The following is a 135,000-nucleotide window of genomic DNA, read 5'->3' as shown; positions in this document are numbered from 1 at the left end:
TTCTAACAAATGAAAAGTCCAGACTTCTGTTGAGAAGGGGCGCCTCATCTCTCGCTTCATGTTACCCTTAAGTGACGGTGTCATCTTCGTACTTCTTCGCTTTTGTGGCACTTTAGTGGCTTTGAGGATTCTAAAGAGGCTCGTGTCTGCTATCTCTCTCAAAGTTAATGCCATGCAGCAGTTGTGGATTTTATGTGCTTCCGATGCATACAAAGATTATTATTCACGTATTATGTACGGTCATAACATTCTTATCAAGTGTGAACATCAATGTTACTTGACTTAGGATGGGCTGGTGCTATTCCAGTTGCACTGACGGTTATCCTCGCACCCCCAGCCAACATGGCGGTAGAGCGCTTCGGCTACAGACCCGTGGTCCTCTCGAGTCTCATCGCGGCAACACTCGGCGTGCTCACCACCTCGTTCATGCCCGTGTTCCTGCCGATCTACGCCACGTACAGCGTCATGTTCGGCCTCGGGTCCGGAATGCTTGGAATAACGTCGATGAAACTGATCATCGCGTACTTCCCGAGTCAGAATGCTGTTCGGGCGTCTGGCCTCGCCCTCAGTGGAAGCAGTACAGGTGGGAGATAATCAAATTCGATTCGATTCATTTAATTCAATTCAAATCAAATACTGTAAATCTAATTCAGTTCGATTCCTTTCAGTTCAATTCAATTCAATTCAATTCGATTCCATTCGATTCCATTCCATTCCATTCAATTCAATTCAATTCCAGTACATTGCCTTCAATATCCAATACATGCGACATATATTCCAATCAGAGTTGTTGAAAGTTCACACACTTCAGCATCTTCTCCCTATTTACAGGTTAAATCTTGCAATTATCAAAAATGTGGTTACTCATCCGGAAAGATAAAAAAAACGAATATTTTTTTATGAACCTCATCACGGATTGTTGTGGCATACCCATACGCAATTGCGGGACATTGATTTCATATTCTCTTTCCCCGTTACAAGTCTAGTGTGGATATAATCATTTTCCTTTATACTGCCGGCACCGTTCTAACAGTGAGGTACCAACAATTATTTCCTCCTGTTGAATTTCATTCAGGATCACTGAGCTTCGCTCCTTTTGTGACATTTCTCCTCGAGACCTACGGGTGGCGGACAACCCTCCGGATACTCGCCGCCATCCTTGGCATCGTGGGAACGCCCTGTGTGCTCTCCCTCGTTGAACCCAGTTACGATAAGAGTAACCATTCGAGGGACAATTTGGGGAAAGTGGGCGAGGATCAACCGCTTGGATCGCCAGAATCAGGAGTTGAAGGAAGCCATTACGGTGACACTGCCATTGAAAAACCTAACGCAAAAACGTGCCAGAGTGCATCCAAGTGTGATCACAGCCAAAATGTTATATCTGAAACGAATTCATCAGGAAAAATTGTCGTCGGTGCGAAGGAAGGAGAGACCAAGGATAAGTCTGGGGAGGACAAACCGTTGGAGAATGTTGTCAGAGACGAAACTCTGTCCAGAAGACTGTTTGCGACATTCATGTATCTAGAGCTGTACTTACTCATCCTAGCCGTCCTCATTCAGGGTGTTGGAGACTGTTTCTACTATGTCAACATGGTGACTACTGATTTTCTCATTGAATATCTTTAAAAAAAAATAGATTTTACTGCTTATGGTATTGAACAAAAGATACATTCAACTAGTATGACATCGTTAAGCAATTCTGCTACAATTATGTACAGGTGCCCTCGTGTATTATTCTTTGAAATTCTTCGTAGTGCAAGCTGAACTCGACAGCAAAGGGCAAAGTGGTAGCTGAAAGTTATGGGAAGGAATTTTAAGAGCAACGGAACCAGCAACCTTGATGAAGTTGTAACCCAGCAATGAAGTTGGAGATTTTGTTTTCTTTTGTTTTTCCGCTCTATCCCTTCGTGTGCTCTCACGGAACTGCCTGTCGCAAGGTCAATTCTGTTTAACCTATAACGGAGCAATTAATGGAACTGCTCTGAAAATATTTTCTTCTTTTTTTCACCAGGCTCGTTAATTGCATTTCCTACAGCTGCTGTGGAAGGGTTGTTCATATGCGTCTTTCTGTCTGCTAGGTGTATTTTTGATAAAAATACTTGATTCTGTGCTTGCGCATGTCACTTGGAATACCAGTATATTGACAAATCACTGTACATATAAGTGGTAGCTTGTCGTGAAAGCAGCCATCCGACCCTTTGGTTTGTATTCGAGGGGTAGGCCTTAAAAGAATATACATGAAGAGTTTGTTCGCAAAAACCGATGTCCATTTTTGAAGATTTTGAAGTAAGGTCTCTGTCATAAAGTACAAAATAATATCATTTAAATTATACATTGGTCACTACATATCAAGTTCAAGTTCAAGTTTGTATAACATTTATTTTCCATCTTTTTTTCATGTAGGAAATCACACGCATGAAATTATTGTACAGGAAGGCAGAACCTCAAAAAAGCAAAGCTTGTGGTGAGCTGCCTTACAAAAAAAAATACATTACATCACAAACACAAACACAAAAAACAAACAAACAACGAAAACATGATAATAGTTCCCATGACAACATCAAAATGAAATATTCCTCAAAGGGAGTAGTACAGAGAGGCAACAATGAGTATGAAAATACAATTGTAGTGACAAGCTACAGGCTATGGCAAATGGTGCATATACCTGGGTACAGCAAACCTCGCACGAGCCGAAGCTCTAGGGACTGAAAAAGAAAAAAGAAAATGCGACTTTCGCGAGAGTCGATTTTTTTTTTGACTCACAGTTTATGTACATGTATAGTATATTTGCATGCATGCATGTGTGTGTGTGTGTGCGGTGAGTGTGTGCATACATGTGCTGTGTCTATAGTGCAACATAGGTAGCCACTGCTGGCAGACATTCTCTCAGCTGTGTGCTTTCATCCCTGCCGACCCTGAAACAAAACATATAAAGGTACAGTTTTGAAGTTATGGTCAAAAGAAGCAATTTTTTCTTATTAATATTATTCTCTCTGTTTTTCTTGACCTTTAATCGCAAATATTTCCATTTGGCAAATATGGACTTATCGGTTTTTGCAAACAAACTCTTCACATGTACATTGTGCCATGTATAGGTTGTACATTTCTACATGACATTAAGCAATCAATAGGCCAACAGAAAGCGCAAAAAGGGAAAGGAATCCGATATCTAGTTCTCAGAAAGATTCAGTGACAGAAGCTTACCCAAGAGTGCACTGCGCAAATGCAGACAAAAGCATAACTTTCTATACGCAGAGTTGATACCAATTTATATTCGTTTATCTCTTGTTCATTAGAATGAAATGATGTTTTTCTGTCGAAATCCGATTGGCAGGTGTATTCCTTTTATTCGCTGATATTGTTTATCTCTTCTGGCTTCGTCATCAGGTGAGCTATATGGTATCAACTGGCTTCACGAAAGATGACGGGTCCTTGGTTCTCATGGTCATGGGCGTGTCCAATCTAATCGGGAAACTCCTTGTCTCGTTGCTAGGCGAACTGCTTCCTGTGCCCAACATCGCTTTCTCGTTCACCGCATCCATCGTGGGTGTAGCCGTCATGTCCTCACTGCTTGTTGCCGACAGTATCGGCAAAATATTGGGTATTGCAGCCGGTGAGACATAAAGCTGTATGTCCCTTTATACAATTTCTATTTGAGTATGTTGTGTGTGTGTGTGTGTGTGCGCGCGCGCGTGCTCAGATTCTGATTGGTATGTACGTGTATATAGTTGAGTGACCCCCGCACCTCGTCGTAGTTAATGTTTATGCATGTTTGATCACATTTCGTCCCTGAAATTCCATGAAATCCCACTCACATACAGGAAACATGCTGAAGATTCCAATAGAACCACAAGTTCACTGATCGATACCGGAAATTTGCAGCTATCGTCCTCAAACGCGAACGATGCGGTGCCGCAACTCGTCACTCGCGCTCCCATTAACAAAGCACGTAAAAGACGTGTGCGGGTGACCGTGATGCTCACATAGACAAGCACGTAAAAGATGCGTGCGGGTGACCATGATGATACTTACAACTTCATATTTTCGCGAAAAACTGTTCGGTTTTCACCACAGTTTGCTTGCCAAGTTTCAAGCGTACTATATGAACACAGTCCCAGGCGTAATTTCTGTTTCAGTGCGCTTGTAACAATTTTAGGTGACGGTATTAGGGCCCCTGACGAGGTGCGGGCACCTCATTATACTTGTTCAAAATTATATACTAATCTTAGAACTTAATGTTAACATTCAATTGAAATTCGTTTTGTATGAAACGGTAGACCTGTTTATTTTATGTCATTCTCACTCTGCCTTGAACTTGAATAAAGTCATGAATAAACAAAATTAGTATGGTATGTGTGATGATTCAAAAAATGGAAATGCGCCCTAGAGAATTTGATTTGATCATAATAACACAGCTCAGCTTATAAACCAAAACATTTATACACGCCGCTCTTCATCCTAACAAATTGTGGAAGATGATTTCATTTTTCATTTCATTTATTTTCATATTTCTCAATGAATGATAAAAAAATACATCAACTTAATGTAACAAAATTGAATAATACATGATATCCAGCTAGGAGGCATAATATTACAAAATGAAATAGGGACTATGCATAATATCCAGCTAGGAGACATACATAGAATATTGCAAACATAATTATAAAACATAGTTGTTGATCTATAAAGTTGGAATATGGGAATGAATGCTAAAGAAATGAAGGAACCTACTAAAAAGCAAGCTTGTGGAGCGTAGGTACCAATTAAATTCGAGCTACAGATTGAGATGAGGAGCACGGGTACTATAAATGACCAAAACATAGAGAACCCCCCCCCCCCCCCAAAAAAAAAAAAAGAGAAAGAAACAAAACAAAACAAAACAAAACAAAACAAAAACACTATAGTGCAGGAATATTGCAAATTATTCTCTCATGCAGGTCTGGAGGTCGGATAAGCCACATGCTGTAAGCGGATGAGCAGTTATCATTTTGGCAGTAATAACAAATGTGAATCATATTATAATGACAATGGTATACGGTTAAGTCAGTTTTAGAAAATCATACATTTCGCGTCTTCAGAAGAGACGGGGAAGTATAGAGAAGAGAACACATGCACCTGCAAGTCCAGATAAAATAAAAAGACATCCAACAACCAGATGCAGTGCAGTGAAAATAAAAATACCAGCTGTTACCGCACCCCAATGTCTTTAAAGGGGATGGCTAGTAACTGATCAGTGGGAATCAGTGGGAATGCTGGGGGATGATTGTTTCAATCCTTGTGGGATTCATTTAAGAGTACATTGTATATCTATTGTTGGGTGAAAATTATTTGCTTTAGAACGGTCTCATATTCAAGTAATGTGCAGTTCAATGTCCCGTCACTGTACAAGCATGCTTACCTGGAAACATTAAACTGCACATTACTTGAATATGAGACCACTCTGAAGCAAATGATTTTCACACAACAATAGACATATAATGTACTCTTATTGACGATTCTGATAGCCCGTTTTTGAAGAAGGAAAAGCGAATCAAGCAGAAATCTGGACGAAATACTCCATGCTATAATATAGAATTCCATAGTTGAGGTAAGGGGAAATCATTGTTGAGTGTACAGTTTATAGTATATGTATGGGGAAATAATATTTCAGCTGGTTTTTAAAATTCCTGCGTTACTGGATAAAATTCCTGGTTTTCCAGGATAGATCACTATCAATATAAAGTCCGAGAAACTTAATACTATCGACCTGGATTAAATCAATACCAATAATCTTGACGTGATCAGGAACAGAGTGCAGAGAGTTGCTGAACAGCATATAATGCGTCTTATCAGTATTTAGTGATAACTTATTGGCGTGTATCCAGGACTGAGCAAGTTTCAGTTCATTGTTTAACATAATTACATGTATATACAAGCGTGTTAGGGTTACGATGTGAAAGAAATACATTTGTGTCATCAGGAAAACATATGAAAGAAATAATCTGTGACGAATTTTTGAGGTTGTTTATATACGTTTATATACAAAATGAATAATAACGGACCAACCAGGGAACCTTGGGGGACACCACAAGAAATTGTTTTCAAAAGAGACTCATGACCATACAAATTAACATATTGCTTTCTATTAAAGGGGATGGCTAGTAACTGATCAGTGGGAATCAGTGGGAGTTGTGCTGGGGGATGATTGTTCCGATCCTTGTGGGATTCATTCAAGAGTACATTATATATCTATTGTTGTGTGAAAATTATTTGCTTCAGAATAGTCTCATATTCAAGTAATGTGCAGTTGTGCCGTTAACGATCGCCCCGTCACTGTACAGGCATGCTAACCTGGAAACATTAAACTGCACATTACTTGAATATGAGACCATTCTGAAGCAAATGATTTTCACACAACAATAGATATGTAATGTACTCTTAAATGAATCCCACAGGGATTGGAAAAACCATCCCCCAGCATTCCTACTGATTCCAACTGATCAGTTACTACTTACTAGCCATGGGGCCTTTAAGGTAGTATTTTAACCACTCTAGAGCTGCCCCACGAATGCCGTAATGGCTTAACTTATAAAGCAAAATATGGTCAATCGTGTCAAACGCTCGAGAAAAACACCGATGGTATGGGAAGCGTCGTCTAAAGCATGTGCCACTATATCAATGTAAGCTAACAAAGCGTGGGTTGTGCTACGTTGTTTTCTGAATCCAAACTGAAAATTTGAAAGAATATTGCAGTTGATAAGAAATATAAGATTTAGTTTGTGGACAAGCTTTTCCACAATTTTTGAAATTGAAGTTAAAAGAGATATCGGGCGGTAATTGCTAACAGATTCTTTAGCACCCTTTTTGAATATGGGAACCGTTACTCTAGCAATTTTCATCTTTTCGGGAACTTTTCCAGTTGACAAAGATTGATGAAAAATATAAGTTAAGGGGAGTAATTATTTCATTTATTATGTTTTTTAGAAGAAAAACTGAAATTCCGCCATCACCTGTCCTTTTCTTGTCATTTAATTTCCGAACGATTTCTTTAAGTTCTTCTTCGACAGTGGGAACAAAAAACAAAGTCAGTTCATCCCTATCCCTTAGAAACGAATGAAAAGGTGTCCCAGAGCAAGGTATTTTCTCGGCAAGGTCTGGCCCGAGGTTGACGAAAAAGTCATTAAATACATCCGCCATCACCCCTGGATTGTCTATCAGGCGACCTAACGATTTACGATTTACGATTTACGGAATTCATAATGACTAACTTATTTCACTGATAAGTTGCAATTCATGTCACTGCACACTTCCTCCTGTTTTATTTTTCCTTTTTGCATGTTTCCTAAACAATACTAGGATCAGGGTGAGTTTTGCAGTAATGCTTTCCCTCATTCACCCCTCCCCCTCCGAAATGACAGGAAACAATGTGTCGGGGGAAACGAATCGACTCCAAGACTTCTCGACCTTTTTCTTTTCCTCCCTACCCCCCCCCCCCCCCCTTTTTTTTTTTTTTTTGACATCGCAGGGGGAAAAAAGGTGAAGACTAAGATGTCGTCTTCTCTATTTCTCGGGTACGAATAATAAGAAGCCGAGATGTGAGATTTCGTTCCCTCGAACTTTGGGGTCCGCTAGGGAAAGATGGCGAGGCCCTAGATCTCGTCTTCTCGAGATTTTGAGTCCGAGAATTACGGCGAGCTGCGAGATCTCGTATTCTCGTATACAGAAAAAGTTTGAGAGGACGAGAATGGTTCTTTCTCGTCATCAAGCTGTGCGTACGGATGTCCTCATCCTATCATGCCTATCATCGTTATTTTGTTTTTACTTTCCGTTTTGACTGACGCCCTCATTTTGTTCAATTGTCTCTTGACTTACAGTGATCGGAGGCGTAATGATGCCTATCACTACTACGATGCTCTACACACTCCCGAATGACTTCTTCGGTCCGGAGCGCGCGAAACTCACTTGGCCAGTCATCGTGTTCTCGAACGGAATTGGCTACCTCCTCGGTTCCCTTGTGGGTGAGTCTCTGTAGCATGGACACACATTTCGTATTAAGATTGAGAAAAGAAAACCTGTTAACCTTTGTAAGGCATACATAGCTTCCTGCTGTTTCACACACAGGTTTTTCCCTCTGGTAATCCATATCAGTACAACATATTACTGGAGATGCCACAAGATTTTGTGTCAAGATCTGGACGTCTTTGTCATTGTTTCTATGGAGGAGACAGAACTCGATTTATAGCACACTTGTTTATACCTTGCCAAAGCACAGTCTTATCTACACTTCATGTTGAGCTGACTGAAATCTCGTTCGGTTTAATACCACATCAAATCGTTGTTGTTGTTGTTGTTGTTGTTGTTTTGTCCTATCGACTTCAAATAAATGCTCCCGGTGTCGGAGCAGAAGCTTAAGTTGATTTTACTGTACAGTGTCTTTAACATCGGCAAAAATAACAGACGGTTCAACCCGTTTCAACGGAACAGTCATGATAACTTGTGTATCTAATATCGAGACTATTTTCGAGGCAGGTAATTTTGGTTCTGTTCTTTCTTTTTTTTTTTGGTGGCTATAAAAACAACCTTGATCAATTGCAAATGATTGACAAATTGCCCCACATCGATGCAAATAAGCGCTGAATTTTATTGATCAGTGTTTCAGTAGTAGCCATGATAAAAGAAATCATGGGCGCACGTACTCGAGCAGGATGCGAACTCATGCAGGCCTCCTTATCTCCGGACAGGCATGGTATTATCTCCACAAAGGTTCGCATCCTGCTACGTGCGGTACGTGCGCCCATGATTTCTTTTATCATGGCTACTACTGAACCAGTTTTCACCGACCAAGTCAGTGCTTATTTGCGTCGGTTAGGGCAATTTGTCAGTTAGTTGCAATGAAAACATCTCGACGGAAGAATCTAATGAATTTGAATAACCTTGATCAAGTCTGTATGAGGGTCCCATTTCATAAAACTTGTTATCAGCAACAACTGCCACATTTCTATGACAAATTTGCTCTCAGCCAATCAGATGCAAGGATTTCAGTAGCATATAACATATTGTAACTTGTTTTGATAACATGTTTTATGAAACGATGCCCAGATCCACTTGATTTCTGTCCAATTGCCATGTTTGGAGACAAACATGGCAGCATGGTTGGCCAGGTCATGACTCAGAATGTGATCGCTTGATCACTCATTAGAATTTGACATGACTTTTTAACTATTTTAATGAATATTTGACTTTTAACTCCTGTTTGTCTCTTTCTTTTGTCTCTGTACTCTTTCAGGCCAATCAATAGACAGAACGGGTTCTTACAGAGCAGCCATCTTTGCATTTATGGGTTTGTACGTCACTTCCGCTTCTTTTTTCGCCTTTGCCCCTGTCTACCAAAAGTTCTTTGCCAAAGACCGGTACGTGGTGATGGACATACGAAGGAAGAGGCGGCTTGACAGAAGGCTAAAGGATCAAGGTGCAGTGAAGACTTCAGGGAAAGAGCCGCTAGAGATTCGAACATCACATCAAAAAGACTTTGTGTATGAAATCATCACTAGTGTGTGACAAATACAGCATCATTTAGAATGTTTGCAGGTGAATTATCAGTTTAAGTCGTTTCGAACATCCTCAGTTCGACTTGAAATGTCTCAAACGAGCCAGGGGGCCTGACCTTGCATTAACAGTTAAAATATCAAAACATGACGTGATTGGCTGAAAGCAGGTTTTGTTTCATTTGACGTTTAATAAAAAATACATTTTTTAATGCAACAGACTACCGCTCATATAAAGGAGGGGATTTTGGCGCATTTCATTTTAGATGAAACAGCCGGTGTGGAGAAAGAGAGTATCAGTTCCTGTCTTAAGGTTGGAAAACAGACTAATGTTTGTTCAGCCTACGAAACATGTTTATGCCTCTGCCTCATTGCATGGGTGAATTGAGCTTTTGTATCCCCCATATCAATGTCACCATCTAATACCCCTTTCAGGTAATCGTGGATGCGGATAATAGGAGCAATAAGTCGTAAAATTTTGATTACATGAACGGGAGAGGAGTAAAAAAGTGCGCATTATTTTGATGCTGCTATTATCCGCATTATTGCAGCATGAGGAGTAGATCGAGAATACATGAACGCGTTTTACGACTTATGCGCACTAACATTCCACAGTTCGGTCAAAGGTCACTCGATTTCCCGCACAACCGTTGATTGCTGAGCTTGAGCGAGAGCTGTGCATACACACGTGAGTATATAGCACCGGAAATATTACGTCATTATAGAGGCGTGCGCAGTAACCATGACAAATACTCCCGTCTTTCGCACCGTTATATGAACGGGCGCTCGTAAAAGTAGTGCGCACTTCATGAGATATATGAACGCGATTTTGAATACTTCATCCGCATTATTTGGATGCGGATAATTGAACCGCGATTACCTGAAAGGGGTATAAGGCAGAACTACAATGACGGCAAAAACAAGTTTCAGTTGATTTTTCGGCACCAGGCAAAGAAAGGCTACATGAAGTTACTATTATGTGTCTAAACTAGCCGCTGCTCACCTGTACCTCGGTGAGAAAATATTTTGCTGTGCTTTACTAATCAGTGATCCAGGTGATCTAACTTTGTGTAAAGCTTTAGCGAAAACAGACAGACCTCTCCATTTTATACTTTTTCCTTTCTTTATCCTATCTCGATGCAAGTCATTCCTCCCTCCTATTTTTCTATATGTACTAGGGCTGCATGCAAATCAAGCAACTTCTGTATTATTCATTGCATCGCTCATAAAATGTTGTACATTGTAAAGGCAATGAAGAGACTGTATTGCTTTATATCCTAAAGGCAATGAAAAAAATTAGTTTGTTAACAGTTAATGTTTATGTATATGTATGACACCAACAATGTATGTGTACATGTATCTGCATGAGCAATGATATAATGCAGGAACCAACAAATCAAATCAAATCAAATCAAATGAAAAAACTAGCCGGATGAACAATGAAAGGTATAGTTGGTATAGTCATAAAAGCTGCAGCATTATACTTCCATTCAAAGTATTTTCTGTGTGTGTGTGTGTGTGTGTGTGTGTGCGTTTTTTACAATATACAAGTGTACTTATTTTGTGTAACCATGTATATGTAGGCCTAAATGTCTTATTGTTATTGTATTTCTGTTGGAAATGAAATAATAAATAAATGGAAAGGGTTAAAAGTCAACGAAACTTTACAGATACATGTAGATGTCCTTTTCCTAATTCCGAGGAATACAAAGTAAAAATGCTGTTTGCAATAGCGAATGTAGCAGAATAAGGAAATACTATTGTATGTCCTTCATATGCAGTGAGCTTAAAGGTCATTTCTTGAGGTCAGTGGTCAAGAGAAGTAAATTTTATCAAATGTATCAAATTTAATGAAGTTATCAGTGCTTATGTCAGCTTCGAGTGATTACATGAGGAAGCGGAGGCATCACAGCCGACTCCGCGCAGTGCAGTCCAATATTTTAAGATAATTGTGCTTTTCATTTTGATATACGGTACGAGAAGAGACATGTAGAATCTCTGATTCAAAATACATTGTATATGCTATTTCCCCAACGCATAACCGTATATTTTTAGATCTTCTATGAGCTTACATAATGAAGTAGGCTACTCACAAAGACGTACGTAAACGAGGCTCATTGCTTTACAAAATTACAAAGTACTGAGGAGTTTTTGTTTATTTCATTACATGTACAGTATATTGTGTGTATGTGTGAACTGGCTTTACGACGATATCGATATACAGCTTGATGTATACACATACAGATGTATGAATATTTGACGGTGTGTATCTGGTTGGTAATGTTTGCTTGTGTGTTTGTTTTTGCTTGCTTGTATATCAATATGCATACGTATGCTATTATCGCCTTTGTTGCCGACCTCAACTCTTTTCTAGTGCAATAATAGGGCATTTCGACATTTTCTTAATAGCGACTGTCTTTCCGATTACGAATCTAAATGACTGTTAAAGCAACACGGGTCTTCCGCTTCTCCCCGCCGCGGCTCCCGGGCACAGTGTTCATCAGTGTGTGTATGCCTATAACTATCCATTAACCCATTGAGTACAGGGTCATTTTGCTATGCCACGCATTTCCTGTAGACATTTACCCGAGTATACTCGGGACTAGTCTTCGATGGGTTAATGCATCATGCGTATATGTGACGTCAAATTCAGGGTTTTTTGTATTTGTTTTGTTTAGGGTATAAAATACCTCAGGATTTATGCAATAACATCAGCTATCGGGTCTAATAATTGTAATGGCATGTGATAACTGTACATTGCCATAGCAGAATCGTACGTGACAAGTTAGAGATATTAAAATTGATGCTTTGGAGATACTGAAGATATTTGAAATGACCATGTTTACGTATAACTGTGGTTTTTTTTTTCACTGTCTGTTTAGTGTGTTTGTGCGTGTGCGTGCTCGCGTTCAGAAGTCATCAGCCTTGATGTCGTTTTTATTTTGAGAAGCAATGGAATATGTCCCGTTTGTTTTGAGCAAACTATCTATCATGTCCCCGTTTTGCGGGCATTTTTGCGAGAATATTATGTGTGTTAAAAAAAAAGCGGATTTCGTTACAATGTAAGTTTAACATTATTTTGCACAATGTTTGCATCACTGCATTTTGTCTGTATAGGGTCCTGTAGTGTAAGACTGACATTATTTTGTACAATGTTGTGTATAATGCAGTTTGTCTTTGCATACTGTTTTGTTTTTGTTTCTGTGAAAGTAAATTTTGTGATATGAAATTGAACGAAATTCGAATAAAGAATAAAAAGAAATATCAGTCTGCTGTGCAGTTGGCTATTCAAAACCGACTTTCTATAATTGATATAAAGCATTTTACGTGATGTTGGTTATTTCAGGAGAGTTCACAAGACGGATCACCAAGTAAACGAGATTGAAATGAAACCTGTGGCAGGGACAGTCATCAGGTATAACCACTGATTTGCATTTAACCTTATTATAAAGCCCAAGTTATTTTGAACCCTTCCATGGGTAGAGCAACTCATACCCTATACATGACCCAACATTTGAAATTTCTCGAGGTCATCCATTGGGGGCGTTATTTACCAAAATATAAAGAAATACATTGGAAATAACGCTAAAACCTTTTTTTTTTTAATTTTCATTTCTTTATCCCCCGTATATGTGTTTTTTATCTATACAAATCATTTTCAGATTTACTAGAAAGGAAAAGCAAATCAACCATCACTATTTGTTATGGTTGAAATTTCTCGAGGTCAACATATGGGGGCACTATTCATTACAATATAAAGAAATAATATGAAACCTATGATGTATTGCTTGGAATGTGATACGTACATGGTATCACATTTCATACACTGCAAAAAGTCCGGTGTTAAATATGAAACACCGAGCTGGTGTTAAATTTCCGGTGCTCATTCATGGTGTTAGATTAACACCTCCGGGTGTCATTTCAAAATTTAAAATTGTTTTTTGAATAGTTTCTTAGTTACTGCACTTCTTGTTAATTTTGAACTTTAACAAGACGATAAAGAATTTTCCGATAAAGTACTTGATTTTTGAAAAAATGTGTAAACAAATTTACACCACAGTAACACCAGTTGGTGTGGTCCCCTATTGGAGCTGGACGGGTGTTATACCATTGCAATTAACACCACCAATATCAAATCAACACCATGCAGTGTCATTATTGAATTAACTCTAGCGCAGTGTCAAATCAACACCACGAAGTGCCAGGCGAACACTTTTTAACACCGTCACAATACATTTTCAACACCTGTGGGTGTGGTCCTCTATTGAAGTTTGATCGGTGTTAGATTTAACACCCATGGTGTTAAATCTAACACTGATGTTTTTGCAGTGTATTTACAAAATATTGTAATTTTGAGTTTGCAGATTGATAATATGATAAACAAATGGTATTACAGGCAAAGCTTGTGTGAAGATAACACAAAATATAAGGGTATAGTCTGTGGAAAATGTTGTGTTTTCGATTATTTCTATATTATATGAATAATTGTTTGATGCCTATGTCATATAAAGAATAAAGGATATACTAAAAAGACCATTTCAGGGTAATTCACAACCATAATTACTACACATTTTTGGTACTTCAGCAAATTACAGCCAAGAAAACCCCCTTTCATCCATTATTATATTGTTAACTGAAATTAGAATAGAAAATCATGCAAAATCTGACGAACATGATTGTCAGTTTACGGTTGACATGGCAACCAGCAATATCCTACATAGCTGAATTATATATCAAAATGTTTGCAATAAGATGTTAGGAAAAGTCACCAAATTCAATCGAAATCGGGTAAAGGGTGTAGGAGTGGCAAACGAAATTATGGTGGGGGCACAATGTCCCCCCCCCCCCTTGGCCTTTATAGGGTTTAATCAAATTGAGCATGACAAAAATGGAAACTTATTTACTACTCCCTGTCATTAAATCTTAAAGGGATCGTATAGTTTTGGTTGAGACTTAACTTCAGGTTTTTATCATTTTTTGGTGAGATAGTGAGAAATCTCTTATGAAATATGAAAGAGCATGTAATTCCATAAGGATTTCAACGTTTATTTGATGAAAATTGATTTTGAAATGGCTGAGATATCCAAAACAGAGCCATCCTAATAAAGTGTGGGACCCACATTTTATTACGATCATTTTGTTTTACTTTGTTTTTGGATGCTTCAGCTATTCCAAACCCGATTTTCATCGAATAAACTTTGAATTCCTCTTAAAATGGTATGCTCAGTATTATTTCATAAGTGTTTTCTTGGTATCTCACAAAAAAAGTTAAAGCCCAATTTTCATCTCCACCAATACTGTACCATCCCTTGAATTATGAACAAACAGGATAGGTTTCTGCTCAAGCACGAGTAGGCCTAATAGCTACCCGATTTACAACTTAGATATACATGTAGACCTAAATGATATTCGTTGTATACGCCCGCGCCACGTTTTCAAAAGTGTGTTTGTGTGTGTGTGGTAGGGGCCCACTTCCGGGTTTCATGAGCTAACAAGCAAAAACAAACAAACAAACAAACAAACAAAGCAAAAAAAAAAATCCACTTCCGGGTTTCTTCAGCTCACAAGCAAAAACAATCAAACAAACAAAAAAGGTCTTCAGCGCACTTGCGTGGAGATAAAAAGTGGGGTGCTCAAATGGTGACACCTTAAGTATTCCTTTGTATGGTGCAAAAAAAAAAAAGAAGTGGGGGCCCGAGCCCCCCACCCCCCGTTCCGCCGGCCCTGGTTGTTTATATCTCCCCTGCAAACACGAATGAAGCGGGCGACCACACACACACACACACACACACACACACACACACACACACACACACACACACAGACGCACACTCAAAAGAAGAAACAAAATCATAGCACATAAACGGAGCGACTGTGAAATAACAAAGCAATAAAAACAAGCAAACAGGACCAGTGCAAGGTGATGCTCTCTATTCCGAAGATTCCTTTCACAGTATGTATAGGTTCATTATTCCAAATGTTTGTCAGACCGAACACACAAAATAATTCCCTATACCTAGAGTGCTAGATGTTTGTTGGTCAAAAAAATAACAAAACAAAACAAAACAACTTAATAAGAATCGCGTATCCAAACATTATGGGGTTATTCCGAAGGTTCGTATAATTTATTTCCGAAAATTATAACTGAGGCTCTTTATTCCGTAAGGTCGTTAATCCAAATGCTGAAAAAGCTTCGTTATTCCGAAAAGGAAAGGAAAGTGTTACTGACTAATCCTCGGAATAACAAACCTTATCTTGTTTTCTAATTAACATACCTCCGCACTAACGATTGTATTTTCATTTTCAGAATAACCCTTGCACCTTCGGAAATATCGAACCCCATTGTTTCGGATTAACGAACCTTCTGAATAACAAAAATTAACTCCAATGCAAACAGGTGGAGACAGTTTTCTATACTCCATGTGGATTGCTAATACTTGTAATCTGTTTGCCAAGTGTTGCTGAAAGAGAAAATGCGTAACAAGTCACCAGCATAGAGCGTTCAGGTCTATATGTAACAGCAAGAATAAAAAACATTCTTGATAATCATGTGCACTTGCGTCATTGCAATGTACTGTGAAAACTTGACGCAATTATTCACTGAAGTCGTGAGCCTTTAGTTCAGGTATGAGCTGCCAAGACTATTATTATACTAATAGTTGAATTCGTGAAAAGGGAACAATAAGCAATATCGTCTAACAAATCGTGCAAACTATATAGTTTCATTCACGTGCAATTTGCAATTTGAGGAAAAATCAAAGAAGCAATCCCCAAAACACACACTCAAAACACCCCCACAAAAATCACATAAAAAACAATAACAAACAAACGTGAGATTGCAAAACAAAGCGCACCGATTACACCATCCACCAATCGTTGCAAAGAGGCCAGTTGTTTTAGCGCTTTTACGACACATACTATCTCGCCGCATTGATATGAGTGACAACACGTCATAAAATAGCAACAATCAGCTGACGACAGACTTCTTCTGAAAAGCGGAAATCAAGAGCGGTCAACAATTATCCCTCGTGGCAATTTTACCATCAATAAAGTGAAATGCCATATGTTCAAGTTGACCCAAACTTCAAAAGTACAATCCGACCTAAGAGAAAGCTCGAAAAACAAGATATAAACTGAAGGTTATGGAAGCATCTAAATTAACCCTTTTCGTGCAAATGAGTCCAATATATCGCAATAATTTCACACACAAACCTGAGGACAGATAATTAATGTGGCATACTAGTATTCAGAGGGTTAAGTGGTTAATGATGTCACGATTCAAAAATATCCGTCGTACTAATTAGAGGGGTGAAGATGTCATTGTGCCAGAGCTGCCTTTGTTTTTTTGTTTTGTTTTGTTTTTTTTTTTTTTGATGCATTATGGGATAACCCAGGGGAAAAACTTGCCCCGGGTGCGGCTGGCTGCATGTGCACTCAGGTCATGTTCTGTCTTTATCCAGGGGTATCTTCTGTTGAAGATTTCTTCGCTTCCCATCATGTGACTAGCACAATGAAGCCTTATAGTAGTGAACCATGACTCTATAGTGATCGCAAATCACTAAAATTCTTATAAAGCTGTATTTTAGCCTAGAAAAAAAAAAGCTAGAGTAACAACGGAAAAGCAGACAAATATATCAAATATTGAATCGTATGGGAACAGCGAGATATCCGACCGGAAGCGACAATGGCACCGAGGAGGCCCACAGTGCACCTGTGACAGGGCTCTTCAACCTGCGTAGAAAACTTCTGCGCATTGGCGATACCGAAATATCTATTGCTCTGCTGTGCAGAAGTAAAGGAAAAACAAACAAACAAACAAACAAACAAACAAACAAACATGTTATGTACAATGTGTTCGTTGAAAGTAGATTACAGTCCTCTAAAAAGTGCGACTACAAGCCCTTCGGTATCAAAGGGTTTTTTTTTTCTTTGTTCTTTTTAGATTTAACACCAGAGGACCACACCGACAGGTGTAGAAAGTACGTTTTGATGGTGTTGAAAAGTGTTCACCTGGCCCTTTCTGGTGTTAATTTGACACTGTAGCTGGTGATGTATTGACACCGCGCTGGTGTTAATTCTGCAATGGCACCGCATGGTGTTGGTTTGATATTGCTGGTGTTAATGTCAATGGTATAACACCCGTCCAACTTCAATAGGAGACCAGACCAACTGGTGTTACTGTTGTGTAAATGTGTTTACACCTTTTTTTTTTCAAAAATCAAGTACTTTATCGGAAAATATTCCATCGTCTTGTTGAAGTTCAAAATCAACAAGAAGAACAATAACTAAGAAACTATTCAATAGATGATTTTATATTTTGAAATGACAACAGGAAGTGTTAATCTAACACCATAAATGAGCACCTGAAATTTAATACCAGCTAGTGTGTTTCATATTTAACACCGGACTTTTTGCAGTGTACCATTTAGTAGTCTTCCGAGCCTATCTTTGTAAAGATCTTTGTCCTCACAGGGGCCAATGGACAACAAACATTGCATTTATATTGTAAGGTCGTATTTATCCAGGGTAGCCTCTTCAGTGTTGCCACCGCTCTACCAGAGGGCCTTGCCATTACTATTACACTATTATTGCCAGGTACCCATTTCTAAACCTGGGTCGAGAGGGACATGGTGGATAAACACATAAGGACGTAAGCACTACGCAGGAATCGAACTCGGGTCCTCCGACTAGGGGTCGGGAGTCGTATCCAATATGCCATTGACATGATTGATGCCACAGCGCCCCCATACTCTTCAGCTTTGTCTGTGGGTCATTCTATCATTCATAGCAGGGGAAAACTCTTCCAACTCCTGCTCATAGGGTCTGCACTTACATCAGCTGTGTGCACGTGAATGGTTGCTTATAACTCTGACGTGCATGGGAATTAACAAGGCACGTTGTCTCACGAAAACGCGATCATTCGTTTGGACACCCCTTCCACCCCACCCCGCCATTTACGCTACTATTCTTGAATCACAACTTGTCACAAAAACAAGTGTTTGACATGATGATTTGTTTGAAAAAATAATGATATGATAAAACAAAATGTCCGAAGGATGTGTAAATCATTCAGTGTGTAGTCAACTATAATGAGGACTAAATGAAATCATTTCACGTAAAATATTTTCTAATAACGCTACAAATTTTGACAAGGTACCGTTCAATACGAATATTACGATACGGTGCGGCATTAAAAAAAAAGCGCATCATGACCATAAGTATAAAGAGAAGAGCGCCACCTATAGAAGACAATTTGTGACACTGATAAGTTGTGCTTTTATCACTGGGTCAGTGCTTTTCATCGTGTTTACGTAGATGTTTTATAATCTTTTTATTTTCAGCGTGATGATAACGGAAATCACAATCTATCTCAGTTGATGATATACTTACATTGCTCTCTTTTGGACAAAAATAGGCAAAATGATCATAAACCTGTGTATTTCGGACGGCAGTTTAGCAAATTACACAATTCGTTACCAACCCCCAAGTCATTTTTATCATTGTTGGGTCGATCAAACAAATAGGTAATTTTATACGAAGGACACCGACTTATGGAATTTTGACGTCATGTCAAACAATGAAGTTTAAAAAAATAGTGGGGGCTAATGCCACTGCAATGTCCACGAAAGTAGAGGAGAGTAGAAAGTAGAAAATGCGACGAATTTCTTTCATCACCTTTGTTCATGTACTCCTGTCACAGGTAAAGTTATCATGGTTATGATGCAAAGTGCAATATGGTGTAAGCGTTGGTTCCTATCCCTTCGCTTCTCTTAACTTTTTTTGCTCATTCAGGTATCCCCTTCTTTACCCCTTAAATCCATTTCTGTCTTGTTACGTTCCCCTTGTTAATGTACGTCCTCCTCGGTCAAAATGATATCAAAAATACTCGGAAGTTCACGTTGATTTTCTCTGTGTATGTGCTTTCACTTTCAGTTGATAAAAATAAGAGAGAATAGTGAGAAACTATACATATCGCTCAGAGGCCCTTAAATGGAATTCCTTCGGTTTCCCCCATCTGTATACGTTCAGATACAATGAAGTAGCGTATAATCATCATGTACGTTTATGGTACATGACACATGATTATTCTTTTGGGTGCTCTCGTTTATATTTTGATGTGAAAATTGTTTATTTTGCCATAGTGATGTTAGCAAGTACACGGCACTTTCACGGAGAAATAAAATAAACTGAAACTGAATATCTATAGCACATAGTTTTAATGGCGCGTGGGGATAACGGGATCGCAAAGTACTCATTATCAATAGCGTTGTTTTAGTAGGGGGCTATCCCTCGCTGACTTTTGCATTTCTGCCCTTTTCTTTGGCAAAAGGAAGCATGTGACATTTTATGGATATTGACTTTTTTATTGATTTGGCATGCTCTATTTAGTTGAAAAAATCCAAAAGTTACAATTTTGGCCCATTTTCTAGATATTCGGGTGGCAAAAGGAAGCAAGTGCGCAAAATTGCATGAAAAAAAATGGCAAAAGGAAGCAACTTACAACCTCATGATGATTGTCACTTGCTTCCCTTTACCAAATCGTTTACATATACACACAATCTAAAATACTTTGACAAAAGGGAGCAAGTGACATCCTTATGATAATATGATTGTCACTTGCTTACTTTTGCCAATTTTTTATGTTTGCTACAAATCTATAATATTTTGGCAAGAGGAAGCAAGTAACATACTCATGATTGTCACATGCTTCCTTTTGCCAGATTTTTCATGTTTGCTACAAATCTATAATACTTTGGCAAAAGGAAGCAAGTTACATAATAATGAGTTTCTATGGATATGGGAATATCAAAATTCTCCGAATTGTCATAAGTGCATCACCATATACTATGACTTGCACGAATACCGACATTATTTTCTCATCACAAATTTCCATGTTTAAGGGCCTACCCCCAAAACATATTTTCTTCATTTGTAGCATTTGCACTCGATGTCACTTGCTTCCTGTTGCCAAAGTAGGGGAGAGTTGGTTAAAGTTTTTTTTTTTTTTTTTTTTTTTTTTTTTTTTTTTTTTTGCTCTGGAGGTGCGCACTGGGAAAATAAGTGCACACTTTTGCACGTCTCGAAAGTGAAAGCTAGTCTTTGTCATCTTGCTCTTGGCCGTCACAATTCTTTCAAATTATTCCCCTGCATGTACTGAGTTAAATATTGAAGACCACCACGAAGCACAAAACCACCACCACTACTATCGACAAGAGCAAAATATTCATGGAGCTATCTACCCGATTGTTCCAGCATAAAGTGAAGCATCTATGCTCTGTCTATAGACAATAGTATAGAGTGATCCCTTGGATCATCGGCATAACAGTTACTGAAGTAATGAAACAGCACGTAAAAAGGCAGCAAACAAAGAGCACTTATGAGCATGGCGGAATACACCTTCATTAGAAAGGCTGAATGTTGAAGCATTGTATTATCATTACTGTTTAATGAGGCTCTTCTTCGCAGTAAGCTGCCTCTTGCATGTTATGTGGTTGCAGGTTGATTATCTGATTATATATGGTATAATAGCACAGGAAATGCTCCCTCGTAGGTTGGAAATTAAAGCGCAGTCTGGGCTGCAACTCCGTCGGCCCTCATGTGATTCCTTCAAAAGTGAAAATTCCCTTGGGTAATGCATAGTAGACTTAACAAAAGGAAACGCACAAAGAAACAAGCAAGAAAACAAAAGCCTGGGATAGCCTATACCAGGGAAGTGGAAAGAGCGCCTGTATACCTCCCTGGATATACGTATACCGATTTGCTTATTAGGCTCATGCAAAGCATGCAACTCATGTGGGAGCAACGCGGTATTCGGGATAAGAGTACTGCCTTTCAAAAGGAGGTTCCGAGTTCGAATCCCGCTGCGCTGACAGGCACGGTAACCCCCATTCACACTGGTAGTATACTTAACTCAGTCGATAGAGCGGCTGCCTCCAGATCCAAGGGATCTGGGTTCGATTCTCGAGTCTAACTATAGGCAACGTTGTGTGTTATCATACCGTCCCCTCTAGTCTCTAGTAAGAGGCAAAACTCTCTGTCCATCGGATAGGACATGATGAAGGTCCCGGGTGTGAGAGAGTCACACCCTCTGGTCACAACTCGTGCACGTGAAACATTGTAAAAGATACCGCTCCATTCATTCATTGCAAAGAGTAGGGAGCAGCTATAGTGCATATGAATATGGGCTATATCCACCATCTTCAGATGAAACAAACAAACAAACAAACAAACAAACAAACGAAAAACAAACAAACAAACAAACAAACAAACAATCTCCATTGCTCGACCGCTTTGCTCTTTGTCCTCCTTTCAAACCGTCCCACTGCTCAGCCGTTTTTTTTTTCTCTAGCCTCTTTTACAACCTTCCCACTGCTATCATTTATCAAAGTCATAATAGAAGACAGGCAATTCTATGCAATTCTGTTAACATTGTTTCGACTGGCAAATCATTTCAAGAGAGAATCAATGGTCGAACGCTACCACAGTAATTGTGTTCTTTCATTTTTTTTGTGTACGATTTGGCTAGTATGTTTTTCACTTCTAATAACTAATTCATACGAGCATTGGGACGAACACTGCACTAGGGCTTTCTATAGCTCAGTAGGTAGAGCACTGGGCAAGCAATCCGGAGGTCTCGGGTTCGAATCCCGATGGAATCCCATTTTCTTTGCTCATTTTTCCACTAATAAACTATAAAAAGTACACATACATAATAAAACAATTTTTATAAACAAAAAAAAGTACAGTTTAGTTCACATGTATATGTACATACGCATAACATTATAGAATATTAAGTGTTTATGGATTGTGTGTATGTGCACATATTAAGAGAGAGAGAGAGAGAGAGAGAGTATAAAGATATAATATATAATGCAGAGATCAAAATTTGGTTATACAAAATACTCTCTCACCCCATCCCCTCTCACGCCATCCCCACGCCACCTCCCCCCCCCCCCCACCTTGATCTCACCCACATTTAGGTCATGTTCGTCACCTCCTATAGAGTTGATTTGCAAATCTGTACATGAAAATGAATTGTACTTTCTGTTCGGATTCCCTTGGTATAACCCATCCTAATTATAGGCTAATTAACGTAATTCGATCTGAGAGAAACTGCATATCACCGTACATGAGAAGCAAGGATCCCTATGCAAGATACTTTCACAAGGGTAACGCGGCTATGAAAGGTCAAGGTGCTAGCCCGATTTCTACTTCCGCTTTCCAGGATTGATGTTAGTTTTGATTTGATGGGGCATCATCGTTTTCAGCTCAGTCAGTTCAATTCAATTTCAATTTATTTTCATATTTCTCGGTGCAAAAATACATCAAATATAACAAAATGAAATAATACATGATATCCAGCCAGGAAGCATAATAGAATATTGCAAACATAATCAGTGGTCAATCTATGGAAGTTGGAATCTGAGGATAAATGCTAAAGAAATTATTAGTACGGAGGAGGATCAAGAGGTGGAAACTATTTAAAGTAGCGTTAGTTATTAGGTTCACATTAAGATCAGCAAGCGGTACACTCCAAATTGACCTTGAAGTTGATTATAACTGCAGATGAACCATAGTGGAGCCCCGACGGAGATACGCTTCCAGTTAGTTCACAGTTTGCTAACTTCAAATCATTATATCATAAGCTCCTCGCAAATATATATAACAACATTTCTCATACCATTCATGGACAGATTGATGACTTGAGCACTCTTGTGGAATGTTCTAGTTCGCGGGGCTGTATATTGAATGCCGCTCATCGATACTGTAGCTGGATCCCTGCGAGCTCCGAATTGTACTGTAGATGAACGGTTACAGCTCGTGATTCCGAAGGTTCGTGATTCCGAAGATTCGTGATTCCGAAGATTAGTTATTCCGAAGATTCGTTAATTCGAATATGATGAGGTTTGTTATTCCGAAGGTTCCTTAATCCGAAAATGAAATAAGGTTCGTTATTCCGAAGGTTCGTTAATCCGAAAATGAAACAAAGCTCGTTGTTCCGAGGGTTCGTCACGGACCCTATATCACTTCGGATCAACGAACCTTCGGAATAACGAACCCTATTTCTTTTTCGGATTTACGAACCTTCGGAATAACGAACCCGATTTCATTTTCGGATAAACGAGCCTTCGGAATAGCGAACTCTATTTTATTTTCGGATTAACGAACCTTCGAAATAACGAACCTTCGGAATAACGCCACAAAGCGAATGTTCGGATTAACGAACCCTTTTTCATTTTCGGATTAACGAAACTCTAGGCATAGGGAATTTATGTATTTCGGATTAACGAACCTTCGGAATAACGAACCTTCGGAATACCTGACAAGTGCAACGTCTTCTGTAGAAGTGGACATTTCTGTGTTCTTGGATCACCATTAGCATAGTAAATGATCACGGGTGATCTTCGGGATTCTGAAGGTTCGTTAATCCGAAAGTGAAATAAGGTTCGATATTCCAAAGGTCTGTTATTGTTCCGCAACACACAAATTCCCTATTCCTAGTGAGGTTCGTTAATCCGAAAATGAAAAAAAAAGATGGTTCGTTTATCCGAACATTAGATTGTGTGGCGTTATTCCGTTATTCCCCTATAGAGAGTTGATTTGCAAATTTGTACATGAAAATGAATCGTACTCGCTGTTCCGAATCCCTTGGTATATAACCCATCCTATAATTATGGATTAATGTAATTCGATCTGAGAGAAACTGCATATCACCATTCATGAGGAGCAAGGATCTCTACGCAAGATACATTCACAAGGGTAACGCGGCTATGAAAGGTCATGGTACTTGCCCAATTTCTACTTCCGCTTTCCGGGATTCATTTTCGTTTTGATTAGGGGCATCATCGTTTTAAGCTCATTAGTCCGAGGAGGGTCAAGAGGTGAAAATTTTTAGTTAGGTTCACATTAAAATGAACAGGGAATTAGAACATCTGACAGCAGACAAAGTGGCAATAAACCAAATGGAACACCTATACTCAAGCTGGTTCCCATATATATGACGGCGACATGAGGGTGATAGCACCATGGGAGGTGGAACCGGATAGTACTTTCCCTCCTTTTGTCTATAAGACTGAAATCAACTCGATGGACTTGCATTAATGTACGTACACGAGAGAATAAACGAAATGTGGTGGTGCAGTCCCTTTATATATATTGAATCCCATGAAAGATGATGTACGTAGGCCTATACACATGAAAGCACCTGCTCTCATAGCCAGGACTTGAGCGAACTGCTTATCAGAAGAGGAAGTATTCGTTGGAAATACTGATGTTGCGAAACGCCACGGGAGCACACCCATCCCATGAACTGGTGTTTATCGAAGTCACGTGCCACTTGTACTGCAGTGCAATGAGCTGTTCGAGTGTTCACAGGGTGATCATCCACTTCAGAACTGATCTGCGTATGTTTACATGTCAACGATAACAACTGTTAAAGTCATTCATTGTGTGTATACCACATTAATGGCATAAATTTAATATCTTTAATCACTAACAGCTATCCTGGCCCTAACGACCTCTATTCTCTTTCTCTATCCCTTCTCATTCCCCTGTGTAACTGACTAATGATTAGCAAATCTGTTTTATATCAGAGGTTGCAAATCACATTAATATTTAACTGTCTAACACGTGACAGAGACCGATTTACTGGCGAGGGGAACACAGCCAATGTCGTCAGCCCACTAAATGTATTACAGGCACGCCAAAAAGCAGGTTACTATGACACCTTAAATGTGTTGTCAATATCTAAAGGGCTTTTTACACTTGTGTTTCTTAACCCCGGACTTTCTCTGACCCAGGACTATCGTTAGTCCCGTACCAATTTTTTCAGCTTTTTACACTCGCCAATTAGTCCCGTACTATCTCTTGTCCGGGGCTAAGGAGAAAACTGACCTTTTTACACTCGTATTTCTTAGCCCCGGACTTTCCAAACCACATGAATATTCATAATTACGCTGTGTACTGTACACGTACACGCACGCACCGGCAGCACTTGATTACCTCGTTTCTGATTGGTCAGTGAGGGTCGGACTTCGTCTCCGTCGCTTAGCCCAGGATTATTTTTCGTTCTGTTTACACTCACTTGCTTGGCACCACAATTGCGGTGCTAGCACCGCAATTGCGGTGCTAACCCCTGCTATTTTGCAGGGCCAGATAGTACCGTACTATCGGTGGGGCTAGCCCACTTTGGCAAAAACGAGTGTAAACAGAAAGTGGGCTAAGGATAGTCCCGTACCAACGGTGGGGCTAAGGCCCCCCCCCCCCTTAGCCCCACCGTTGGTCCGGGGCTAAGCAAAATTTTACAAGTGTAAAAAGCCCTTTAGTCTCACGCAGTGGCGGAGCCAGGGAAGACCGGACCGGGTGCACGCCCCCTTTATTTTTTGTTGAAACAAAAGAACTAAAAAGAAAAATGAGGGGGGGGGGGGTACGTGCGCCCCCCTAATTTTGAACGGATTCCTGGATCACGTGTGAATTCCCTGTAAGTGGACCGGACCATTCCTAGACGTTTACTTCTTTATTATTATTACTCGCAAAATAACCTATAGCCATACATGCAGCCCGATTAGAAATGAACTGAACTGAAATGAACTGAACTGACTGACTGACTGACTGAATGAATGAATGAATTTTAGAATTTCAGAATGTCAGAATGTCAGAATTTCGGAATCCATGAAGCTGTGTTTGATGAAGGTGCAATTTTTACCCAACTTTTATCAATTTGGAGCCAAGGCATACTAATTTTCCAATTTTAATGGGTGAAGTTCAATTAAGTGTCGATTCTCATTTCCTTTTCAGCGTTCAAGCGTTATTCTTCCTTTGTAGAACCTGCAAGTATGGGCATCCCCTTCAGGCGATAGCAAACTTCAAAAAGATGTAAAGACGAGGAAATTCACTTAGAAAAGTAGACATATACATTCTATTTGGATAGGCGTTAGTAAAAAGTAGGCATATAGGCCTACACCAGATTTTATCATATAACGTATTGATATGAGGAGATTTTCAGCGTGATTAGCACCTTTAAAGGTTCAGTACGGTACATGCTGTCACATGCCTTGGAATAGGCCTATACATACATAATGATTTGAATACTGCAAAACACAACATTCTATTCATGTTGCCATTTGGCTGCCATGCACTTTTTAGCTGAAAGATACAGTCGTCGAGAAGGGTATATCATAATCGAAACCGACCACTGATGATGTTGAGAGAGCAGGGATATCATACATGATGTTGACTGCTTTTCGGACCATTATCTAAAGTACCAAATCATAGACGTTTTACTTGGCTGACCACAAACCAATTCACACACTAGTTTTGAACAAATTGTCTGTGGGTGTTATTGATTTTGCATGGCAGTATATAGCATCGGACAAGGGTCATATCTCGCGCTATGGAAACCAACCGTTTACAGCACAAAAACTGACAAGGGAAGTCTGGAACTGGTGATAGAACCGTAGTCTTTCTTACAGGACCTCAGTCTGAGAAGAATTTGAGGAGAGAAATCTCCTTTTTTTCAGGAGTATTTTCAGGAGTACAGTGAAATGAGGTGATGTACTTTGTACAAGGACGTCGTATCTTTCGTGTATACATTTCAAATTCTTTATTGTTTTCATTTCAACAAGTTAGTTTGTCTACGAAGATTAATCACAAACAGATATTAAAAAACCCATCCTTGGCGTACTACACATTATGTACCGCAACTGCGAACCAAAAGCGGCGATTTTCATGGTAAAACTACTATGGGGCAGTTTGGGCACTATGGAACATTTTAGTATTAATGTAAACAATCGAAGGCAATCAGAATCAAGTATTCATTGAATAATACAACACTCTTTGCAAACCTAGGCACAAGGGCTGTAGTAATTATGATTATAGATATCAGATTTACTCTTGATTTCTTCTGACATTGTTATAGAGTGGGGGAGCAATTTATTGATTTTAATGTGAAGTTTCTTTTGCGATTTATAGTTTGGATTGGAGAAGAACACGAGAGAATAAGATAAATACACTGAAGTTGCTAAAGCAATCAGCCTCCCATCATAATGAGATGAGCTTTTATGAGATTTTGTTTTTTAGTATAGAAAAGTGCTTCAGATCGCCTCTTAGATACTATGATGTAGAAAACAAAGTAGTCGTCAACGACAAGTGGAAAATACCCACAACCAAAGAGTAGGGCCTACTGGGCGAAGACTCATAAGTATGAGTCATAAATGACTTTAATAGGTGCCTGAAAGTTAACATTGATGATGTCATTATGCAAATAAAATCATATCCTTCGGCTCGTCACATAACGCCTACATGACCAGCAGCAGCTCAATCCATCTGTTTGTGAACTCTTCAGTAGGCCTATACAAATAAGGAAAAAAAATAACGAGATGACATCGAACGTGGAGAAAGCACACATATACACACAAACACAAAAGACACATTGAGCCCGAACGCGAACGGAGCAGATCAGTTCACAACGAGCGCCGAGACAAACGCGCCTGGACCAGGGCCAATGAATGCGATGTGAATACAGGCTTGTCTTCACACGTTGGCGTCTGCCTGACTGCAAGCACGTTGATGATGTGTGGACTTTGTGCGGATTCATGCAGGGCCGAATTCAAGCAAAATATATTATCACCTGATCACATCTCAACTGTTTTCCCCGAGTCGCGTCACAAGCGAATAAATGCTCAGCGATTTATAGGAGCGAAAGAGTCGCAGAGGTGAGCATAGACTTTCTTAATCGGTTTATTATGTATGCATCACTTTGGCATACTACCAGTAACCTAATCTCATTGACATCATTCACCAAATATATCAGTATATTATCACTGGGCATGGTCACATGAACCGAATTGGGTTCTGCTTGGGGTTTTTGACGAAACGTTTGTGATTCAAATTGGGGCCCCCGTAACATTTTAAGATGATGTGTGCGGGCTGGGAGGAGAAGGGATGCTGGGGGGTTCAGGGTCCCATCGTATACTGCTCGTGGTCATGGGATTCAGGGGCAACTGGGTTGTGCGAAATCTCCTGTGTTTTCAAGGATGTGTAAATAGGCCCTATTTAGATTTCAATTACTGAACGTATTTTCTCGGTATAAATATGTGTGTGTGTGTGTGTGTGTGTGTGTGTGTGTGTGTTTGTCACGATGTTCGTGTGTGTGCATGTGTGTTCTAATTAACTTTGTCTCTTGAGGTGGGGTAGCAACCATCATACTCCCAGACCCTAAAAGTTCCACTTCCAATGCTAGAGAATTAACTCTCAGGCTACATAAAGCCACAGTTTATACCGCAAAGGCAATTTAATCATCGCTGTTTGTATATTGAATGAACAAGGCCTAGTTTCTCTACATACATCCTATTGATGTTCTCTGCAAAGTATCAGGAAAAGACCTTGCTCTTGATAGCCTACTTATATTTTCATCGTATAGTGGTTTCCATATAGACATGCACATCAAGGGCACCTGAAATGTTATTTGAATGTCGCTGCACTTGATGTATTCCACGTAAAATGACTGATGTTCTGTATGAAGGACGAACCCGGTAACCATTATAGAAAACTAGAATCACCACAGACCTGTATCATTATAATTTCGTTTTAACTATAATTGTCGAGAGTTTCTCTACATACATCCTATTGATGTTCTCTGCAAAGTATCAGGAAAAGACTTTGCTCTTGATAGGCTACGTATATTTTCATCGTATAGTGGTTTCCATATAGACATGCACATCAAGGGCACCTGAAATGTTATTTGAATGTCGCTGCACTTGATGTACTCCACGTAAAATGACTGATGTTCTGTATGAAGGACGAACCCGGTAACCATTATAGAAAACTAGAATCACCACAGACCTGTATCATTATAATTTCGTTTTAACTATATTTGTCGTTGCAATCACTCATCTTCATCATCTGTTTCTTCCCCTTCATCTCCTTCTTCTCTTCTGGTCTCCTCCTCTTCCTTCTTCTTCTTATCATTATTATTATCATTACTCATTTTCATCATATTGTATATCACGATTATCATAATGACTGTATCTCTTTTGCAATGTTAGTCTGTTCATCACAATGTGGTACTGATTTCCTGAAATCTGGAATATATACGTAGTGTTTCATTGTATGTCTAATTATTTGTTTGTTGGAAATGAAATAAATCAACTTGAACTTGAACTTGACCACAGGTACCGGGGAAGGATCCAGGAAATCCGGAAAGGGGGGGGGGGGGGCGAGGGGAGGAAGGGCGCGAAAAAGAAAATGGGGGGGGGGACATTCATTTTTCCCTTTCATTTCTTTTATTTTAGCAAAAATACAAGGGGGATCTGGAGCCCGGTGCAGTACTCAGTACTAATGCGTAACTTGGCTAGAGGAAGCTGCCCTTAACATACTGGAATGATCATGAAAAGAGAAACTAACATCTTCTGGAGACATTTATGACGACAGTTCGAAAGGAAGTTTGATTGAAATTTGAGGAAATTCGATGCTTTAAGTAACGTGCCCTCTAAACAGTACGTATTAATAGCATGATTGAGGAGGGCACGCAATTTTCAATTCCATATAGTGACTATAATATGATTATCTGTATATTTCACTGATTTTCATTCACGCTGTATGTCTTACTTTGACAACCACCTCCCTTCTAAATCGACAACGCCTTTCTTCTCGTTTTGTCACAATATGTTTGCTTTCGAGCTCAATATGAATGGATACGTCGCTTATGAAAAGAGTGAATCATAGGGCAAAAGTGCCGGGGAATACCCGATGAATTTTGCAGACTGAATGCATGATAAAATATGTATCAGCCCTGGATGGATTTCGCAACGTTCCGCCTCATAGCACACTAGTGGTATGCACGATTCCCTCATCGCAGAATGACAATGCTTTCTGCCGGCGAAACCGTTCCGTTCACAGCAGGGAGATTTCATCTCACCTTCCTGGATGTTGTACAACATAAGACAGCGTGTCACAGATGCACAGTTTTGTGGTGACGCATAGTACGAATGTCTTGTGTTTTAGAGAAACTCAGAAACGCTATATGATAAATCAATTAATGGTATCTTTATTTCTTCAAATCATTCAGTCCGAGGCTGAATTATAATAATAATAATAATAATTGATATGATTTATATAGCGCCAAATCCACTCTGCAGAGTGCTCTAGGCGCGGAAGGAAGAGAAAGTGACGAAGTAAAAGACATACAAATATCAAGTACATGTAATGAGTAATCAAATTGAGGCTTTAAACAAGTGAGTTTTTAGACTGCTTTTAAAGGAGTCTGATGAAGAACAATTTTTAACGGCTGAAGGTAAGTTATTCCATAAGGTGGGAGCAGCATGGCCAAAGGCACGTGTGCCCCATATTGTAGTGAATCTTGGAATTATCAGAGAACCGGAGTTGGATGAGCGTAAAGATCTAGCAGGGATGTAATTCGTCGGCGTTTTCACGAACCGACGCTATTTCGATTTTGGTCAAAATTTTCAAAATCGAGATATTGGTACCAAATGAAAGTGCTTTCAAAACTCTACCAAATCCCAAAATTTTAGATCACAAAATTAATTATTCTTAATTTTATCAAAGAAAGAAAAAAACGACGGTACTCGAAATATCGAGAAATTGAGAAAAAGGGGTTTCACGAACCGACGCAGTAAAGATACGCCGGTTCGTGAAACCCGAATTGCTAGGGTGAAGAGCAATGCGGGTTTTACGAACCGTCGCAGTTGCATTATTTTGAGCTTTGTTCAACTTACTGGCCTAGAATTAGGTTTTGGCCCTAATCCAGATCTCAGAGTGAGAACCAAACCATCTGAAAGATGAATGACGACCTAAGCCAGCCCACTGTCCACGAGTGAAGTGAATGGTAAGCTATAATCCTATTAAAATCATGCTCAAAATAACAGTTTCAGTTGGACTACCATAACCATTAATTGCGGTAGAGTGTAGTCCCATGTATTCAATCGCGTGATGCTTATGAAGCCTAGTCTGTAAACGCCATCCAATTTCAAATTAGATCCCAAATCATATTATTTATAGTTTCTTTTCAACTTTTGTCGTTACTTTTGAGACTACTGAGTACTGTAGTCGTAACGTCTGTGTGCAAGACATGCAAGATGTCAAAGTCTCGAAGACACTCATGGCTATGCCTTGACTTGAGTTGAAAATGAAATCATGAGATTGACAAAGTAAGCCTACTAAACTAAAAAAAAAAGTAAAAAGTCTAAAAGTAAAACTCAAAGGAAGAGTAAAGAATAAAGTTAGACATGTTAGACTTTAACTTTCAAGTTTAACTATTAAGTCTAAGTTAAGACTTTACTTGTAATGCCAGTTACTAAAACTAAGATCAGCTGAAGTCTAACACCAAGTCAAATTAACACAGAGTCTATAGTCTAGCTCTAGATCTACATCTAGACTAGTGGTAATAGTAGGTAGAGTCCACCCATTTTTCCCCCCAATTTTTACTTGTCCATTCCTGAAAAAGTTACTGGTCAGTGTCCAACAGTGATTTTTCCTGGTCAGGGACCGTCGGACCAGTGCCAGTGTGCAGCGTTGGTGTAGATGTCATCTATGACAGTATGTGGTCTAGTGATACTACCTAAACACTACGAGTAGTACTCTACAGGTTAGGTGGCTTTCCTGTACAGTGCAGTGTTAAAGTATACTTGTGAATTCAGCCCTAGTACCGTACTGTGTGTAGATATGTGACATTATGTCTAACGTTAGTTCGAGTGGAGTACCTATGAAGCACAGCGGTGGGGCTTTTTTTCCCTAAAACTTGTGAATGCGGCCCAACCAAATGGCGTTTACATATTCACGCGTGATTGATAGTGATACAGTAGCGCTGTCGATTTCCACAGCATCCATACATAATCTTTTGTCCTTTCTTCTTTCCTTTTTTCCCTTTGTTCTTTCACCCTTTTTATTCTTGGAATCGAAGGACTTCTAAGAAATGTCCCTCGACTGATTTAACCAGGACTCTTGAGTCCTGGTAAACCTAACCTAACCGAGTAACCGTTAACATTTGTTAGGCCTAACATAACAGTAACACTGACTTAGCCCTGTATTGACTTTGTCTTTGGCCGACTTACTGAGATGGCGAGTCTAACTCTTTAACGTTAGTCTAAACGTAGTCGTTAGATCTGTCAGTGTCAGTGTCACCGGTTATTGTATATGGTGCCATCTCTAACGTACGTTAACAAGTTGATGTTAGTTATCTATGTCAACTTACTGAGTCAGTAATAGTGGTACTGTCATCCTGTTGGATATCGCCGCAATATCATCCGTGACGTGTTAATTTCGTGTCACAAAGACAAAAGTTGCCAAGATCTAATAGTATTAGATGTCTAGATCTAGATGTAGTCTAGATCTATGATATAAATTTTGTGAACCACTGGTAACTTAAAAGTGAAAGGTCTAGACTTCACTTAGTCTATAATTAGACCAGACATTCATGAGGCAAAGGCCTATTTAGTAGATCTATTCTTATTCTATTTTAACGTCAATTCCTACTAACTCGCCACGTGTTATTCCTAAGGCCAAGGACTTCCGGGTTAGTGATTTTTTTTCTCATAAATACCAAACAGCAGACGTGTTTCATTTGCATTCTTGTGCAGACTTCATGAAAATATGTGCAGTATCAAAGAAATATGATGCACATGACAATGCCAGTGTTTTATAGGTGAATGGTTAATACCTTTAAAAGCTGAATGATAATGTAGAGTCTAGGTCTAATTAAGATGTTACAGTCTCTGATAAGAAACAGGTTTGATTGTCATAGACTGTTTCCCAAATGCAGGTACATGTAGTAATATTCAGCTATTTCAATGCAATGCCTTGTTAACAAATACATGTAGATTTATATTCATGTGAATGATAATTCAATTTCTACATGAGACATACCAAGTGCTAAACATAATATCTTGCATCAGTAAAATGTGTAAATGAAGAGACAATTTGAATATGCATCAAATACGAACAGCAGCATTTTTTGACATTCTTTGATCCTGCATAGGCCTACCATTTTGTTTTATGTTTAATATAAATAGAGCAAAATAATTTCAACTTCAGTTTTGTTGGCTGATTTTTTTTTCTTCTCAAAATTAAAGTTGTATCTTGTGCCATGATGTTTGATTTTAATCAAAAGTTCTTAATTTCTTTCTTTTCTTTCAGATGACTGGTGCCATGTAGTAGCGAAGAACTGGACTGTCTCAGAAAAGAAAAGGAAAAGTACAGGGTCGTGTACATCACCGACGGATGTGAATACAATGGTAATGTAGAGTCTAGGTCTAATTAAGATGTTAAAGTCTCTGATAATAAACAAGTTTGATTGTCGTAGACTCTTTCCCAAATGCAATTAGTAATATTCAGCTTTTTCAAAGCAATGCCTTGTTTACAAGGACATGCAGATTTATTCATGTGAATAATAATTTAAATTCTACATGAGACTTACTAAGTGCTAGACATAAGATCTTGCATCATTAAAATATGTAAAAGGCGAGACAATTTGAATATGCATCAAAAACAGCAGTATTTTTTTGACATTCTTTGATCCTGTATACCGTTTTGTTTTATGTTTAATATAAATAGAGCAAAATAATTTCAACTACAGTTTAGTTGGCTGATTTCTTTTTCTCAAAATGAAAGTTGTATCTTGTATCATGATGTTTGATTTTAATTGAAAGTTCTTAATTTCTGTCTTTTCTTTCAGATGACTGATGCCATGCAGTAGCGAAGAGCTGGACTGTTTCAGAGAAGAAGAAAAAAGTACAGCATCGTGCTGATCATCAAGGAATGTGAATACAATGGCTTAGGAAAGAAGACAATCTACAGATAGGATAGAAGGGAGAAATTGGGATGAAGGGCGACAACAGAAGGACGGTATATCTACAGTGAAATGTGATTGTAAAGTGGAAACATGAAAGGAGATCTAAGATTGAAGGTGAAAACAAGGCATTCCATTCTGTGATGTCGTAATTACAATTTTGCTACACTTTAATAACACTACAGAGAGACATTTATATCAAGGAAAGCTTCATGTGGATATGGAATGTTAGATTTTTTAAAGTGTTCATTGGTATGTATTTCATGATAATAAATCTTGAAGGTTTTGTGTGGTAATCATAACCTTGTGATAAATCTTGATAGATTTCTAAGTGCACATTGGCAATATTTAGATTAGATGACTTAATCAGATTAAGTTCTATTCTCCTTTATTCTTTTATTTATTATTTTGTTGTCTTCAACCCACTTTGAATGTGTCACGTATGATTCTTATAAACATGGGAACATGCACTCCATGTAAATGATAGGACTTATAACAAATTGACATAATTATTCAACCATCACTAGACAGTTCTGTTATAAGATGTTCTTTATCTAACTAAAATTGTAAATTATGATACGTGTATGTTCCCATGCAAACTCACAACAAAATACAGAAATTTGATTTCTTTTAATAATAATTCATTATGTCTCTAAATTTACAATTAAAGAAAGTGATTGCAATAAGGATGTCAAACATCGTATATTAAAATAATAGATTATTCATTTGTCTCCATCCGTAGTAACGCACGCAACTGCAGTGTGCAGTTTGTAGGCTGCTGTGAAAAAAAAAAATCACAGGCAGCCCAAGCAGGATTCGAACCACGACCTCTGGATTACTAGACCAGCGTCATAACCACTAGACCACCGGAGTGCCCTGGCGCTACCTTTACACATGAATAATTAAGTATAGAAGGGCTTGGGGGCGCTTCGAAGTTTACTGCTCTTATTAAATATGTACATGTCATTTGCAACTCAACTAAAGATGATTAAACACACTGAAATTCTTACTTTAAATGATATTCATAATCTGTTTTTTTTTTTCTTTAATAGCTTGGGATGTACACTTTATACACTGTATCGGTCTACATTTCGCCTACAATATGGAATTCTTTACTTCGAGACGTTTGTTTTTAACAAACAAAAAATTAAGAGTCCTTTAAAGGTGCTGTAAAACAGTGGTGTTTGTTTGTTTGTTTGTTTTTTGGTGGGGGGGGGGGGGAGTCAAATTAGCCTTGGCCCCTCTCCGCCGTCTTTTTTTTTTCCTTTAGCTGCATATTTTTTAGTCATCACATGAAAATTCGTCTGCATCCACCCCGTAGTTTTGCTGATGACCTTTCTTTTTAATTATTTTAGCCACACACAATTTTGGCTGAATTTCCCCAACCCTCTTGTGAATTTGCTAGTACATGTACTAAAACACATTCTCAGAATGTGTTTATAGTACTGGTGGATTAAGGATTCACAGGGAGGGGGGGGGGGGTCGGCCAAAATTTCTCTTTTCTCATATGTAACAAGCCTTCGGGGCGAAAGGCTGATATTATGGGCTTTCTACACACATTTTTAGATGCTAATTATTGGTTAACATGAGCATGATCATTTATGTTGTGATTAATTTGTTTCCTTATATATGTATGACTTCTATTAGAGACTTAATTGGCTTGGCACTCCTTACATCGACCTATTTTAGACACCCATTTCCCTCTCTCTCTCGTGCTTTTTCTCTACTGTCCTGTGAATAGTGTAACTACATGTACATGCAGTACCTCTTCTCTTTTGTATGATACACATCAAGTTTTTATCTGAGCATATGGGTGTTGCAGCACTCTCAAGCTTCATGCATATGCAGCAACATCTTTGTGTGGTCATATACATACATGTAGTTATGCTTGATATATTAATTTGAGAATGTTATTCTTTCTCTTGTATATGTTCCGTCCGCACTCTATAGATGTAAATGTACGATGTAAGATTTGGTGTGCATGTTCGAACTGTGTTCCTCTTTTTGTGAACACACAAGAACTGATATAATAATGAACTTGAATTACACATATTCTTGAATCTTGATTCCATCTCCATTTGCCATTAGATATGTATTGATTTATGGAGCTCTTCCACAATTGTTATCCTTCCCATTGTCATTACTCATCTCTGAATAATTCAAATTTGATATTCTATTGAGGACCTATGTTTCTTCGATTACATAATGTACCTCTTCAATATATTGCTGCAAAAGGCATAATAAAACATGACCATTATTATATATTTAAAATGAAGCTTGAAATTCTGATAGTGTCGATATTCATGTATTTTTAGGAGTTTATCAGTTTCGAAGAGTGCATGCAGGATGAGTTTATGTTTTTATATGATCAGGTGCAGCTATCATAGAATCTGTTGAGCAGGAAAGAGAAAGATGGAAAATGAGGAATTATGAGTGAATTCGCATGCGAGCCAAATGACAATAATGACACTGATAAAAATTGTGACAAAGTAAATGTCACAAATATGTGGAATAATAAGAAATAAAGAAATTAATATACAGTGTATTATTTCAGAGAAAGAAATAACAGTGCATGCATGAGTATGAAAGATGAGTAAATACAAGTAATTATTATTGACTGGCACGTCTTTTTCCCAAGATTTAGCGGTATCCTTCATCTTAGAACAAACATTCATAATTATTATGAAAGAAGTGAACTGAATTTGAATTAAAAATAATGTGAAAAAATGAAAAAGTAAGTTAATTAAGTAAAAAAAACCAGTAAAAAGTAAAAAATATGAAACACAGTATACCGAATACATGTATTACCAAATGATAGATGTCCAAATGCAAAAGTGTTAAATAATAATATATCCACAAAAAAAGGGGGGGCAAAGAAATCTTTGGAACGATCAACCACAGCTATAATAACAATACATGCGTGTACTAAATGAAGATGAAAACAATGACAACACTCTTTTTAGAACAATTAAGAGAAACTGGCTTGTATTATCATCTTGATTATCACTAAATGTATTGTAATCATCACAACAATCATTACATGACAATTAATTTCAATTAATAAGGTTATTGTTGATAAGCAGGTATAGCCCTAATAGTATTTGTATGTAAACACATACGAAAATGAAATAGCGACGGTTCGTAAATACACGCGTATTGCACGTTACCTATTGTACAGGCCCTACAGCGCGGGTCTCACGAACCGGCGTAATACAACTTACGTCGGTTCGTGAGACCCGCGCTTAAGTACATAACCTATGGTGCGCGCAAGAAACGATGGATTTACGAACCGACGCAGTGAGTTTGAAGACAGAAATATCGTTAATTTTTTGAATTCACACTAAAATTACACTATGGATAGGAAGAACAACTTCCACTCTCATCACCCTGTCAAAATTTTCACACACAAGACAGGAAAAGTCATTGAAAACGTTGTCTAAAACTTGTGAGATCTTTAAACGCGATTTTCTCAGAACTGCATTTTCGCTCAAAAACGAAATAGCGTCGGTTCGTGAAAACGCCGACGAATTATGGAGTAAGTCAATGTTATACTGAGGAGCAGCGCCCTGAATGCAATGAAAAGTCAAAAGTAAAATCTTAAAAATAATGCGATCTTTGACTGGTAACCAATGAAGTGATCTCAAAATAGGGGTGATGTGAGTGTGCTTCTTGGATAGTGTGATGATGCGTGCTGCCGCATTTTGAAGCCTCTGAAGCTTGGAGAGCTGAGTTTGTGGTAAGTTAAATAAGACAGAGTTTCCAAAATCGAGCCTAGAGGATATCAAGGCATGGACTAATTTTTCGGTAGAAGAGCGGTTCAAATATTTTCTAATGAAGCCGATATTACGAAGTTGGTATCTTACAGATCTACAAATGCTAGAAACTTGATGAGACATAGTCATATTACAATCTAGCATTACACCCAGGTTGCGACAGGTTTGGGACACACTAATTGACATGCCGGAAAAAGAGATGAAATTAATGTCAAGTTTACCTAATTGTGTCTTCGAACCAAACATTAAAAACTCAGATTTATCCGTATTCAATTTCAAAGAATGTGAGTTCAGCCATGAATAAACATCGTTCATTGCATTCTCAAGCTGACTCAAAGCATGTAAGGCATCGGCCTGGTTAGGTTTGAAAGACAAATACAATTGAATGTCGTCAGCGTATATGTGATAATTAATTTTGTGCTGGCGCAATATGTGTCCCAGGCTAATAAGATAGATGGAAAACAAGGTGGGCCCGCCCACAGAGCCCTGTGGAACACCGCATTTGAGAGGCATAGCATTTGATTTACAGCTGTTGACATACACTGCCTGTGAATGGCATGAAAGGTAAGATTTAAACCATTCAAATTACAAATTAATTTACCAAAAAAGGAAAAAAAATAGGTTAGTGGCCTATAGTTCACCTGAATCCTGACCATCTGACACCTCTGCCCTCCAATACAATGGACTTACGCACGTAATCGTAGCAGTGTATCCGGATATGGATATAGAACTCCAGACTTTGGACAGGCTGCAATACCAACGTTGACCCCAATGAACGTCATAAGAAGACTTCGGGAAGTTTACTAAAAATGACCTGTCAGATACAGGGAATGAAACTCAACAATGCTTGACGTGTGCACTGACTAACTGCAGAGAACAGAATCCAACCTCCTCCCCAAAATGTGGGCATTCCTTCCACCTGTTTCTGACATGTTGATGTTAAAGTAACATCATTCTCCCTTGTCCGATTTTCCTCGGACTTAACGTATGTGCCTCACTAATAATTCTGCATTCAATCCATCCACATAGTGTCATGCTTGGGTTTCATTCCTCCTAAAACCATATCTACGGGTCGGGAATCAGAAATTTATATGTAAGCCTTTATAGTTGCTATTCCCATGAAACCCAACCTATATGAAGTATTTTGTTCACGTTGCTGTATGGCTCAGCCTTAATTCCCCAACCAGAATCTTCTTATACGAACGTTAACTCGGACAATCCAAGAAATTTGAACAGCCCTTAAAATTGCCCACTGATCCATACGACATGTATGCTGGTCCTGACAGTTGGAATTCTCTTTCTCATGAAATACGAATGTTCACAACAAAACACACTTTTAGGAAACCATCGAAAAGTGTCCTTCTTTGTAAATACAAAACACAAATTACAGCAATACACTGCACCATGTACAGTCTAGTGGTTCTTCGATATTCATTGGTTGCATTCCCCAGGTTCATATATTCATTTTGCTTAGCGCACAAACAATCCCGTAGCCACAAAATGATGAATCTTTTAACGATACCAGGATTATTGAATTTGTATACCTTTAGAAATCATGATGTAAAGTACCCCTATTCTTCTCTGCAATAGTCCTCTTCAAATTTTTCCTCTCAGTCTCTCTTTCATTCTCTCCTATTCTATCAAGTGCCTCAGTATGTTCTGTAACCTATGACCTGACGTCCACGACACATTTGTGTGTGTGTGTGTGTGTGTGTGTGTGTGTGTGTGTGTAAAATGTTTGTGTACATAGAAACATAATTATAAGGTGTATCTACTGCTCTGGGCGTCCCAGTCAAGCTTTGCATATAGCATTTGTCATAATTGTATGTGACATATAAATGATTATTCAATTTACATTTCATGCATATTATGGTGTAGGTCTATATATAACATGTAATAGGGCCTACGTATGTTTGTATTAAATGTCTTTTTTTGGGGGGGGGGAATGGAAATGATTAATCTTTTAGAAAAGAAGCTGAGATAATTGAAATAGTAATCACTGAAAGTCATATTGAAACACAGAAAGAGAGAAACAAACAAACAAACCAAAGTAAAAACAGGTCTGTCCAAACCTAAACACCTACAGATCAAGTAAATCAAGGAAATCAAGACAAGTACATCAATCTTTTTTATAATTGGCTGGAACGAAATCAAGGCAAGAGGATTTGTATGTTTTAATATTTCATTGCCCTAAATTCTACTTAAGACGGGTTTTATAGTGACTATGAAGAGCAATTATTGCACTGATGAGTGTACATAATATCCTTGGTAATAAATTGAGCTAGTAAATTAGGAAATGCGTTGTACGGTGTCACTGATGGTATCGCCTGCTAGCTCAAATGAATTCTGATTTTTAACAGATCCACATCACTGCAATTTATTCACCTGACATCTGCGATGCCGCAAGAGGCAAGCAACAGACCCGATATAATAATTTGATAGGGAAGGAAGTGAATGCTTTGATAGAATGAAGTCTGCAGGTGATAGATCAAGTACATTGTCTCCTCCGTACTTTGATATTCATTATGGCAAAAGTGACAAAAAGCGGAAATGAGGCAATATTAATAGCTGTGAGTTACTTGGACTTTGTCCTCTACAGCTCTCATTTTTCCCCTTTCTGATACTTTGAACCTTTTGTTTATAATGACGTAGGTTTGTTCATTGTGAATATAAAGGTGTGTATCGTTAGAAGCGGTTGAGAATGAAACTGTGACGGTGTCACCTTCAGCTTTCCACTCGGAGCCAAGCGAGGCTTTATTAATATCAGTTTTCAGTTCACTCTATTTTATTCCATTTTTTCAAAGAATACAATTTCAAAGTACAAACGACAAGACAAAGACTACACAAAAAAATTGATAAAATGATATTTTCTATGGAAATGAATCAAGTTTTTACAAACACATTTAATAAATCACCTAGGGTGCCTAGATACAAGATACAATATACATTGATGCAATTTCTCCTCCATGACACATTCCACGTCGCATGCAGGGGGCGTCTTGATAAACATAATACACGTACGTATTATATGCTTGATGAGAAGACAGGTCTAATTTCCCTTGTGGCAAAACGTCTAGAAAACTATATTCTCAAGAATTTTCCCGAAAAAGGGAGGGGAAAAGATGTAAGTACGGGGGGGGGGGGGTCACCAATGGCCTCGTACAATTTTACTTTAAAATACGATAATGCTTAAAGGGACTACGGATTAACATAATCATACGTTTCTGTTACAGCTGTCAATGTACATGTAATCATAGTATCAATCATAGGGGGTATATACAGGCCCTCCCATTATAGGTTTCCATGACCCCACAATTTCGCACTGTCAGGTGCCTCTATCGTTAGTAGGACCCACACGCAGAAAAGTATTTCCTTTTGCCGTGCAGTGTAAATATAATTTCCCTAATGCCGTACACATTATCAATCCCATAGAAAATCTACACTTAAGCATTTCTGGAGAGAACGATCCTTGCTCTACACTCTGCTACCCCGTCCCCCATCCCGCTATAAGCAAGGAGATGTATTCAAATGGACACATCCTTTGTTCTTAAACACTGAATTACAGCGAATGTTCGTCCTCATGACGTACAATTTTTCAGATATGACATAGTTTGGGAAAGTTTAATCCTGACTTCATCTTCCATTTTACGACAAAGTTGTCAATTATCATTCAATCCACTTCGTAGATGTCGACAGAATTGAGATACATGTACTGCTAAATTGAAAATCAGTAACGGTGTTGATTGGAAACGCGTGGACAAGTTCTGGTGTTATGTGTGCATGGTTGTGAGTACTAAACCATGTGTTATTGTGTGTAGTGTATAATCTACAGTCTTGCAATATCTGCTTTTAGAGAGAAGTGTATTTTTGGTATGAATGTTAAAAGTTAGGCTGAGATAACTGAGTCATACCAATGGAATATTATCATAAATTCATTGAAAAAAAATTACAGATCGCTATACCGGAAGTTCGTGATTTCGACGGTTCTTAAGTTCGTTCAAAATGAATAAGGATTGCACTTCAAAAGGTTTGTTAATCTATAAATGAAATTAGGTTCGTAATTCCGAAGATTCGTCATTACGCACCTTCTTTTCATTTTCATATTACAGAATCTGATTTCACTTACGGACTTACGAACCTTAGCGGAACAATGAACCTTATTCAATTTTGTGATTTGAACTTTCGGAATGACGAACCTTGTTCGGATTGACGAACCCTTTTCGTTTTCGGACTAACGATCTTGTAGGTACAGGGAAGCTGTGTGCTGTGGAATAACGAACCTTAAGAATAACGAACATCACCCTCAAAAAGGAATCTACTTGCATTTTATACAATGTTCCGTTCTATTGCTTCTTCCCAACAGGTGAATCCACCAATTATCCTTGCGAAAGGACAGTCTTCACGGTCTTCAAGTTCGTTCTCATGCAGATATGTTGCGGCTCACGCTGTTTGCTTTCTTCTCCTTGGTCAGCCTGGCCAAAGTGGACGTAATTTCGAGTGAACTGTCTTCCGCCGAAAGTAAGCTACCCTACCCCGGAGCGCACTCCCCACCATGTGCCTACAACGCAACAAGCGAAGGACTAGTGGCGGACTGTTCAAAGAGAAACTTCACCGCTGTGCCGAGGAACCTAGTCGCTGAGGTGACAACTTTGAATCTGGCAGGCAACCACATAACCTCCTTGACAAATTCGTCCTTTCGGCATGTTCCGCGACTGGTAAATCTGACACTTGATGGTAATAACATATCTCGCTTGGAGGCTGGGACATTCTTTCCACTGACGCATCTTGTACAGCTCTCCTTCTCCAACAACGCTCTCTCTTCTGTTCCTAGGCAAGTTTTGGCGAAAAATCTAGCATTGAAGACTTTAATCATGACAAAAAACAATCTTCACTCCGTTCCCGGAAATGTGTGGAATACGTCGAAGGCAATGGATGTTGTTATGATGGACAAAAACGGGATAAAGCTTCTCTCCTTAAGAGGGTGGGAAGGATTTAACATTTTAACTTTTTCTCTAAAGCATAACAAGATCTCCTCTTTTGATCAAAATGGACCCCTTCCTGTTATCAAGACCACAATCGGTGAGCTGGTGCTCAGCTACAACAACATATCATTCATCGGGGACAAGGCTCTTTGGATGCTTAATGGAGTCAAAAAACTCTACTTACCAAGGAATCATATCCAGAGCTTTAGCCTTGCTTCATTCCTAGGAATGACCTCCTTAGATTTTCTGGACATGTCTGTAAACAACATCTCCCGCATGGTACCCTTCAGTAACCATGACAACTACTCTTCTGAGATCCCTCCTACAACTTTTTTGAGACTGCTAGGAAATCCCCTAAAATCCATTCCATCTTTTGCCTTCCAAGGGTTTCGACATCTGAAAGTACTTCACCTTCAGGAGTGTAAAATCAAGAGTCTTGAAAACAATTCATTTGCTGGATTGACGTCTCTACAAGAACTTCATCTGACACAGAATTTCCTCAAGACAGTGAGCTCAGACATGTTCACAATACTCCCTAACTTGCGCGTGCTTGTACTCGACAGTAACAAGTTCCAAGAGCTCGATCCACTCTCTTTCAATGGTATTCAGTCCCTCACCACCTTGAGGGTTTCCAGAAATGAAATAAGCAAAATCCTCGGTATAACCACTAAATGGGATTTACCTTTGCTGCAATATTTAGACATTTCTTACAACCATAAGCTTCCGAGATTACAGGAATATTCTTTTCAAGGGCTGATTAACCTCACCACTCTCAACATATCGAACAATCTGATTGTCTCCATGATGAACCAGGTTTTTCGCACGAACGATAAACTTCGATATTTGGATCTATCTCAGCCGGGAGCAAGCCTTGGGAGTTTTGACACCCCCTTCAGCAATCTTTATCAGCTGGACACTCTCAAACTGTCTTCCACGAAGGTTGCACTCACCTGCGACTTTTTCAAAGGTATTGTACACCTCAAAAGACTGTACCTTAAAAAATGTCAATTGCAAGCTTCACGACTCTGGGATCTTAACAAGAAGGCCTCCGTTTTCTCGTCACTAAATGATTTAGACAAGCTGTACCTCGATGACAATTACTTGAATGGTCTCCTTCCAGAAACATTCAACGGACAGTGGAAACTTACCTTCCTGACATTGCAGAAATGTGGGATTCAAGCTTTAAATGCAAATATCTTTCGAAACGTGACGTCACTGAGGATCTTGTATTTAGATGGAAATGATTTATATCAGATACTCCCTGTTCATTTGTTGCCACTTCGCGTGTTAAATGTTCTGTCTATAAAGAACAATCACATAAAAGAGATTGACGAGAGACTTTTTGCAAAGAACAAGGATCTTCGATATCTTTACATGTCACAAAATGCAGTTACAGTTGTCCGCGACGGCACAGCTCTTCCTGCAAAACATTTAGACATGTCGCACAATCCCTTGATTTGTAATTGTGAGCTGAGCTATTTCGTGTCCTGGATTAGAGAAAGTAACATGACATTAATACATTCAAATGACACTACATGTTCTCCATCATCTCTGCCTGAATTCGTGAACAAGACTATCCTTACTTTTTATCCGAGTCAGGTTTGTGGACTTAACATTACATTCTTCATCGTCATCCCTATTGTTATAGCCCTTCTTATCGCGGGAAGCCTTGTTATCTATCGGAAGCGATGGTGGCTCAGTTACAAATTCTTTCACTTTCAGCTCTTGATAGTCGGCTACGAGAGAGCACAAGATGATCGGGCGAGGCACGACTACGAGTACGACCTCAATCTCATGTTCGACGCTGGCGACGAGCACTGGGTAAGAACAGTTTTCAAACCCGATCTGGAAGAAAAATTACCCAATTTTCACAGGATCGTCTGCGGAGACAACGACCTTCCGCTCGGGAGGTACTACGTGGAAGCGATCATGGAAGTTATAGAGAGAAGTTTCAAAACCATTCTGATTGTGAGCCCTGGATCAGTGGACGACCACGCCTTCAGCAACAAACTCCGAATGGCGGTAGAGCACATGAACGAAGTTGAGGTGGAAAAGGTTTTGTTGGTTTTCAGGGACGATATACCAGATAACCATTTGCCGTATCTTATTCGCCTTTTTCTCAGTAAAAACAAGCCATACTTTTTGTGGTCTGAGGAGCGAGATCGACAAAGGCTTTTCTGGAAGAAATTGATCACTGAATTACAAAGTAATAAACGGATAAATGATCGGCTTCCAATTTAAATCAACAATAAACAGAAATTAGCAGCTTTATAATTATTGAGAGTGAGGGTCTAGACAAGAGAGACTTACTATACATGTATATAGTCGTATAAAAATCAGAAAGTAATCATGCATCTTCTCGAAACAAACTGGATTCTGAGTAGGCTTTCAAAACGTACTCGGTATACACAGGTGGATGAGACAAATTATGAGGGAGGCATTTTATAAAATTATGGAGAGGCAACTTTTTGTGATCCATGCAAATACATGCATGGGTTCCAAGGTAATAATGGGACATTTCATATTCATCTACTCCCCGTACCGTTAGATGACTCCAAGACCAATTAATTTTAGCTCGAATAAAACGTTTTAGATTTTACACATTCACAGGTTGTAATTCAACGTGGAATTCAAATCGAACAGTAAAAGTCACAGTCTGAGGTGAGTTGGGTAAAATATAAGGTTTTATCATTGTCAGTGCAGATATATGCAGGCTCGTGTATATGTGAATAGATTAAAAACGTACATAATATTATAATGGAGAGACCAATTTGGGCCCAACAAACAACTTATAGAAAGTATAGTGCCCAGTTTTTTTCTTTATATCTATAGTACTGCTTGAGAGGAACCTCTGGGTAAAGTCCGATAGACCTCAGTAAGAAGGAACCTGCAAAGGACCGATTGTCAGACCAATTTGATTTGACTTCATAGTAAAATATTCAGCTTAATCTATGATAAACATTCCAATGCCACCCATGTGAGTACGCAAGAGAGAGAGAGAGAGAGAGAGAGAGAGAGGAAAACGAACAGGGGATATTTTGTGCCTGTCAATGTGCGTTGTTGTAAGTCAGAACTTTTGTCTACGTACGGAATCTTCGATCTATCGGACATTCTTTTCGGTTTATCGGACCTTTGAACTATGGTCTATCGGATCTTTGGTCTATATCGGACCTTCGGTCTATACCGCTGTAACGTCATAAATTATAATCATATAATGGAAGAGATACAGAGTCTACGCTATATAGCACAGCGAGTTACTGAAGTATTACTCCATTATAAAATCGTCTGCCTGTGTATATACATCGGGCTTAAAAGGGAGCGTCAATATTCTATATTAAATGGGTTAGTCAAATACCGGTTAGTGATTGGTTAAACACAGTCACGTGATGGAGGCACATTGGTAATATTATGTTCGCCCATGGGCAGAACATTTTTGTAATGTTCTCCCATCCATGGGAAAATATTTTCACGTAACAAATGACAAACGATACCAAATGATTGAACGATCATATTTTTCACGTAATCGATAGGATCAATCAAAGATCGCACACTGAACCTGAATGTATACGATCTTCGATACAATGTAAAAAAAGCAGATTTGACTAACCCATTGATATAACAAATGGTGAGTTTTGTTGTCGGGAATATATACCAAACGTTCCACCCTTAGGGTTTGAAATGCTATTTCGGGAGGCTATAAGTCCCTCGACTTCGTCTCGGGACTATAACCTCCTTCAACAGCATTTTAAGCCCTTCGGGTGGAACATTCGGTATGTTCCCTCCACGCCAGTCATCATCGCTATGTGGGTCCTGCCAAGTTCGAAGCAGACAAGGCTTTCATTCTGAACTAGGGGAAATAATGGTCAACATGCTTGACTGGAGAAGTTTTGGCCACGGAATCGTTCAGAACCATCATTAGAAGCACCGAAATTACAGTATTTGACAAGGCTCTAGTGAAGCGATTTCGAGTTTGGTGTAAAAATATACAATGACTGTAATTGCATAAGTATGTCTTAATTTCTGACAGGTTTGTTAATTTCGTTTCTTTCTACTTTTTTCCTTCCGATGCAAACATGAATAGGGCATACACTATCTAACGATTTTCTTTTTCAGTCGCGCTATCTTTTGGACAATATTTGGAGTACTATCGTATAATATTGACAACCTGGGTCCCGTTGCATAAAACTTTTTTAGCAACCTTACAAAATTCAGGTTGGGATTTGCCCAACCTGAATTTTTTAAGGTTGCTATTAAAACCTAAGAATGTGAAAACAGTTGCATAAAAACTCTGGTTGGAAGCTTCCAACCGGAATTTTGTGATTTCAACCGGAAAAAAAAAAATCCGGTTGGAGTTTTATGCAACGGGCATCAGATGAATTTAAAATGCTTCCTGACATGGAACACTAAAGTCAGTTAAAAGAAGTGTATCCCTCCTTAGTTAGAAAGCTTATCAATCAAGACTACCGCATGACAAGGCCACAGGGTTAAACAAACAATAATCTGCATGCGGATATTTTACTTTTTTATACCCAACGTGAGTTTTGTGTTTTTGTATGTATTTATTGTCTTGGACTATCATTTGTTCTAACAACGTAAACAATATGGATTCGCTACTCTGAAGTTGAATAAATCAAATTCAATAAAAGTGATAATGAACAATGGTTGCCTCTGTAATTGTTCAATCAGAAGTATCCTTATATTATTTGGTGTAAGGTGTGTTTGTGAAAGTTTTAAGGAGAAAAAAATAGCAAACCCAGATGAACTGTGTCAACAAATATTGTTATCTATATAAAGTATTACAGAAGCCAATATTTGAAAATGTATGTATTCTGCAATGCAAAATATTAATGTTCATGGCATATCCGTGTTATAATGGTGATATCGACGCGGAATGGAGGGGGGGGGGAGCTAGGGGGCACTATAAGGGGGCTACAATGCAATTACCTCCACCCCTAAAAATATCCTAATAAAACAACTGCAAACCTAATCCCAGACAATAATGGGTGATAATGAGGGGTAACAATAATATTGTCCTTGTGTATTGTATAAGTTGTCCAAAGGTAGAAGTAAGTTGTCCATATCATAGGCGTATACTCCGATAAATAATGTCCTGACCTCGGGGTAATAATGTCCACAGGCCCAGGGGGTAGTTGTTTGAAGGATAATCGTCTATAGGGGTGGTTTTCTCAGATTCTGTAGGAGTCTTAAGTAAGACACTTGAAACATCCTTGAAGATGCTCGACATTCTTCCCATATTGCCTTGGCTTGATAGACCCGACCCTAAGGTTTGTCTCGATCCTTTTCTATCCTCCGTCTTTTTCGCTATATAAACGACGGGAAAACCGAGAATACGCGGAAGCAATCACCTGTGACAGTCCCCGTACTCGGACTCCCGTTCCCATAAGCAGCGTCGCTTTCCTGTACAGGACGGGAGCGTATGGACAAGACCGCTGATTGGCTGGCTTGGCTGGCTGGCTCACTCCTGCCCAGCATCGGGACCGAACGCTATTTTGGCCAAGTACCGTACTCGTTTTCCCCTTGCAGGACGGGACGTTTCTCGGATTTGATCATGCGCAGAAGCAAATTTTGCAAACGGCACGCTCAATTCCCGGCCGCGTCGTGCTTTTGCGACATAGATTTTTGCCTATAAGAGATGCGGGCCACCGATACATCTAATAATGCCACTGAGCGAGACCCGGATTGATCTATTTTCGTTTATATTTGTTTCTGTTTGTTTTTTATTTGTTTTTATGTTTGTTTGAATGTCTATTTTTGTGGCAGCATTTGCACCCAGTCATGTTCAGTCACTTTGATAGTTATAATGTTTTGAATAAACGATACCTTATCAGTGACAAGATACTGTGTATTTGTAGCTTTACGTAATATTTGAAAGAACTTTTGGAGCAGCATTTTTTTTTTGGTACATGTATTTCAATATAAGGTGATGTCTCAAAATAAATATGCTATTATAATCGCCATTATTTCATTTTCATCAATATTGTTTTATTGCTTGTCATAAACGTTATTTAAAATGTTTTGTAAAATTGCCGCAATGCAGCTGATAAGGCTGCGAAGAAAAGACGATTAATTAATGTAAACTCAGTTTCATTAATACGGCGATGTCTGTAATATATAACACTCTTATTAATGGTCGAGCGCAATCTTTTCATAGGCTTTTTATATCCTTTTTTTATGCCTCCGCCACGAAGTGGTGCCGGAGGCATTATGTTTTCGGGTTGTCCGTCTGTCCGTCCGTCCGTCTGTCCGTCCTCAGCCGTCCGTAATGAATTTTGTGGACAGCGTAACTCAAAAACCTTTTGAGGTATCCTAATGAAACTTGGCATGTGTGTGTATTAGGGGGTGAAGTTGTGCCTATCAACTTTTGGGTGCACATGCTCAAGGTCAAAGGTCAAAAGGTCAAGGTCAAATACGTAAAATTTCACTATTTCCTCCATATCTATGCAATGCCTGAAGATATTTTCTTAAAACTTAGTGTATACATGTATTACCAAATTAAGATTCTCTGGTGAAAGTTTGGGGTCATGAGGTCAAAGGTCAAAAGGTCAAGTAATAATATTAAAACTTCACTTTTTTCTCCGTAACTTGGAAATTGTTCAAGATATCTTCATGGAACATAGTATATATACATGTACTGACTGGCAGTGATTATCTGGAGAATTTAGGGTTCATGGGGTCAAAGGTCAGGGGTCAAAGGTCAAGGGCCATACTTCAACATTTTACTATTTCCCTCATATCTATGCAATGCCAGCAGGATTATTTTTTTTTTTTACACTTGGTGTATGCATGTATAAAATAATAGAGATTCCCTGGAAACATTTTTTTTTCTTTTTCTTTTTTTGCCTCACGGGTCAAAAGGTCCATGATCAAGGGAAAGTGCTGAACTAACTTTTTCCTCCATATCTCAGAAGTGGCTCAAGTTATCTTGAAACTTTCTACATGTATGCATGTTCTGCCTGGCAGTGACTATCCTATGAATTTTAGGGTCAAAGGTCAGATGAAAATGGTAACAATGTACTTTTCAATACAGAAATTGCACTTTTTCTCCATACCTTGAAAATTACTCAATGCATAAACTTATGAAGGGGCAAAGTCAAGTTAAAGTCCTTAAATCCCCAAATACATGCTCTCCTATTCATCCAATTAAACCTAGGTCAAGGAAGGTGAACATTCAACACATTTGTGACAAACTTGTCATTTTAATATTTTGCCAATTTTGTGAAAATGTAATTACACATTGTCCACATGTACTGTAGACCTATTAGGAGAATCATGCATTATGGCGGAGGCATAACAGTCGCCTTAGCGACACTTCTACTGGCTCGTTTCATAAAACTTATCAGTGACATTCCCACATTTCTGTAACAAATATGCTCTCAACCAATATTAGACGCAAGGATTTCAGTATCTTTTAACAACTATCACAACTTGCGCACTGATAACAATTGGTTGGTATCATGGTGATATAGTAGGATGGGCTATATGCCTCGCGCTATAAGGTCAAGTAAGCGTATTAGGCATTTAAGTCGTTCAGCGCCTATACAACTCAATAATACTTTCAGTTATAGAAACATTCTTCATAGTTATCAATAGTGAGTGAATATCATGCGTCTGTCCCACTGCTATAGTTAATGAGCATGTCATGTCTACAAACTATACAATAATACACAATTTTCCAAAAGAAGCATCTTTCCGGCAAAAAAACAAAAAACAAAATGCAATACATACTTTCAGTGAAACACAAATTCAACAGCTTCCTTAAAACAGCATCCAAACAGAGCATCAAATAAAGTGCCATATAAAATAGGCCTACATTTTAAAGTGAACTCATATAGATTCAAGATTCAAGATTCAAATTTATTTTCACTTCCATCAAATAAAGAAATTATATGCATTGCATATGTACAGGATATTTGTAATACTTGCAGAATGTAATTTGACTAAGTACATATGAAAATGAGAAGTAGATGAAAAAATGCAATTATATCTTTGTTAATATACATAACGCGTATAATACAAGTCAACTAAGGATGAGGATGGAAGTGGAGGGTCCCACTAAGAAGCAGAGCTTGTACAATATGGGACCCTCAGAAAATACACAAGACAGCAATATAAAACAAAATAAAACGAACCGATGTCAACTGACATCAAGACGATTGGGTAGGGAAAAAGAAAGAAAAGTCGTAGATGAATGTGTTTTGAGCCAACAAAGTTCTCAGAAATTTACACCCCAGTATGATAAATAATTAATGTACACTATAATAATTCTCTCTTCTTTCCATCACATTCATTTCATTTCATTTCATTTTTTTGCTGATCCGAGGGTGGGGTTGACAAATGACGATATGACGTGACAATTCAAAAGCAAAAAAAAAAAAAAAAAAAAAAAAAAAATGATGATGATGATGATGACAATAATAATAATAATAATAATAATAATAATAATAATAATAACAATAATAGTAACAATAATGATGATAATAACAATAATATAATAATGATAATAACGATGTAAATTGCAATTATTATCATTATTATGTATTATTACTATTATCAAAATAATGATGATGATAATGATAATGATAATGATAATAATAATGATAAATACTAGGGGGAGGGGAGGAAGTTGGCTCAAATAACACCCCTTTTACCTCCCCCACCCCGTCGATCCGCCTCTCTCCTTGAACTACCCTTTCTCAGCAGGGCGCTACATTTTTTTTCTTTTTTTTTGGCTTTCTTTTCTTTTTCTTTTTTCTTTCTCTTCTCTTTCTTTTTTTTTTTTTTTTTTGATGTGAGGGGACCCAGTTTGTTAGAAGAAGTAGGGCCTCGTAACTGGCGTCGACTGGCTCTACATAATACGATCACTATTTTAACGCTTGTGTTTTTGTTTTTTGTTTCTTTTCTATCGTTAGGCTTTATGCTTTTTTTTTTTCTCTCTCTCTCTCTCTCTCTCTTTGCTGGCGCTCATATTGTAACTACGGTACAGTAACTACATGTAGCTAGCACTGCTGCGTATACCGTACAGGTAGTGCAGATATAGATGCGACGACAACATGATACAGCGCAGCCGTCCAGCAGCGGGTGGGTCAGTCCGGTGGCCAGGAAGACGCAGAACAGCTGTAGAGAAGCAGTTAAAAGAGTAAGCGCGTGGCGATCTACCTGTCAGGCAACAGCCTTTTGCCTGCATCTTCTTTCAAATTCTTGCGACTAGCAGTGTAAGTTGTTATTATTATTTTTTCTCTTGCAACAAAACTTTCAATTCTGAGGCAGTAGTTCCAGCCCAAAAATATCCCCTCGTAGTCCCACCTACCAATTATTATGTGATTTAAACTGGCCAGTTCGATTACTAAGTACAGTACCCTATTAAACGTTACGGCTACGCTACGCATGTGTGATATGATGTGAGTGAATTAGATTGCCTACAGTAACGATACCTGTAGGGGGAGTAATTTATAAAATCTAGTCTAGGTCCAAACGTTAGCAGTAGCTTAGGGCCCTAGTATCTAGAGTACTAGATTCTAGACCAGACTCCTTTGATTTTGAGCTGTGGCCTCGGCTCTGCCATAGCCCATATCAGTTCGGGAAACCCACTCACAAGGGGGGCCCCTCCTTATAAGTAACCCGTCCCCCTTATAAGTAACCCCGTCCCCCATAAGTAACCCCCGGGGCACCCCTTATAAGGAGTCTCCACGCTTTTTTGCAATGCAACGCGAAAATGAAAGGACTGCGGCAATTCGCTTGATTATGTCCATAAAGCTTCACAAGTTTCCTAGTTACTCACGAAATTTGAGCAAAATCGGTTTGAGGCATCATATCTAAAATCATGGATTTAAATGCGATGTCAAACGACCCTTGCGAATGCTGAAATGCGAGCGATTACTGGCGCGAGTGTCGCCAGGCGCGGCGGCGCGGCAATGCTTGAGTGCAGACGTGGCGACTGAGTACGAGAGAGTCTCCGTACTCAGTCGCCACGTCTGCACTCAAGCATTGCCGCGCCGCCGCGCCTGGCGACACTCACGCCAGTAATCGCTCGCATTTCAGCATTCGCATGGGTCGTTGGACATCGCATTTAAATCCATGATTTTAGATATGATGCCTCAAACCGATTTTGCTCAAATTTCGTGAGTAACTAGGAAACTTGTGAAGCTTTATGGACATAATCAAGCGGATTGCCGCAGTCCTTTCATTTTCGCGTTGCATTGCAAAAAAGCGTGGAGACTCCTTATAAGGGGTGCCCCGGGGGTTACTTATAAGGGGGACGGGGTTACTTATAAGGGGGACGGGTTACTTATAAGGAGGGGCCCCCCTTGTGAGTGGGTTTCCCGAACTGATATAGAGTCTAGGTTGTGAATTAATAGAAATTTATGCTGCTTGATGACACAAGCAGCCTCGGATTCTGCAGTTGGCTCTCCACTTTTGTTGTTGTTGTTGTTGTTGTTGTTTTTTTTATAATGCTGTTAGATTAGCAACGTAATATGTGACGTTAGATATTTAAAACTACCCTGTTTGTGGCAGACATGGCACTGTGATTGAAGGGGGTGCCCATTCATTCATAACAATGAAAAGGCCCTAGAGTTGCGGCATCAGTTTGCTGTCGCATATGGCACAGGGGTCCAGTTTGCGGCAGCCCTAAATATTTAACCATATCTTCAAAAGTAGAAGGTTATTATTTTTTTTTTAATTGTTTTATTTGAAGAGCAACTGAAGAGCTTTCTGTTGATACCAGAAATCGAATCATGAAATAACTCGAAATGATGGCCTTCATAATTCTAATTTAAACCGTCTGTGTCTCACTGATTTTTTTTTTAAAGTATGACTTTCTTAACAAAACATTAAGATTCTGTTCTGTTGCAAAGGCAACCACCATCATCCCTTGTTTGTATCTTTATACAAAATCTATTTAGAAAAGAGGCCTGGCATGGTAAGGATTCCTCGTGTAACTGTGTTAAATATTCTAAAATTCATTTCCCTTGTCAGTTTTGAGGATTGCAACAGTGACCAAAATGTCAAGGATGGGTTTAGTTTGCGACACCTCTATGGGATTAACACACATAGCGCTATTTTACATGTCAAAATGGGTGGAAATTGATGAGTATGTGATCTTGAAAAACTATGAAAAACAAAAAAAAAAACCAAAAAAAAAAAACACAAGGTCTTCGCTTCATCTCATTCCACTTCCTGGTTTCTTTACCTGACAACCAAGCAAAAAAAAAAAAAAAAAAAATGAAATTAAAAAAATAACACAAAAAAACAACAACAACAAAAAAAAAAAACAAAAAAAAAAAACTTCAGCTCATCTTTCTCATTCCACCTCCAGGTTTCTTCAGTTGACAAGCAAAAAAAACAGTCTTCAGTGCATAGAATAACCTTACCGCACTCGCGCGTCAAGGTCTCTATCTATTTCTTTCTAGTACCACTTTAATATTCTTCGAAAGACTAGTCCCTTGACTAATTTAACTGTAAATACAACCCCAACCTAATCCAAAACTAAGTACTTGCTTTATATGCAAGGATGCATACAGTGCACTGCGGTGGGGCCGATTTCACGATTTTGCTGTACAATGTAACTCTTTTTCTTTGTGACGACTGAAGTGGGAGCAAGCACATTAAGTAAAGGCTGTGTCACTCGCACACCTTTCCGGGCAAGCTATTCGGGCTTGTTGTGAGGAGGGATTTTCCAGCACGCAGGAGAATTTTCCCGGGTGGACAATAATGTTTGCGAGTGTCGCACTTGTGTCTTACCTACTAGATGCATGTTACTTATCTTCTACTTGTGTGTATTCCGTGTGACCTGCCTGAGAGCTTTGAAACTGATCCATTTTCTGTTACGAGCGACTTACAGGTACTGAGAAGTACCTGTGTTGGAGTTGCCTGACAGGTGCTGCCAGTAAGGGTCTCCTACTGACGTTCTGCGTGTACCTCTGAGAGCAAACCCCCACGACTCACTAGGAACAAGTTTTGAGCATGCTCTAGGCCTAATATCATACCGAATCTGGGGAAGTTTTGCGGCCTGATCTTGCGGGGAAACAAATTTGCTACCCTGAGCTCTCCGCAGTTGGTCCGCACCTGACAGTAATTATCTCGTATCTCGCCTGTAGTTGCCCCGAGGTGCGCACGCAAGTCTCATCTAACCGCAGCCAAGTTTTGAGCATGACCAAAACTTTTTTCCGGGTGAGTCGCGGGGAGGCCAGGAGAGGTCCACGCAGGACGCCAGTAGGAGGCCCTTAGCGGCAGCACCTCGCAGGCAACTCCCACGAAGGTACTTCGCAGTCCCCGTATGCAGCCAAGATAATGACATTCTGTGGGACTTCTGCCATTCCTTCAGAGGAATTCCTTCACTGAGTTGTCAGCACCCACGTGACTGGTACACAGGTCACACAGTATACCCGCAAGTAGAATTTAGGTAGAACACGTCCAGCAAGTAAGACACATGCTCTGACTCGCCCAAATCCTTGTCTGCCCTCAGAAATTGTCCTGTATGCTGGAAAATTCCCCACACAACATGCCCGTGTAGCATGCCCGGAAAGGTGTGACAGGGCCTCCGGGCGACTATGAGTGAGATACGTGCTAAGTACTGTCAGGTGCGGGTCATCTGCGGGGATCTCTGTGTGGTAAAAATTGTTCTTCATAAGTCGCACACAAGGCTTGATCGGAAAGGTGTGACACGGCCTTAAGTCACATTATGCATTCTCTTGAATTCAAGTGAACATGGCATTCAAAGGTCTTGTAATACGTGAATGAAATGAAATTGTGTTATTTTACAACTTAAACAGGTCAACCAGTGATGGATACAGCAGGGAAAGGTTCATCTATGCAGGTGCAAGTCAGCGCTGTGATCGTTCTGCTGTTTGTAGTGGCTTCATGCGAGATAGCAGCAGAGGCACCGGTTGTGCATGCGACGCTGGAGAGAGTGTCTCCGAGCGGTGGCTCCGTGGCTGTCTTTGACTCCCTCTTCCCCCCAGAGACGCTATCTCGTCTGCAAACCTACGTCACGGAGTTCACTAGATGGCAGCTCAATGAAAAAGAGGGGGAGTGTGTGTCCAGCGTTTCATCCTGTGAAAAGCCTGCTGTGTCAAACATGCCATGGACATCCGACTTGGACCCAGACCGGTTTTCCAAATCGCATACATGGAAGAAACTGACTGAAGTATTGTCTGCTTCGGCAGGCACGTCTGATCGTACCTTCTACCCTTATCACGTTCAGGCGGAAATGATGCACAGGGGAGATGCAGTTTCTCCTCGTGTTCTGGCACCATCCAAGTATGCCGGTGAATACGCTTTTCGCATCTTTCTCGTTCCAAGTTGGCAGATGGACGACTATGGAGACATGTCATTTTACACAGCTACATGGCAAAATAGAACGCAAGGGTGAGTCTATGAGATAGGGATAGTTAAGAAGAAACAGAGAGAAAACATGAAGTAAATTAGACAGTGAGGAATGACATAAGAATCATATGAATCAGGACTGCACACCAATCTAATTTCTTCTACTCGTCTGACCTGTCTGTCGTACCTGTAGGTACCCAGTTTTCCCATTTTTAACTGGTCCATTACTGAAACTGTTACTGGTTCGATAGTGATTTTTACTGGTCAGGGACCGTCAGACCAGTGTAAGTGTGCAGTGCTGTATGAATTATTAATAGAATGAAAGTGTGAAAAGCCCAGCATCATATGACAGACAGTGATAACTTTCAACTCTGATATAAAATTTTGTCTGATACAATCATATTCCTTTCTCCTATGCCAGCATTAATTTCAGACATTCACAAGTAGTACTTTTAAGCAAAGTACTTTAATACTAAGGAGTCATTGCTTTCTCATATTTTCATATATGGAAGTGATTTTCCATGAAAATAGTATGACATTAAATCCTGAGGAAACGCTGCAGAAAGAGATTTGTGTTGAGGCTTGCATCGAGATAATTGGCATCAATGACTTTGCTTTGCTGTCTTTAAGGTCTGAGTATGACATCTTCCTGACAGTGAGACCCCATCCTGGGAGGGTGGTCCTGTGGGATGCATTCATTCCAACCCTCTACCGTCCCCCATCCATGGGGTACTTTGTGGAGCTGCTCAGTATCTCCATTCAGCTGACACCAGCGAGGGAGAAATTTGAGGCAGCTTGCCAGGAGTGGAAGGTACTTGTTTTTTTTTTTTTTGATTTCTGCTGGCAATTTCCCCGTAGGCTGTGAACGGCATTAATAATCTCCTTTAAATGCCCTTATTTTCATCTGAAGATATTTCGTAATGATGTGCTAATAAAGGCATTATTTACCATTTGCAGATGAAACAAAAAACATATTTACTGCTTCAAAATAGTTAGTTATGTTAGGGAGAGAAACGACCAGTGTAAAAATGTTAATCAGTGTATTCACTGTTAAGTATTGTTAAATATTCAAAATATGAACAATAGTTCTATAATAGCATTGTTTCTACATGTAGAATAATACAGTTATGGTTTACTGAGAAAAATAATGGTAATGTCCTTTTATTTTAGGCTTTATTGCATTTTTTTCTTTTTTTTTACATAATTAGGATGTTTTGTGATACAGCTGACCTAAACCATATGCATCAAATGTTATAACTCTAACATTTGTTAAAATACTGCTCCCAATGGTGAATTAACCCTTTCCGTGCCAGGGACTTTGGTTGTAATGTGTTCAACGCTTTGGAGTTCTCTGTGCCAATCCGCACTCACAGCATGCATAGTCAATTCCAGTGGTAGTGCTGCTCCTCATAATATGAACTATTGACAGGTTCAAACTCCAACCTGGTTCCTTCATTTCTCTTGGTCTATATTCATCCAAATTGATCAATGCAATCTCATGTCATAATATTGAGACCTACATCTTGAGCATGTCATTGTTATTTTTTTCCATTTGAGTCAGGTGTACTTTTATTGATGAGTTTATTGTTGCTTGTTAATCCTTTGTCAGTGGGCCAATTACGGTACTGTAAAAGTGGAATTTTTGTGGTGTTGAATTTTTCATGCACTTCGCACAACCAGAAACTAGCACAAAAGTAAAAGCATGTAAATAGTTTTGCTTGTCATATGTTCCAGTAGTAATGTCCTGAGTGCGCAGAATAAAAAAACAACAACATGAAACTCCTCTTACTTGGCTGAGCATGAAAAATTACTCACACGAAAATACCCACTGTACACAGTCCAAACTGAGTTTTGTGAAAAAAAAGTTAGTTTGTGAAACGTGGTTTGAGCTAATTATAGACAGAACTTTTTCTTGTGTCTCCCCCTCAGAAATTGGATCAGGGGAATGTGCAGCTCTCGAGAGCTGTTTTCCCTCAAATCTCAGCTCCGGTAGGAACTCTGGACATTGAAAGCCACCTGGTCAGAAAATTTGTGACCAGTGATGAAAGGTGTGTATCATGATCTAATGAGTTTGACTTGCTTCCATGGCTAGATATTGAAGAAGCTTCATGTATGTGAATTTCAATGGGAGACAGAGTAGCAAAGTATCAAGTTGTATAACCAATTCTATGAAAATAGTCAGAATTATTGATAATTTGCAGAAACTGGAACTGTCATGCAATTAAGTCAAATGCTTTAAAACTGCTCATTGTTTATTGATAGCTATTTCAGTAGCAACTGCAGGTATTGCACCTTTTTTAAAACTCACAAGCTCGTGAAGCTGGTCTTGGATCTAAGCAGGCTTTTAGTGGACAGGTCATTATCATCATCCGGCAAATCCCTTTCTGTAGAAATTTATTCCACAAAATCAGCTTGAAGATGTAACGATTACTATAAAGCAAGAAATGTTTTGCAGCATGAAATTTTTGCAAATTGGGGCGGACGGCCTTTTTTTTTTGCAGCATGAAATTTTCGTGAATTGCGACTGGGCACTCCATGCATATAGAATAGACAAAACATTTTGTGTGCAGATTAATTTCCCAAATCTTTGGCTCCTGCAAAATTTGTTATATTAGAATGTAAGCAGACATATATGGTTTGACAGTACTCTACCCAGAAAGGCAGAAGGCGATTAATGATCAGATTAATAGGGTAGTTTCATGTAGTGAAGATTTTTGCAGTCATCCACTGCCAGTGGCCAGGTACTGCAAGAATAGAGAGGGAGATGAGCTGTCATCTTTGGCAACTGAGGGAACACAATTATGAATCAATCAATTGATTGAATTGATTGATTAATTGATTGAATGGACTGTCAGTCAGTCAATTTATAAATTGAGCTGTCCCTCCATTGCTCAAGTGAATGATTAATAGTTGTGGATGTGCTCACAGTTTGAGGAGAATCTTTAATACAAACTTTGAAGATGTACTGAAATTCAAAATCCTCTTGTGTTGTTTGCTTCCTGTTTCTGATGCTGTTTTATTGCTCATTCCAATACCACCTGTTGAAAATGTTGGCAATTATTGCTTTTAAATAACATGCAGCCTTTCCAGACCCAGTCTACATTTTTTTTTTTTTTACAACTGTTCAAAGGCAGATGATGATTGTGCTGGTCAAAACAGGTAGTAAGTGATTCCACCCCCCCCCCCCCCGCCCATTTTTATGCCTCTGCCACGAAGTGGTGCCGGAGGCATTATGTTTTTGGGTTGTCCGTCCGTCCGTCCTTCCATCCGTCCTTGCGTCCGTCCGTAATGAATTTTGTGGACAGGGTAACTATCAAAACCTTTTGAGGTATCCTAATGAAACTTGGCATGTATGTGTATTAGGGGGTGAAGTTGTGCCTATCAACTTTTGGGTGCACATGCTCAAGGTCAAAGGTCGAAAGGTCAAGGTCAAATGCTTAAAATTTCACTATTTCCTCCATATCTATGCAATGCCTGAAGATATTTTCTTGAAACTTAGTGTATACATGTATTACCCAATTAAGATTCTCTGGTAAAAGTTTGGGGTCATGAGGTCGAAAGGTCAAAGGTCAAAAGGTCAAGTAAAATGTTAAAATTTCACTTTTTTCTCTCTATCTTGGAAATTGTTCAAGGTATCTTAATGGAACAAAGTATATATGCATGTACTGACTGGCAGTGGTTATCTAGGGAATTTGGGGTTTGTGGGTCGAAGGTCAGGGGTCGAACGTCAAGGGCAGTACTTCAAAATTTTACTATTTTCCTTATATTTATGCAATGCCAACAGGATTATTTTTTTTAAAACTTGATGTATGCATGTATAACCCACTAGATATTCTCTGGGATTTTTTTTTTGTTGCCAAGAAGGCCAAAGGTCAAAAGGTCAAAGATCAAGTGAAAGTGCTGAACTTACTCCTTTCTCCATATCTCGGAAGTGGCTCAAGTTATCTTTAAACTTAGTACATATTTATGTATGTTCTGCCTGACAGTGATTCTCTTATGAATCAAAGGCCAGATGAAAATGATAACAATTTACTGTTCAATACAGAAATTGCACTTTTACTCCATACCTTGAAAATTACTCAAGTGTGTAAACTTATGAAAGGGTCAAAGTTGAAGTTAAAGTTCTTAAATCCCCAAATACATGCTCTCCTATTCATCCAATTAAACATAGGTCAAGGAAGGTGAACATTCGATGCATTTGTGACAGACATGTCATTTTAATATTTTGCCAATTTTGTGAAAATGTAATCACACATTGTCCACATGTACTATAGACCTATTAGGAGAATCATGCATTATGGCAGAGGCATACCAGTCGCCATAGCGACATTTCTAGTTTAGATTTGTATTACCTGCTTGTAGTTTAAAATCTTCAGGTAGTTTTTATCAACCAATGGGTTCGTATGTGCAAGTCTATATGTATTTCGTGTAGATCTATTGTGACATGTTCTGATGACATCGTCGATTCTCATTCTCTCTCCTCCGTGCTTTCTCTTCTTTGCTATTCTAATTGCAGGAAAATCCTGATTTTTGACAATTTATTTGACAAAGATCATCTGGAGAGGCTCAGAGCATCCCTCGTGCACTCGCCAAATGCCGTTCTCAGCGGATTTGATGTTGATGCTGCGGAAATGGTGGATAACACACGCTGGATCAAGACCTTTGATGTGAGCACCAGTTTGAAGTTGCAGCTGCTTTGAAGAGCTGCTCTCATATAGTGCTGTATTCAAGTAAGAAAAAGGTGTTGTGGTGTACATGTTATGGAATACTTGAATTAGCTTGTGATAAGTGCAACACTAAAAGATACTTCAGCTTTCTGGAGATATGTGTCAGGCAATGAACGAACATAGTGTATCGTTCGTTTTGATTGAAACTGAGGGTGATAGATTTTGACAAAAGAACAGTTAGCATGTCTGAAAAGTGTATGCAATTGAAAGAAAGAAGCCTTGTGACAAACCATCTGAAGCTAAAGGCTGTGCCATTTTCTCATTATCTTTCAGTGTTTGGAATTTGCAGAGAGCAGTACGTGGGCAGTGATGTCGCAGGTCGCTAATCATGTTGGCAGAGGGCAGCAGACGTGGTTCCCCTATGACGTCAGCCTGAATGTGGTCCGCTCAGCAGACCACACTCGTGTGCATGAGGACTGCGAAGAGTGGGAGGTGATTGCCTTGGACAGGAACTCCTGTTCACTCTAATGATCTTGCAAAATATCAACATTTTAAAATACCACAGACACTACTGTAAAACATGATATATTCGCGGCATGAATTTTTTGCGAATTGGAGCCGACAGCCTTTTTCGTGGCATGACATTTTCGCGAAGTGCCACTGGCATTCAATGCATATGGTGTAAACAAGGACTTTCGCGTGCATTTTAATTTCGCGAATCTTGGCGCTCGCGAAATTCGCGAAATTAAAGTGCACGCGAAAATTCCTCGTTTTACAGTATATGAAGCTAAGCTGTCGATCAGAATGAACCAAAATGAATCCTTGTGTATTAATTTTCATTTTGTTGTTGTACCTGGTAACATCCCCAGGATTTGTGATATGTTTTTGTCTGCTATTGTGCTTTAGCGAGATTTGCACAGATGTTTGCAAGCTATTGGGATGAAATGAGAATTCAAGTGTTTTGGAATTGTTTCTTGTACTAGCAGCACAAAATAATCGCACATAGGGGGGGGGGGGGTGTTATTGGTTAGAATGGCATAGGCTAGCATACAGTTCATGACTTGAATCCAAACCATTACTGCTCTTTGACTATGGTCAGTCCAGACGTTAGTCCCACCTCCCTGTCCGTACAGACTGCAGCATTTGTGTTGAGCAAGACACATCTGATCACAACTGAACAAACGAATCAAGAACTAGTAGCTTTCACCTGCCTCGTTTTTTTTTTTTTTTTTTTTTTTTCTATTATCTCGCCAGGACGAGTACACCATGGTAGTGTACCTCAATCCAGACATGGGAATTGCAGACTATGGCGAAACCATCTTCTTTGACGCCAAGCCCTTTGACTCCTACTCCAGGAAGCTCTACGAAGGCATCAGCGAACAAGATTATGACACCATCGGAGCAGTCACGCCCAAGTATGGAAGGCTGGTCATTTTCCCTGGTGAGCATGGTTGCAGTTTGTAGTCTTGTACATAAGTAATCTGTGTGTGTGACATATATCATCTTGATGTGCATTTTCCTTTCCCCATGGCTGGGTTGAGACCGAAAAAAAAAAGAAAAGAAAAGAAAAGAAAAAAGAAATACAGTTGACTGCACATATATGGCAGTGAAAGGCCAGAAGAAAGTTTTGAGAAAGTATGTAGGAAGTTTAAAGATATTGATAAACCTTTGTATTCTTTCTTGGGTAGGTATGTGGCCCCGAAAAGGGCCTACCCACCACCCAGGGAATGGATAGGCCCTTTTTAGGGTGGCTTATACATTGCCAAGAAAGAATATGTGGTGAACCATAAAGCCTTGTACCATGCAACGTTCTACTGCCACAGAAACTTTCAAAGATTTCTTGATAAATCTTCTCCTGATCTTGCAAGTACAAAAGAGATTACTTCAAGTATCTTAATAGCAGAACATAGCATGTTGTAAAGGACGAGATACCAATAATTATATTAATGAATCTCATTTCCAGTGTCTATCAACAGACATTGCTAATAATTTCAGCTTCTACATTGTATTCTAACTTGTCTTTTCAGGGATAGTCCCTCACGCGGCCAGACCCCCAAGTCCTGGGTACGGCAATGCCAGGTACACCTTTGCTGTCAAGGTTGCTGTTAACAAGCAGACTGGCCTCATCAAGAAAATAAATGAGGTACAAAGTTGATACTATAGAGTGAACCTTTCTACAATAATGATTATGATATTAAACAGTATGAAAGCTCTTTATTAGGTGTTAATGCTACCTAGTAAAGATACCTCCAAAGCTGTGGGATCAGAAGATGAACAGGGCATAAAGTGTTTCAGCATGATTATCATAAAAGAGAAGAATGTACTTACAGCATAATTATCATAAAATATGTGTAGATACTATTCATGCAAATTAAAGAGGTAAGTTTTAAGGTCAAATGTGACCGTGCACCACAAAACGAACATAAAGTCGCACACACTGATTTTGCGTGAGGACTGAAAACAAGTGAAATGGGTCAACCTAGCCGATCTTGACTTTTTCATATTTTCTGAAAGAGCAGGTCTTCTTTTACATTATGCTAAAATTTGGTATCATAAAACGGGCGGAAAAGTGTGTTTTTTAGCAGTTTATCTCGGAACATTTTTGGTAGAATAGTGTGATCAGGTGTTTCTTTAGACTAGAGTCTCTTTTTCATTTCTGAAAAACCTTGCACACACTATTCACTTTCAACTCTAATAACTTTTGAAAGGATAGTGCTACTGCTTTGAAAGTTGGCATTAATTATGGACAGAATGTGTTAATGAGGCATGTTTAATTTTAGTTTAATCTGATAATCACTTCATTGTTGTTACTCTGGTGGTTTACTTCCTGTTTTTTGTCCCATTCATTGCACAGCCAGCACGGTTTGGTAAAGATTAAGCGCTTGAATAGACACTGTACTTCAGAGCCTCTTTTTCACACTTTTCCTGAGTTTGTGCTTTCTTTCCAATATTTAGATAGGTTAGGAGAGTCCATTTGATTTGAGTTATACATCATTTTAAAGCTTAAAGTCTGCTCTTTCAGAATATGGTCTTAACTAAAAATTCATGTCTGGCGACTTTTTGTTTGTTTTGTGGTGCAGGGTCACAAATGTCTGGCTAGGTTGATTCAACTTCCACTTCAGCATTTGAAAAATACACGCACTGATAACTGTATAACCCGTTATTTTTGCGAGGGTTCAATTTTCGGGAATTTTGTAAATCACTGTTGGACCATGAATTTAACAAAATATGTAAATATCTCAAACTGACAGACATTAGTACACTGGTGACAAACTTGATGTCGAAATTGTGAAAACGTCTGTGACCTCCTCATTCGTGAAGATATCTGTACGCGAAAATAGCAGCTTATACATACAGTACATCACATTCAGTCCAGTAGTACATGATTTGAAGCTTATGCCGCAGTCTTATTATGAATATTTGCTCAACTTTTATTAAACCTTCAGGTGTCCAGGTACTTAATAGCTTCAGCACTCGGTAGTCCATCCAAACTTAACCTGGTTTTAAAGTTTGTAAACCCACTCAGGTGTAGCAATGTGCCTTGCTTGGACCAGAATTAAGGCCAAGGTAACACAGGAGGGATTATGGGGGATTAGATAATATCTAATCCGTCGATGTAGTGCAATTTGTCAATCAGTTGCAATGAAAACATCTTGACAGAAGAATTTAATGAATTTGAATAGATAGTACAGTCAAACCTGCCTTAGCGGCCACCCGTCGATAGCGACCACCTGTCTATAGCGGCCACTGAAAAATCCCCCCGAGAGAAAAGCCCTGTTAAAGACCCTGTGTATAGCGGCCACCCGTCTAACGCGGCCAGCGGCCACAAATTTTGTTTCCCGCAGTAGATTTTAACCTGTCTATAGCAGCCAAAACCCCAATGGAGCGGTAGCCAAGCCGATAATGCAGCGTGTTTTTCTGCTTTGTAGACGTCGGTGCGGGCAACGTTCAGTGATTGCCACCGCTGCATTCATTCCTCATTCAGTCATAATAATGCACTAGAGTTAAGCTTTCTTCATGACAATATGATGCAACAATTTCATATACACCGGCATGGTCAAATGCATACACTGTACGTACACACATACTTGCACATGTAAGGATACAATGATGATATATGTACATTCCCTAAAGCAATGCACACAAAGTTGGATTACCTGTCTATAGCGGTCACCTGTCTATAACGGCCACTTTTTCCGTCTCCCTTGGGTGGCCGCTTTAGACAGGTTTGACTGTATCCTTTGTTAATTGACACTAAGTTGCCACATATCTGTGACAATATACCGTTTTTGTAATGTATTCATATACTGTATGTGAATGTTTCATTTTCGGGAAGATAGAGACGAGCTATTCCACTAACCTGCTCTTCTTAAATGAAATTCAGTTGCTGGAATCCAGTTTAATATATTACTTGTCGCTATGTTGGACAAGCCTTGGACAAGCCTTCAGATTTTCAAGAACAGCGTGTGTTTTAAAAGATATGCATAAGATTTGAATATATTACGAAACCGCCTATTGGCAAAGAAGGCACTTCAGCCAGTCAGCAACCAAAGCTCAGTTTAAAAGGTTAAAGCGAGGTTGACTGTTTCTGCGGCTGTCTACATCATTCTTGAAACTTGATGGTCAAGCAAGTCTTTTAACACTCTTTATTGTGACCTTTGACCCCCCTTGTAAACAGCATCTGGAGGACATAGAGGTCGAGGCAATGAGAGAAAGGACAGCCAAGGAGGAATTCCTCTTGACCAAGTTCACCAAGGCCGCTACCTCCTGCAGAGGGGGGTTGGGGATGTCCGACGAGGAGCTAGAAGCAGAGTGGAAGAAATTCATTGCCTCTCACGAAGAAGAGCTTGCCAACATGAGAAGGGAGCTTGAGATGTTCCTCTAAACATTTTCAAGTTTGTGCTGTCTACGCCGAATATTTCGCAAGGTTTTTATTTTCGTGAATTTGGCAAGTCGGGTGCTATTCACAAAATTAAAGACATGTGAAAATTTTGACTCTGATCCTGATATGAATGTGTCGTACACATATGCATTTCTGTGCTCAGTACAGTATTCCACGATCGCGAATTGAACCGCTTGCGAAATTGACGGGAAGTCCCAATTTGCAAAAATTTAGACTCACTAAATATATGGCATATACAGTACATTTAAGAGACATTTACATGTATTATCAGACTTCTTGTCTCAAAACCCACAAAAAGTTGCTGTATAGGATTTTCTATAATGGACCAAAATAGTCATTTGGATTTGAAAGACTCAAATTTGTACAAGTTTGCCTAATCTGGGAGAGTGATGTTTTCTCTCCCTACTGTCAAATTTGTCACAGCTTCATATCAAAACCAAAATTGAGATATTAGCATTTTTTGACCATATTTTTTCGGACAGGCATTGCTTCCACTGTGTTTTTCATTGATACACCTGCACAGCGCGCCTGACAAAGACTGATCTCCCTTTTCTATAAAAGTGCACCTCTTAACTATTTTTTCATTCAATCACTTTTTGAATGGGTTTTAGATGGTCCAGTTTTAACAAATTACATATCATTTTAAAGCTTAGAGCTTATACTTGTAAAGTATTTTAAAAAGTAAAAATTCATTCTGGCTACATTTCTTATGTGGGTTTTGAGCTGGGCTGTCACTAAATTAAAGGGGAAGTTTCCCCAAACATACATGTGGGGTCAGTGAATACAGAGAGTTTGCTGAAACACTCTGTGAAAGTTAGTGGTAAAAAGGGATGTACAGATGGATATGCATATAGTGTAGACAAGAACTTTCGCGTGCATTTTAATTTCGCGAATCTGGCGCTTGCGACATTCGCGACATTAAAATGCACGTGAACGTTCCTCGTTTAACAGTATTTATAGAGTATGAAAGTGTGATGTCATAGTCATTCATCACCATGGAAACTGGATCTAAACAACCTCATGAATGCTGTCATGCCCTGATGTAGTAAGAAGTGCACCAGAAAGCAAGCAGCTCATCTAAAAGTGAGTGGAATTGGTGTATTGGCTGTGCAGATATGATTCCAGTAATACAGGTACAATAATAATAGTAAAGAGGAACCCATGTATAATGATGTGATCACTGAAACTGCAGATTTCACCTTGTTAATAATAGTTATTCACAACATAAAGTGCTTTAATACCACAGTAAATGTCTCTAAGCGCTTATGTTATAACCAGTACTTCATTTTAAACATACTAAAAAGGACACGGTTTGATTTTGCTACGACACGCATTTCCCATAGACACTTGCCTGAGTATACTCGGGACTCTTCCTCAACAGGTTAAAGTACAGTACAGTAAGGGAAAATCGGAGCTGCAAAATGCATCACATTCAAAGCAGTACCTCCTTGTAAGTGAGCTCATTATGATGGATTTTCTCCTTATGTTGTAAAGTGCTCTATTAAAGCACAACTAACTTTTGGGAATGGTGTTATAAACCATGTTATTATTATTATTTTTTTTCTGGCTCTTGGGGAGATTTGGTTTTAAATGTCTTTATTTACATTTCTTAGCTGATCATATAGTACACAGAGTTATTATGTGAAGTGCATCTGTATAATGATGCAAAATATGTGTACTTCAGTACTGTCGAAAATACTGTGGAGTTCATGTAACATTGCAAGTGTCGTTTGGATTGGTCATTAACTGCAGATATTTTGTCATATTGACAACAGGATTGTGTTATGTTTGTATGTTTCATGGAAATAACTCAATGGAGTCATTTTTTATCTGTCTTTCTGAAGGTGCTGAAAATATGTTACTTGTATATGTACATACATTGTATGTGTAGATTACTTATATAACAAATTCCATTTGTGTCAATGATAATGTGACTGCTTGAATATACAGAATCTTTTTATCTTTCTGTCCATTGTGCTGGTCAGTGTCCTTTGCTGCCATATTTGTAGGTAAGCATCTATTCCACCTTCAAGTGCAATTACAATGTATTTAGAATGGTTTCTGATCAGCAGAAGATAAGGACTACTGTATTTATTTATGACCCATCATATTCCAGATCAAATGTGGGAATTGAGGTGAAGTTTAACATGTCAAACATGATTGATATGTTGGTGAAATATTAACTCTGTGTAGGGGCTGTGATTTATGCCATTTTGTATCAGTTACCTTCAATTATTATGGTGATGAATAGGAACATGTAACAGTTTGTGGTACACTGTATAGAAATATGGAGTTTAGAGTCTATTGGATAGTAGTGTGGACTTTATGCTGCGTCCAAAGTGAAGGTACAAAGAGATATGTCAGTTTGTGCTACTGTGGTTGATTGTTGGTGAAGACTTTTTTTTGGGGGGGGGGGGTGGTGGTCTGTAGACACAGGAATGAGCCCTGTCAAACCTTAATTGGCAGAAAAGGTTTTTAGTCTGGTTTTGAGTTCTTCAAAACGTATTTGAAACAAAAAGAAAACAAGTTTGTATATTTGTTTTCCCTTTCACAGTCATGCGACAAAGGCATCACAAGGCATTTTTGTACTGAAAGTAAAATTAATAGGTCTATTCAACCTAAAATTTTGAGGAAAAGAGAGTTGACAATATTCTGTTTGGTAGAGACAAAAAAGAAACAGTGTGGTAATGCTAATCTCGTGCACCAAAATGTAAGATGGTGTCCTTTCTTTTTAGGGGGTGGGGGAGGTAAAGTTTAATTTCAGATCAATTCTGAGAATCCATTAAATCATGAATATACAATTATGAAAAAGTGTGGCATGGAAATCAACCAAAACTGTTGCTAAATGTCATACATAAACGTTCTGAAATCTCAATATTTTTGAAATACTGCATCTTGCCTTATTGTCGAGTATGAGTCAAATACAGACAGCTCATATGATATAAAATCAAAAGGTAGGGCAAGCGTAAGGCGATACCAGTAACTGCCAATTTTCCTTTGCCAAAAATTAACCCGTTCCTTACGGGAACCTGGTATACCAGGTTCCCAAGATGAAGACGAGAGTGCCTGCTTTTGTGGCCTAAATTCAAGTTTCTTTGTGTTGTAAAGTCCGCAAAAATGGGTTTAATGAAAAGGTTAGAGTTTATTCTATCAGCACTTGTTCTCTTTCTGTTGGAAGAATTGTATATCACAGGATTTTTTTTTTTGCCTTTGTTTTGATTTAGTTTGTCCTTGCTCTGCTACAAAACTCATATGAACATGTACATTAGCAATCAAAGCTGATCACAGTTGATATCTGTGTTCGCTGACCCCAGTCATCACATTCTGGTGCCTGATTTGTGTAGAACAAAAGAGTCGGTGAGCCCATCAGCGCACGCTCTATTCATACATCGCACCCGATCGATATTTCTATTGTTCAAATGCACATGAAGTTGACCATGGGGAGGGGATGTGTGCTTCGCTTGACTGCTTTCGCACAGGTGATTACTAACCTGTCCGTTCTCTGCCGAAGGGCAAAAAGAATCTCGTTTGGGGACAGTGAAGGTAAATAGACAATTGCGGAAGGAATTTCTGGATGCCTGTGTTTAGACTTTATTGATTTGGAATGTTAAGTTGATTGTTTGGTTAGGATTTAAATATCTCGTACTTGATTGTGGTTTTTTTTTTTTTTTTTTTTTGGGGGGGGGGGGGGATCTGGCGTCATTATTGGCCAGTACATGTACAGTTCATGTAATGGTTTCAGTGATACTTTGAAGCTCTCAGCTATATAAGAATATGTGTAAGCTTGTACTTAGTTTGAGAGTCATGGATCCAATATTAAAGGTTAGAACATACCTTGCTTATCAGTACAGTATCTTGATGTTTGATACAAAGTAACAAAAATCAGGTGAACACCTATTAGCGAAGCTAAATTATCAATTGGACAGTATATTCACTTTTTGTCCCCGCCGAACGAGTTCGAGCAGGGGACTATGAAACGGGCTCCGTACGTGTGTGTGTCCGTGTGTCCGTCCGTCTGTCCGTCCGTCCGTCCGTGTGTCCGTGTGTCCGTGTGTCCGTGTGTGCGTCCGTGTGTGATCAAAATCTTCAATTTGCTACTTCTCTGTCATTTATGAGCCAATTTTGATTCTGTTTGCTTTATATGATAGCACTACATGGGAGCTTTGAAACTTCTACACAGAATTTCAGTCGTGACCTTTGACCTTGACCTTTGACCTATATTGTACATTTTGCTACAAAATGCTACTCCTTCGCCATTTCTAACCCGATTTCGATTCCGTTTGCTTTATGTGATGGCGCTAGGTGAGGGCTTCAAAACTTCTACACAGAATTTTGACCTTTGACTTCTTTGACCTTTGACCTTGATTTTTTGACCTATATTGTACATTTTGCTACAAAATGCTACTCCTTCGCCATTTCCAACCCGATTTCGATTCCGTTTGCTTTATGTGATGGCACTAGGTGAGGGCTTCAAAACTTCTACACAGAATTTTGACCTTTGACTTCTTTGACCTTTGACCTTGATTTTTGACCTATATTGTACATTTTGCTACGAAATGCTACTCCTTCGCCATTTTTAACCCGATTTCGATTCCGTTTGCTTTATATGATGGCACTAGTTGAGGGCTTCAAAACTTCTACACAGAATTTTGACCTTTGACTTCTTTGACCTTTGACCTTGATTTTTGACCTATATTGTGCATTTTGCTACAGAATGCTACTCCTTCGCCATTTCTAACCCGATTTCGATTCCGTTTGCTTTATGTGATAGCACTAGGTGAGGGCTTCAAAACTTCTACACAGAATTTTGACCTTTGTCTTCTTTGACCTTTGACCTTGATTTTTGACCTATATTGTACATTGGCTACAAAATGCTACTCCTTCGCCATTTCTAACCCAATTTCGATTCCATTTGCTTTATGTGATGGCACTAGGTGAGGGCTTCAAAACTTCTACACAGAATTTTGACCTTTGACTTCTTTGACCTTTGACCTTGATTTTTTACCTATATTGCACATTTTGTTACAAAATGCTACTTCCGGCGGGGACATATGTTACGCACTGCGTAATTTCTACTTTTCCTTGTTTTATTTCATTTTATATTGTATTTATTTTTTATACATGTAATTCAAATGCATACTTTTTCCATGAATTTTTACTGAAAGTTGCAGGCTTTTTGCATTTGTTCTGTGTTGGAAGATCATTTCAAGCCATTTACCCATTTGTAGTTATGTACACAAATTTGTAGGTAGGTTTTGTGGAGGTTTGACGTCCGTTTTGATGTTCTTATCTTCTTGGTCTTTTTCCTGTGCTTTCAGCTTGCATGTATGTAGTACTATCACAATAATTTGTGTCTATAATTAACTGAGTGTTTTTGTACGAATACAAATTGCCATACAGAACTAACTACAGTACTAGAATCATATTTTGTATGTTTTGTGTATTAAAGTTTAACTTTTTCATGGTATGACATAATAAAAGATAACATTATTTTGGGTCTCTGAACAGCTTTGTGTTTCATGGTTTGAGTGTATGGCAAACAATAAAGTGCGTACAGATGCTAGATGTTAAGAAATTTATACCGTGGTTTATAATTACTGTTGTTGTATCATTGGCTGCGGTCACATTGGCAAAACATCGTGAAGTTTAACTGCCAGATAACTTCTCTTGATACTTCTAACTTCAAACTAAAAGGCAATCTGAAACCCCCACAAACTGAAACTTAAAACTTTGTCATGTGATTGGTTTGATTCCTGTGTGCACTGTCTCTGAAGCATGTGCTCATTGAACACATGTGAGTGCATTGTTTGCATAGCAATCAGGCATCAGCTATCGGATTGTGCTGTTTTCTTAAGGCCACCGCACACTACACGATCAGACTGGTCTTAAAGTCTTTAAAGCCAAGCTGGGTCTTAAGACCAGTCGTACGACCGGACACCGCACACTATACGACCCGACTGTAAAGCGCGCGCAGTGCGCAATGCGTGCGCTTGCATTTTACTGCATTGTGAATGGCTGAAAGCCTACGACCAGTCGTAGAAATTCAACATGTCAAATCTCTACGACTGGCACTAAGACCCAGTCGTACGACTAGAAAATGGCAAGACTGTGACGTCACACTTATAGTCTTAAACCTAAAAAGACTGGGGGGGGGGGGGGGGGGGGGGCCTAAAAGGCCCCCCCCCTCGACATTTCGCGCGATTACTCAGCAACACGCAATGCTCTCGCCGCAATGCTCTATGACTTTTTTCTTTCGAGTTTCCCGCACATTTTGACACCAAATTTGTGACGCCCGGGGGTACGGTTCTGAAGTTACATAACTTTTTGTACATGCACGTAAGACCGAAAATGGCTCAAAAATGTGATTTTGTGTACAAAGTCAATACAAATTGAGTTTTATCACATGGTTCATATAAATATGCTTATTTTTACTCTCAATGGCTAAAATCAATTTGTTTTAGTAGTATTATGCTTCAAAAAGGGTCTGCCACAAATTTTGCTGAAAAAAACAACAAAAACAAAAGGTCGAAAAAACAACGAAATACATAAGAAATTCATAAAACAATAAAATAAATAAGAAATTAATTTTGATACCGAATTTTTTTTCAAGTACATTTGCTAAGAATGCTACAAAGAATATCTAGACCAAAAATGAGCACTTTTGGAGCTTTATTTACTGATTTAGATAAAAAAGTCTGATTTCTCGCATAAATTAGCATAATTAATCAAAATAAAATAAAAGACTATTTTGGAAAATTTAAATATACGATCTTGTAGATTACATCGCACACTACCATTGTGCAAATTTCCGCGGCGATCGCGCGATCCACGGCCGAGATCTTAAGGGGGGGCCCTTTAGGCCCCCCCCCCAGTCTTTCGAGCTACCAAAATAGCCCAGTCTTTTTAGGATTAAGGTCTTAAGACTGGTGAATCGGGGCAAAATCGTGTAGTGTGCGGCGGGCTTTAGTTGCGCATGTTCACATGTGACCCATTCTCCAAGAATGTATCGAGAACTGAAACTTTTAGAAGTTTGGCCATGAGTGTAAAGGGATGAGCAAACTTCACAGTGTTCCCAAAGTTGGACCTCAAGAAGTTTTGCAAGTGTGACCATGGCTACTATTAGTGTTTTCATCCTGCATTCCTTGAAACCACTCGTTTGAGGGGAAACTTCCCCATAAAAGGGTGCGTTCGAGTGCTAAAAAGCGATTCAATGCAAACTGAACCAAAGCAAACCGAACCAAAGCAAATCGTACCATGCTGTGCCAGACTTTGAGCATTTGAGTGATCTGTTGAGAAAGTGTACCTCATGAGTTATTTGTAGAGGGGGGTCAAGCATTTATGGTACGCTATAACTACATACACGTGTCCTGAACAAAATACAGTAGAATGAACTCTTTGCATCTTGACATAAGTGCATGTTATGTGCATTCTTCACATGCAAACTTGTACATTTTTGGTACCCTTTTGGAACACATCGGGAAGTGGTCCACTTTTGGCTCGAACGCACCCAAAGACATTACAAAGCATGGGGCTAGCCAAATCAAAATAATGTTACTGGTTGTACTAAAGTGAAGGATGAAAACGCTACTGAACTCTATAGTGGAAGGGGTGCTGTGCGCACTTAGTGTGCACTACACACCGAAAAGTCACTATGCTCGTGTTGCAGTGTGGGTACAAGTTTTGCCGGAAGTGCTGGCTGGTGGTGGCCATTTTGGGACTTTGCTATGGGGCACCAATAGTGTCACGTAGCTATTTTGTTACGAAATTAGTCATGTGTGGACAAAATGGCATTTTGAAATCAGTCATTCCATTGAAGAAATGTCAATACTGTCACAATTAAACCAGTTGTCTTGTTAGGACATGTTCATTTTGTCGACTAAAGATCGGAGCCATTTCGTAATGAAATAATCCATGCAATTCTTGGTGGAATGCTGAGGAACGCACACTTCTTCTGCGTACCCTCTGCACAACAGTAGCATATAGTGAAGTGGGCAAGGCCAAAGGGTGGAGTCCCAAAATGGCAGTGCCAACTATTAAGCAAAGCGCTGGCTTCAAGCACTGCGGGTAACATCACTTCCACTATAAGAGTTCAGTGGCTGCATACAGAATGTTAAGTTTCAATATACAGTGTACATCTAATAAAGTAATTACTCAAAACTTGATGGCAAAATTCAGCTATGACACGGCACAAGAGCTGTATGTCTTTCGGTAAAAAAATAATTTAATTGTTCTAGAAAACATTTTTTTTTCTTTTCTCTCTCTTTTTTTTTTTTTTTGAATGTACATAAAACTACAAAAGCTGTATGAAGAACATGGACATATTATGATCTCACGCCTAAAGGCCATGTAAGCCCAAGATCATGAAAGCTTGTTCATTCACTGAATACTGATTGATCAAACACACTACTTCTGTATACTTTACATTATACATGTATAACAAATACATAGACAAGAAATGCAACATATAAAACATCTGGCATCAGCAACACTATCATCTGCAAGATGATATTTATGGCACCTTTTTTTCTTCTTCTTTTTCTTAATTGATCTATTCTCTCATTTATCTATATCTTTATCCATTTTCTTCTTCCTTTTTTTTTCTGCAAATAGGCAAACTGACAGGAAAGGTTACAAGAAACATCTGTAACTGCCATCTAATAAGATTTTTATTTATTTATTTATTTATTTATTTATTCATTTATTTTTTTTTTTTTAATTATTATTATTATTATTTTTTTTAAATTTTATTTATTTATTATTATTATTTATTTATTTTTTTTTTTTTTGGGGGGGGGGACTTTTTGTGGCTATGAACTGTAGTTAGCGTCTAATTTACTAAACTAAATCTATGTACTAATTTCTCACATGGTATAATGATCCAATTTTCGGCAGCTTTTATTCAGGGTATTTAGTCACTTAGTGGGGTCAGAGACTGCTCACATCTTAGTTGTCCTGATTACATGGTGGCAACTGTATTCACTTTAATGTGGAGGTAATGATTTAATAGCTTAGAAAAAATTTATAAAAATGACACTGTGTGTACTTTACTCAGGGGAGCACTATGAGAATAAGTTTCATCTGTTGCTGGAATTGTGGTGACAAACCCTTTCGATCCTTATGGTAGACAAAGTGATAATTTGGCACTTCTTAATGATATTTCGCCAATTTGCGCTTCTCATAATTCATGATAATATTATCGGGGTGAGAATGAGAAGGGCGTTAAGTTGCCACTAAGCCCCTTAGTGTGGATTACTTTTAACGCCCTTCTCATTCTCAACTGACAATATCTACACAAGAAAGACAGTGGAGACAAAAGAGAATTGAAACCTGCAAGTCTAACCGCAGGTAAACCTATAATGAATAGAAACATGAAATGATGTGGTACACCATACACCACGATAGGTTGCCAGTGCTGAAGATGCATACATTCTTCGTACAACAGTCATCATAAAAGTGAGGAACACAGCACCATGACACATGAGGGCCATTCTCCACAAAAGGGCACCAACAGGGTTGGACAAACTATAAAATTTCGACATTAAAAAAGTCACGAAACTCATTTGAATTCAGAAACTTTAATACTTTGAGAACACATAACAACCAACGGGTGATTTTTGACACAAACACATTTTTCAAGAAATAGCATTGAACTTGAACACATTTTTTCATAGTTTTTACCACCTGTCAGATACGTTACCATTAGGCTTTAGACAAGAAAATGGCAGTGGATGTATCATTTGTGGACCATTAATGTAAATATCTATTTCAATGTAAACGTAACTATATGCACACATGACTAAATAGTAATTCTTGAACTTTGATCGGTCCAGATGTAAAAAAAAAGGTTTGACGTTTGAAGCCTGTAAGTTAAAATCAGCGCCAAAATAATATATTTTCATATAAGATACACAACCCTATATTACAATTATTATCTCTAATACACTTTGATCTTATATTGCTTTGACATAGTAATAAAAGTCATACATAAGTACTGAAATTATCAAAGAAAGCTAATTGCAAGCGCACTTTACAACAGATTTCATACATTTCGAGTTACAAGGAAAGAAAAAAACGGTAACGTATCTGACATACTTCTTTCACAAAATTTCGTTACCTAGATTTGTATCTCAAGATGACGATAAACTCAATCTTGCTTTATATCTTACATCCAAATGAATTACCAACCATAAACATTCATATTTATAGCCCTAGTTAATCGCCTTGACACTGCTCAGTAATACAAAGTCATACATTCATTATGATATCATTATGTGCATGCATTAACAAAATTTACGCAATAACATAATTATGTTCTGTTTGAAATGCATGACTGAAACTTGATTTAAAATGTACAATATAGTCCATTTTCTTCTGTTATCTTATTGATTAGATATCTGGCATTATTAAGGTGGAACAATATCAACAATAAAAATCAAATCTATATTACCTATACGAGTGCAAGGAAGATATACGGTCATGTCGATACGGTAACGTATCTGACAGACATCTATACTACAAAATGTTGTTACTGTGAATTATAAAGTAACGATAGACTCGCCCTTGCATATTGTCTACATCAAAATGTTATAGCCACCTAGAACATTATCATAACCTCGGATAATCGATTTGACATATTTCAGTTAGTAAAATTATTAATCGATAACATACACAAAAAAGTTAACCCGAGACGTAACTATAATTCTGTTTCAAATATAATGACTGAAACTTTTGATATCACTAATGGACAATGTACAGCCTATTATGTAGTTCTGTCCCTCTGTTAACGCATATAGATATGCAACATTATTCAGTTTGGAACAACATGATGAAGTTGAATAGCTCCGAGTGAACAGACAAATATTTCACTTCCAACGTATAAAGGTAACGTATTTGACTGCTGACAGTTTAATCTTATAAAGACAATGTTCACTTGGGCTACATGTGTTTCGGCTCTGCTCCTAACAAAAAGACCCAAAAGAACCTTCTAAAATAGTATAAAAGATTTCATTCCCAGCAAGTAGTCACGTTGCATATAGGTGTCAGAAGCTTTGTATAATGTATCAATATATTTCCACATGTCCTGTCATGAAATTTGTTTTAAAAAAGCCACGGAGTAATACGTTAGATAATGGTGGAAATAACGTAACCGACACAACCCTCAAGTAACTAAAACTTCTTTGCATTAACACATCTGATTCATCATCCACTCAAACATTTCGGTATCTTAAAACTTACACTATATTGACGTATTCCACATCTTCATATTTTTTTTTTTTTTTTTACATTCATAGAGAGCCAAGACAAAAAAAAAACTAGATTAAGGAATCATAAATATTCTCCTTCCACGTATCAGTTGACAATAAACATTACGTTGCCCCTGTACATAATGTGGCAAGTTTTAAAGGGAAAATCCGGATCGAAATTAATAAAATTAAGAAGGAAGAGAAGCAAAAAATACAATCCGAGTATACCAAGTAAGGAAGATAATACATTTCTAAATTTCACATCTTCAGAAAACATTTCTTGACCAGTCTTTATGAAGATTCTAATGAGCAAGTCGTTGATGTCATCCGCTCATAATTTGTCATTATGTTATACATGACATTTTTGAAATTCTTTTTTTGCAGAATACCTGTACAGGCAAAAAACATACCCTGATATTAAGACATGTCAGAACAAATTTTTATCTGTCATTCATTCTGGATTAATAGAGGGAAAGCTTTATACTAAATCATATATGATATATTAAATTTTGAGGATGTCTGAAAATAAAATGTGTAGAAAATTGTGAGGGGATTACATCATTAATTTGCCCATTTCAAAAAAAGAAATGTTTTCCGAAAAAAAAATAAAATATAAACACGTCATTATTTTCCTTTTTCAAGAGTCGACATGTCTTGATCAGAAACAGGAACGCGATAATGGATTTGTCTTTTCCGCTCCTTCGCTAGAAACGTGGGGTCACTCTTTTTCTTTCTCTCTCTGCATCCATAGGCCTTTTGTATCTCAGCAAGCATTTTACCCATGTTTTTTTTCTGTCTAAAATACACGAGAGACAAACAGAGAGGGGAAATATCAGCATGGGAGTTTTATATGCATATTATTTAATAAAAAAATAACACATAAATATAATATATATAGTCGTCGTGTACGTAAGAACAGGATATTATCATCCAATAAGATTCCTTACCAGTCGGGTAAGATACGTTACCGTGCCAATGCAGGGTAATATTCTAACGTACATGCGAGCTATCACACACACGAAACAATATCATGCGTACACAAGATGTCTTTAAGCCGTATAACTGTTCCATCAACATTAAATAACTCTCAAATGTGTCATACTAGTCATATAAATAAATGAACTATACTCTGCCGATATTCAAAAATGAAATTCTTACCAACCACGTAGCCGGGACGAATAACAAACGGCGAGAAGCCTTACATCTCCCTCAAACTCTCGGTACTAAACGCAATGCAACATCACGCTCAAAGTGGCCGCCATGCTTTGAAGAGCAGAGAACCATTAGGTTATGCAAAATTAGAGAATTAGCGCAAAGTGCGATGCGCCTATTTTATGCACTTTATGCGGTAACGTATTTGACGGTAACGTATTTGACGGTAACGTATTTGACGGCCTTAATGTTCAACATTGTGTTTTCACAAAATAACAACTTTTTCTTTCGTAACTCCCATGTATGAATACAAGCAATGTAAAGTGCTTTAAAGAAAAATGCATTATAACTCTATCAACAAAGTACTTTTTCTGTAATAGAGCAAAGTTTCAGTAACGTATCTTATTTCAGCTTATCGTAACACACACAATTGCAAACTTTGTATCTGAATATATTTATCATTATAGAGTTTCAGAATACACTATTTGTATTTATATAATGTTGAAATGGACTTCATTCACTAGACCGACATACAGATCACTGCTTTATTGTCTTCATATTTTTTAGGGCGTCATACAAAAAGTAACGTATCTTATGGAGATTTGGAGACACCATCGCTAAGATCGCAGAAAAAAATATACAAACCTTTTTTCGCTAAGCATTATGCTTTTTTATTTAGGCACCGAAGGCACTATAAATTAGTGAACAAAACATAGATTTCTGATATTACGGTAAAGAGCGAGAGCGTGAAATATAATCACATAGTAGGCTGGAGACATGGGTAAAATCAACAAATATATATTTCATGTTGTCGTATATAATTTTTTCATGAGGTGCTGTGACCTCAGTTGATTTTGATTTTACTCATTATATTCTCTAGTATAAATAAAAGTAAAAAAATTGGTTTCCTGATGAAAAAATCGTGTTTTATGGCCTAGAGAAGGGTGGAGACACAAAAATGCCCTTTGGTGCCCCTTTTCGGAGAATGGCCCATGAAGTGGAAAGATGGAAGTGTACACAAGTTTGACAGTGGCCGACCAAACATGTGATGAGGGAAGAAATGCTGTGGAAGTTAGCTCCCTTTCATCTTCTTCATTGTCTGCAGTTTCTCTGTAAGCTTCTTGTTGTTGCGCGGCCTCTTCGGTGGTTTCTTGGTCCTGTCCTCGGTGTCGTCCCTAGGGGGCGCCCTTCCCTGCCTGCGCAGTATGTCTCGTCGCTCTTCCCGCTCGCATCGCAGAATGTCGGAGTTCTGCCAGATGAGCATGTTGACCCCTGTCCACATTAAGAGAAGATGCTTTGAGCAGTGATTACTTGAAAACTCACACTGACTGGCATGCCAGGATTCAAAAAAGTTTCAGCGAGTGACATCTTACCCCCATTGTAGAGTGCAGACGGTCAAAAGACAAGGACATATCTTACAGATATTATACCCTCAGTTGAAAACATAAAGAAACAAACAAGGTAATAGATGTGCACCCAATTATCAAACTTCCACGCAATACTGATAAAATTGTCATTATGAGAAAATATCATTTTACCTTTTAAAAGAGCACAAAATCATTTCAAGAGTGCAACATTATTTTCATAACAACACCAGTATGCAACTACACAGGTGCCTTTTTTTTTTCCTTTTTTTTCACAGTGAAAAAAAAAAAAACTACCAAAAAAAACCAAAACATGAATAGCTGAATCATTAACATGCAAAACTTTTTTTTTTTTTTTTTTTAAATCTGATCAGAACATTTAACTCCTAATATCTAGATGTCATAAATGTCAGTCATGCCTGCAGCAAAACAGTATTTTCCTGTCATACTCACAAAGGTATATGAATATTTTAAATACAGGGTATATCTTCCTACTGCCAGGTTACTACATAGACAATGTTGGGGGGATTTGGAAATTGTGGAATAGATATAGAAACAGAACAGATGCAAATTTCTTTTAATGGTGCACAAACTGATCACCAGTTTTCATACATATTGTGTCAGAAAGCTTGCATTACAGGCTTCTTTTGAACATGGGATGAGAAAGTGGAATAATTAGAACTGAAAGTCTTACCCATTCCTGTAGCAAGGGCATCACCACTGGGACTGAAGACATTAAGCTGCAAATCAACAAATAGAGAGCAATACACTATTTCCAAGCTTTTATCACAGATGGAAACAATTTACAAAAATTAAACATCATTGAATGAGACTTACATAAATTTCACAGAAAGGTATAATTACAAATCCACTATTCAAACATAATTTGAATTTTAGACAGTGCAAGCATCTACTATCTCACCCTTGCACTGGAAGGTCACAAATATATCATAACAGAGAAATGTAGCATCGCAATTATCAAATAAGCAGACTAGTTATTATTTCCACCAAGGGAGGAGGTTCTGTTTTCATCAAGGTTGGTCAGTTTGTTTGTTTGTCTGTGTGCAAAATAACTCAAAAAGATTTTTGAATTTTGGTAGTGATCTGGAAATTTTTGTGGATTTTATGAAGGATTTTTTATATTTTGGCAAGTAGGGTCAATGAACTTGGGAGTTTAAGCTGCGCATTTTTGAGGTTTTCATACGTGCTCTGAAGTGCATGCTCTAGTTTTTGCAAGAGCGAGGTGCGCCGCCCAACTTGAAGACAGAACACAAGTACAACAGTAAACATTCCACAATGTGGACAAAGTTAGGTGGTCTTGTATGCTACATCAGAAATAAAAGAAAGTACAGTGAGTTGCCTGAACTCTTTATGTGCCATGTTCACACACCCGACTGAGTCGACGGCATGCCAACTTCACATATTCTGCTCAAATGCACAAAGCCGCCCAAGTTGATAGATACATCGTAAAATGCCACAGCGCGATGAAAGCGTGTCTCGCGATTCCATTCCTGTCAAATGTAGCTTGCATTTTATGTGGTGAGTGGCTATCAAGTGGTGTTCCTTACTAGAATTGTGAGTGAATTCTGGCATTGTTTTCTGTGCTAAAGTCATGCCTCTTACAATAATGTAGCTACTGGTCATTAGAAAGAAAAACAATAACGGATTTGTCATGCAATTTACATCACAGCAATGCTTGGCATTTTCTCTACAACTTTGCTTACTATATGTCCATGGTAACAAAAATCTATTTAACTTGCATTGATTTGAAAAGCAGAATGTTTCCCCAAAGCACGACTACATCGCCGTCTCAGAATAATGTGGCACACAGGGGGTTTACATCATGGTACACAAAGAGTCAAGTGTGGAGTACAGCAGCAACACCTACCGACTGGATGCCTCTGGCTATCTGGTCCACGAGCCTGCACACAAGCTCTCCGCTGATGGCGTCGAAGATATCTACAGAGCGGATGTCATCGTGGGGAAATCCCCGCAGTGCCTCGTGGGGGTATCTGCCCACCACAATCAGCTCCTGGAATGGATGCCATGAGGCCTGGAGAAAGAAAGATATAATTATGTTAAAGCCTCGAGCTAAAATTTGCAGAAGAAAAAACAAAACAAAACAAAACTAGAAATGTTGGTACAGCAACTTACTTGTATGCCTCAGCCATAATGCATGGTTTTCTAACTAGGTCTATGGTAAGTCCTGATAATGTGTGACAACAGTTTCACATAATTGGCAAAAGATTGAACAATTAAAACCCACAAACCCGCCCAAACAGGTTGATAAGTCGCCACATGCCACAGCAAAGTGAAAGCGTCTCTTGCAATTCCATTCCTGCCAAATGTAGCTTACATTTTATGTGGTGATTGACTAAATAGCAGAGCTCCCTACTGGATTTGCAAGTAAATTCTAAGTTTATGTCACTGTTTTGTGTGCAAAAGTCATGCCTCTACAATAATATAACGACTGGTCATTCGAAAGAAAAACAATTATAGATTTGTTACACAGTTTACATCAAAGTAAAATTTCAAATTTTCTCTACAACTTTGCACATTAATTTTCCGGGTAACAAAAATCTATGAAGGTCGCACAGATTTGAAAAACAGAATGTTTTTTTCAAAGCATGACTATGTTGCTGTCTCAGAATAATGTGGCACACAGGGGGTTTACACCATGGCACTAAAGAGTTAATCTTTTAATGTTGCCTGATGTATGCAACAAATGAGGCCTATCACTTATTGCAGACTGCAAAGGATAGACACTCGCCTTGATTGGAGTGAGATGCTGAAAGAACCGGTGTGGATGAGTGATGGTCCTCTCTAGGTGGCTCCAATCTGGACCACGGTAGATCCGAAGATCACTGAACTGGTCTGTCGTTAGCAGCCTTGTCCCATCAGGACTAAAGTAGGCTGAACATGGAAGAAGAATGACAATGTTTTGATGTTTATGATTGATTTTCTGCAGTCAGCACATCCTCACTTTGTGTCACATATTTTGGCCAAGAGTGAAATCCATTCAGGGATTTTCTCAGAAGGATTCAGAAGCAGGGGTCACTCTGGCAAAAGACCATGAAATTTAAGATTGGGAAGTCTTTGTGAAGTTGCTTGTCTGTTCACACTGGCAGCCAAACTTCCTGATCTCTCAGTTCTCTAAAGTTAGGGTCATAACAAAGAAGAAAGAGTACACCAGTTGACAGCTAATAATTGTGATGTAATAATGAACACAGGTGCATCCCGATAATGCATCAACCATAGGGAAGCCATCGTTCGATACTGCAAACACGTGATGAACTGGTCACACAACAAACTTTGCAAAGTTTCAGTTGCTAGCATTCACACTGCCCAGTGATAGAGAAGATTAGCGAGGGTCTTGGAAATTTCCCTAATTTGAGCAAGAAGTTTGTGGGAAGTTTGCGGCCACACTGGCAAAACTTTGAGATCTAAATGTGACCTTGCATCACAACACCAACAAAAAGTCGCCAGACATGGATTTTTAGTTCGGGACAGATTCTGAAAGAGCACACTCTAAGCTTTACAATGATGTATAACTCAATTCAAATGGACTCCCCTAACCTATCTAAATACCGGAAAGAAAGCACACACTTTGGAAAAGTGGGAACTGAGAAAAGAGGCTCTGAAGTACAGGGTCTATTCAAGTGCTTAATCCTTTAATACCAAGCTGTGCTAGCTGTGCAGTGAAAGGGACAAAACACAGGATGTAAACCACTGGAGCAACAACAATGAAGGGATTATCAGATTAAACTGAAATTGAGTATGTTCTATCAACATGCCAACTTTCAAAGCAGTAGCTTCATCCTTTCACAAGTTATTAGACTTGAAAGTACAGTGACCGGGCGATCGTTAACGGCCTGTTAATGTGCAGTTCAATGTTTCCAGGTTTAGTATGCCTGTACAGTGACGGGGCGATCGTTAACAGGTTAACGATCGCCCCGTCACTGTACAGGCATGCTCACCTGAAAACATTAAACTGCACATTACTTGAATATGAGACCATCCTGAAGCAAATAATTTTCACACAACAATAGATATATAATGTACTCTTAAAAGAATCCCACAAGGATTGGAACAATCATTCCCCAGCATTCCCACTGATTCCCACTGATCAGTTACTAGCCATCCCCAGTGTGACTGTAGCTATTGAGATCTCTGGTAGAAGAGACAGACCCACAGATAATCCCTAGGAATCATGGCCCCAGACAAAATACTACACAGGTGCAGAAACATGAAATTCACAATTTCTGTGCTCTAATTAGAGCCCCACCTCTTGGACTCTGGGGGGTTAATGGCATCCTCTTGTACAATTATCTTTAATATACTGTCATTCCCACTATACTGCACGAGACATCTACCTGAATTGATCGGTTTATTGTGTTTCAGTTCATGGAGGTAGCTCGTCTTTCCAGAGATGTTGCGAATGTCCCAAAGCTTCACCGTGGAGTCGACAGACGCGGTAGCCAGGAGCCAGGGGCACTTCGGGTTGAACTCGCAGTGGGTGACCTTCTGCTTGTGTAAGCGGTGACTCCAGAGCTATGCCCATAAATGAGCAACAAACCAGTGTCAATCTTGGAGAGAAACAGGTGCATTCTAAAGCTGCACTATCCCAGTAGCCTCTCACATGTTATTATGTGGCTGTCATTCCCATGAATGACCCTTGAGCCATTGCATGCTACCTTGCATGGATAGACATTAGCACGGTACACTGAACATGACTTCCAGTAAACGAGATCTCAATTTCACAGTCAACTTGCATTTAATATTGAACTATAAGACGTAAAGTCAAACAAATGGAAGAATCAAAGTTTTGAAATGTCAGTACAGAAATTCTTAGTGGAAGCAGTGGTACACAGAGAAGGCATTAATGCCATCAATTTGTAACTCTTAAAATGGTTATGAACCTTGGAGGTACTATGAAATATTTTGTTCTTTGTTGTTTTTTTTTTCAGATGTCACTATAGCAACTTTAAATGCCTCCCCTGATCCCTGACAATGTCACAATATCGTAATTGCTGTTGCTCTACACTATCATGATGTGGTAGACAAAGACTTTGGAGGGTTACCATTATAACCTTGTATACAAAGCAAAGCGATCAAGACCAATATCACCATTTCATGACATGTAAACCTCAAAAATGTCAAATTTTTTGTTTTCACTTCAATGGGGCTTTCACTGCTGAGTTTGATCGACTGTACTTGACACTGCATCAACTGAAGACATCTTGCACATGGAGAAGGATTCCTCTTCAAAAAGACTTCATAACCTGCTCCAAGTCTTGAACTCACACCCAAAGGCAGGTCTTTCTCACCTGTTCCCCTTCCAGCGACATCAAGACGGTCTTCCCGACGTTGTCTCCTGCGACCAGCACACGGTCCGTGTAGTTGATATCCAGGGAGCAGTACCAGAAGCTGCAAATGTTTGCAAAGGAGTACATCGCATAATATGGTTACAGTTTGATGCACTAGAACCAAAATCATTACTTAACGATCATGAGAGTGCAGAAAAGAAATCATCATACTGGTAACAATTTTATTTGTTTACAAATTTATAAACATAATAACCTTTACTGATGTTTTGCCTCATCAGACCCTAGATGTTCGTACAGTTTTCAAAGTAAATACAAAGTATTTCTTTTTATTTTGAACACAGTGCTCATCCCGAACTAGTTTATTCCTCCTGTAAGAAAATGGTAATACAAAAAATCACTTTGGTTTAAAAATACTCTGCACTGCTGTTACATAAATATTCCCCTCTCTCATTTAAAGCTAAAAACTAAAGGAGAACACAAGTCTAATGAACACCAAGATATGATTAGATAAAATTCATTTTGCAAAAACTTATAGACGACATGAAAGACGGATAGAATATTACCTATCAGTGTGCAACTCTTCTTAAAATGGGGGCTTATAAGGTTCCCTAATTTGATAGTTAATCAAAAAGAATACCAAGTGGGACATAATGCTCTGAATTTGACGATGAATCTGCTTGATACCCCCTCCATTGTATGTAGCTGCAGTCATTAATGAATATATGCAAACAAAGAACATTTGTTGACAACATTGTGAAATGACAATCTGAAACAAAACACACATATAGGGTGGGAACAGGCATTGGGCTGCATGCTTCTATAGCACTCTTCTGTACTCCCATAGGAAAATTTTCCTCCTTGTTCTTAATTGAAACTGTATATGGCGCATCATCTCTGAATACACAAAGTGATTCATTTTTATTCAACAGTTTTAATGTAGTGCCTCGCTTTTGAAATATGTCTCACATATCATTACACCTGTTCTTGGCAAATCACATAGAATCACTGTTCCATGACCATCTTCACTTGTTGACAACATCCCAAACAAAACACAACTCTTCCAGTGAGCATGAGTTCAAATGGTAGATTTGACACCTGTTTTCTCCAAATCTGGGCAGTCAATGGGTACTAATGCCCATACAACGCCTATCAAAACATGACCAAATACAGCACATGTGAACAAGTAGGCTGCGACAGTAAGTCTGTGTATTTCAAAATATGCCAAGACACGACATCATCATTTTCATATGCAATTTACCCCTTCAACTGTCTCATGTTTACTTCAAACAATTTGTGTTTTGTAAAGTAAAATCTCTCATATGGGGGACTTGACTTACTTCCAGTCAGCCGTGTCAAGGTAGACCCTTCTCTCTTGACCATTAACCTTTCGACGGCTGACTGTCCCATCAATGGAGGAGGTATATAGCCACTGGGGGTCACTGCGGTCAAACTTAAGGGCTTGGACTGAACCCCCTTTTCCAATCTAGTGGTGAGAGACAGTGACAAATGGACACCATACACACACACAAACAAAACAGAGAGAGTGAGAATGTGACATTTTGATAGAATGAAGAGCTTTGTCTGTTCAATAGTTTTAAAGTGTTTAGTATGGATTACCTTGTAAATGCCACTCAGGGAAATATAAGTGACAAAAACAACCTTTATCTATTAAAGTGGAGGCACTATTTCCTAATGATAAATCCCCATCGAATGAGACAACCTTGCAAAGTCAACATTACCATGCTTCTCTCTCTCCCATCTTTTGACGCAGATGGTAGCTAACCTCCAATCCATAGTGTTCTGATAGAGCTGCAGGACTCTCCCCCTACCGAGGTCCTGCAGTCTGACCTGTCCATCAAGGGAGGCTGTGTAGAGCTGGGAGGTATTCAGGTGGTTGAAATGGAGACTGGCAATGTTCCCACCTGGGCCAATCTGTCTTCAGCCATGGTTCATTTTCAACATTAAATGAACAAATAATGATAACAAAAAAGTTGCAAAGGATTTTAATAAATTACTTTAAGCCCCAGCATAGTTTTCCATGCCAATTTTTTTTTTTCCATTTAGAGCTTGCTAACTTTTTGCAAAATGGTCTGTGACAAGAAGTCTAATGAAATCCTCACAATTGATACCTTACATACGAAAAACAAAATGCCTTGCTTGCATCTAATGGCAAAATACAAGGGACACCTGTGAATCACTGTACTAGAACATACAACTCAAAATATCTTTAATGGAAAAATATTGAATTCCAATGTGAAAAAGATAATTTCGAGCCATTAGACAAAATGTGACCAGGGATGATCTATTCCATAATTTGTCTCGCTTTGATAGTGGCTATTCTTTACACTCTTTCAGCCCCACTGAAGACACTCAAACCTTCAGCACAATCCTACGTACTAATCCCCTGTGATATAGCTATTGCCATAAAATTCCTACTTCCATTTAAAGGGGATGGCTAGTATAAACTGATCTGTGGGAATCAGTGGGAATGCTGGGGGATGATTATTCCAATCCTTGCGGGATTCATTTAAGATTACATTACGTATCTATTGTTGGGTGGAAATTATTTGCTTCAGAATGGTCTCATATTCAAGTAATGAGCAGTTTAATCGCCCGTCACTGTACAGGTATGCTAAACCTGGAAACATTAAACTGCACATTACTCAAATATGAGACCATTCTGAAGCAAATAATTTTCACCCAACAAAAGATACATAATGTATTCTTAAATGAATCCCACAAGGATTGGAACAACTAGAACTATCACTCATTGTGATTAATATACCCCCACCCACAATTGAGGAAATTAGCTCAACCAGGATTTTATTTTTACTTTTTAATGAAAAAAAAAAATTACCAAGGCAATGCACTGTCCAACAGTAAATAAATGTATTGCTCTCTGTTAGTCAAATGTCCCACATCTCAAGTCTAGTGCTCAAAAACTGAGTGAGCAAGATAAATAAACTGACGATTTCTATGGTTTTTATTAAAAATTGTATAACCATCGCACAACACAACGTTGGATATTAACAAAAAAATGAAGTTTTGCACAACTAATCATAGCCATCACATGTGCCAAATTTCAAGCCAAATGCTAACAGGATGAGGGGCTTAGTTGAATTCACAATATCAGTGTATCATTTTCATTCAAAATATACTGTTACCATGGCAACACATTTTCAACACTGACAAAAGAGTTTTTGCACATCTAGGTAATGTAGAGGTAACATGTGCCAAATATGAAGCCAAAATGCAGTAAACATAGAAAGTTAGGATCTAATCGAAATGTTTGTATGATTTTCATTCAAAATGCACCGTTACCATGGCAACACATTGTTCAACAATGATGAAATACAAAGTTTGCATATCTCTGTACTACAATGGTTGCATGTGCCAAATTTCAAGCCAAATGCTCAAAGACTGAGGGAGTTACCTGAATCCACAATATTCTATGTTGATTTTCATTCAAACTATGCTGTTACCATGGCAACACAATGATCAACAATGACGAAAGGTTAAGTTTGCACATCTACATACCATAGTGGTCAGGTGTGCCAAATTTCAAGCTAAATGCTCAGAGACTGAGGGAGTTGGCGGAATCCACATGCTTTTTGGTGAAAAAATGTTGTTACCATGGCAACGCATTGTTCAACAATAATGACAGATTAAGTGTGAACATCTTTATGCTATAGTGGTCATCTGTGCCAAATTTCAAGCCAAATGCTCAAAGACTGAGGGAGTTAACTGAATCCAAAATATTTTTGCATGGTTTTCATTCAAAATATACTGTTACCATGGCAACACATTGATCAACAATGACCAAAGACTATGTATGCTCATCTACGTACTATAGTGGTCACATGTGCCAAATTTCAAGCTTAATGCTCAAAGACTGAGGTAGTTTACCTGAATTCACAATATTTTTGTATGCATTTTAGTGAAAAGCTGCTGTTACCATGGCAACCCATTGTTCACCACTGACGAAAGATTAAGTTTGCACATCTATATGCTATAGTGGTTGCATGTGCCAAATTTCAAGCCAAATGCTCAAAAAGTGAGGGATTAAACTGAATCCACAATATTTTTTTATGATTTTCATTAAAAATATGCCGTTACCATGGCAACGCATTGATCACCACTGACGAAAGATTACCTTTGCACATCTACGTACCACAGTGGTAATGTGTGCCAAATTTCTAGCTAAACGCTTGAAGACTATAGAAAGTTAGCTGAATCCACAATATTTTTGTATGTTTTTTGGTTTAAAAAAGCTGTTACCATGGCAACACATTGTTCATCACTGACGAAAGATTAAGTTTGCACATCTATATACTATAGTGGTCATGTGTGCCAAATTTCAAGTCAAATGCTCTAAGACTGAGGGAGTTAACTGAATCCACAATATTTTCGTATGACTTTCACTCAAACTATGCTGTTACCATGGCAACACATAGAAAAAAATGACGAAAAAGTAAGTATGCACATCTACATACAATAGTGGTCACATGTGCCAATTTTTAAGCCAAATGCTTGAAAACTGAAGGAGTTAGGCTAATCCACACATTTTTGTATGATTGGTAAAAAAAAAAATTCTGTTGCCATGGCAACAGATTCTATCATCACCACACACATCAAAATGTGTTTTGCACAAATATATATTACATTGATCGCATATCCCAACTTCAAACTGAATTGCTACAAAACTAAGAGATTAGAGCAATCCATACATTTTGTAAGATTTATATGAAAATCTTCCGTTGCCATGGCAACGCATTATGAAATACTCATGAAAAAGGTCTCTTGCACATCTGCCTGTGATAGTGGTCACACATGCAAAATTTGAAGTTTATTGCTCAAAAAATGAGAAAGTTGTTCGATCCACAAGTTTTTATGAAAATATGCCGTTGCCATGGCAACGCATTATGTGATAATAATGAAAAAGGTGTCTTGCACATCTGCCTTTGATAGCAGTCACACATGCCAAATTTGGGGTCAATTGCTCAAAAAATGAGAGAGGAGTTCGATCCACAACATTTTGCTAGATTTTTTTAAAATTTGCCGTTGCCATGGCAACTCATTATGCAATACTAATGAAAAAAGTGTCTTGCACATCTCCCTTTGATAGCAGTCACACATGCTAAATTTGGGGTCAATTGCTCAAAAAATGAGAGAGTAGTTCGATCCACAAGTTTTTATGAAAATATGCCGTTTCCATGGCAACGCATTATGCGATACTACCGAAAAAGGTGTCTTGCACATCTACCTTTGATAGCGGTCACACATGCCAAATTTGGGGTCAATTGCTCAAAAAATGAGAGAGGAGTTCGACCCACAAGATTTTGCAACGGCCCGACCGCCCGACCGCCCGACCGCCCGCCCGACCGACCGACCGACCGACCGACCGACCGACCGGCCACCCGACCTCAGGATGATTCCTATATACCCCCCTACACACTATGTGTGGGTGGGGGTATAATAATCCTCAACATTCCCACTGATTCCCACTAATCAGTTACTAGCCATCCTTTTTAAGTAAAATCAATCAGAGACCCCAAGAAGATTATCTACAATACAATAAGGAACTTGTTCATTACATAGAAAAGTATATATGGCCAATGCACATATTAAAAGAGAGTATTGCAGACATGTCAGCTCACAGAAAACAGTGCACATGGGGGAATGTCAAAGTTGCATGAAAGTCTGTGAACTTTTTGAGCCTCTGTACTCAAATCATGGCTAATCCATGGGACTAAACCAAATGATATCAGTTCAGGGGTAAACAAAATTCCATATCTACCTTGGAAATAGAGTGTTACAGAAGTCGAGAGTAACACAGTAACAAAGTACAATGTATAAATGGTTCGGATGGAACCACTGAACAAGTGACTGCATGTTGCTGGAATGAAAAGGTTGACATGTTTGATATGAGACTCACCTTTTACCTTGTTGATATGCTCATAAGAGCGAGCAAAAAATGATGGCATTATTTGGCAATACTACTGGCAGACTGTGAAGATTCAAACTTTGATTGCAATTAATTTGATCGGACCTAAATTGATGCTATCTAGTAATATAATATGCATTGTGTAATTCTACACAGAAGGCTACCTGCAGCTCAAATACACCTGATCCAAAGCCAAGAAAGGTGACAATATGTGACCCTGCACCAAAAAACGAACAAAAAGTCGCCAGACATGAATTTTTACTTGATGGCAGATTCTAAAAGAGCAGACTCTAAGCTTTAAAATGATGTATAACTCAATACAAATGGACTCTCCTAACCTATCTAGATATTGGAAAGAAAGCACACACTCTTTAAAGTCTGAACTGAGAAAAGAGGCTCTGAAGTACAGGGTCTATTCAAAATCTTTATCTTTACCAAGCCGTGCTAGCTGTGGTATGAATGGGACAAAAAACAGGATGTAAACCACAAGAGCAACAACAATGAAGGGATTTAACAGATTAAGCTGAAATTAAGCATGCAGTATTAATACATTCTGTCTGTAATTAATGCCAACTTTCAAAGCAGTAGCATTATCTCTTCAAAAGTTATTAGAGTTGAAAGTGAAGAGTGTGAAAAGGATATGAAAAGGGACCACTCAAGTCACACCTGATCTCACTACTCTACTAGAAAGGGTTGTAGAAAAACTGCTAAAAACACACTTTCCCATTCATTCTATGATCCAAAACTTTAGGATAATGTAGAAGAAGAATAACTCTTTCAGATAATATGAAAAACTCAAGATTGACTTGGCTGACCCATTTCACCTTTTTTCATTCCTCACATAAATTAAAGGGATGCGACTTTTTGTTTGTTTTGTAATGCACGGTCACATACGATTACCAAATTTTAAATATGCTTCATTTGACAGTGTACATCATCTCACCCCTGGTATGAAGCTGCTTCCTTTTGAGTAATCCCAGAGCATCAGATCACCGCCCTTTGAACCAACAGCCAGGGTCTTTGGGAGGCTAGGGTGCCATTCCATTGCAGTCACTCTGCGGTCAAACTGGCACTCATTGTGGGTGACTCGAAACTCTTCCAGTTGTGTCACCATGGGTTGGACAGTGATCTAAAAAACAGCGACATGGGTGAATGAAATCTAATAATTTGAAATGTGCAGACCAACTTGCTTGGGCTTGATACATAGATGAACACACAAACTGTAACACACAGCTATTCTTAAATGAAAACTTCTATTGACAAGACTGTTTTTAAAGAAAGAGGAAATGCAAAGATTGATGAGTTTGGTGAATACAGCTTAGTTTTGATAAACAGGCACTGGTGCTAGTGCCCTCTTTAGCAGTTCAACTGAATTCTTATACTTTTAAAGCAAGTAAAGTGTTCAGAGCTCAGGTAATTAAGAATTTGAGATTATATTTATCTTAACCCATTTGATGGACTGAAATTGCTACAAACACACATTTTCCAGACACTTGCCCGAGTTTATTCGGGACTCATCCTCAATAGGTTAAATAAGGCATTTGTTTGGATTTTTAACAGTTTGATCACAAAGGAAAGTCCAAAAAGTACCATGGTTTGCTCAAAGCAAGAGCTACCATTGAAGCTACAAGATTGAATGACAGCATACCTGCTTAAACCTTGTCTTGCCCAGCTGACCCGACAAATGCCTGTACAAGCCATGAACCAGATTGGAACTGTGACTGTCCACTGGTACAGCAACTCTCCTTGTAGGTATTTGTCTTTTACTTCCAAAATTGAAGATGAGATCTCCTTTGCCACTGATCTGTGCCTCTGTGGCTGTCTGGATATTTTCCTGCAAAAAAAAAAAGAATTAATCCCATAGCATCAATATTTAAGTAGCAATAGGTACCAGTAGTTCAAGGTAGATAACAACTAGAGAAGCTCTCTGCTGAGAGCACAGACCTCTGCCAAGCAGCTCATTTCCACCACTGATCTTGTTCTTCCATAGAGATCAGAGATTTCCATCTATATGTACATGCATGGTGAAAATTGTCCAATTTCCCAATAGAGAAGGGTCTCCGCCTTTTATTACATCATCCACTTCCAGCTGCGCGGCACGACTTGCAGAAACTAGAGCACGCGTATAAATGCAAACCTCTGAAGTATGCAGCTTGAAATCCAAACTTCATGACATTGACCCTACCTGCCAAAATATCAAAAATCCTTCATAAAATCCATAAAAATTCCCAGGTCACTACCAAAATTTAATTATCTGTTCCTTGTGTCATTCTGAACCTTTCCTGTAAGTATCATCTGTTTACAATTTTTTGAGTTATTTTGGACCCAAACCAAACAACACACAAACAAATCAACCAATGCTGACGAAAACATAACCTCATCCCTTGGCAGAGGTGATAATAACAATTAAAGTTCTTACACACAGCATAAAAATGATTTCAAGACCCCATTATCAAACACAGGATATAGTCATTAGACCCATCTAGTACTGTCTTCTTCTTCTTCTTCCAATAAAGTACAGACCGCCGTTGGCCTATTATCGTACTTGTGCTTGTCAAGTGCCCAGATGAAAAGTGCGAGTAAAAAGATCACTACAGATTCTATACGTGCAGTTAAAAAAGACAGAAGAGGCTTAACGAAGCCTAACCTGTTGCACCCCCTGTTTGAAGATCTGTAGAGAGGTGCTTCTACTTATACTTGGTGGTAAAGAGTTCCATAGTGTAAAGCAAGTGGCCCTTAATTCGACAGGGTTCCATGAATAGACCACTATTACAAATAAAAATTAAAAATGGCGCAGATCAAGCGCAAAATTCAAACTATGCAACTACCTCCACACGTGTTCCGAAGAGCACAACAATGGGCCACGTCGCCAGACCCCCCGAAATATTGTCGCGACCCTCCCGGGTCAACTCGCATAAGCAGTTCAATGGGTAAGTAACGGGTAAGTAAAGTTGCACAGCAACACATATAGACTCGTTTCATTCCATGTTTTGAAGTTACTAGTCCATTTATCTGCATTGAATCTGTCTGTTCTAAGACAGTTAAAGAAAATCTGTATAAAATCATCATCCGACCTCACCTCGAATATGCTACATCGGCCTGGAACCCGGGAACCCAAATAAATAGAGAAATTCTTCAGCGAGTTCAACGACGGGCTGCTAGATTTGTTCAAGGTGATTATAGAACGCATGCTAGTGTCAGTGACATGTTAAAAGATCTCAAGTGGGAAACTTTGGAACAAAGACGCCAGGACCATCGACTCATCACATTTCACAGGATGTTCACGGGGAAATAGACATCAATCCGGAAAGTTACACAAGACCTAAAGTTAGCAGATCAAGACGCTCGCATTCAAAGCAGTTCCAGATAAACCACTACACGTCTAAGCCACACCAACAGTCGTTCTTCCCGGAAGTAATCTCCGCCTGGAACAGGCTACCCCAGACTGCCGTTGATTCAACATCAAACCAAAATTTTAAAAATGCATTAAGACCGCTGACTGTTTTAATTAAATAAATAGATTAAATTAATAACCACCGCCCAGCTCTCTTCAACCTCCAGTTATATTCCCTAGAGGAAGTGTTCCGGAGGTCTATTTCTACAAGGTACAAGGTACAAGGTACAGCGTGTATACCTACAGCCATGATGGCAGCCGTTTGAGATAACTTGAGCGTTTACATGATATTTATATTTTGCATTCCACCCATGCCAGAATTTGCGGTATCACCATGGTTCGTCGTGTTGTGTATGCGTTGAATCTCTCGCACAGCATGTGGAGTACATGGAGTACCGCGCTCTCGTTGTGCGATACCATGCGATGTACTATGTGTACATACAGTTTTGCCCGCGCGTGGCACGCGCGCTAATTTAATATATTCACATAGGCAGGGCGAGCGCACAGGTCCGTACGTCGCGAATGTTGAACCACGGTCACCTGGTGCCGAACAATGGTCACAGGCGTTCGAACGTTGGTTGCAGCACAAGCGTATGGATCATGCACGCTATTTTGATTCCGCAACTTAAGATGTCGAATCAAGGGCCGCTTGCTTTAATTGCGTCAGGAAAGAATGTCTTCTGATATGTTTGGGTTCTGGCATACGGGATTTGAAACTTGTTTGGATTCCCTCGTGTAGATGGTCCAGTGGCTGGTATGAAGTGTTCATCCGGAATGTCGATCAGCCTGTGGATTATGGAGTATACCATGCACACTCTCTGCTGAGCCCTTCTCTCTTAACACTGCATGACACTGTATCTTCATCTGTACAACTGTGATCACAAATTCACGGTTTTAATATAAATCATAAACTTGCATCGGGTGAGCAAATGGTCCTCATATCCACTCACGCTATATAATATTGGAAAGATTGTTGCATTTGGGGGGTAATCGCATAATAATCATTACCAACAAAAAGAGTGTGAGGAGTGGAAGCAGTTAATTTTACTTGAGTCTACTTTGGGCAAGAGTTCCATATGTCATATACATGTACCCCCTGCTATGTGTTATGCACAAGTAGCATGAATAAGTTTAGGTGGCTTTGAGCTTTGGGACTAAGATTAGAGTTTACTCAGTTTAGGATTAGGGTTAGGGTTCAATAGAGACTTAGAGTTAAGGTAACATTGATCTCGGTGTCCTAGGGAAATGCCGACTTCAGAGGAAGCTCATGTCTAGTGGAGGTACATAAACATTATAATCGCCATTATTATGGAAGTCTTTCCCTATCTACTTTGCTTTAATTCAGTGATGACACAGGATGATGCCTATTCATTGATCTACTAATTCTTTGATCTTCATTTTTATGGCAATTTCTGAGACTTATCAAGTTGAATGTCTGGGAAAGCTATAACCGCAGCAGCGACCCTTACTATGTTACAGTGCCCCGCGCCGGGGTGAGGAAAGCTAGTAGTTATAATGGACAAAAAATGCGCATGTCTCACTCACACAGCCTATTTGTAAAGTTTATTACTGCTGGCTTGTAAACGAGACGTAGGTTTGCATAGGAAAATAAATTCACCTCTAGCAAACTAAGAGTTAGCCCTACCACCAGACGCTGTAAGTATGCTGTGCGAATAAGACTAGGACCTACCTACGTACAGCGACTGGGCTGTGTATTCTGTGACCAGGTACAGCTCTTGTTAACTAAGAGTAAGATAGCAGTTTATTAGTACAAATGTCGGTCTTTGTGGTGACTAGATTCTAGAACCAGAGAAGTTATGACTTATCAATACAATAGTAATGTGTAGTACAGGATCTACTGTCTACTGAGTAAGTTAGTAGGTCCTACTCTCGATAGTCATGACATGCAAGTGTGGTGGTAGCATCTCGAACACACCTTACTCCCAGTCTCATCGCCATCGGGGTCGGTCTGGCGCTCTTCTGCAGCTTGCAACAAAGCTCTATCTTTTTCTTCCCTCCTCGCTCCCGACTGACAGTGCTGTTTCTTTCCTGCAGCTGGAGTTGGCAGGCCCTTCTTCCTCCCTGCTTTCGAACGTTTCCTCGGTGCCATAATGCGTCAGTGGTAATTGATCACAACCTTCCAGAGGAATTCAGGATACCTTCGTTGCGCGTTGCTTGATGCAGATGATGAGCATTCCCTGGCCTGACACCGGGGCCTGGCAGAATGATGACAAAGTATGATAGCCTCATCAATGACATGTATGTGTGTGTAGAAGGAGCGAGCATGGTACGCTTAGCTTCGATGTTATTCAACTTGGTTATTTTTCTCTTGCGTAATTCCCGGTTGCGTACACATGCTTAGGATCAAAATTATTTATTTGATAAAACTTTAGTAATTATTGGATAAAAAACAATAAGTTAATTAATATCTACTTTTATTTTTGTTTTTATTCTGTATTATAATTTCAACATAAATTTATAGGCATTTAAATGATAAATAGTCATTTACTTCATTATCAAACTTTATTACCACGAACGTGGCTGCTTTTCTTGCTGGACTGGGAAACTCCGAGGTCAGGGGTGACGTAGCGACGAAAATGAACGTCACGTTGTACGCCCGTGGTCCACGGTGCGGTGTACGTGAGTGCATGTACGTATGCTACCTAGCCCGAAGCGCGCGAGGAAGGTAGGCCTCCGAGGCCGACTGTGTCTCTAGCTTAGATAGCAAGCTAGTTCTCTGTCTGTCATTCTCATCATATCCACTCCAAGTTCACCACTCGTTACCGCTCAGACGATACATTGTTAAAGTCAGAGATAGGCCGACGTAAAATACAGCAAAATGGCAAGCGGCAGACGTTTCTGGGTAGGAGGGAACTACAAAATGAACGGGAGCAAAGCTGTCCTTGACGGACTCCTGAAAACATTGGAGGAAGCTCAGGTCCCCGGAAATACTGGTAAGATATCCAGGTACTTTACCGAGACTAGAGTAAGAGTTAAAGACTAACAGTAAGGTCTAACTGTTGTCTAGTGGTTGTTGGAAGAGTAAGGCCATTATTAAAGAATGCAAAATCAAATTTACCATAAAATGGTAGGACCTGAAACACTAAATAAAGACGTTTTGTAAGGTGATGTCGTGTCCTGCAGGATCAGGACGGAAGAGCTGCATCCACCTGCACCTGTCCAGTCAAGATGTGATGATTACGATTTTATCTCTGCCTTCCAAAACACAGCGCCGTTTAGATATACAATGTAAATTAAAATTTTACCAACCGTGTGCACGTGCATGCACACAACTACTAGACTAGGCCTACGTAAAACGTAAATTACAGACAGTTGGGCTATCCTGCATTCCTTGGTTTTAGGGGGCTGGATTAATTATTTTGGCAATTGTGCACTTTACGGCTCTATATTATCGGTGTGAGATTTTACCCTAATCGAGCAGTGCGTGCGAATTCGAGTTCCTATCAGGCACAGCGGGTCTTCCGGCACTGTACTGTATACATGTGTGTGAGATTTCGTGTTGGGAGGCATGCAGTGTGTGTGAATGTGTCAGCGTGCGTGTGTGTGATGAAAGCTCTTACGGTACGCCACATGGTTGCTCTAATGCCCTTCCCTGCCTGCGCGGCGTGGCATGATCAAACGCGAGCTAGGAGCTGTGCATTGGCACACAATTGGAATGCAACGAGTGGTAAACTTCCGTGCTTCAATCATGATTTTAAATTTTGCGTTATATATTAAGCAGGGTATCACTAATTAAACTATTGCAGAGGGCATATGTCCGCTCGTGGCCTTGGCGGAATTATTCTGTAAAATGATAATAAAAAAACCCAAAATCTTATCTCGATTCGTCAGTCTGTTAGTGTTTATTTCGTCTACACAGTTACCGTTTAACGAGCCCGACCAGACGCCGTGCGAAGTGTGAATAGCTACCGATTTACGGGCAGCCACTACATGGACACACACACACACACACAAGCCTCGCCCGCATGGTTGTTTTGCGCGATTTGTGATGGGTTCGGATCGGGATGGATGAAGAGACATGAAAATACATAGTATTCACGTAACTGTTGTGGCGAGCTGGCAGCGCAAGCTAGGAAGTTCAAAAATGGAATCTATAATATCACAGACTACTGCAAACTTTCTCACACTTTGTGCCATGATCATGGCAATTTTCTGCAATGCAACATTGTATATAATGTAAAGCTCGATAATCCTGCAGCGGAGAGCAAAGGCACGCGAAATCGCGATCACACATTGTTTGATGTGTCAGCTAGCTCCGCAGAAGCGCCGTGAGTGAGGCGGGCTTTTAGTGACCTTATCACTTGTTAAACGGCGTTCCATACAGCAAGAGAAGTTCGCCAGCTGCTCAGTGCGGGATGGTTTATGGGATATCACCTTAGCACACGGCGAATGAGGTACCGATAATATAGGGCCGTAGAGTGCACAATTGCCATTATTTTAAGCTTGTTTAGCCCCCTAAAACACAAAAACATAAAAACCCAAGATTGTCAACAGTTGTTGATAAGATTTAAATTCAAGCTTGAAGTATAGGGTCCTATTTAATTTCACGGTGGGGGGGGGGGGGGGGGGGGGGACTGCTACCAGCCCTAATGCGTAGCATTGGGACTGCGCATTGTAGGATTTTGGATCTGGAAAGGCGTAGTATCGCAGTTAAATTTGACCCAGTAGACTGAAAAATGCATCAATTTGAATACTTACCGATGTATTCTGGTTATTGACAAGAGGAAACGCGGAATGTAATAGTCCATTTCTGCCTAAATTGATAACATTGAATGATTCGTCGGCAGGGATCTCCGAGATTGACAACTGCTCAGGAAGACAGGATTTAAAACCTCTGCACTTGCTCGGGTCGGTAGCACTGTAGCCTTTTTGACCAGGCACTTCTTCTTGCTGCGCGACATTGTGTGGCGCCTGATCACTTGCTGCTGGTATGGGCGCATTACACTCGCACCCTTTCGCTCGCCACTACACAGCGCGCAGCGAAAGGGCCTGGTTCAAAGGCTAAAATCATCGCGACTCTTGTTGCATCGAAAGCCAAAGAATGAACAGGAGGTACCTGTGTATGGAGATGATTTCATAGAAAAACGTCTTTTCAAGACTACATGGGATAAATGTGGAAATTAACAAGTGAACGACTCGTATGAATAAGGTAAAACACTTATGTACATTTAAAAGTAAGCCTTTTGCTGGTAAATTACGAAACTTATAGTTGCGTGAAAATTTGTGTTGCTTTTCCAACTTACAGAGGAAGCACTTTTGACTCGGGGCGATCCCACAGCATAACTGTGTACAAGGAGCGCCCCCGGGGTGGGGGGGGGGGTTGATGTGAGGTTACTTTTCCTCATTCTTTTTTCGGCAAGGGGGGATGACTGTAGACGCTATTCTAGTAGACTCCTAGAATGTTGACCTAGGAGATGTGACATTTATTCAGTATACATCTATCACATTATATGCTTGTACATTCTTGTTCAGTGCACTTGAAACCACCTTACTAAATTGCCCTATTGGCAAGGACACTACAGCTGTGTTTCTATTTGTCATGAACTCTAACAAGTCAGCCATTTTCCTTTCAGATGTGGTGGTGTCACCACCAGCTGTCTACCTCTCCTACATGAATTCGAAGATTCCTGCAAATGTCAGTGTTGCTGCACAGAACTGTTACAAGGTGGAGAAGGGTGCCTTCACCGGAGAAATCTCTCCTGCTATGCTGAAGGACCTTGGAATTGGCTGGGTCATTCTCGGCCACTCAGAGCGGAGACACAAGTTTGGAGAATCGGATGAGGTATGCAGTGACAATAATGCTGCCATTATGGGATTTAGCATGTTAACCCTATATCTGTCACGTACGCCGTAGCCAGACTGCTCAGACATTTTGCAGTGCACAGACACAAGATTGTTGATGGCCATTTCTGATTATTATTATTGACATTAATGTGTCATGTTATACATCATTTGAAAGCTTATGGTCTAAACTTTCATTTTCCATACTAATCTGAGTGAGGGCGCACTTCAATTTTAAGTAGGACGCCCTCTTATGTTACATAATTATCAATGCAGACTTATTTCTACATGTTACCACCTCATTTTTCCACACAACATGAGCTTGCATCACAAAAAGGTCTCATAGATGTTGTAGAGAATTTATTCAGCTTTGAGATGGTATGATTTTTTCATCAATAGCATCAGTACTTTTCATTTTATGAGCAAAAGTCTGTGGCAATTACAACCTAGATTTCACACATTTTGTGTAATTTCTGATTTTGTGAGTGATGTTGGCCTGAAAGTAGACAAAGCGTGTTTGTATCTTGTCAAGCTGAAAATATAAAATGAATTGTGCTTTTTTCTTTCAAATTTATATCAATCTTGTCCTATGATATTGCCATAATGATAAGCTAATCAGGATAAAAAATGTTATTGAAAATATCGACGTTGGAGTGTCCATGCATTCCAGTTGATCATCATATGCTAGTCTACGACTTCCTGCACTGTCCTTATTGAAACAGAATTAACTATCACAGCAGTCATTTTCTTTATGATAAACCTGCATTGAACTGAAGTTTCGCATAGTGACGGTTTCATCATGTAATAATAATAAACAGTCAAACATACCCCAACATCAAGACTGTACAGTTTCAGGCCGCCAGCAGGAAGCTACTGTAACCCTATTGCTCCTTACACCTGCCCCGCTGGCCCCGGCTAACTAGAGACCCATTGCACTGCTGTTAGTGCTGAGTAAACAGTTGCAACTGCTGCACCGAATGTGCAGTGTTCATCTATTCTTCAGATCATTTATGAGGCCGATATTACTGAAACTATACCCCTTCACAGAATTCAGAGATGTTGAAATCCCAAATCTGAATGTTTTCACTTCATGTTTTACTATTTTGACTTAGATGAAATAGATGAAAATTGACCCACGTGTACGATCTTTTCACCGCTCGCAGTGATCTCTATTACAGTCCCACATATACAGATTGGTGTAAGTTCTCCACACATGGCAAAACTGTACACAATACATTGCAGTCTGAATGCAAATGAACATGGGCGGGGCCACCACAATTTCTTGGACTTTGAGAAAGCTTTCCTGATTGGTTAAAGGTGGGGAAGCTTTTTTTAGGCTGGAAATTGTTTCCTTACACTGTCAGCCAATCACAAATGAGTTTATAGAGTGGTAGTGTCATAGCCTTTGAAGTAATCTGTCAATCAAAATAGGGCCGATAATATCGGCCGAAGCATTTCTATTGCAGTTTTTGGGCCGATTTAATCGGCCCGTGACAGAGATAGGGTTAAAGATCTGCACCAATGTTTGACCTCCCCTTCCAAAAGTTGACCATGGGCCAAAGCATAGGTTTCTGCATGTAGCTGCATGTAGCGTGCAGCTTAGTTTAACAAGCCGTTTGTCAAAAATTGTTTATTTGTGCAACTGTTCTAGGACACATGGTGAGCATACAGGACAGGTCATTGTAAAAGATTCAAATAAAGTTATTCAAATTGGATTCAAGAAAGCAAGTAAAAATTAATTCTGATGTTAAAATGTATGCATACTTCAGTGTTAATATCCGTAGGTATGAAATGCTACAGTTGCAAGATTTTTTTATTTTTTTATTTTTTTTTGGCCTGTACACCCAAGTTCTTCCAAATTTGTCAGTGAAATTAATGTCTACCATACAACTGAAAGATGGTTTGCACATGAAGCTAGGACTAGTGCATTATGAATTCAGCGTCGTAATAGATGCCCATCATTCTAGCTGCCAAAGTGATGGCCCCATGTCTAATGAAGATGCCACATGGTGTGTAGCCAACACTGACAGAAGTGGTATAGGTGTTTATACTAAGTAGTTCAGATTCAGACTGCCATTTTTGAAATGTATTCAGCATTCATCTACAGGTAGAGTGTCTGAAATTGATACAAGGAAACAAGATGAATTTAATGATATTTAGCTTTAAAACAAGGTCCATAATGTAAAGGTATGCATACAGGAAATGTGTTTGAGGAATGACATCACTTCACATCACAGACAGGAAGTAGTAATTGCTGTTACCAGATAATCCTTATCTCAAGTGCATTTAGAAGATTTAGTATCTAATCATGGTAATGTAAGAACTTATGATGTCTTGAGCACAATTGAACCCCAAATGCAATCAGTAAATACACATTGTGGAGATACCCTTTTTTTTCAAAGTATAGAGCTACAAAAGGTAGCTCTATGTTCAAACTTATTCTTTCACCAATACTGACTTTTGACTGCCATCCCTTGTCAGCTGATCGCAGAGAAGACGCAGCATGCCCTCAGTGCCGGTTTGAAGGTCATTGCCTGCATCGGTGAGAAGCTGGAGGAGAGAGAGAGTGGACAGACCAACGAGGTTGTCTATCGCCAGATGAAATTTTTGGCAGGTGCGCACTGATTATCTTGAATGGATGGTACGGTTGTGGTTAAGATGGGGCTGCAGATTTTCAACTTCTTGTGTGTGTTTGTGAAAAAATGAGAAACCTCTTTTGTGAAATATGAAATAATATGTAATTCTTAGAGGAATTCATATTTTATTTGATGAAACTTGGTCTTACCATGGTTGATATATCAAAAAAAAAAAAAAACTAATACTAAAAACCAAAAGCCCAAATATAAATTTATGTGGATTGAGTGAAAAGCAGCAATAGTGTATTAGTAGAACACATACGTGAAAGTATGAGGAGAATTGGAAAATCAATTAAAAAGTTAGGAATTTTCAAAGTTTGTAAGACCATTGCAAAACTAATGCATCATCTTCTTATTGCTTTGTTTTCTAATTTTCAAAAATACACATGATATGCAGTAAAAAGTTGATTTATATTTTCTGCTTATATTTGCAGTATGACAAGGCTGGCCAAGTTTGTGACAACATTGAGTTGTCTTTTTTATTTGTTTGTGTTTATTGATATCTGGTTTTCTGGCAAATTCTCATGTTTCTGCTTAAGACATTCTAGCACTTGAAAATTAACTCAACATGTAACTGTCAATGCACTAAAATTGTGTCCATTCCATCTAGATGTGATTTCGGACTGGAGTAGTGTGGTCATCGCCTACGAGCCTGTGTGGGCCATTGGGACAGGGAAGACGGCCACTCCACAGCAGGCCCAAGAGGTCCACCAAAATCTCCGCAGCTGGTTGACGGAGAATGTCAGTGCCGCGGTCTCCGCCAACACCAGGATCGTTTATGGAGGTTAGTGACATTCCCACTACGACCACCAGCACTAGACCTTTATTTCATGTAGATAATTGGCAGCACCTTTTTGTAGCTTGATGTGCTTACCTCTCAAATTGACAGATATTTCTTGAATTTGTTTTGATATGCAATTGTGAAAAATTCAGAAATAATTTTGACAGATCCACCAAATATTTCATCAATGTAAGATAAAATGTATACAGTAAAATCCAGCGGTACCAAAATGATAACAGCAAGTTGATATTTGTTGCAAAAAGAAAAATAAGGCAAATTCTTGAAGATCTTTTGGTTGAAGCAATACAACCAAGAAATATATCGGTATTTCACTTTGCTATTTTTCCCATGTAGGCTCTGTAAATGCAGCCAACTGCCGTGATTTAGGATCTCAGCCGGACGTGGACGGGTTCCTCGTAGGGGGAGCATCCTTGAAGCCTGAATTCACTCAGATTATAGCCGCTGGAGGCCAGTAAGATTCAAGTTGATAGAGCGCCCTCATCATCAATGTAGGCATAGGCAAATCGGTATTTCCCTCCCACGATGGAGTCCCGTGAGCTGTGATGTTTTGTGACTGGAGTGTTGGTTCGTATCATGGACAGGACATTGAAATATCTGGGGTGAATGACATGGAGTATGCCACTGAATATTATCAATATTCTACATACACATAAGCCAATGGTCTCCTCTGAAGGCTTGTCAGTATTAGAACTCACTAAAAGTGGTTTTGAGGTACTTTGATTATTTTGAATGCTTGGACAGTATAATAAATGGTTTTGGATCAGAGTAACTGAATGGAAGGTGCTTTGAAGTGTATTCAGCCTTTCAGAACATTTTGCACACTGTTTCTTCTAACAAGCAGTCCCAGTTAGATGAAGAATGAGACTCTATCTCTTCTTCCAGTCTGAAGAAAATTCACCTTGGATAGTCTGAAATGAATCACGTTGAGGATGAATACAAATCCAGTAAGTTATTTGCCCTTGTCAGAATGCTGCTACTTTGGAACCTCGTTATGACATGGTATTATTTAGCACAAAACCTTTGTATGTATAACAAGGTAATTGTGTGAATTCCATTCTTTTAATATTCTTTTTTCTTAAATCCCTGATATGACAAGATATCCATTATAGTGAAGACATTTTTATTGTTCCGAACAACTCGTTGGAATGAGCTTCCCTCGTACTGCTATAAATGGATGTTATGATGAGGAGAGTATAAAGGTAAGGTATATCAGTAATTTCACTCTTGGATCTCTACCTCCTCCCAGAAAGGCATTTTCAGGATATCAACCCGGAGAAGACCGTTTTAGATGCACTCTTTGCCTTCTTGTTTAACAGTGAGAAATTTGTTTTTGTCATGTCAGAGATTTTAGAGAGGACTTATGAAGTATTTTGTAGGATCTTGTTAGAAAGTTCTGCATAATTCTTTATTTTGCAAGTGTTGGCGTATGGTCTATTTGATTATACACTTGCTGATACCTGCTGTGTCCAACGAAGCAACCAACACACCATGTGGCACATGTGGTGCTACCTGTTTTCAATATCATTGGTTTTTCCTCACCTCATGAAGTGTATGACTCTACATTTTAATGATCAGTCATTAGTCTAAACTGGATGGCAGTAAGGCGTGATAACTTAAGTCCATATCTTGTTAGAATTGAAGTTGAATGAAGTCTTGCCCATTTTGGAGGTCAATTTCCATGTGCTTAGACATGCTGTAGCATAAAATGGTGTAATAGTTGCATTTTGGTACCCTTTGAGTGAAGTGTGATAACAGATTACAGCGGTAAGAGGTCTGTATATTGTTTGAAATGAAAGCAAGAATATGGAAAGCATATATGGATAACGTGGTGTATATCGGATCATCAATATTGGTCATTTATGAAAAAAAAAATGTGTGGCTGACAGATGATCACTATCTGTTATCACAGATATGAGATAGAAGTGATAAGAATGACGACAGAAGTATATAAACTGTCCTGATACGTGTATAATGTGTATCTCTGGAATATTTTTTATGTACATAAGATAGTTTAAAGCAGAAAAGCCCCTGGGCTGTGTTTCCCTCTTGCTCTAAGTTTGTTGTCCTCTCACCCTGCAGACAACTGAAACACACACACAGAAAACATTGTTTGTTCACATTTTCTTCAAAAAAATACCATTCACATTTTCTTTTTGAAAAAATACAATATTTATCAAATCGGGGGAAATTTGTCCAAGATCTGAAGGGCTCCATCCAGTTGAGGACTCTTGCTGGTAACCATGGAATTGTCACATCGTGTATGAGTTTTAAACATATGGACAGAAATGTTAACCCATTTCATAAGTTGCACTGTACCTATAAATTAATGAATACACGGTGTACCTGTAGTGTATCACTGAATTTCAAAATATTAGGTGAACTGTTGTGCCAAATGGAGTCTTCACAGGTGTCGGATTTCTTGGGATATCGCGTTCTGTGAGAGAACAAATGATACCCTCTCAATCCAAGTTCACGGTGAGTTAAGTTCAACATATTAAAGAGAAACCCTGTACCTGTCGATGTCAAGCTTGATTGCTGTGTATTGGCTGTGTAACTTCTTGCCTGTGTTAAAAATGTTTTTAGAAAGAAAAGGTGCATGATACTCTGGTCAATGAGATTTCACATCATTTTATCGAGGAGAACTCAAATGTGTGATTGTTGATGAGTAGCATTATGATTGGACAGGCAGGGATACAGTGGTGTAGAACAATACAATCATAAATGACAATTGATAATCAAAAGTAAGTTTCATTTTGTATTTCTTTGAGTCCATTTATTGCAAAGTACATGTGTTCACACACTTTAATATAGAGAGCTTTCATTATAAGCCATGTGAACAGTTATACAATGTTTTGCTTTGAGCTCTGAAGCATAGACTTTTCAATTCTAGTGTACTCCTGTTATAACAAACACAGTTATAACGAAATACTGGTTACAACAAAGTCAAAAATTCGGGCCGCAACGTTATCCACTCTGTGCTTTTTTATTGTTTATTTGTTCTGTGGTAACAAAATTTCGACAAAACGAAAGAAAACTGCAAGTCCCGAGGACTTGTTATAACGGGAGTCCATTGTACTATATATATATATATATATATATATATATATATATATATAAAAGATGACGAAGTAGGGTGGTAGTGCATTTCAGTCCAACAATGCTACTTATTCAGACCAAATTTTCGACGAATACCTTCGTCTTCCTCAGAGTCGTCAATGACAATTATAAAAGTGAAGAAGATGACTCTATTTTCTATAAATACATAAGTAGGGCCCTACTAACCATAGTGGTAACCATTTTTGTATCATTATATAGAAAATAGAGTCATCTTGTTTGCTTTCATAATTGTCATTGACGACTCTGAGGAAGACGAATGTATTCATCGAAACTTTGGTGGGAATAAATAGCATTGTTGGACTGAAATGCATTACCACCCTACTTCGTCATCTTTTCTGTACTGGTACCAACACGCGGACTACAAGTATATATATATATATATGTGTGTGTGTACATTGTATATCGGCCCACATGGCTCAACACTAACTTTTTTGTTTGGTGGCCCGATGGGGCCACCAAAATCCTAAATTTCAAATTTTTGGTGGCCCGAGAGAAAAATTTGGTGTCCCGAAAAAAAAACAATAAAAAACATTAAAAGTCCTTTTTTTTAATGAGTCAAATATTTAAGATTTATGATAGTAAAAATTAGAAGTTGGACATATCTACTCATAAATAAACTTCAACAAACTTGCAACACTCACTCTCAGGCATTCATTCAGTCCTTTTCATCCATCCTTTGAACAAATTTAACTGCTAATTTCAGGCGCAAAAAGTTACGAATTTATTGACATACTTTTCAAAAAATTTTGGTGGCCCGAGGCGGGCCACCAAATTTGCCCTTTTTTGAAATTTGGTGGCCCGACTTTCATTTTTGGTGGCCCCGGGCCACCGGGCCATCGTTAGTGTCGAGCCCTGATATATGTATATACATACATACACATGGTAAAGTGGTAATTTACAAGTAAATGTTGTATGAATGGCTTCTGTTGGTTAGGATGAAAAGAACACACTTGCACCTGTTCTGTCCAATATGCACCAAGATCATACATGGAATATCTATTACAGAGTTTTCATGAAAGACCCTCCAGCATTTCCAATACCGCAGGTACAGCATGTCAATAATAAACAGTCTTCAATGACCTTAATCGCATACAGCTGTACGACGAGATTGTGAACAGGAACACAGATCAATTGAAATTGTCTGATTTTGGGAAAGTCCCCTTCAATTGCAAAGTTTAGTAGCAGGGTAACTGACACACAGATGACAAACTTATTTGTTGACGAAAGAAAATTTAATACTCCTTCATTACAACTATTTCCAACTTGTGATGTTGGAGTGAAAATCATGCATTTTTATTTCATTCATTGAGAGGAACGAGTACATGATTATAGTAAAAAACAACAAACAAACACATTTTGCTCAAAGAAACAAAAATACACCGTACAGTTGTGCTGATGATTGATTGAACACTCACAAAAAAAAAAATGAACAATGAATAGAAGATATTGTACCTGCACAGCGAAATCTGATGTAACGCAAACTTTTTATTCTCTTTTTTGTCCGACTAAAATTAATAATTTGTTCTTGTGGCAGATACATTGTAACAAGAAATGTCGGCGACTGGCGTGTTAATTCCGTATTTTTCATCGCATTATTCTCCCAGTAGGTCTATGCATTTATTGCCAATGTGAGACGGCAATTTCACATGTTTGACGAATAATCATCTGGTGATATTCACTAGTTTTCTTGACAATACTTACGGTGCGCCATACCTTCAAAATATGAAGTAAAGGTGATTTTTTTTTCATTTCTCTTGACTCTTAACTCCATGTGGCCCCAAAATCTATTCCCTCCATAATCACTATGTGGTAATGTACAATGGTACAAATTGCATTTACTAAACACTGCTGGGAGTATGCGTCCAATTTGCCGGGTATGGTGAAAACAGTAGCATCAAATAGTTTTATGTCATTATTTTAACCCGACATTTGACCCTTGACCTCTAGCCCAAAACGTCATAAGAGAAACCATGTCAGGCAATACCTCCATGTAAATGCTAAGTATACCGTGACCCGTTTCCGAGATAAAGAAGGGAAAGGGGAATTTTAATATTTTTAACTTGACCACTGACCTTGACCTTACGTCCCAAAATATCTCGTAATTCACGTACATTTATACACATCGAGTTACATGGAAATAATTTAGGCATTGCAGAGATACATGAATATTATAACCCAGGGGAAATTGTGAAAATCTTTGGCATTGGACCTTGACCTATGACTTTTGACCTTTGTCCACTCATATGCCAAGTTTTAAAGCGTTCGCAAAATTGATTGTGGACGAACAGACGGCCGAGCAACACGCAAACAGTACTTCCGGCGACACTTCGTGGCGAATTCATCATTGGAAGCAAACTTAGAAATGCCGCTACGGCGACTGGTATGCCTCCGCCATATCGCATTATTCTCCCATATAGGTTTGTTGTATACATCTTGACATTACATGATGTATTAGACGACCAGTTTCACATGATTGGTTAAAAACTGAAAAGATGTGTTGAAAGTTTGATGGCAAAACGCCAAATGTGTTTCAGTGTACATTGTATATTCCTTGAACGTGATTTCACTTGGCTACCACTGCTAATTGATTCAGAAAGCAAATATTCTTGAATTTTACGATTAGTGTCACTTGATCTTTGACCCTTGCTCCTTGACCCCATGGTCCAGATCTTTCTTCAAATAATGCACTAATTGATGATATCTTTTATAGGGAAGGACGGAAAATACATAAACAATGCGTCTGAATACACTTAATGTCGGAAGCATAAAGTACTGCACACTATCATCAAAATCTGTCAGAGTACTGCGCTGTACATACACACACACAAAAAAGGAAAAACCATGTACGAGAGACGATTGTAGGCTACATCAGCCTGATTCCTTAAAAAAAAAATTAATCAAAAATAAAAACACCACACGAGCGTCCGTGCGTGACCACCGATTTAACTACATGAAGATGACCTGCATTGTTCATTTTCATTTTTAACTTTGATTTCAGCACGAAGTACTTTCGGCACGTCAGCCCCGAGCCTACGTAGAATCACAGACGTATATATAGCGAAGTTGTCAGCCATCCTTTCCGTGGTGCCCATTAGAACGACGAGAGCATAATATTCCCCTTAGATGCTACCCGCCAAGTTTGGTGAAAATCGGTCATGGGGTTTTCAAGAAAAATAATGAAAGTGAAAAAAAAAATACGCACGACGCACGACACACGCCGGACGAAGAGCAATCGCAATAACAAGCGACAACGTTCTGAATCTGGCTGAAAAGTAGTCAAAGATAGAATAGTGAGATAGGCCAGAATGAATTTGAAACCTGATGATGTCACTGGAGATTTCATTCGTTCCGATTTCACACACGAACTTGATAACGTTAGGTTGTTTTACCAGCCTCAATATCCCATCAAACATAATCACTTCTGAAACTCGAGCATCAGCTTTTAGAATATTGTGTACAACGTACCCTGTGAATCGGGTTAGCGAAAGATTGTTAGTATACAAAATAGGAGTGAAGATAAGAGGTATAATTTCTCATCAAAATAACCCTCCACATGTATGTATAAGTGCAATTCGTATGAAGATCGTAACTGCTTATCTCCATTATTAACAAACATCTACAACAAAAACAAGAGTCAAACCTGTCATCCACAGCACTACATGGGGATTTTTATGAAAGACAACGAAACGTTTTTAAAAAAGTTTGCACACGACGGACGATGAATGATCGCTGCAGGTCACGTGACCTTTCGGCTGAGATGAGTTTAAGATGCAGTTTGAATTGCTTAGTCACTTTCAGTCCCAAACCAAATTAATGTTAACTCATAATAAAATCGTGGTATCTAACGAAGTTGTCTTCCGTCCTTTCCGTGGCTAACCTTCCACGTATGTTGCTTAACGTCACGAAACTCGCCATCCTTGAAATGTAGCATTTCATGCCGATGTCTGGCATCGGACTGCTTAAAAGCCATGTCGCAGTGTCGACACTTGTACGGGCGAGCATCGGAATGAATCTTTATGTGACGCCAAACCAGTTCTTTCCTGCCGAACTCTTTGCCACACACCTTGCAAGGGAATGTCGTGGGCTTCTCGGTGTGGCAGGAACGTTGATGCTGTTGTAAAATAGTGGGATGAGAAAAACTGCGGCCACACTTCTCACATGTTGCGGTAAAAGGGCGGGGAGGATGACACGTTTTCAGGTGAGATTGGAGTTTTCCAGCAGATCCAAAGGTTTCCGGGCACTTGTCACAAGCGTATGCTTCGATGTCGGCCTTGTAGTACTTGTGTATTTTCATGTGAGTATTGAGCGTTGCCGTGGAACTGAGAGCTTTACTACAAACAGGGCAGGCCAGTTTCTTTTTGACAACTTGGTGTGTATTTTCGTGCATCATGCGAACCTTGGAGTCCCGAAACCTTTTGTCGCAAACGCCACAACAAAAAGGGAATTCTTCTTTGTGGGTCATTTTATGGAATGACAACAAAGCATTGGTGGGAAAGAACTTGTGACACTTTTGGCATGTGTACAGACGGCTGCCTGGACCAGGGATTTCTTTCCACTGGCCCTGTGCGTGGAGCCGTAAGTGAATGTCGTAACTGAATTTGCCTTTGAATTTCCGCCCGCATTGGTCGCAAAACAAGTGCTTTCCTTTGGCATGTGACCTGGCATGTTTGATTATAGGAACCAGTTCGTAAAAAGTCTTTTGGCATAACTTACACCTGTAGTATGTGCATCTGTCAATTACCACTCTCTCAACCTTGTCTCGCACTTCATCTATGCAGACATCCGTGAACTTTCCTCGTGATTGGTAATTTTTCAAGCCTCGATAAAAATTAATAGACCCATGATCATCATTAAGGCGTGGACGTGTTCTAAAGATGGTATCGATATCCCCATGACCTCCTGCAGTGCTTCGTATCTCCTCGCGTGCCTCAGTTGGTACGCATTGTTCTTTGTGTGCACTCGAGGTTGTTCTCGCATCATTTTTTGTCGGGGTTTGGTGTTGGCCAGCTGATTTTGACATGATCGCGGTACTATCTAGCGAGTCATGTTGTTCCGTGCAGAAATCGCTCAAAACGTCTCCCTGCTCGTATTTCACTTCAAAGACATCGAACTCTTCTTTTATCTCTCCAAACTCTTGGACCTCAGGACACTCAACTTTGACGCCAGTTCCAACTGTCTGGGATGAGGATGTAACGGTATCACGTGCTATGCTGGATCGATCAGTATCGATTACATCTTGCAGTGTCGTCTGCGTGCTAACTCCGTAGTCCGCTTCCGTTCTCGCTTTTCCAAGTGATGATGAATTTTCTTCTGCTCGGGCATACTGCTCGGTCGGTTCCGTACAATTCGCATCCTGAGAACATGGCATTGACTGGTAACCGCGGGAGCTTAGAAAGTCATCCGAGCACTGTCCGATGTAACAGGGAATGCGGCTCCACGCTTCTTCAAACAAAGCGTCGAGCTCTTCCACACACTTAGCCATAGTTAATATTCGGTGGCTCCTTTCCGGTACTATTAAGCTCTTGAAAAGAGGGCTTCTGACAATAGAAACTGCAAGTCAAGAGAAGCTAAGTGTCCAAAGGATTCCTGTTGCAATGTCTTACATGTAGTTGTTCACTGCTGGAGTCCAAACGCTACTCAGTGATTGAGGTTTTCCCAGCTATCTTGTATTCGTGGGACCACCTGTTATCCACAAGAAAAAAATGGAAAGAGTTAAAACTAAATGTAGTACATTGCACTCTATACTCTTACACGTACTGTATACAACTGTGTGGTGTTTAGCACCAAGAGGGTTCCTAAAACGAATTCTGCAAATCAGAAATCCATAAATTCAGTAAGGTAGCTTATCTGTATACGAACAGCTTTTTATTTTTGTTCTCCTTTTCAAACGCCATGCAGGGGATGTCAGATGTCATGATAGCATGCATACATAATACTACAGTGTAGTAAAATTAACTTGTTGGATCCCCCTCCCCCGAAAGAATAACACTAGGGCGGGGGGGGGGGGGTACCAAAACCTTCAATTACATTGTATATGAAAAGCTACAATGTACAGTATGCGTATAAAATAAAAATGCAATTAAAAGTCAACTATGCTGGGATATCACCGATGTGCGATCCGCAAAGAGAGCCACAATATTGACCGCTAGTAAATACACTGTATAACTCCTCGAAGATTTTTTGTTGTTGTTGTTGCTTTAAAGGGGAATTATAACCCCTATACATGTGGATTGAGTGCATGCAACAATACTGTATATTAGTAGAACACATCAGTGAAAGTTTGAAGAAAATCGAACAATCGATTGAAAAGTTTTTAAAACTTCGTGACGAGACCACATGGATCTGAAGGCAGACATCGTGACATCACAATAATATGGACTACCATATAAAGAAAGTGTAAAGAAAATTCCAATATCACTTCATATGAAAAGTACACATTCCCTGAACTCGTTAGTGTTACAATGTATATGTCAAGGGTAATACCCCCCCCCCCCCTGCTTTCTGGAAAGAGGTTAGTCTACAACATAGTGCTCCTTCATTATGCTAGAAAAGTGAACAAAAAATGCTTGATTTTCTTTTCATTTTCTTTATTATGGGCAGTCCATAATAATCATGTGATGTGATGATCTGTACAATAGAGTCTTCTGATCCATAGGTCTCGTCACCAAAACTTCAAAAATTCATGTAACTTTTGAACGGATTGCTCGATTTTCCTCAAACCATCACTAATGTATTCTACTGATAATGCTCCATCCACTCAATCAACATGACAAGTATTGTATTTTGGGGGTGAATTCCCCTTTAACTGTCCAAATACTAGTAAGCTTTAGGCCCCGATTGCGCCATATTATTTATGACTGACCTCATTATCTGATATACTGATGCTATCAACCGACGATTCTTCCACTATTCAGACTATACGCATTCTACTGAGCCGCAAATTGTGATACACAATGTCATGTATTCATCTCACTAACACTTTCAGTTTGTACTATCAACGGCCATGCAATCGTGGCCTGTGTATTAATATAAGCGCACCGCACGACAGTTTCAACACAAAATTATGCCTAGATGAGTACACTGCAAAAAGTCCGGTGTTAAATAGTGAACACCGAGCTGGTGTTAAATTTTCGGTGCTCATTTATGGTGTTAAATTAACACCTCCGGGTGTCATTTCCGAATATAAAACTGTTTTTGAAGAGTTTCTTAGTAACTGCACTTCTTGTTGATTTTTAATTTAAACAAGACGATCAAGAATTTTACATTAAAATACTAGATTTTTGAAATAATGTGAAAATAAATTTACACCACAGTAACACCAGCTGGTGTGGTCTCTTATTGAAGCTGGACGGGTGTTAAACCATTGATATTAACACCAACAAATATCAAATTAACACCATGTGGTGTCATTTTTGAATAAACACCAGTACAGTGTCAAAATAACACCAGGTACAGTGTCAAATTAACACCACGAAGTGTCAGGTGAACACTTTTCCACACCGTCACAGTGCATTTTCTACACCTGTGGGTGTGGTCCTCTATTGAAGTTTGATCGGTGTTAGATTTAACACCCATGGTGTTAAATCTAACACCGATGTTTTTACAGTGTAACAATACATATGCGCGGAAATTTCCGCGGGGTGGGGGTTTACGGAAAGCGGGAGTGTGGGATCGAGAGGCTTTGTCACACGCAGAACGAGCGAATACACACAAAAAAAAGAACAATTTTAAAAATTGATTTCGGCTCTATATACAAAGAACTGAGGCATAAGAAGAATATTCTTACACTACGAACTACGAAGGGGGGGGGGATAATATGAAAATACAAAAATTTTATACGAGCAGCTAGCAGCATGCAATAAATGACATTTACAGTAAACATAATTCAAACGGAATACAAAAAATCTATAGTGATTGGTCTGCAAAGTGTAGGCTCCTACCATAAACATCGCCATTTGTTAAAAAGAAAACACACCTCCCAATCATTATGGGGGGGGGGGGGAGCTCCAAAATTAGGAATAATGCACCTCTCTGAAAAAATTAGACGACCATGACCGGGAGAGATAACAATACGTTCAATTATGTGAACGTATCAAGTGCGTCAATACCAGTTGTGGGATCTATAATTATGAACAATAACAATCTGTACTTACTGACGTCATAATCACGATTCTTCTGTGTATCGCCCCTGTCAGACCATGGATGTAGCCTACTAGGTGAGCGGGATTCTTGAACTGGATGTGTGAAAATTACGAAGTTCTGTATTCTGGCACCCAACATGGACGCCGATGGAAGAAGGGTTATTGCAGCGTTCTGCGATTAACAGCGTGAATGCGAATACATGTCGTTGAAACCAATATCCAAACCAATGAGGAGCCTAGAACATTGTACATGTACTTCGTTGAAGCAGGGCGGTGCACCTCCCTGGTTGAAGAGTATAGGACCTACTAGTATACTCCACTGTTATCACTATAGCAGTGTGCCTATATTCAGGGAGATGAGACACGATATTCGCCTGACGTCTCTGACGTCCGCGCCCTGTATAATAAAGAGAACATTGCTGAACACTGATTTCTACCACCACCGACACTCTTTGTTCGGCAGTGTATGGAATGTATACGAGTATTATAGCAGCTTGTGAGTGCAATGCCACACGCGCAGCGGCTTGCACCGGAAAAACACAATAATGATGGCTATTAATGACGGACTGAGGATGTGGTAATTAACGTGGGTGCACTCGTGCTGCGCGATAATGAATAGGGGCATTGGCACTTGCAGCTGTCTGGTCAAGTACGGAATGTCCACTGATGCGTATCACCATAACTACGCTTGGTGGATGGTATAGGCTTAGTATAGGTGAGATGATTAGTCTTTTAACGTTTTGCGAGCTATCAAGAAACCACTTATGAAATAATACAGAGCATACCATTCTAAGTTTTTTTTGATGAATTAATTCAGTTTTAGAACTGTTGAGACATCCACAAACAAAGTAAAGCAAAGCGATCGTAATAAAAGGTGGGTCCCACCATTTAATAGGATTGCTCTATTTTGGGTATCTCGGCCATTTCAAAACCAAACGTTGAATTCCTCTTCGAATTATGTTATATTCTTTTGTATGTCGTAAGAGGTATCTCGTTATCTCACCCAATGTTAGAAACGTGCTGTTATGTCTCAACCAAAACTATATGATCTCTCTCTCTCTCTTTTTAAGGGATGGTATACAGTTTCCGTTGAGATTGGTCTTAAGGTTTCCAGCTTTTTTGACGACGATTTTGTGAGATAATGAGAAACTTCTAACGAAATATAAAAGAGTGTGATTATAATTCTAAGAGGAATTCAAAGTTTATTCAAATAAAAATTGTTTTTTAAATGGCTGAGATATCCAAATCATAGCGACCCTATAATGAAAGGTGGGACCCACTTTTTATGACGATTCCTTTGTTTTTTTACTTCGTTTTTGGATATCAAGCAAAATAAATAAACAGAAAAAAGTGGGAGGGATGTGTGCGCCCCCCTCCTTTAATTTTGTAAAGGCGCCTCCCCTTCACACGGTTCTGCTCAGACCCCGTTGCGTTGTTTCTGTTTACATATTCTCCGATGCTTTTTCATTATTATTATGCATGGGCGTAAATCCCGGGGGGGGGGGGGGGGGGTGGGGGGATATATCCCCCCCCTGAAATGGAGGAGGGGGGATGGCCTGTACAATCATCCCCCCCCCTGAATTTTGAAAAAAAAAATGGAGGAAGCAGAAATGTGATTGTATCAATTTTGGCATATTGCATGAAGTTTGTACGCCGGCCTTCAGACAGGTAACAGAGCTGAACAGTATTCTATCTTGTAGGAAAATGTATACATAATTTTCTCAAGCGCTCGCTCGCTTCGCTCGCTCGCGAAGAAAGTAACATCGACATACACTGTAAGGTATGACTCAGACGTTGACAACGTCAAATAGTATAGGCCTATATGTAAACATGCTATGACACGAGTAACTGGGGACCATCTGCAAAATATGTACGAAAACAAACAAACAAACAAACAAACCATAACAAAAACTATATCGCCATAATTGAACCCCCTCCATTTCCTGAATCATTCCTGAGAAACGACAGTGACTGGTGACTCAGTCAGGATACATCTATGAGCATACCCAGGGAAGATCAGGGGCGTCGAATCTATCTCGGGGGGGGGGGGGGGGGGCAAAGGGGCATTTGCCCCGCCCCTACGGAAGTGTTTAGGCCGACAAATCATTTATCCCCCAAGCAATTCCCGAGATGAGGACAAATCTCTAACTTTCTTAATGGAAAATTGTCCAAATATCGCCAGAACTATGCACCAGATCGTTGTATTGCAGTCATATTAAACATGCAAAAGCTCCGCTATACAGGATCCCTTTCGATAGACTTTGTACACTTTTGAGATTGACGTATATTTCCCTAATTTATCAAAGAGTGTGCAGCAGATCTTTCACTTAACAAAAGCACCCTCATATGCAGAGGCGTCGATGGGGGGGGGGGGTGGTTCCCCCATAAAAGTGGGACAAACAAAAGCGAAAATATACTTACTTGGGTATACTTGGGTGTAGAGACTGGAAGCAAAGCTTATTTGTCCCTCGTTACAGTTCTGTCCCGTCTCAGGTAGGGCTCATATTTGATTGGGTTGTTTCTCCAGTGTCTTTCTAGGGACGACTTGAATTGGTTTATGGTGGTAGCGTTGATGGCCTCCTTGGGTAGTGCATTCCAATTGTTAACATTTCTTATTGAGAAAGCTGACTGCCTCAGACTAGAATGGATACGTTGTTTGACAAGTTTGAGACCATGACCTCTTGTTGTTGAACCGCTGGCCAGTTGGAAGAATTTAGAGGGATCTACTCTGTCGAAGCCTTTCAGAATTTTGAACATCTGTATCAAGTCAGCCCTCTGTCTTCTGTAAGCCAGAGTGGGAAGGTGCAGTTCTCTGAGTCTTTCTGGGTATGTCATTTGTTTCAGTTCAGGAAGAAGCCTTGTTGCCCTTTGTTGGACTTTTTCTAGCATGTCCTCATCCCTCTTCAGTGTTGGGTGCCATACTGAGTTGCAGTATTCCAATGTTGGTCTCACAATTGTTTTGTAGAGTGAGAGAAAGCCCTTCTTCTGTAGAGTTGTGAAAGATCTCTTAATCATTCCCACTTTACTGTTGGCTCTATTGGCAGCATCTGCTGAGTGTTTACTGAAAGACAAATTCTCCTGAAATAGCACCCCCAAATCTCTTTCTTCACTTCCACATGTTATTGAGATGGGATTTGAGTCAGTATCCAGTATGTAGTCATACCTGTGGTTTTTCCTCCCGTAGTGCATTACTTTGCACTTACTCTCGTTGAATGGCAGTTGCCATTTGTTAGACCAATTTGTTACTGCATGTAAGTCCTTCTGTAATGAGTCTGAGTCGGTTTTGGAGTCCACTATCCTGTAAAGCTTAGTATCATCTGCAAATAGTTTTACACTGGAATCAACTGTAGAAGGCAGGTCGTTAATGAAGATGTTGAACAATGTTGGTCCCAGCACACTTCCCTGTGGTATGCCACTTGTCACAGGAATAGATTTTGATTCATGCCCGTTGATCGTCACTTTTTGGGTTCTGTCTGTAAGGTAGTCACTAATCCAGGCAAGTAAGGTACCATCTATTCCATATGATCTAAGTTTGCACATCAGACGTCGATGTGGCACACTGTCGAATGCTTTTTGGTAATCAAGGTAGATACAGTCTATGGCATGCCCCTGGTCAATTGCATCAGTCCACTCCTCGCAAACCTCCAACAGTTGAGTACAGCAAGATCTTCCAGCCCGAAATCCGTGCTGTTCGTCACTCATTAACTTGTTTTGTTCTAAATGATCCATGACACGATTTCTAACAATTTTCTCCATAGTTTTGCATACAATGGAAGTAAGACTGACAGGTCAGTAGTTGGCTGGGTCACTCTTTTTCCCTTTTTTGAAGATAGGGACTACCGTAGCTTGTTTCCATACAAGTGGACATTTTCCCTCATTGATTAGCTTTGTGAATATCATTTGCAGGGGTTCGACAATCTCAGCATGTGTTTCCTTTAGGACACGAGAGTGAATACCATCAGGACCTGGAGATTTGTTGATGTCCAGATGCTCCAACAAGTCATCTATTTCCTCAGTTGTAATTTCTATGTCAGTGAGAAGATCATTGCAATTTCTCTCAACAAATGGCATTGCGTGAGTATTCTCCTCAGAGAAGACACTTCCGAAGTAATTATTGAGGTTCTCAGCCTTCTCCTGGTCCTCTTTAGCCCATCTTCCATCCGGTGCTTGGAGATCTGGTACTGTCGACTTTGGTTTTGTCTGCTTCTTCACATAATTCCAGAAACTTTTGGCATTTTGCTTGATTTCTTCTGCTAGCTTGTTTTCAAAATCTGCTTTTGCTTTCCTGATCACTGAGGTAGTAATGTTTCTTATCCTGACATACTCCTTCCAGTGTAGATTCACGTCAGGATGTTGTTTTCTCTTACTGTCACGATATTTATTCCAAGCCTTCCTTTTCCTTCGAACTGCCTCTAGGGCTTCGTTATTCATCCATTCCGGTCTGTTTCTTTTTCTCTTTCTTTTCAAGGGGACACAATCTTCTATAGCTCTGTCGAGAGTCATCTCAAAAATATCCCATGCCTGTAATCCTGTAGCATTCTCGAAACTGGAATTCCAGTCAATATCCTTCAGTTGTGACCTCATTTTGTCATAGTCGGCGTGATAGTAGCTTCTCGTAATAGGCTCCTCCTCTTCCTGTGTGTTGCTGACATCCATCTCAAAAGTAATAGTCACATGGTCGCTCTTGCCGATGGGTGGGCCAATGATGACGTCATTAATCATATCCTCATCGTTGGTTAAGATCAAATCAAGTAAACTAGGTCTCTGGCCTGTTCTTTGTCTGGTTGTTTCCTTCACATGTTGATGAAGAAACAGGTCATTCACAGTATCAACAAAAGCTTGCTCATTGTTGTCGCTTACTCCAGAAGCGATGTTCGTCTGCCAGTTAATTCCTCTGTAATTAAAGTCTCCAACCACTATCAACTGTGAGTATTTCATTGAACATGCTGTGCTGAGGAGATCATTCAAGTTGATGTTGTTATCACAGCTACTTGAGGGACTTCTGTAGACACATCCAAAGAGAAGGTCAGAGTTATTGATAGACAATTGTATCCATACTGATTCATCAAATTTTCCATTGTCTATGTCTACCAATTTGCCAGGAATCCCCTCTCTTAGATATATCACAACTCCTCTATGTTTGTCTTTGGTCTGAGATGGCAAGAACATCTGATATCCTAGTAATTGTAATTCGGTAGACTGGATATTATAATCATGAGCAAATCTCTTCGGGTAAATCTCAGTCAATGCTATTACATCTGGTTTGGTGAGTGAAATACATGTGTAAAGCTCTTCCTTTTTGTTGGTCAAAACATCACAATTTGTGTAAAAGAACTTGAGTGATGATTCCATTTCAGGCTTTCCATCCAGCTTATCGGTTGTAACATTACCCTTTTCATACACAGTCTCTTTCTGACTGACATCTTGAGGGCATTGGTCCTTGAACAGTAATGCATTATTCACTGGTACTGAACTCAAATTCCCATGTGCTGTGCTCTGTGCTCCACTGTGTGCATCATCGTTCACTGGTACAAAACTCAATTTACCATGGTGTGCTGTGCTCTGTGCTCCACTTTGTGCATCACTTTCACAATACTGTGCAGTGTTGACGAGTGCCTTAAAAACTCCTTCACCCGGTTGTCTAACGGTCGCTGACTCCCCGGCGAAAAGTCCTCTTAACCACTTTTCCGCCGCGTATTACTAGATTCTCCTCGCCCCTGTCAGTTCTCTCCTTCAGGATGTTCCTCAGTCTTTGGTATTCTTGCCTCTCACTCTTTGTGCGATCTCTGGCAATTTGGAGTGATCCTGGCTTGAGAGACCTGGCTTTCCTAAAAACTTCCCCTGTTGTGGCTCCACTGTCCATGACAACCTTCAGCGGTCTCGCAGACTCAGACTTTTTTCCAAGACGGTACATGTTCTCACATGATTGACATCTGATTCCACTTTGAGATCCTGATGAAGGATGGAACACACTTGGTCAAGATCCTCTTTTCTTCTGGTTTCGGCATCCTGACTCTGGGATTCAGGAATGCCATACATGATGATATTGTTTTTCCTTCTCTCTCTTTCCACAAAAGCATCCAGTTTACCAGCAACAAGTTTCTCCATGTCTTCAACTAGGTCACCTTGTGGTTCCTTTGTGTGACTAGAAATACCCTTCTTGAGTTCATCAATTTTTTCTTCCACTGTTTGCTGGTTGTCAGAGATCTTTGTTTTACACTCCTTCATTTCTGCTTTCAAGCCTTCTACCTCCGAGCAAAGTCTAGAGTGATTTGCCTGAAGGGAAGTCATCATCTTTAACATGTTTCCAGCCGTTCCATTGCAAGTTCGGCAATACCAGTGCAGTACATCACAGTCTTTATCATTGATGGTATCATATAGCTTCTTGGAAACATTTTGACATGAGCAGTGAAACCAGTATTTACAAAGTTCACATTCAATAGCAGCATCGTCATCCTTCACAATAAGGTCACAACTGCCACAGGTGTAATCTACCGCTGGTTTGGATGAGCTGGATAAATTTTCCTGGTTTACATCTATATGTGTAGAGGCAGTTGTAGAGGCAGATGTACTCCCCTTTCTAGTTACTGGTTTACTAACACTGGTCTTCCTATTAGACATTATCTTGTGTCATAGCTTGGACTACTCATGAAACAATGTCAGTGAAGCTCCCGAGTCCTAGCTCGAACGGAAATGGCGGCTGGAAAAAAATAATCGAAATTCGACTTACAGTTGAGCAGTTGAATGATGAAACGATGACTGGTGTACCGCTGAACCATAAAGAAGGGTTTGAATGTGTCTGCAGGGCAGTGTTGACTTCCCTTCAGAAGGGTGTGGGCCCTTGGGTATCACTGCATAAATCCTTCCATGTGGGACTATTAACTCGCGGTGTGACCCTCCATGCTTTCCAAAGCCTTGCTCGGGGCTGAAGAAAATCGTCTAAAATCTCTGCAATCCTCCTCAGAAAATCCCCAAAAAAGCATCCAAAGCAGTATATACGTCTTCCTTGGTATCACAGAAGGATTTTTGTTGATATATTTCAATCAACTCACAATCACCAAACATGAATTTCACGAGCACATCTATAGCTACAAACGGCAGTGTTTGGAGTGTAAAATGTCAAAATTTTAAAGCTCGCTCGCTCCGCTCGCTCGCATTTAATCGCTATGCCATTCTCCTGATGCTGCTGCCAGTGAATGGCAGCAGTTGCGCCCGGTGCACCCCGGCCCCTTCATTTCCAAAGCGAAAAACATAGCTACAAACGGCAGTTTTGGGACTGTAAAATGTCAAAATTTTGAAGCTCGCTCGCTTCGCTCGCTCGCATTTAACCATTATGCCATTCTCCTCATGTTGCAGCTAGTAATTGCCAGCAGTTTTCACCCGTTGCGCCCCCCTTAATTTCCAAAGCGAAAAAATATAGCTACAAACGGCAGTTTTGGGACTGTAAAATGTCAAAATTTTGAAGCTCGCTCGCTTCGCTCGCTAGCATTTAATCATTATGCCATTCTCCTGATGTTGCTGCTAGTAATTGCCAGTAGTTTTTGCCCGATGCGCCTCCTTAATTTCCAAAGCAAAAAATACAGCCACAAACGACAGTTTTAGGGACTGTAAAATGTCAAAAATTTCAAGCTCACTCGCTTCGCTCGCTCGCATTTAATCATTATGCCATTCTCCTGATGTTGCTGCCAGTAACTGCCAGCAATTTTCGCCCGGTGCGCCCCCCTTAATTTCCAAAGCGAAAAAATACAGCCACAAAGGACAGTTTTGGGGACTGTAAAATATCAAAATTTTCAAGCTCACTCGCTTCGCTCGCTCGCATTTAATCATTATGCCATTCTCCTGATGTTACTGCCAGTAATTGCCGGCAGTTGCGCCCGGTGTGTCCCCCCCCCCCTGATTTCCAAAGCGAAAAAATACAGCCACAAACGACAGTTTGGGGACTGTAAAATGTCAAAATTTTCAAACTCGCTCGCTTTTATTTAATCGTTATGCCATTCTCCTGATGTTGCATGCTGCCCGTAATTGCCAGCAGTTGTGCCCGGTGCGCCCCCCCTTATTTTCCAAAGCGAAGCATATAGCTACAAACGACAGTTTTGGGACTGTAAAAAGTCAAAATTTTCAAGCTCACTCGCTTCGCTCGCTCGTATTCAATCGTTATGCCATTCCCCTGATGTTGCTGCCAGTAACTGCCGGTAGTTGCGCCCGGTGCGCCCCCCTTAATTTCCAAAGCGAAAAAATACAGCCAAAAGCGGCAGTTTTGGGACAGTAAAATGTCAAAATTTTCAAGTTCGCTCGCTTCACTCGCTCGCATTTAATTGTTATGCCATTCTCCTGATGTTGCTGCCAGTAATTGCCAGCAGTTGCACCCGGTGCGCCCCCCTTAATTTCCAAAGCAAAAAAATACAGCCACAAACGGCAGTTTTTGGATTGTAAAATGTCAAAATTTTCAAGCTCGCTCGCTTCGCTCGCTCGCATTTAATCGCTATACCATTCTCCTGATGTTGCTGCCAGTGATTGACAACAGTTGCGCCCGGTGCGGCCCCCTTGATTTCCAAAGCAAAGAAGTATAGCTACAAACGGCAGTTTTTCGCATGTAAAAGCATTATGTCAAAATTTTCAAGCTCGCTCGCTCCGCTCGCTCGCATTTAATCGCTATGCCATTCTCCTGATGTTGCTGCCAGTGATTGACAGCAGTTGCGCACGGTGTGCCCCCCCTTAATTTCCAAAGCGAAGAATATAGCTACAAACGGCAGTTTTTGGACTGTAAAATGTCAAAATTTTCAATGTAAAAATATTTCACCGTGGGAGGGAGAAACCCCCTACCATACCCCCCCCCCCTCGCTTGCTTCGCTCCCTCACGATCTCATAACCGCTCCCCCAAGATCAAATCCTGTCTACGCCGGTGATAGGCCCCACTATTTAGTAGGCCTTCGCAGTGATGTCGCACAGGCGGAGCAAGAGCTGAAATGCTACGATTTAGTCATTCAATAACATATTGTGAATATCTCATTTTCTATTGTTTTTTTAAAGAAAAAACAAACAAAAATTTCACCAAAAGTGTGCACCAGATTGCTGAATTTCAGGTCTGAAAATGCAAAATCTTCCTCGTGTGGGAGAGGGACACCCCCCCCCATACACACCCTCCCCCCGTTAACCCGGTCGCTCCGCTCTCTCTCACAGATATTTCAAAAACAAAAAAATGTCTTCATACTTTTAAGGTCTGATTTTCCGCCGCAAGTCATCTGACAAGCAAAAAAAAAGCAACAACAAGAACAAAAAGTCTTCATGTTTTTGCTGCCACTTTCCTCCCACTTTATATTTCATGCAAAAGAGTGGGACATCCGATCCCTGAAAAGTGTGCGTGTGTGTGTGTGTGTGGGGGGGGGGGCACCAAGCTCCCCCCCCCCCCCCCCCCCCCCACAAGGCTGCGCCGGTCCGGTTATGGGCTTGTAATCGTGGTGATGGTGACCATCCCCCCACTCCTCAGTACGGATTTACGCCGTTGGTATTTACACCACCCTTTGAAGTAGAGTTTTTGTGAGCACACTATATACCTCATAAAATTGTGCTGATCCTTTAATGGTTGCAGAGAATTTATTGGAAAATCCAACTTTATTATTCCGTTAAAATCACGGCTGAGCGGCTCCATCCATCCATTATACCTCTCGTGCTCTTATTGTCCTTGTTTTTTGTCGTTACTTCACTCCACGTGATAAGTATCTCTCTCCTTCTCTCTCTCTCTCTCCCACACACACGCACACACACACACACATACACACACACATACTCCCTCCCTCTCTTCCCTCTCTCTTCCTGCATGACAGCGACTTATAGTGAATAAGGGATAAGTTGTTTCGGGTGTTTGTTTCGGGTTAGTTAGGCTATAGTTATAGCCGGATAGGTCTCCATATCATACTTCCTGTTGTTTTTTCCACTTTTTATGTAGGCCTTTATCAGTCTTATTGCTGTATTACGTGTGTGTGTGTGTGGGGGGGGGGGTGCACCCTATACAAGCACTGCTTTCTAGCATTCCTCCCCCTTTCCAGCATTTCTGTATACTTACAATAATTATGTTGTAAACTTATCCTTGAATATGTATCATAATGAAATCTATGTATTCAATTTCTGTTAAATATTTAAGGGCCTATAGCTTCGGTTGGAAATGGAAAAATAAATGAATGAAGGAATGAAAAGAATTGATATTTTTATCTGTAACTTTTTTTCAGACCAGGCACCATATATTACGGAAATAAACTCCAGATGTTAAAAAAACAAACACAAACACAAACAAAAACAAAAAAACTTCTGATGAAAAGGGCAAACCCCGGATATATACCCCATAACAAGATGAGAATAAACTCCGCGGAAGTAAACAGATATCTGAAGAAAGCAAACCCCCGATGAAAATAAACTCAAAATGTAAACCAACTTCTGGCGGGGAAAGAAATTAAAGCACGCCAGATGAAAATAAATTCTAGATGTATGACAATTAACAGAAGAAAACAAAGTTAGGATGGAAACAAACACATCACGCGTGTTACATAGCATTGCATGAACATCTATAGTCACTATTGATATATATATTACGAAGATCTCTCACGTACTATCAATCTCCGTAAATGCATTCTGATTGGTTTGAAAAATTACGTAACTTTTGGCATAATCGCGGCGAATCTGAATGGTCCGGCGAATCTGAATAGACCCTTATTATCTCACTTCAGGGACTATACATATTGAAAAATACTGGTCATTCTGCAAGATTTATATATATTTATATAATATATAACATATATATATATATTTATATAATATATAACATATATACACTGCAAAAAGTCCGGTGTTAAATAGTGAACACCGAGCTGGTGTTAAATTTTCGGTGCTCATTTATGGTGTTAAATTAACACCTCCGGGTGTCATTTCCAAATTTTAAACTGTTTTTTGAAGAGTTTCTTAGTAACTGCACTTCTTGTTGATTTTTAATTTAAACAAGACGATCAAGAATTTTACATTAAAATACTAGATTTTTGAAAAAATGTGAAAATAAATTTACACCAAAGTAACACCAGCTGGTGTGGTCTCTTATTGAAGCTGGACGGGTGTTAAACCACTGATATTAACACCAACAAATATCAAATCAACACCACGTGGTGTCATTTTTGAATTAACACCAGTACAGTGTCAAAATAACACCAGGTACAGTGTCAAATTAACACCACGAAGTGTCAGGTGAACACTTTTCAACACCATCACAGTGCATTTTCAACACCTGTGGGTGTGGTCCTTTATTGAAGTTTGATCGGTGTTAGATTTAACACCCGTGGTGTTAAATCTAACACCGATGTTTTTACAGTGTATATATATATATATGTAAATATATATATATATATATATGTAAATATATATATATATATATATATATATATATATAAACAATGTGCATCATTTTCAACAGTGTCCCTTTGAGCTTTAAATCTCTCATAATCTGTGATGTAGGTCGAAATATCATTTTGAAAAACACATTAATGGTTAAAAGAAATAATCAAGAAATGCGACCTTTTATAGGGCTCACTCCTGTGAATATAATGGTATATCCCTGACCGTCAAAATAAAAAAATAGAAGAAAAATAATTAAAAATCAGAAATGCAGTTTGGCATAAAGCTGAATAGCTGCAGGTATTGAGTATGTGAGTATGAATTCCTCTACAAACTGCAATTTGGTTGGAAGATGAAAGCTTTCCTCATGGAATTTGAAGGGATTATAATTGATTCGGTGCATATACAGAAATATATATTACTAGTATGCTACAGAGTATTTTGAGTAAAAAGAACTCGTATATACAGTGTATATATAGTCTGGCTTTGTGAACCCTACAGCTGCCAGGTTGTTGGCGAATCATCGCCAGCGGTTCACGAGCAACATTGGAGTGACACATTTATTGGCAATTTGTTTTATGTATGTGCAAGTATATATAAATAAACACCCAGATTCGAGAAGGGCGTATTGTTAAGATACAATTACCAGGTATATTTCGACTTTCAATTCACCGTGTAGTAAAAGTCGAAAACTAATCCGTTTTCGAGCGCTTGCTCACGTGTGTTGCTGTGTCACGTACTCGTGACTCGTGCTCGGTATCACATGTCGTCGCCTCAATGGAAAAAGGGGTTAACGCATCCGAGCTACGCGGGGCTGCGCGAAAAAAGTTTTCGAGATAATCGACTTTAAAGGTTTTTTGGCTTCAAAATTGGGTTTAATCAAGGTTGATTCCTTCATTTCTTATATATAGTGTACATTAACGATTAATTACTTTACAAGCGTACTTTCAGCGATAATCCTCATTAAATCTTTGAGTAATTACAATTTTTCCATTAGTAACCTTAATACAGCCATATCTTCGCGTGCTTTTGAATGGCAAAAAGGGGTTAACGCTAAAGCGCGCGTCGATAACCCCTTCTTGCCATTTAACATCGCACGAACTGACGGTGTTGAAAGGGTACTGTCACTCCATAACATGTGTGCATTAAGTTTGTCTGTACCCAATAGTGATTTTAACGTAACTGCTAGGCTTTATCAGTCGTGTCTTTTATATACTGTAGTGGGGCCTTATCCCCATTTTATTACTGGAAAATTCTAAATTATAGGATTCAATATATTGTATTTGTGAGAAATGCATTAACCCCATGCATACCAGACCACATTCCTAAGAGGACATCAATCGCTTTTTAGTATTAAAATTAGCAACATAAATTTCTTCATTTCTAAGTCAATTCTATGAAAATGTATGCTTTGTGTATACAATATGGCATAAAAACATGTGGCAATCCTTTCCAATCGAAAAAGTTGCCAATTTGCACCTACAACAGTGTATAGAATTATGTTGCCAATTTAAGGATTTGCAGCTTATTTTGCCTTTAGATAATTCCTGCAAGCTATTTCAACATATTTTGCCCGTGACAAAAGGGGATAATATTTTGCAGCATTGGTTATTTCATTTGGTACATAATTCATAATTTTTAAAGAAAAAAATAATCAAGAGTTACGCATAGATAATACATGTATATTGTACGAGAAAATTTTGAATGTGGTCTGGTACTAAGCACAGAGATAGTTTTGGGAATGAAAAACAGAAAATAAAATAGAACTTGCTCTTTATATCTTAAGACATTCTCGCAAGTGTTTCTAAATAATTTTCACGCTTTGAACAAATATTAGACTAACGATTTATTCATAGTTACACCTTGTAAACTATAGCTGATAATGTGCATGTATTCATTCGAATGCCCTCGAGACCATTCTTAAATAACTCACATAAATTATTTAGAAATTAATGAAGAAATTTAGAGCAATTACTACTGCTCAATGACTTGGCACAATGATCATGATCAAAATTAATACTACAATTTTTTGAGAAGTATTTTTCAAAGGTTTTCAGATTTATCAAAGCTATCTTTGTGCTTTAATGGTCTAATGTAGCTGACCAATGAAATACCAACAATGAAATCAAATCAAACACCATGTATGTTCAAATGAGTTTATTATATATATATATATACAGCCAATTAACATTTAAATTGCGGCATCGGTCTACCTGACATGACACTTTTAAGCTATATATTCAAAATTTGAAGTCGATAAGTCACGCGAAATTCAAATAATACACATAAACAATACATGATTGATAGTTCTTGCTCAGACAATTGACATGTTTATTTGTTGAAATAATAGGTTTCTGCGTATAATTTGAAAAAAAAAAACAAATGTTGAACATATTATTCATTATTGTAGAAGATATTTTGGAAAATATTGTAATAATATGGTAAAAATAAGGACTTCACACATCATTACATAATTACAAATAGGGACTGTAATACAGACTGATATTTGTTTCGAGGTATGAAAAAAGGTCGTTTGAAATTTAACGGCATAATGTTTTGCGTGTATACATCAAGATTCCAAACGTGAAAGCTTCAGATTGTCTAAAATTACATTTTAATCAACTTACGATGTTGCATAGCTATTCAAGGAACGAACCATCTTTAAGGCAGTTAATACAATTAAATTCATTTTATTTATTTTCTCAAAGTTACCTCATTTTTCCACAAAATGACCTCTGTGACCTTTGACCTTTAACCCAATGACCCCAAAATCGAACCAAAGTATTATTCCCCCCCCCCCCATATACCCTCATACTAAGTTTGATGTCAAACCATCACGGTTCTTGAGATATTGAAAAAAACAAAATGGGACGGACATACGCACGGATGGACGACCCGAAAACATAACGCCTGCGGCCACTTCGTTGGCGGAGGCATAAAATATGAAACAATGCTAAATATCAAAATATTATTCACTTTCTTGTTCATGCTGTGCAGATATAGTTACGAAAGTGAAATCGACAATTAGATTAATACATTTCGAATAATACACAGTGTTGCATCTATGCAGGACTTGTGATGACATTCTGCCAGGTATATACTCGCGTCTCTAACTATGATACTTTTTCAAAACTTGTTGACATTTTTTTACTGTTCTTGCCTTTATTTACATTAATATGAATTCATGCTCTCCTTGCTGTCATTGCATCGCAGAATATCCAAATGCTAATCACAATTATTAGTTATGTTGTGAAAGTAGTCTAAGAAAGTGAAATCGTGGCATTTCAAATTGCAACTTAGAAATCAATTTTCAAACAACACATTTGTAATTTTGCAGGGCATGTCACATTCTTCCAATACTTACATTTCAAAAAATAAAGATAATGGTGTAAATTAAGCATAAATTTTCTTCACTTTGGGCGAAAAACCCCAAATCTCATCAAGTTCATCGGAATATTTTGAAATACAAGAAGACATGTATTCAAATTTCCCAAGGTTTGAGGATTTGCAGATTCGATTCAATTCGTTTTGTAATTTATTATGATACAATTGTCACACAAGCACACATTATACCAGGTATTTCTGTAATTATTGTTAGTGTCCTTATTTGCACTTAATTTTGAATATTTCGAATTACCAATGGAAAAACAGAATTCCTAGAATACATTTTAATTTATCCAAAAATGTGTACATACTTACTGTATTTTCTAAGTACAGGCCTACGTGTTCAATCTAAGTAATGTCCAAGTCCAAGTCATTGCATTCTCCCTTCAATGTGGTGCCCTAGTTGGGCAAAACGAAGTAAGCGACAAAAGTGATACTCCTTGTAATGACCAAAATGTGTCTCAAATTTGCAAGGGCATCAATGGAATATCACAATGTATAACCTATTATATCTCTGAGCAAGGTGAGTGTTTGTGCATTAAATTTGACTTGGAAGAAGAGCACATTAGGTGTAATATAAAAACGTCAATTACTCAAATTTGGATGGTATGTCTCTTGATTCCTTTTACCAAAGTAAGGCAGTATGAAATCTAAAGTTCCATTCCATATGCTAATAGGCTCTAATGCAGACATCAGGTTGGCTCATGTTATATACTGTATGTGTATCTCCGCCTTAAAGTTAGAAAGTCCTTTTGCAGACTTCCCTAAATACACCAAACACTGTATACAACTAATGATACTAGTATTTGGATCATGTCTGTGAAATGTCAAAGTCGCAAGATGTGTAGAATTCAAACGATGCACAAGAGTACTACAGCTGTATATGTATTTGTACTGTCGTCTGTGTTCAAGCCACAACAGTAGGCCTACAATATGATTCACTGTTCGGATGTTTGATGCATGTGTCCATCATTTTCCTCCTCCTCGGATTCATCACTCTGAGACTGTTGTACCTCTGTCGTGAGGTTTTCATAGTAGCTGTGATACATCGATGGGATAATGTTGTCCTTGCACAAACTAAGCAAATCTTGCTTCTTTTCCCTTGAGAGGGCGAGATGTTGCTTGTACAACAGAGGCAGACGCATGTCATTTCTTCGACTTGAGCCCGAGACGCGAACTTCTACGAAGTCTTCGTTGAAATCATACTTTATTTTGATGACAGAGGGGTCTGTCCTCTGTACGCGGATCTGACGAATTTTCAACCAGTTGACGGGATTGCCAGCCCTGTCCTTCTTCATGTACTTCACACAGGGTGTTGTCAACTGACGCAGATCAAGGAAGTCCTCTTTCGTCATGTGGGTAACTTCATACCGATTCCTGTTCCTTGCTGTTTGAATAACTGGTATCCACTGGTCGGGGTGATGGATTGTCACTCCCCTTTTGTTCCTTTCGATGCAGGAATGCATCGCGTCACATTCCATTTGAGTATGTCCGCTGATCAAGAATTTATGGTCAATGATGGCAACATTAGTGTGCAGAACTGCATATAGCAAAGTGCAAGCTATAATTCTGTTCCGATTTTGGCCTCCACAGCAGTCAGAAAAGAAACTTATGTGTGTGGTATCAGGATCAAGTGACTGCATGAACTTTAAGAGGCATGAGCCAATCTCACATGCTCCCCGCTTCGCTGTAGTCTCATGCCAGACAAAGCAATTTCCACATGCAGTAGCCTGGTTGTATACAGTGAAATTATACGTAGACATTTTCCGCTTGTAATAGAACGAAGATGTCTGGCCATAGGGTGTAGTCAAGACCTGCTGAAGATCAAAAGTAAAGGAGCTAAAGATTGGATCGATCTTTGCTCGTTCCTTGTCTCTTTGTTTCTCTTCTCTTGCACTTTCCTTTTCAGCAATGTGTTTCTTGTAGTTCTGCTCTTTAACTTCCCTTTCTTCCGGAGTTGAATTATTGAATGAAGCACATGTGTTACATTCATCTTTCTTCGGATGATGAAATCCCAAATTATATTGGGAATTGAAAATGTTTCTATACACTGCGAAGGAAACTGGTTTCGATACAGACGATTCGTACATTGCGTACATCTTGGAAACGCTTAAAGAAGGGTCCAGATATTTCCTTTTTGAAGACGCACGACAGTAATGTGATTCAACAACAGGAAATGAATCAATGTGTTCACATACTTTTTTAACATCTTCTTCTGAAGTTTTGTTCACTGACGGTAACTTTCCCCTCCTGTCTTCTCGTGCAAACGGGCCTTCATACTTCTTCAATGTATACTCAATAAGCTTGGAACCAATTCCCAAAGTACTGAGAAAGAAATGTTTGCACACTCGTTCCCTTTGTGATGTGAGCGGGAGATGGTATTTGTACATGTGACGCACTCGCTTCTGACTTTTTCTCTTTTTTCTAGGTATTGCTTTGGACCGAGAAATATGGTGATGAATAAAATCTCGCTGACGGGTGTAGGAGCCCGTTTTCCAGTAATCCTCGAACAATGTTTTCCTGTCTTCATCAGAGAACTTAGAGAAGCACTTATGGGGACATTTTGTGTTACACTTCTTTCCTATCTTTCTGGCAGGGATTGTTTTATTACGTACAACATATTCCTCTCCCCGATTACGTTTTCTTGACTGCTGTCTTTTCTTCCATTCTTCTGGATTCCGTTTTCTCTTCCTCCACGTTTCTGAAATAGAAAATAACACATGATTAACTCTTTCTTTCTCCTTGCTACAAGTAGCACACAGAATGTAAAAAGGAAATTTGTTTCATAAGTTTATTGTAAAAAAGTGGGAATATACTGAAGGTTCAAAAATAATCCACAGAAACATGTCAATATGCAAGTGAAAAGTCAATATTAGATATGGGCCATGTTTCGTGAATACAAAGGTACTGTCCTACACTGAACCGTTTAGCGTCTAAAAACGTATGCGTTTTTCAGCGAGTTTACAGACGTAAATTAGAGGTCGAAAAAACGGCACGAGGCAGTTCTCATATTAGTTTCCCTAAAATTCTGCAACAGTAAGTAATAATGATAATAATGATTGATGAGATTTGTAATGCGGCAAATCCACTCTGTAGAATGCTCCACGCGAAAATAGAAGAGTAAGATAGAAAGTAAATTATTAATACAAGGCATGGGTAATCAAAAGGTAGCATTAAAGAAGTGAGTTTTAAACTACTTTTAAAGGACTCTGATGAAGAGCAAAGTTTATCTAACTAAAAGGAGATTATTCCATACAGTGGAACCAGTCTGATCCTTGTGTGCCCCAAGTTGTAGCGAATTTTGGAATTTAGAATTTAGAAACTAAATTTCTGGCGCGTTTGCAATGGACTTGATTGTAAGCTATTGCAAGTCTGTAATTGAACTACAGTACATAACCCGTGTATGAAGAGCCAATCACACTTTCCGAAATAAGCAGTTACTAAGTGTAGATAATGATTTGACAGAGATTTTTGTTGTTGAAATACTGCTCATATTATCATAATTCATGACACCTTTTATATCATATAATCACCTCAGACTGACTGTCTTGAACCTCGTGCATGTTATCTTCATGTTGGGTATGCTGACCCTCTTGATGCTCGAGGGAGTCACGGTCACCTTGATCTTGCTCCGTCTCATTTATTTCATCCTTCGAGTGATATATGGAGACAAGAAGCCAATGTAAGAGCATTATCTGAATATCTAACTGGACTCAGTAAAACAAAAAGAAACAGAGAATACAAAAAGGGGTTAAATTTTTAGCAAAGTTTTCATTAGCCTTTCAAAAGCTTTGAAGGTGCCTGTGATGACATGTTAATAGTTTTAACTGAAAGCCCATGCTGTCTTCAGGGAACTATGTTATAAATTCACAAATCTATGAATTAAGAATAAAAAATATCGCTTTTATTCAAAACACGGGAAGAGGCTGCTATCGTTCTGCCTGGCTAAATTTGAAGGAGCTTAGTCAATTGCCGTTATGCCATCAGGAGAAATAAGCAAAATGCTAGTACAAGCACAATTGATATGATTGTTTTAATAAGTTTGTGATTTAGAGGACTTATTGATAAGGAGAGCCTTAAAGACATTATGTCCCTTTTGCATTGAATTTGTGTATACAATTGGTGTAAAACAATAAGGTATATAATGAAGAAGACACTGTTACAAAAACCTTTGTGTAGTTTTTAGACCTGTAGGGTCTTCATTTGTGAAGTACAAACTACCGTTATAATTTGAATTTATTTTTTCGAACCTCGAAAAAATATATTAGTCTCTGACACAGTCCTTTTTAATTACTTTTACAAAATATTGAATAATGTCTTCTATAATGTACATTATGTTCATAATGTGTTTTGTAATTTAAATTACACACAGATAACTATTATTTCAAGAAACAAAACTTCCAAGTGTCTGAGCAAGACTATCTCTCATGCACTGTTTACGTGCATTATTTGAATTTTACATGATTTAACTATTTCACATTTTGAATATACAACCTGCCCACCATGCTCTAGGGTTTACAGATGTTTGGATGGTTTTCTGCTGATCTGCAAAAAGGACGATATGTCTTTAATTGTGTGATTGCTTGTTGTCACACTGATTTATATTTGAAAGAGAAGAAAAAAATCCGTATTACCTTCTGCTGTTCAGCATCATCAAGGTTAAGTGAGACCTCCGGGTCTGGCTGCTCACGGTCGCTTCGCTCTCGCTCGAAGTCTGCATGGTTAAGTGAGACCTCCGGATCTTGCTGCTCACGGTCTCTTCGCTCTCGCTCGAAGTCTGCATGGTTAAGTGAGACCTCTGGATCTTGCTGCTCACGGTCGCTTCGCTCTCGCTCGAAGTCTGTAACATCCTACATATATATAATTATATATATATAATATATATATATATCAGAATCAAACAGAAATTTAATTCTCATAAAGAACTAAACGCAATTTTAATTATCTATAATTAGTACGAGTCACACACAATGCATCAAAACATATCTGGTTTCAATTCCGACACTATTTCCGTTTACATGTGAACGAAGTGTTGAAGATTTCTTGTTTAGTTCTTATGCTATCTGCATTAGTTTGTTCGCAAGAAGAAATCAATATTAGAAATATTAGTTCATTTCCATTGACTTAAGTTTTTGTTTGATTTTGATTACAACATAGAAACATTAGAAATAATCATATGTTGTGGTACAGTCTCTGAAGAATTAGAATAAATATTGACTGGCAATGTTTATCACATTCAAGTTCATGTATGCATGTGTATATTGAATAACGAGCTCCAAGCTTACTGTAAGTCACCATGACAATATTTTTTATGAGAAGTTCT

At 39.0% G+C, this 135,000-nt stretch overlaps 4 protein-coding genes across 4 annotated transcripts; 2 read left to right on the top strand and 2 right to left on the bottom strand.

The window, feature by feature from the left end:
* Positions 1–52,253: 52,253 nt before the first annotated feature.
* Positions 52,254–66,448, top strand: LOC139744671 (uncharacterized). Its single transcript, XM_071655096.1, has 9 exons — positions 52,254–52,314; positions 55,873–56,467; positions 57,056–57,236; positions 58,355–58,473; positions 60,942–61,092; positions 61,426–61,584; positions 62,347–62,533; positions 63,120–63,235; positions 65,771–66,448. Exons 2-9 carry the CDS (start codon positions 55,884–55,886, stop codon positions 65,975–65,977), a joined length of 1,704 nt encoding a protein of 567 aa, XP_071511197.1. The 5' UTR covers positions 52,254–52,314; positions 55,873–55,883; the 3' UTR covers positions 65,978–66,448.
* A 13,014-nt stretch (positions 66,449–79,462) lies between these two features.
* Positions 79,463–96,529, bottom strand: LOC139744676 (DNA damage-binding protein 2-like). Its single transcript, XM_071655100.1, has 10 exons — positions 96,356–96,529; positions 92,674–92,859; positions 91,969–92,154; positions 86,419–86,564; positions 85,082–85,181; positions 84,128–84,305; positions 82,525–82,667; positions 81,643–81,807; positions 80,449–80,494; positions 79,463–79,662 (listed from the first exon to the last, which is right to left on the bottom strand). The coding sequence occupies exons 1-10, from the start codon at positions 96,527–96,529 to the stop codon at positions 79,463–79,465; spliced, it is 1,524 nt and encodes a 507-aa protein (XP_071511201.1).
* A 596-nt stretch (positions 96,530–97,125) lies between these two features.
* Positions 97,126–104,147, top strand: LOC139744670 (triosephosphate isomerase-like). Its single transcript, XM_071655095.1, has 5 exons — positions 97,126–97,373; positions 100,014–100,222; positions 102,703–102,835; positions 103,468–103,641; positions 103,993–104,147. Exons 1-5 carry the CDS (start codon positions 97,259–97,261, stop codon positions 104,112–104,114), a joined length of 753 nt encoding a protein of 250 aa, XP_071511196.1. The 5' UTR covers positions 97,126–97,258; the 3' UTR covers positions 104,115–104,147.
* A 14,559-nt stretch (positions 104,148–118,706) lies between these two features.
* LOC139744675 (uncharacterized) lies at positions 118,707–119,639 on the bottom strand. The gene has a single exon (XM_071655098.1). It carries the CDS (start codon positions 119,637–119,639, stop codon positions 118,707–118,709), a length of 933 nt encoding a protein of 310 aa, XP_071511199.1.
* Positions 119,640–135,000: the final 15,361 nt, after the last annotated feature.

Source organism: Diadema antillarum, unplaced genomic scaffold (genome assembly GCF_040938485.1).
Source record: "Diadema antillarum isolate AM-2024a unplaced genomic scaffold, OU_Dant_1.0 seq00001201_RagTag, whole genome shotgun sequence".
Taxonomy (NCBI): domain Eukaryota; kingdom Metazoa; phylum Echinodermata; class Echinoidea; order Diadematoida; family Diadematidae; genus Diadema; species Diadema antillarum.
The sequence above is the reverse complement of the archived record's forward strand: the minus strand, read 5'-3'. Positions and strand labels throughout refer to the sequence as shown.

Bases quoted from the DNA above. Each gene is read 5' to 3' on its own strand.
- LOC139744675 (XM_071655098.1), bottom strand. From the start codon at position 119,639: ATGATTAATGACGTCATCATTGGCCCACCCATCGGCAAGAGCGACCAT.
- LOC139744670 (XM_071655095.1), top strand. From the start codon at position 97,259: ATGGCAAGCGGCAGACGTTTCTGGGTAGGAGGGAACTACAAAATGAAC. The intron at 100,223-102,702 runs GTATGCAGTGAC...ATCCCTTGTCAG, and splicing joins AGTTTGGAGAATCGGATGAG to CTGATCGCAGAGAAGACGCA. The intron at 103,642-103,992 runs GTTAGTGACATT...TTTCCCATGTAG, and splicing joins CACCAGGATCGTTTATGGAG to GCTCTGTAAATGCAGCCAAC.
- LOC139744676 (XM_071655100.1), bottom strand. From the start codon at position 96,529: ATGGCACCGAGGAAACGTTCGAAAGCAGGGAGGAAGAAGGGCCTGCCA. The intron at 92,155-92,673 runs GTATGCTGTCAT...GCTGTTTTTTAG, and splicing joins GCAAGACAAGGTTTAAGCAG to ATCACTGTCCAACCCATGGT. The intron at 86,565-91,968 runs GTGAGATGATGT...TCTCACCACTAG, and splicing joins GAAGCAGCTTCATACCAGGG to ATTGGAAAAGGGGGTTCAGT.
- LOC139744671 (XM_071655096.1), top strand. From the start codon at position 55,884: ATGGATACAGCAGGGAAAGGTTCATCTATGCAGGTGCAAGTCAGCGCT. The intron at 57,237-58,354 runs GTACTTGTTTTT...TCTCCCCCTCAG, and splicing joins CAGCTTGCCAGGAGTGGAAG to AAATTGGATCAGGGGAATGT. The intron at 62,534-63,119 runs GTGAGCATGGTT...TTGTCTTTTCAG, and splicing joins AAGGCTGGTCATTTTCCCTG to GGATAGTCCCTCACGCGGCC.